We start from the raw sequence: 144179 nt of genomic DNA, 5'->3' as shown, positions 1-144179 counted from the left end.
CCTGGTTGGTTTTCGGACCTGTTGAACCCATCCACAAATTTCTAATGTTTCAACTAGCTTATTATATCGACCTGGTACCGGAGTCAAGCCCCATTTAATTTTTGGCAGGTTAAAATCGCCTCCGATGATTTTAAAAGTATGCGGTTGGTGCGAAGCAATGGAAAATATGTTTGTTAGTAATTTGTCAAACTTAGTATCCGCATGAGGAGGTCTATATATGCATCCCACAAGTAAATAATTTTGGGATCCACAGTTTACAGTAACCCAAGTGGAGTCGTCTATAGCATCAAGGGATTTATCCTCAAATTTGCACGCTTGAATGTCTGAACGGACATAGATAATTGTACCGCCTCCTATTCCATAACATCTATCGGTTCTAAAGAAAACGTAGTTATCTACATTCAAGGAATGATCGGATATAAATGAATTACACCACGTTTCCGTAATAAGTACAATGGTTGGATTAACAAGGAATAAAAGAGTTTTAAGATGAATAATTTTATTAGATAGAGAGCGGGCATTGAACGAAAGAATAAGAAACTCAGAATCATCATAGTGAAGCAGGTTAGAGTATCAATCGCAATTGGTAGTTCCATGAATACTCATAGGATTAGCTAAGGTAAGAGTCGTGTTGCGAGTGGAAATAGATTCAACCACTTTGTCATCATGTGAAATATGTTTACCGTTGCCGGCAGGAAAGCCGGCGGAATTACAAAAAATTCTTTTCATTGCTATTGGATATAACATCTGATAAGGGCATACTGTACATATTGGGAGCCGGACCAAGAAGGCTATCAGGTCTATGGTTGTGACCAAGTGGCCAATTACAATTCAGATAACTATTTATACCTGACGTATGGGTAACGTGTTTAAGACGTTTATTTCCAAGGTTTGTGGTTGATTTCGGCTTCTTCATAAGTTGGAGAGGATTGTGTACTGTTAAACATACTTGCGATGGTTTGCGAGGTTCGAATATATCAACGTTAAGTGCGTGGTCAGTTATATGAATGTTATGATTAGTTTTCCTGTTATCCGTTGCACAGTTACTGTAACTGGGTGTTGCACTAACAGGGGTTTGGATTGTGTTATCCCATTCTTCATCAGCACAACTACTTCGGGTTGAATCTAAGTCAACATTCTTAAGAGGATGGACACCACCTACATCGGGATTACTTTCTTCTGGGTTTTGAACTTTATGAGATTCAGAAGAGTTTTTTGGTGGCGGCAAAGTTGTTAAGCTAGACGTCCTCTTAGAATCGGACTTAACGTTACAACCATTAGGATTATGATGCATTTGAGAGTTTGAAGCTGATGGTCTGTAGTTATCTCTTCCTGCTTTTCGCTGGCATGGTGTTTTATCCGGAAGAGTCTTAATATCCTTGAAAATCTGTTTTTGTCTCAATGAATTGGAGGAATTTAAAAATTCACTGGCGTCTACAGATGAGTTGAATTTGAACAAGATCGGTGAGTGCATACCAGGATGACTTCTTTTTAATCTTGTGCATACACATGGTACGTGTGTCATATTGCTGGCTCTAAGCAGACTAGATTTGATATTTTTAAGGGCATGTGTATCCGGTATATTAAACACAATTGCATTGCTAGATCGTCTTATTCTTTCAAATACCTCTGATGCAACACGATCGAGGAAAATATTTATGTCATTTATTTGATCTGGAGTCTCTGTGAGGTTGGGGTTGGTGAGATATTTAAGCGGATTGAGAATGTTCATGTCTACTTGCAACTTCTTTATAGCATCCATATACTTGCAGTTGCGATCATCATCACTGTTTACCATCAGAGTTTTCAACATGTCTGGAATGGAGACAACTGGTAAAAGCCTGTCTGCTTCCGGATGAACGGAGTGGCACGTCTCGTTGAAACTGTTGGAAATCGTATCGGTAGAGGTGTTAAATTGTGTCGTTTTCCTACGTTTGGCTGAACGCCTAGGAGCAGGGGTCTTCATTTTCTTTTGTGACATGATAAAGTGACGTATAGCAAGTGGTTTGAACAGAATGTTGGAAATAGGGGTGAAAAAATCAATTCCGAGGGCTCAAGTTAGTCTAAAAATCAAAATCTATGTTTTAACCAAGAGTGAATGTATCGTGAGGATTAGTGGTGTTAAAAACAAAAGATGACAATGGCAGGAAGATAGTAGTGGAGATGAAGTATTTATGTCAGTATCTGTGTGGAGGCAAAATAGAATATAAAGGAGCAAGTTGTATAAATTTCAACATATATGACACGAAAGATAGCCTTATATAGTAAAGTAATTTAGAAATGTCGATAATTAGTATCAAACAATCAAAAAAAAGTACGGTATGTGATACATATATAAACTGAAAGTCCGTATTAATAAAAATTGGGAGGTGCAGAGATAAGTAGTTTAGAAGATTATTACCGTCTAAAGTTATTATGTTGCTTCTTGAACAAATATATGAAACAGCTTTTTGGAAAAAAACACTGTCAAAAAAACAAACTATGACAGACTCACCGAATTGGACAGGTAATTTCGGAAATGAAATAATTTATAGTATCCAAATACGATTTAAATGATAGTTAATAAAATAGTGAATACAGTCCTTTAACATACACGGTTATATATATTTCTTGATATTAGGTAGAGGTTTGAATAGATCCTGTAGATACATAAAGTACGTGGGTTAAAGCGTTCAAATGCGATATAATCATATATTCCTTAAGAAATAGAATACAGATATGAAATGCAAATCTTCGTCAAATATGATTATATACGGTTTCAAAGTATAGTTTGATCGTATAGTCAAAATGAATATATGTAATCATATGATTGTGAATTATTGTATGAATATGATCATAAATACTGTAAGTTGAACTCAGAACTTATCATATGGCATGAAATTCACAGTTTATATGCTAATAGTTAAGAATAGAGTTATTTTCCATAATTCCAAGAAAAAATAATTCATCCAGCTATGCGAGAATCCTAGAAAAGTGAAACTAAAAACCTCGGCCTGAAAGTAACGTCCAGTCCGTAGCGCGCGGTATCAGTGTTGGTAACGGGTTCTACACGTTAAGATGAACATTAATGATAACGTTTATGGGGCTCAAGAAGTAAGTTTCCGACTAGATCCCGAAAAACAATGAACGCTGAGGGTACATTGTCAAAGCAACTTCCTATATTAAACGGAATTGCTAAAACCTGGAACGAACTTAACGCATTACTGCTACTATTATATATTCTGGTATTCTTGAAATGAATAGAAAACTACAAGGTGCCAACTACCTAAACCATATCACAATTGGAAATCGAATATATCGGTCTATAAAATATGCTCTTTGAAGCCATGATTACTAAGCGAAATGTTCCTATCTTTTTTACAAGCAGCAAAAAGCTCACTGAAATTTTACTTTTTCACGCTCCAGGTTAGCTTCTTCTATGGTAGCATCTTCATCTTCTAATTCTTCAAACTCATTTTGCTCATTGTGTATTGATAAGTGAACATTCACGCCAGGTGCTGCTTTAAGATGTTGCGCGACTATCAGTTTAAGTTCTCCTGAAAAGTAATTAAGGGAAACCACCACATACTTATTGTCTGAAACTTGCAATATGTCCCTTCAAACAGGAAAGTGGCACTTGAATTTGGAGGATTTAAGTAAAATGAGTAGTGAGGTGGATATATTTCAATTTCCGCTGACTTTGGAGCTTGGATGGCACGCCGTTCGAAGACTGAAATGTCTGTGTGCGTACAACCATAAAAATCAACAAACAGCTTCCACACATTTCTAGGTATTAACGTGATGTCATTTTCTAAGAGCAAGTTCTCTTTTAATTTTCCATCACCTACGTTAATATAAGACATATATAGACAAAATCCTACATAAAATATCACTGTTATCAACTTTTCCTGGATACTCTTCCGAGGTTTCGTCAACCATCCCACTTTTGGAAACCGAGTCCACAAATTCCTCCCACTTCGTCCACCAGTTAAGAGACAGGATATACCTAGGATGGACAATAGCGACAAGCTAAACACGTTACCATAAGTCTCCTTTTGTTATATCTACATTCATTAACTCATCAACTTTGGCTTTTGAGTAGCGAAAGTGGCAGCACTTATGCAGGTTCTGAAAATAGAAGTAAATGGAACGTTTACAAGCTTTTGGAGAACAAATTTACAGGTAAACGGTAGATTTTATACACACATCGCCAACTTACTGCGAGACCATTCCTAACCGCAACTTTCTTAAAACAAGCGGTGAAAGTTGCAACGCTCATCATTGCTTAACAGAAACAAAGTCAGTCTTCAGTAATAAGGATAGGAGGTTGGTGAACCTGTATTAATCCTGACACATTGCTTTCCAGTGAAGGTCCAGCTTCTCCTTGAAAATATTCACTGATGGGGCTGATACCACTTGTTCGGGTAAGGCGTTCCAATCATCGACTACTCGATGAGAAAAACGGGACCCCACTTTAAGTTTATTAGATCGTGGTTTATGAACCTTCTTGCTATGACCTCGGAGATTATTAGTGCTGGAGGGAGCAAAAGATAAGACATATTAACACCCAAATCATAATTAAAGATAAGAAATGCCAGTATAAGGTCACCTCGTGTCCTACGATACGACAAAAGGAAAAGGTTTAGGCGTTTTAAACGTTCATCGTAAGAGAGTCTAGAAAGACCCTTCACTAATTTTGTTCCCACACGCTGGACACGCTCAAGGGAGTTAGTATCCTTTATCAGACACGAGCTAGCTGCTTGGATACAGTACTCTAAATGTGGTCTTACATATATAAGATATAAAATTCGAAACGTTTCCCCGTCAAAAGATTTGAACGCTCAGCGAAGTGACCACAACCTTTGACAGCAGCTGCTTTGCAATGCGTAGTTGTTTTTAAATCATGACTTATTACTACTCCTAAATCTTTATGTTCTTGAGTACATGGTAGAGGTTAACCCTCATTAGTATAACGGTAACTATCACCGTGACCGATGTGCATTAGCACACTCTTCTTAGTATTGATTTCTAAGCCCCACTCGAGCCCATCCAACTAAATCGTCTAAGTCAGCTTGAAGATCCAGATGATCAGCCGCACTTTTTATTGTTCTCCAGATTTTTATATCATCCGCAAGCAGTAATGTCGACGACCTAAGCAACAGCGCTAACTCATTAACGTAGAGAAGGAAGAACAGAAGGCCTAAGATGGTGCCCTGGGGTACACCACTTTTGACCGGCTTCCAATCGGATAGCGTCCCACCGACCCTCACTCTCTGTCTGCGGTCACATAAGAAGTTTCCTATCCACTCGTGTACAGTACCTATTATTCCGAAGCTCGTGAGCTTCTGCATAAGACCTATGTGTGAAGCCTTGTCAAATGCTTTGCCAAAATCTATGAATATCACGTCGACAGACAGGCCGTTATCTAGGGCTACTGTTCAATCCTCTCTCGCAATAAGCAAGTAAATCAAACATGAACGCCTGTTACGAAATCCGTGTTGTTCAGGAGCTAACAGATTGTGTAAATCTATGTGGCTTAGCAACCTAACCCGAATTATCTTTTCAAGTAACTTAACGACTATGCTAGTTAGACTGACAGGCCGGTAGTTAGATACCATCTGTCTCTGATCCTCCTTAATTATAGGACTGACTATAGCGACCTTCCAATCTCTAGGGAGTTGAGCGAATGAAAGGGACATGTTGAAGAGTGTCATGAGAGATTTTGAAATAATGTCCGCAAGAGATGACAGCAACCGTGGATGTAACCCGTCAGGGCCTGGTATCTTACAAGATTTGAGGTTAGTTATCAACGGAAGGACAGTTTCCTCAGTCACCTGTACAGATTCAGTGGTTGGTATCTTGGTGTGAGTGGGACAAGTATTTGTTACAATAAACGTAGAGAAGACTTCTCTAAAATAGTTTGAAAAAGTCTCAGCTTTTGCTCGATCTGATTCAGCTAGTAAATCTGAGTTTTCGTGTGACAGCAACGGGGAATACCATCACTACGTTTCATTCGCCGTTTAACATACGAAAACAGTCGTTTCAGACGAGTACGGCTATCATATACTAACTGTCGTTCGTAAGTGGTACTGGATTCGGCTATGATTTTCTCACAGATATTACGGAATTTTTGGTACTCACGCTTAAACGGTGCATGACCTGTCAACAAGTCTCCATGAACATACAGGGGTATCTGCTCATGGCTTCAAAATTGATATCATTTTTGATTTTTCAATAACATTTCTGGTGAAGCTATTATTGACGTATTAACAACACGTATGTTTGCTTCGTTATATTACGCAGTTTGAAATTTACGTCGTGAGCTCTGTTCAGTGTAGATATACTCAACGTTATGAAATCAACAATGTGTATCGTAGACCCGAACCCCGGTGGTGTTTACGTTCATCTAGGTTGGAGAAAACCTAATTATAGCCGTAGTTGATTTAAAATAGTCTGTTAGGAAATGATTTTAATAGAGAAATGTTTGAGGCTCAGTTTAGTTTCGGTAGTTGTGTTGTAAACCATGTACCGACTCATAAGTGACCGTAGTCTTCAATCCTGAAACGGTATCATCTGTATTTTTTAGGTAAGCGTTGGTTGATTATAGGTTTGTTATTCCGTTTATCGGCTTCATTATCCATAGTGAGCTACTTTGAGTGACATGTTAATTCGAATGAAACAAAAATTGCGATGCTTCCATAGTTTGACGTAGTTGATTGTTGTATTATACAGTCTATTGAAAACAATCACAGTAATTGAAAGGTAGGAGTGAACCTCATAATTTTGGTAATTAGAGTCATTTAATTTTTCATTTCGGTTAATGTCGTTAGGTGTTGAAATCTGAAAACGATTAGTAGAGTAATTAGCTCACAGGAGTTGTAGTTGAGAGCTTAGGACTTGTGCAATACAGGAGGAATCAAGAGGATGTGACCTTGAAGTATCATTTTTGTCATATTACCCCTCGGTCCAACGTATCGCTTTTTGATTTCAGCAATAAATCAGGCAGTGGTGATATAAACTCATTGTAGTAAGCGGAACTCTTCTGAAAATGACGGAAGACCTCTTGCAACTTCCATGTTAGTCCGCTTTAAAGGAGAACATTTGTAACATCTTGAGTTGGTTTGTTAAGAGTTTACCTCAAACAACCAAGCATATACCAAAACAGTATAGTTCAAGTATTGGTTCACTTCCTTATTTTGTATAGGCGTTATATTTCCTATAATCTTATGTTGAATGTTGAGAGGCTTTGTTTGTCTGAGTTGGTGTAGACGATGATGTGACTTCCACGTAAGATCTTATAGATTAGACAGTCATATCATGACAAGTCTACAATTTTAGGATTAGGTCTATTATTAGAACAGTACTGATATCACAGTACACCATAATTCTACACATTAATCTATATCAATCCGTCTAGAAAAAAAGTATCTTGGAAACAACTGTTATCCCTATTTTTCTTCATCACAGATAAAACGGATCTTGTACAATATATTATAAATGTCTCCGTGCGACTTGTATCCGTCATGATTATTCTGAATCTACATGCCATCCACCCCCATTTTCCTTCTTTTCTTCGTTTGTTCAAGGAGAATTAATTGATATACGTCCACTAGTATCCGTAACCACTAGCTGGAAGAACTTATTCCTAATGAAATCAGATAAACAGAACACTTTCACTTACTTTCCTTTGCTAACATTGCATTTCAAATCGATGCAAGTAACTTCAAAATCACTCCCAGTTGTTGTCATTGGCATAGCCTCTTGCAACCAATCACCACCTAATCTCCCGAACCACGCACCACTTTTCAGATACTTTTTATTGAAAGGCTAGTCGTGTACCATATTGGGTGGAGTTATTATGTACCAGTTGACATCATACTGCACGCAAAACGTGTCTTGACAGCAGGTAAACTTTGATCGATAAAGATGTGGTCGTGATGAATGTTATATACTTTTTTACTCTCTGTCTATGGCCCTTTGGTTTCCTTGTATGACCACAACAATGAACATACATAACATACTGATAGCGGATTTCCAGCTTTGTGTCGTTCAACTCGCCTCCATTCACCACCTAATGTGTCATCTAATAACATCATATGGTATATATTATGCAACATACCTACTTCCATAGATCGACAACAACCTCAAATTGTCACAGGTTATCAGGTGCATAGATCTCATGTACGTATATATATATATATATATATATATATATATATATATATATCACTGTTATCCACAAAAGCTAGACACTCACTCAACTGGAGATGGTTATTCATAATAATTTAGAGGATGGCAAACCGGAGTTTCCTTCATAGTTGTTCATGACATCAAAAGCAACACTTAAGAGTCAATAGGCGGCTAGTTGGAAAGTTCTAGGCGGAAGGAATGTTGATTAGAGTTAAGAAAAACCTATTTTATTGCATTTGCGGTGTGTAACAGACGTCTTTGTTCGCCAGTTGCGAATATCGGTAATGGATGTAAATGGTAGAATTTCCTGGAAGACCATTTGTGTTGATAGCATATTTGGGGCTTAAGAAACGGTTGGGTATTGTGGAGGCCCGTAGTTTGATTTTGCCCCCATTTAGATCGACGATATTCGTTGAAGGGCTCACCATTTTTGTGGCCCGAGGATCTGACTCCTATTTAGGTCGTAGGAATGTTTGTTATCGCCTATTCTCGTATATAATCGTCGACTTAAATCGCGTTAGTCAATAACGGAATTAAATAAGTCGAATAACGAGAATTGACTTGAGAATACATATATTTTGTATATGAAGCGAATGAAACAGAGCAGAGCAAAATGACACGCAGGGAAGATGGCTGGGAAGCCAACTCCATTTTAGTCAAGCGTTACTCAATATTTATAGGCAGACAAAATAAACTACAGACATGTGATGAGTCATAGGATATGAAGTGTACACACATATCTGCTCATATAAAAACAGTCAAGACTGATAACCGAATAGTTGACAAGGTCAAAATATGACTCAAGTAGGATGAATAGAATGGAATGTCCGAAAGCTAGAATAAGATATATGGGCTTAAAATAATGAATGACACTACAGTATTTCGCAACTTATGGATGACGTCCTATAGACGTTGTGGTACCAACATCAGCAAGGGTTATTTGTGTCTTGTGGTCTGGAAGTAGATATAAGCGACATCATACGAGTGAGAAAAGTCGGAATCTCACAAATGCAGACGATGTACACTCATCACACTCACGAGTAGACTAAAGGAAATTGTAGTGAATGTTGGAAGCATCTAAATTTTGCTTTGAGGTCCCCGTCCATTTTTTGCTGGTGAGGGTTGTACTGATTAGTGCAGTCTTAATCATAATATTTTGAAGTTCAGCTTGTTTTGATTTATCCTAAAAATAGGACATGATAATTGGCTCATCATCCACGTAATACTTGGCACCAATCTGTTCACTACCAGGACATACAGAGCATCAAATGTACGTATTTGCTTCACATATTTGAGCAGTATCTGAATTTGCAAGTTGAATCCATGTTCTAAAAGATCGGAAACTATCGTAGCACTCTATTTTGAATTAGTTTTAAAGCGGTTAAGGGACTTCTATCCTATATAATGTGGAAGTAGTAAGAGTACTCTGTGTTTGATCAAGCACAAAAATGAACAAAAGGATCACCCTACCGTACATACAGGGAATATTAGAAACCGCAACGAGACTGCTGAAAACCTTCGGGATAGGTGTGGCACAAACCAACAAAATCATTACAATCAATCCTATGCAAACCAAAAGATGAAATAACAAAGGAAAACAAATCAAACATCATCTACAAAATAAATTGTACCAGCTGCGACAAACACTACATCAGACAAAGCGGAAGCCCTCTCCACCTACGCCTACATGAACATCAATTATCAGTCAAACGCCATGATATCTCTTCACTTATATCAATACACGTGGATAACTGCGGACATTCATTCGATTGGGAAAATGTAGAAATCTTAGACAGAGGAAACTCCAAAAACATCAGACAATTTTTAGAAGCTTGTCACTCAGGTCAATCAGCAATCAACAAACATATTGAAATCAATCCAATTTATCAACCAATCAGGAAAATCATGCATAAATATAGGAACGAAAAATCAAACCAATGGGAGACACAACCAAAACAAAGAAGTAAACAGTGATAAATTTAAGGTCAACAAGAACCAATCAACATCGAGGTGCACAGGAAAAGCTGTGAAACACATATGGAGAAATTCGAACACTTCACTTCTATCTGAAGTTTGTGCTGATGATGTCCTTCAGAAGAACGATGAAAGCTCCACGACCAAACCATCCAGCTCAGAGAACAAAACACCACCGAAACTTCTAAGCTTTAAAGTTTAGACGTTGGTTCCACTTGGTTGCATTTTAGAGTCATTTGTCTTCCTGACAAGAGACCATGATATCATGTGCCACATTAATTAACATTTTAGCTGCAAGCCTTGATCAGTTGAAGAAACTACCTGTATTGTCCTACAAGTTTACTGAGATGTAGTAAGCTCATATTCAGCAATGAAATACACAACTTCCGATATATTGTACAGGGCTTAGTACTCTTATTACTTCCACATTATATAGGATAGAAGTCCCTTAACCGCTTTAAAACTAATTCAAAATAGAGTGCTACGATAGTTTCCGATCTTTTAGAACATGGATTCAACTTGCAAATTCAGATACTGCTCAAATATGTGAAGCAAATACGTACATTTGATGCTCTGTATGTCCTGGTAGTGAACAGATTGGTGCCAAGTATTACGTGGATGATGAGCCAATTATCATGTCCTATTTTTAGGATAAATCAAAACAAGCTGAACTTCAAAATATTATGATTAAGACTGCACTAATCAGTACAACCCTCACCAGCAAAAAATGGACGGGGACCTCAAAGCAAAATTTAGATGCTTCCAACATTCACTACAATTTCCTTTAGTCTACTCGTGAGTGTGATGAGTGTACATCGTCTGCATTTGTGAGATTCCGACTTTTCTCACTCGTATGATGTCGCTTATATCTACTTCCAGACCACAAGACACAAATAACCCTTGCTGATGTTGGTACCACAACGTCTATAGGACGTCATCCATAAGTTGCGAAATACTGTAGTGTCATTCATTATTTTAAGCCCATATATCTTATTCTAGCTTTCGGACATTCCATTCTATTCATCCTACTTGAGTCATATTTTGACCTTGTCAACTATTCGGTTATCAGTCTTGACTGTTTTTATATGAGCAGATATGTGTGTACACTTCATATCCTATGACTCATCACATGTCTGTAGTTTATTTTGTCTGCCTATAAATATTGAGTAACGCTTGACTAAAATGGAGTTGGCTTCCCAGCCATCTTCCCTGCGTGTCATTTTGCTCTGCTCTGTTTCATTCGCTTCATATACAAAATATATGTATTCTCAAGTCAATTCTCGTTATTCGACTTATTTAATTCCGTTATTGACTAACGCGATTTAAGTCGACGATTATATACGAGAATAGGCGATAACAAACATTCCTACGACCTAAATAGGAGTCAGATCCTCGGGCCACAAAAATGGTGAGCCCTTCAACGAATATCGTCGATCTAAATGGGGGCAAAATCAAACTACGGGCCTCCACAATACCCAACCGTTTCTTAAGCCCCAAATATGCTATCAACACAAATGGTCTTCCAGGAAATTCTACCATTTACATCCATTACCGATATTCGCAACTGGCGAACAAAGACGTCTGTTACACACCGCAAATGCAATAAAATAGGTTTTTCTTAACTCTAATCAACATTCCTTCCGCCTAGAACTTTCCAACTAGCCGCCTATTGACTCTTAAGTGTTGCTTTTGATGTCATGAACAACTATGAAGGAAACTCCGGTTTGCCATCCTCTAAATTATTATGAATAACCATCTCCAGTTGAGTGAGTGTCTAGCTTTTGTGGATAACAGTGATATATATATATATATATATATATATATATATATATATATACGTACATGAGATCTATGCACCTGACAACCTGTGACAATTTGAGGTTGTTGTCGATCTATGGAAGTAGGTATGTTGCATAATATATACCATATGATGTTATTAGATGACACATTAGGTGGTGAATGGAGGCGAGTTGAACGACACAAAGCTGGAAATCCGCTATCAGTATGTTATGTATGTTCATTGTTGTGGTCATACAAGGAAACCAAAGGGCCATAGACAGAGAGTAAAAAAGTATATAACATTCATCACGACCACATCTTTATCGATCAAAGTTTACCTGCTGTCAAGACACGTTTTGCGTGCAGTATGATGTCAACTGGTACATAATAACTCCACCCAATATGGTACACGACTAGCCTTTCAATAAAAAGTATCTGAAAAGTGGTGCGTGGTTCGGGAGATTAGGTGGTGATTGGTTGCAAGAGGCTATGCCAATGACAACAACTGGGAGTGATTTTGAAGTTACTTGCATCGATTTGAAATGCAATGTTAGCAAAGGAAAGTAAGTGAAAGTGTTCTGTTTATCTGATTTCATTAGGGATAAGTTCTTCCAGCTAGTGGTTACGGATACTAGTGGACGTATATCAATTAATTCTCCTTGAACAAACGAAGAAAAGAAGGAAAATGGGGGTGGATGGCATGTAGATTCAGAATAATCATGACGGATACAAGTCGCACGGAGACATTTATAATATATTGTACAAGATCCGTTTTATCTGTGATGAAGAAAAATAGGGATAACAGTTGTTTCCAAGATACTTTTTTTTCTAGACGGATTGATATAGATTAATGTGTAGAATTATGGTGTACTGTGATATCAGTACTGTTCTAATAATAGACCTAATCCTAAAATTGTAGACTTGTTATGGTATGACTGCCTAATCTATAAGATCTTACGTGGAAGTCACATCATCGTCTACACCGACTCAGACAAACAAAGCCTCTCAACATTCAATATAAGATTATAGGAAATATAACGCCTATACAAAATAAGGAAGTGAACCAATACTTGAACTATACTGTTTTGGTATATGCTTGGTTGTTTGAGGTAAACTCTTAACAAACCAACTCAAGATGTTACAAATGTTCTCCTTTAAAGCGGACTAACATGGAAGTTGCAAGAGGTCTTCCGTCATTTTCAGAAGAGTTCCGCTTACTACAATGAGTTTATATCACCACTGCCTGATTTATTGCTGAAATCAAAAAGCGATACGTTGGACCGAGGGGTAATATGACAAAAATGATACATCAAGGTCACATCCTCTTGATTCCTCCTGTATTGCACAAGTCCTAAGCTCTCAACTACAACTCCTGTGAGCTAATTACTCTACTAATCGTTTTCAGATTTCAACACCTAACGACATTAACCGAAATGAAAAATTAAATGACTCTAATTACCAAAATTATGAGGTTCACTCCTACCTTTCAATTACTGTGATTGTTTTCAATAGACTGTATAATACAACAATCAACTACGTCAAACTATGGAAGCATCGCAATTTTTGTTTCATTCGAATTAACATGTCACTCAAAGTAGCTCACTATGGATAATGAAGCCGATAAACGGAATAACAAACCTATAATCAACCAACGCTTACCTAAAAAATACAGATGATACCGTTTCAGGATTGAAGACTACGGTCACTTATGAGTCGGTACATGGTTTACAACACAACTACCGAAACTAAACTGAGCCTCAAACATTTCTCTATTAAAATCATTTCCTAACAGACTATTTTAAATCAACTACGGCTATAATTAGGTTTTCTCCAACCTAGATGAACGTAAACACCACCGGGGTTCGGGTCTACGATACACATTGTTGATTTCATAACGTTGAGTATATCTACACTGAACAGAGCTCACGACGTAAATTTCAAACTGCGTAATATAACGAAGCAAACATACGTGTTGTTAATACGTCAATAATAGCTTCACCAGAAATGTTATTGAAAAATCAAAAATGATATCAATTTTGAAGCCATGAGCAGATACCCCTGTATGTTCATGGAGACTTGTTGACAGGTCATGCACCGTTTAAGCGTGAGTACCAAAAATTCCGTAATATCTGTGAGAAAATCATAGCCGAATCCAGTACCACTTACGAACGACAGTTAGTATATGATAGCCGTACTCGTCTGAAACGACTGTTTTCGTATGTTAAACGGCGAATGAAACGTAGTGATGGTATTCCCCGTTGCTGTCACACGAAAACTCAGATTTACTAGCTGAATCAGATCGAGCAAAAGCTGAGACTTTTTCAAACTATTTTAGAGAAGTCTTCTCTACGTTTATTGTAACAAATACTTGTCCCACTCACACCAAGATACCAACCACTGAATCTGTACAGGTGACTGAGGAAACTGTCCTTCCGTTGATAACTAACCTCAAATCTTGTAAGATACCAGGCCCTGACGGGTTACATCCACGGTTGCTGTCATCTCTTGCGGACATTATTTCAAAATCTCTCATGACACTCTTCAACATGTCCCTTTCATTCGCTCAACTCCCTAGAGATTGGAAGGTCGCTATAGTCAGTCCTATAATTAAGGAGGATCAGAGACAGATGGTATCTAACTACCGGCCTGTCAGTCTAACTAGCATAGTCGTTAAGTTACTTGAAAAGATAATTCGGGTTAGGTTGCTAAGCCACATAGATTTACACAATCTGTTAGCTCCTGAACAACACGGATTTCGTAACAGGCGTTCATGTTTGATTTACTTGCTTATTGCGAGAGAGGATTGAACAGTAGCCCTAGATAACGGCCTGTCTGTCGACGTGATATTCATAGATTTTGGCAAAGCATTTGACAAGGCTTCACACATAGGTCTTATGCAGAAGCTCACGAGCTTCGGAATAATAGGTACTGTACACGAGTGGATAGGAAACTTCTTATGTAACCGCAGACAGAGAGTGAGGGTCAGTGGGACGCTATCCGATTGGAAGCCGGTCAAAAGTGGTGTACCCCACGGCACCATCTTAGGCCTTCTGTTCTTCCTTCTCTACGTTAATGAGTTAGCGCTGTTGCTTAGGTCGTCGACATTACTGCTTGCGGATGATATAAAAATCTGGAGAACAATAAAAAGTGCGGCTGATCATCTGGATCTTCAAGCTGACTTAGACGATTTAGTTGGATGGGCTCGAGAGTGGGGCTTAGAAATCAATACTAAGAAGAGTGTGCTAATGCACATCGGTCACGGTGATAGTTACCGTTATACTAATGAGGGTTAACCTCTACCATGTACTCAAGAACATAAAGATTTAGGAGTAGTAATAAGTCATGATTTAAAAACAACTACGCATTGCAAAGCAGCTGCTGTCAAAGGTTGTGGTCACTTCGCTGAGCGTTCAAATCTTTTGACGTGGAAACGTTTCGAATTTTATATCTTATATATGTAAGACCACATTTAGAGTACTGTATCCAAGCAGCTAGCTCGTGTCTGATAAAGGATACTAACTCCCTTGAGCGTGTCCAGCGTGTGGGAACAAAATTAGTGAAGGGTCTTTCTAGACTCTCTTACGATGAACGTTTAAAACGCCTAAACCTTTTCCTTTTGTCGTATCGTAGGACACGAGGTGACCTTATACTGGCATTTCTTATCTTTAATTATGATTTGGGTGTTAATATGTCTTATCTTTTGCTCCCTCCAGCACTAATAATCTCCGAGGTCATAGCAAGAAGGTTCATAAACCACGATCTAATAAACTTAAAGTGGGGTCCCGTTTTTCTCATCGAGTAGTCGATGATTGGAACGCCTTACCCGAACAAGTGGTATCAGCCCCATCAGTGAATATTTTCAAGGAGAAGCTGGACCTTCACTGGAAAGCAATGTGTCAGGATTAATACAGGTTCACCAACCTCCTATCCTTATTACTGAAGACTGACTTTGTTTCTGTTAAGCAATGATGAGCGTTGCAACTTTCACCGCTTGTTTTAAGAAAGTTGCGGTTAGGAATGGTCTCGCAGTAAGTTGGCGATGTGTGTATAAAATCTACCGTTTACCTGTAAATTTGTTCTCCAAAAGCTTGTAAACGTTCCATTTACTTCTATTTTCAGAACCTGCATAAGTGCTGCCACTTTCGCTACTCAAAAGCCAAAGTTGATGAGTTAATGAATGTAGATATAACAAAAGGAGACTTATGGTAACGTGTTTAGCTTGTCGCTATTGTCCATCCTAGGTATATCCTGTCTCTTAACTGGTGGACGAAGTGGGAGGAATTTGTGGACTCGGTTTCCAAAAGTGGGATGGTTGACGAAACCTCGGAAGAGTATCCAGGAAAAGTTGATAACAGTGATATTTTATGTAGGATTTTGTCTATATATGTCTTATATTAACGTAGGTGATGGAAAATTAAAAGAGAACTTGCTCTTAGAAAATGACATCACGTTAATACCTAGAAATGTGTGGAAGCTGTTTGTTGATTTTTATGGTTGTACGCACACAGACATTTCAGTCTTCGAACGGCGTGCCATCCAAGCTCCAAAGTCAGCGGAAATTGAAATATATCCACCTCACTACTCATTTTACTTAAATCCTCCAAATTCAAGTGCCACTTTCCTGTTTGAAGGGACATATTGCAAGTTTCAGACAATAAGTATGTGGTGGTTTCCCTTAATTACTTTTCAGGAGAACTTAAACTGATAGTCGCGCAACATCTTAAAGCAGCACCTGGCGTGAATGTTCACTTATCAATACACAATGAGCAAAATGAGTTTGAAGAATTAGAAGATGAAGATGCTACCATAGAAGAAGCTAACCTGGAGCGTGAAAAAGTAAAATTTCAGTGAGCTTTTTGCTGCTTGTAAAAAAGATAGGAACATTTCGCTTAGTAATCATGGCTTCAAAGAGCATATTTTATAGACCGATATATTCGATTTCCAATTGTGATATGGTTTAGGTAGTTGGCACCTTGTAGTTTTCTATTCATTTCAAGAATACCAGAATATATAATAGTAGCAGTAATGCGTTAAGTTCGTTCCAGGTTTTAGCAATTCCGTTTAATATAGGAAGTTGCTTTGACAATGTACCCTCAGCGTTCATTGTTTTTCGGGATCTAGTCGGAAACTTACTTCTTGAGCCCCATAAACGTTATCATTAATGTTCATCTTAACGTGTAGAACCCGTTACCATCTGTCGACTTTTAGATTGACGTGCCTTGTAATCTACAGTTAGTCTTGGTTTTTATATTCATTCTATTGTGTTTTTAATGGGATTAAGAAAGATGGCTCCAGTTAATGCAGATAACTTTATCGAGGCTATGTTTGTTTAGAGATCGTGATCGTTGGTTTTGTTTCAGAATATCCTAGTAATGACTAACTCTGATCAAATTAGTCAATAACTAACAAATATTCAAAGCAGTAATCTTAAGTCAAACAAGCTGTTTATTTTAAACCATTTACATGATGTAATTAACTCCTAAAAACAAGACGGAATACTTGTTGCCTTCTATTTACGGACCACCTAATGGTGTACACTATTTATTTCTGTTATATTAGTCAGGTACACTACTGGGGTGGGATTGTTGTTTTCTCCAACTTTGAAATATTGCTCAACTCTTAGGTAGACTGCCCTGTCGTCTCAATTCTTTATATTGCTACTTTCCATGTAGAGCTTCGGCTCATACTGGACTCAGCTTTCATCCCGCTTGTCACGGGTTCCAAACCTGCCCTACATATTTTTTTGATATCAAGTTGGTGTCTGTAGCTTCAACCCAATAAATATAGCTCAAATCGTGAACGTGTCTTGGCTTGCTACAGGTGTACAAAACTATATCTAGTAGACAAGGAGCTATAGTTGGTCCAAATATGAAATTCAGTTATTTCCATCTATTCTATGTCTAACCAAAAAGAATCATTGCATAGTACTTTGTCATGCGACTGTGCAACATGACCACTAGGAATAAATACACTGATCTGATTATTTGATTCACAGTACTACTAATTTAACAAAACCATAGACTAAGTGGTTTCAAATATTTGTATGGGATTTCGCACAGTATTAGTAAGTCAAGGATCTAGTTGCAAGTTACCAGCCATCAAACTGCTTCACAAAAAACCCTATTGATTGATTAGTTAAGATCTTGGATCCGACAACAGCTTTTATTTCTTATGGTCTACGAAAATGGATATATACTGTGTGTCACTAAAGCTCGTAGTAAACCACTTCCAACGGCTGTAAAATACTTGTGTATTAATCAAGTAACCTCTTATGCTTATAAATCTTGGGTTTTTTTCTCTCAGGTTATTTTTGTTCATCTGGAACCTAGAAATGGAATACGCAGTGAGTAAGTATTAAAACAGTTTTTGCTCAGCCTACATTGTATATGATTTTAACCTTTCTGATTTTCCTTTATTATTCATTTGTTACTTAGAATTGACCCACTGACATTAAATCAGTATTGTTTACAAGTTACTGACCACTGGTTTTGTAACTAAACTATTCGAATCATCGGTTAAGTAACTGTAAAATGTATGTAACAGGCCTATTGCACTTTAGTGAACATATTGATTTTTTAAATATACTGATAGGAATTTAGTTTTATCTCTTATTCAAATATAAAGTGATTAAGCAGTTAATAGTCTGAATGTTTTTCTTTTTTAAAGTTCAGGACAGATGATGCATTTAATTTAAGTTTGTTACGCTTAGTGCGGTAAAGATAGAATTTTTTAAATATATATTATTCTGAGTTCATATTAGTCTTAATAACTAGCCTTATTTATTACTTAATAAATGAATATCTCACGTTTGTTTTTTTATTGTATCAATACTATTCTTCTTTGAATGCGTAAATAGTTCACGTTTGAAGTCGAATGACTCTATAGGATCTCAACCTGAATCTCAGATGCTGTCGTTACATGGGTCCAGTCCGCCTTTAGTACCAGGAGTTTGTGGTCTCAATAACTTGGGAAATACCTGTTTTATGAATAGTGCTCTTCAGTGTATGTCCAATGTTCCTGCATTAACCAGTTACTTCCTAAGTGGTAAATGGAAGTCAGAACTAAATATACGTAATCCACTTGGATCTCAAGGAAGAATTGCTATTGCTTACGCAGATCTCATTAAGCAGCTGTGGTCGGGGACGCGAGCATATGCTGTGCCTCGTGAGTTTAAGGTATGTATTTCTTGATATCTGTTTGTTGTATGGCTTCTATATTATTATTGTATAGAATGTTCTAATGTGTTTATTTAAACTTAATTTTACTTACGTCGTTTTATTACCGACCAGTGGTTGTTTGGAATATGAGTCTATGATTGTGCTAATTTTCAACGTTGTATAAATTAGGTTGTTCGAATCCATCTGCTCCTTAGGCTTTTATCCAACTTCACTCTATACATCATAATTAAATAACATCTGTTTCCCTAGGCAAATCTCTAAAACATTTTCAGGTAGGTAAATTATTAGTTTCACTGATTTGCTATCCAAAGTGAAGTTTATTAATTAATGGTCATGTGGTTTTTCATTGAATAACTTTCTGTGCAAATGTGCAAACTAATAACAGTAAGAAATTCCAGTTGCCAAAGTAACGAAACCCCTCAAATATTTGTGCTATTTATGTACATTTTAGTATCAAGTTTCTGCAGTTATTTCTCAACATTTGATCTGAATTTTAATAATCATTTATTCTTGTCCTTACGATGCATCCCTTCTTGTTAGAACATTACTTGTTCCTTAAATGCTACATGTTTCATCCGAAATTATAGCTTGTGATATGTTTACTTAACCATCTAATGTAATTTGTGATTACTAAGTTACTATTATTTTAACTATCAGTCATTTTGGATCTACTGAATTTTCTATACGATCTTATTAATAAACAAACGGTTTTGCCATTGAAATTTGGCAATGATCTGTAGTTTCTGATTAATAGCTTTCAAGTTCCTTTCAGCTGATCTCCATTTACTCACAAACTTCGTGTCGCCATTTGAATCAAAAGATCAGTTTTGACTTACTACCATTCGTTGTCTATTGTGATATATATATATATATATATATATATATATATATATATATATATATTGATTTGTATTTAAATCTTAGATTGAAATTGCACGTATTGCTCGTCAATTTTCTGGATATGCTCAACATGACACTCATGAACTACTTGTATTCTTATTGGATGGACTTCATGAGGACTTGAATAGAATACACTCCAAGCCTTATATAGAAGTGAAAGATTCCGATGGCAGACCGGATATTGTAAGTTTATTCTATTACCATGTTTTGTTTATTGATTATAGTTTTCGCTTTGTCAATTCTTAAGTCAATTGGAGTTAAATTTATTCTGGTTTTATACCACTATATCTATATCAATCGCTAAAGCAGATCCGTCACATCCTTTGCCTCATGATTTCTAGTTTGTACGTTCTCTAAACAAGTTCTTTGACTAACATTTCGTTAATTGAGGTTTTTCTTCACAATTTGACTCACACATCCGACATAGAAAATATACATCTGATTTTTTAACAGTCGCAGTGATTTAAGCCTTCAATGATGCTTTGATATTTCAAGCGTTCAATAGAAATTCCACACTTTGTAATCTTAAAATCCCTATTTAAAATTGATCTAGACTAGAGGTTAGGCTAACGTTTTATTTTATTGGCTAACAACTCGTAACCTCAAAGCTAAGTCTATTAACCATAAACTATGGGAAACCCAGCAAAGTATTTATCGGTCTAAATTGTCACCCCCGCCCACATCAAGATTAAAAGCAAAAAAACTAAGATCCTTTCCATCAATGTTGGTGAAACTAGATCTAGGAACTTTAAGCTAGAGGACCTTCATGATATTGGATTGTCCGACTTGAATAGATTGTGGAATCTCATGCTGAAACAAAAAGCTTCCCAGTTTTCGATAGTTGTGCGTCATTAGTCATTCTGTGATATGAATTACATTCAATGTGAGTTAGTTTAATTGGAATTTGAAAGTAAGAAGTTGAATAATTCACAAAAGAATAGCATATCTATAAAAACGCAAAGTAGATTCTAAAACTTTTACTCGTTTAATTAATCATCTGCTGTTTTAATTCACTTTTTACCTCTATTCTTCAAATCTTATGCTTCCGTCTACACAAGGAAGTTGCAAATGAAGCCTGGGAGTATTACAAGTCAAGAAATGATTCCATCATTGTAGATCTTTTCCACGGCCAGCTGAAATCCACCGTAATTTGTCCTACTTGTCAAAGGAAATCAGTCACTTTTGATCCATTTGCTTCATTAATTTTGCCTATACAAGAAGTATACAAATATTCGGTACGCGTTTATGTTTGGCCGTGGGCATCCAATAAATCCCAACTTCTTCTATTAGAGTTAACACTTTCCACAATACCTTGTGGTCAAAATATTATTGAAGCATTAGAACAAGAGCGTCCACCTCTTCCAGGCTGTCAGGTAAATTGTTATTAAAATCCATTGTAATCAAGTTAATCGTAACAAAAAATCCGATAGTCATTAGGCAAACACCAATCGACAAACATATTAAAGCAAACTCAGTCTATTACATAATTGGAGAATTACCAACAAGACGAATGCACTTCAAGTTGAAAACACTTGATTCGTCGAATTTAAAACTGTTAGTCCTTTTGATAAATAAGTTTAGAAAAGACGAACCTTTCAGGTGTAGATTACTGTTGTCCCGTACTATGTTTCAGTTATTGTACAATACATATTATTGAAACCTACACTGGAGTAGTAGTGGCACTAGCCATATATCTATTTTATATACAGATCAATGTTATTATTTTACTTTTCAAACTGAATTAAGCGGAGCGAGTTTAAAACCAGCTTCTGAAGTGGTAAACACTCGGCAGCTTTCATGTTTATGTTGTTAAGAAAGAACGATATGACGTCCAGGCAGTGAATCTGTAATTAATCCTGGTTTGAGTGAAAACCTCGAGAAAATAAGCTTCAGTATAATATATATTATTAATGTAACAATCACTACTGTTGTATCAAATTCTCCTTTTTGAAACATTTTATTATTTTTGTTCGTATAGTATTATATACCAAACAAATCTGTAGATCGGTCAAGGTATGCCTCCCCGATCGTTTATGAACTGACTGAAGGTTTCCCGATTCCTGTACTCTGGACAAATGATAAGTAAGTGAATTCATGAAACGTCATCATTAAGTGTTACCTCAAAATATATTTGGTCAATAGATTTTATTATGGCATTATTAACTACCTTAAAACACTTGTTTTCTTTAAAGTTCGATTCCAACCTCATCAATTTGTACACTACGATCAAAGCAACCATTTCAAAAGAAAATGGGCTCCTATTGTGCCAGTGATCTATCATCATCTGGATATAACCTTGTAGTGTCTGGTACGGTAAAATAAAAATGACATAAGCCACGTGAATGAGTGTAATAATGGGGCAAAAATAATACGATGAAAGGGAATAAACTCACTTCGAGCAGGAAAATTTTATGCTGTTGTACTGGCTTCCTTGAATGCATCAGATTAAAGATTGAATCGTTTGAGTTACTCATCGATTAAGTCAGCCACTTGGTCCGTTTATCGGATGCATAGAGTTCGAGATGTTCATCGTCTGCATAGTTTTGCAAATTGTGTTTACTTCGAATTGGGGCTTACTACTTTTGTAGTGGTATGATGATATTATCCATGAGGTTATCGAAATGTACATCTCGGCTACCCTCGTATATATTTATTGACTTAAATCGCGTTAGTGAAATAAGTTCAATACGAGAATGGATTTTGAATGTGTATATTCCGTACACTCATTGATCCGGACAGACAATCAGAAATGAAGTGGAGAAAGCTAAGCGACGCGGAGAAGGTGAGTGAGCAAACTCGATTTGATCAAGTGTGACTCAATATTTATAGTTAGACAAAAATAAATTATAGACTGGTGATGATTAGGATAAGCAATACCCACAAATACGCTCATATAAAAGCAATCAGTTTTAATAAGTGAATGATTAACAAGGTCAAAATGTGGCTCAAAAAGAATTAACAAGTCGGTCTGTCCAGAAGTTAGAATATCCCACGTGGGCTTTGCGTAGTAAACACTACAACCTAGATAAACTATTAAATAGTTGTTCCATCACTTATGTGGTACCACCCAGTAATTATGTAACTTTGTATATCAATGACGGTCACAACCATATTAACCCTCTCGTTTCGTTGTTTTATGTAAATCGGATAAATACACCAGAGGAGCCCATAATTGCAACTTAGTACTCGAATACTTAAATAAATAAATCTCAACTCCGTAGTGATTGTATGGATAAAAATACAGAGTATTCGTTGTAGAATTTGTTTCGGATCATTTAATAAATTTTTATTATTAGGGTCATTTAATATGAATTTTACGGGTGATCTCCCTTTAATCCTGTTTCAGCATTGCCCAGGGTATCAACTTCCCTGTCTATATTAGTTTGCCAATAAATGATGGTGTTACAGGAATGACAATTACCGTCTCGGAAGATATACTTATCAAACACATTATTGACCGTTTACATGCTATTGGTATAAATAGTGAACCGATCAGTGACACATCAAAGTTAGAGGACGAAAATACAGATAACTCAGTTGTTTCTTGTTCGCTAAGCAACTTTCATAGTAATTCCCATCCAGATAAATCTCATACAACCTCAACTGATCTCTTTGATCAATCGAAACGAACTACTGAAGGTAAAATGGGCAATTTAGTCTCATTACTCAAAGGACGTTTATGTCTGAAGGATACTAGAGGGCATGATTGGTTAGCTGAATCAGAAAATGCTTTAATATCTCTCCCTTGTAAGTCGAATTTTCACTTGCGTTAATGGATAGAAGTTTCTTTACCATTAGTGCTGTGCTTAAACTCTTCAGATTTACTATACATGGATTATGAAAAGCAATACAAGAATTACGTAACACTTTATGTAGTATGTTTACATAATTGAAATGTATGTGGGTTTTTCAGATTTTCTGGGACATCACTTTTGATAAATGTTACTTCTACTCACAAATTGTAGTGTATCAGTTTGTAATAACCAGTGTTATTTATTTTTCTTCTCGCTATTTCGAATATCATAGTGAACATTTTTATTCACGTTTAAATAATTTTGACTTAATATTCAGACTGTGCTATGGATTGTTTTTGCACATTTTTAATGCATACGAAGTAAAGGAATGGGTACATTAGTGCTCTATGCCAGCTAATTTTAACATTTATTAACCTGTTTGTGAAAGTCAACGTTTAGCATTATGTTTAGTATGTTCTTTTCAAACTTCATATATTACAGCATCCTTCAGGAATCATTCCGATTCACTGTGATCTATGTCTTTTTATCATGCCAGTTGTTAATATCTCCAATGTTTTCCAGTTTTAGTTACTTTGCAGAATTGTTACTTTTTATGTGGTCTGTATTTTACTTAATCTGAAATATCTTAACTCTTTTGAAGTGTAGTTAGGTTGAAATACATCAGGAAGGTGCTAATATGGTTTCCCAAATGTATTTTATGCACTCTTGTTTACTGCTTATTGTTTGATATTTATGTTCTTTAGAATATATCTTGACCGTAGTTCATTTTTATGATCTGTGTCAGGTCTATTGACGTTCAGTATTAGTCAAGGAATACTACGCAAGTAAAAACGTAACAACCTTGTTAAGCAGTTCAGTACTAGGTTAAAAATTGAGTTAACCAAATAGTTCAATTTATAATTTCTCACTTCAAAACCAATCTGCATCTATATGAGCCCTACCTTGTTTTTCCGTTTCATGAGAATCATATGATAATTTAACATCTGGTTTTGTTTTCCAAATCACAATCATATATATATATATATATATATATATCAGAATGGGTTTTGTGGAGAGTTTTTAGAAATTTCACAGATTGAAATCATGAGTCAGTTGAAGCTAGACCACTATGGAAAACCTGGAAGCACTGGACGGCCGTTTCGTCCTGGTATGGGACTCCTCAGCAGTGCGCATCCACGATCCCGCACCACGCGGGGCTCGAACCCGGGAACTTCTGGCTTCGCGCGCGAGCACTTAACCACTAGACCACTAAGCCAGTAGGTCCTGGGTTCGAGCCCCGCGTGGTGCGGGATCGTGGATGCGCACTGCTGAGGAGTCCCATACCAGGACGAAACGGCCGTCCAGTGCTTCCAGGTTTTCGATGGTGGTCTAGCTTCAACTGACTCATGATTTCAACCTGTGAAATATATATATATATATCAGCAATGGTTGTGGTATTTTTCCTTCACTATTAATTTTATGAATTGTTTGTTTGTATTTAGTGATCTAGCCGGTAATTGGAACCGCTTGCTTTGGTTAATCATTACTTATAGATTTTCCTGCACAGCAGGATAACTTAAAATGTTTTATTATAGCTTTTCCGTTCCCTGTTATGTGCAGCACGTAGAAAGTTTGTATGATCATTATTTAAAGATTACTCACAATTGGTACAAGTATGTGAGTTGCTTTTACCACTATGAAATGTCAATAGCCATGTGTAACGATATAATGTAGCACAATTTCTGCCATCTAGTCAGATATTTCTCAATCAATTTGGTGTAGATCTATTTATTTTATTCCTTTTTGATAAAGTTTCTCTAAAACAACGCTGTAATATATATAATTTTTTCAAATTCTGTTTCCTCTCCAGGTTCTGACGTTTATAGTATCATTTTAGACTGTCAAAGTTTAGAAATACGACGTAGACTCAATGACATTCGAAGTCATGTACAACAACATCCTGTCACACGACTTAATGAAACTCTGAAACTTTCAGATTGTTTCGAACGTTTTACTGACATAGAACAATTAGGCTCAAGAGATCTATGGTACTGTAGTCGTTGCAAAGCGGAGAAACCAGCTACAAAGAAATTTGATTTATGGAAACTTCCTGATGTTCTTGTAGTACAATTAAAGCGTTTCCGATCTCATTTACGATTTCATGATAAAATCGATACTTTACTGGAATTCCCACTAACGTAAGTTAATTTTATTGTGAGTTTCTAGTGTTATTCAAGCTGTGATTACATATACTCGTGCACCTTACTGTGTGTTCTCTTCCTTTAGTAACTAAGGTTGTATTGTAGTGAAGGAGAACACAGGTGAGGACAGCCGATCTTTATGTTTAGCACAGAATTACAGAAATACTTGATATAATGGAAAAACCATACTTCAATGCTCCATTTGCTAAATGTTTATTAATTGTCTCAAGCTTAATTGTTCTTGTATTTCCATACCAATTGATTTCTGTTCCTATTCTTTCCTCCTCGATTTTCTCAACCTTCTGGTGCCAGACATTCTATTCTTAAGTAGGGTTATATACTACTTATGTCGACATAAGTAGCACACCACAGGATGTGTAATTCTCATGTAATAGGTATAGTGGCTACAAGATTATGTATACCTGAATTTTATTTATTTATTTATTTGAACACATAAATATTGGTACAAGAGAGCGCCAATATATATGCGCCACACAAAACAATGAGAATTCGAAGAGAAGTAGAAAGAGAAAAAAAAACTAAGGAACGCAAAAGAAAAAGAGAACAATGACGAAGAGATTGGAGTAAGGTAGTGTGGTAGTAACGACGGAACGAAAAGGTACAATCAGAAGAAATCTTTCAGGTAAAGGAGACACAAACCACTTTTTATGAAGAAAGTAAAAGAAGGTTACAGCAGGATCGCCACTGGCTTCTATTCCGAGCCATATCTGATAACGTCTCTAGCCACTGTGTAGCACCATCTCTCGGACCCCAACCAGGGAGTCGTGAAGGACCGACAGAAGCCAGTCCCGTGCAGCTTTCTTTCATACCACGACACCATGTCATACACTGACCACCTCTCCGCTTCTTCCAACCAGTCCCAGAGTCGGCAAATAATGCACGACGTGGAATTCTCTGGGATGACATTCGTAGAACATGTCCAAGCCACCGAAGTCGATGTTTCAAGATGGTGACACCAATTGAGTTATCATCCCTGTGCCCGAACACACGATGCCGAACCTCTGCATTACTGACATGGTGTTGCCACTGGATGTCAACAATCCTTCGGAGACAGCGGTGATCGAACACAGAGAGTCGTCTAACGTCCTCAACTCGGAGAGGCCAGGTTTCACAAGCATAGAGCAAAACTGCTCTCACCGACGCGTTGTAGATCCGACCTTCTACAGCCAGACTAACATCACGAAGGCGCCTAAGGTGGCCCAGATTGGCATAAGCCGCTCTGGCTTTCACTATTCGTGCATTGATCTCATCACTCACACCCCCACCAGCACTTATGCAGCTACCCAGATACACGAACTTCTCGACTACGTCTATCTGCTCACCGTCCAGGGTGAGTACAGGATTAGAATCCTGCCAGTCCTGTAGAAGTACTTTGCACTTCGAAGGTGCAAAGCACATACCATACCTACGGACACTGATTGCCAACTGATTAAGTGCGGATTGTATGCCTTGGGCATTATCGCACAGTAAAACAATATCGTCCGCATACTCAAGGTCGAGAAGTCTTTCTCCAGGCAACAGATCCACACCACCATTACTTACATTCATCAGAGCTGTTTCCAGAATGTCATCGATGGCAAAGTTGAAGACGAATGGTTAGATTGGGCAACCCTGCCTAACCCCACTGCTCGAATGGAACAATGGAGAGAGGTGGTTGTATGCCCTCACTCTGCCTGAGGTGTTTTTATATAGGGCTTTTAGGATGTTAATAAACTTCTCAGGCACACCCTTCTTCAATAGACAATCCCAGAGAACAGTCCTATCCAACGAATCGAAGGCAGCCCTGATGTTAAGAAACACTACGATTGTTGGCCTTTGATAAGTATGACGGTGTTCTAACATTTGGCGGAGGGTGAAGATATGATCAATACATCCTCGACCAGAACGAAACCCAGCCTGCTCCTCGCGAGTCAATCTTTCTCGGGTTTTGAACAACCTACGAAGAATGACGGAAGCCAATAGCTTGGACGCAATCGGAAGTAAACTTATCCCCCGATAGTTGTTACAAGAACGACGTGAACCCTTTTTAAAGATAGGGACAACTATCGACTCATTCCATGACGTTGGTACACTCTCTAGTTCCCAAACCTTTGTAAACAACGTCGTCAATTCCTTAGTCAACCTGAATTTTAGTTAACTTTATCTCACGCCTAGTTGAAGAAACCATATTTGGATGTTTCTCTAATTTATTTCTTGGGAGTCTAATCAAACTTAACGTTCTTGAAATATTATTTTCATGTTTTGTCTTACAAACCTGTTATTTCGTATATAGTATCAATGCCTAGGTTGAACTTGATAGTTTCAAATAAATTGAGCATTGTATAGAAAGTTAATAATGATTATATTTTTGTTATATCACAATGAGTAGAAAATTTGTATTTCTGACGCTTTATGACTAAATGTAAGCCACTTCTTCAGAGTAAATAAATAACCGAAATTGCAGGATATAACAAAACAACGTATTTATTTTCAACTGTTTTTTTGTAGTTTTATTCATTTTTCCCCAGCTCTATTTATCTACATGTTCATTCATGGTTGGAAGAAAGTTAGAGGCGACCAAACCAAAACGTGGCATCAGTGCTTGAAGTCACTAACTTCTGGTCTGAGCCATATTGGTAGATGCAGACTACTTGGTTGGGGTCCGCATGACTATCGTAACCAATGGTTGGAGACTCTGGGTGATATGGCTCAGAATCGATCACAATGGCGTCGGTGCATACACTCTCTATCTCACCTTAAACTAAGAGATTAAAATTGATACATATCTTTCTTTCTACGAACTAATTCTTTCTTCCTGTAATATATCTTTATATGCAATCTTTTTTTATATATTACCACCATTGACGTAACTACTCCTATGAATCCGGTGTTCATCTTGCTGTGCTAATGCGGTATGGCAACTTGGACCGATGCATGTATGTGCCTGGTCCTACTTTGTAGCTGGATGACTGAAATATTCATTCACATGTTATTTTTCTTAATAATAATAAATAACAAGGTGATTTTCTTAAGTTACATATGATAATACAGTTTAGCTGTAAAGTTAAGACATAATTTAAACTAATTCATTTGAATTACGGTATACTTATTTTCCAAATAATTATAGATTAGGATTATTCATATCTGTATATCATTTGACAAATATTAATTGTTTTATATTGTGTTTTCAGGCTAGAATTCAATTGGAATTCTTATAATACATTTTTGTATTTCTTTGCATTGTTCTTCAGGGGATCTCTCTAATTATTTACCACTTTCACTCTTCTCATTTACTAGAATGTTGAGTATGAATAAAATAGTTGATTTCGTATTGTTTATCTGGTGTTTTATTTTTTGAAGTTTATTACAGCGTATTATTATCATTAGTTGTTCACATGATTCTGAAAATTATCTTGGATAAATTTCTCTAACAGTCTTATTCTATTTTAAATGTATTTTTACTTTGCTAAAATCTGATTGAACAAATACACTAGTGGCTTAAATTTGACTTCACGCGTACTTGAAAAGAAACCAGCCGAGAAGTTTATCTATGACTTAGTAGCTGTAAGCAATCATATGGGATATTTGGGTGGAGGTCATTATACAGCATTTGCTTTAAACGCTCACACTAATCGATGGTACTTTTTCGATGATTCTTCAACACGAGAATGTGATCCTTCCAAAATTGTAGTAAGTTGTATGTGTTTTTTTAAAGTTTTCGTTTCAATTAACTTTTGTTGTTGTTACTACTAGGCTTTTTACCTATCTTATTTGCATTAAGGACATTTAATGTGTATAATGTTTGGATATCATATTCTAGGGTTGAACCTCTTCAATTTATTAAACAGCAAAACAATACAATTCTTCATTTGATGACCTAGTACCATGTAAACAATAAATTACGTTTGTTTTATAAAGACTTCAACTCTATCTATTTTAGCATCATTAGTCTACAATACGTACAGGGCCCCCAAATGCCCTGGTACGGCCGAGAGTGGGAAGAGTCCGCTCTCCCTCTCGAAATGCTCTCGCACGGCCACGCGTATATAGCCTCTGCCAGGGAAGTTCTACTCACTGCCTTCTCGTGGTGGGGGTGTTGTTTACGAAAATGAGAGGACGAAAAGCGAATGTCCGGCGCTTTAACCGGATTCCAAACCAAAGGTGCACATGGGCTCCAGTATCCTGCGGGAACAAATGGCGTATGAACCAATTGTTGGTCACCGGCTACCATGGGACTGCATCTCCTTACGATGCTCCACTGCCTTGTGGATCAGACCTTCAGGTCGAAGGCTCGGGGTGTGGCCCCCTAAGAGAACCACCTGCTTCGATTTGGGCACCCGGGCAGTATCACAGCCCTCACACATATCGAATGAGATTTGTGTGGCGCATATGTATTTGATGCCTCTTTGTACCATTATGTATGTGTTGAAATAAAATAAATACGTACAGTTTAACATCGTGTACGTGATTTGTTTGATCGTTTGTGTATCTTTTCTTGTAGACTAGTGCAGCATATGTGTTAGTTTACGTACGCCGAAAAGTTGGCTCTACGCAAATATACAGTACGATCAACAATAATGATGAAGAACAAGAAGATTCTTCGTCCGAAACAGATGAAAATGGTCTTTCAAATGGTGCTTTATCTTCACATTATATAACTAAAGGTTGTATGCAAAATAGTCGACCTGACAGCGCAAACTCATCTTCCAATCTTCAGGATCAAGATCTGATGGATATTGAATAAACGTCTTTGTCTTTTCTTTTTGTAGTTTCACTTCCTTTCAACTTAACCACATCGCTTCGACTTATGCAGTCACTCATGTTTTTATGAGTTTATGCATGATTACAATGTATGTTAACTTGCTCATTCTCGGTGAATCAAGTGAAGTAATGACATTTAGACGTTTTTTCTGGACAATATCCCAGCCCCTCATCTTATTCTTGTTCTTCAGTTAACATATAATTCTTTATCTCTCCAGTTACTCACTTCAGTTTTAATTTTGGTCACAAAAAGAGTTGTTTACTATGCAGTTTGCTTTTTGTCCCAATGAATGTATATTCACATCGCAGTAAAATAAATTCAAATCCTAATATTCATTTTTCACTGCAACTTTGGTTGGATATCTCATATTTTCAGTTGGTTGTTCACACCATCATGTGCTGTTTAGGGTGCATGCATTACTAATTCCTTACATCTCCGGAAAATTAAATAAGCCACACAGTCTTCCATAACCCTGAAGCACATAAACATCTTCAGAATAACAACTTGAGAGATTCCGTATCTTCCAGACTTTTCCATCAAATGTGGTCGGGTTGGTGTTCTTCGCGTTTTGTTTGAGGATCTTGCTTTTTCCGTTGTGTGTACTGAGGCTTACTATGCACAGGCTGCTACACTAGTTGTTTTCATCTGCATTTGTTCGTGTATTTGGGATAGGAGGGCCAGATCATCTGCGATGTCCAATCGACTCTGAGCTGTCCATTGTATTAAGTGCTTTCCCTCAGATGTGGTCTTCACAATCCATTCGACCACCAGAAGAAAGGAAGGGGGAGAGTGGGCAGCCTTGTCTGACTCCGGTTCTTATTGGGACTATATCCGCCAGCTGCACTCATGCACAACTTTGCTCTGTAGTTGGTCGTATAACTTCCGGATAATGTCGACAATCTTAGGAATTCCATATTATTCCCCTGTCCACACTCAACCGACTTCTCATTGTCAATGAAGTTGATGTATAGTGACAAGTTCCACTCAACTGATTGTTCGACGATGATCCGTTGTGTCGCAATTTCAACTGTGAACGACAAGGCACTAGTTTATTCTATATTAATACGTAGGGTCTGTACGAGTATATGATACTCTTCTTGAATCTATTGTTTATATTCTTATAGGGCCTTTAAGTTATGAACCGTTTTCTTCGAACCTGAATGTCACTTCTTACTGAATGCTGAAACAGGTCGCATTTGGGAGTACTGTTAACCTAATAAACGATATTCTGAACTGCAGAAGTTTCTCATCCCATGGCCAGCTATCTCGATCTGTATTTTGCTCTGCAAATGTGTATGCACGACTCCAAATATTACATTTACCATAAGCGCATAAATGGGGTCTTAAGATCTTATGGAAAACCCACAAATGTTTACTTTTTTCACTGGAAGATATCTGTCTGATGAAGTACTCCTAACTACATTAGGCATCCATAGTTGAATATGTGCAGTTTATTTTGCGACGAAACAAAATAACACGACTTAGTTGTCTGTTGAGTCACTCTTCTACTAACCGTCCACGTTAACAAATAAACTCCATGGGTCTCTTCACTCTCTCCACTACAGTCATAATAGCAATAGCCAGTCGATATCAAGGCTATGATAATGCACGAACTTACCTGTATTCCGAAATGGATATCAGCAAAGTTCCACTGTGGCATATAAATTTAGTACCTAACAGTGATATAATATGAACCTGATCTTAATTTAAAACTCGGTATGGCCTTGGCCCATTATCTACTGCACATTTTTACGTTACTGGGATACGTCTGTCCATCAAAGTAACTTCTTAGTTTCGTGGCAGTTTAATAACTTGGTGCGTCTTCAGACCTCGGTTGTATTACTTTCACAGTGTATCTGTAGAACTATGGTCTACTATGATATTAGTACTGCTCTAATAATAGACCTAATCCTAAAATTGTAGATTTGTCATGATATAACTGCCTAATCTATAAGATCTTACATGGAAGTCACATCATCGACTACACCAACTCACTGTATCGTATCAATTACCAATACATGATGTAGAACAAGCTTAGGCTAGAGAAAGAACAATATATTTAATATGAATAGAAGATATAAGGCAAAATTCAGATGGACCACGCCTGCATGGCCGAGCCATGCCATTCGATCAACTCTAATCCATTCAATTCATTGTTCGCGCCTTCTCCATCGTTAGGTATTTCTCCGCGTTAAATATTGAATATCTATTTCCTGAGTAGTCTCGTGTTCACAGCTTTGTGGATTGTGTGGCTATTGTCCAATGCCACTACACTACTCTCCCACCAGAATCAACGTGATGTTGGTTCGATACCAAATTGGATGGGATCGTCGCGCGCCGGAGGTTACCAAGGATAATAAGAATCCTCCGGGTATTGGTAAGCTGAAAGATAAATCAAAAAGAAGGCAGCAGCATCTGGTCGGGAAATACATGTAATAATCTTAAAATATCTGCCTTCATGATTAACACGCTTAAAATGAAAATTTGGTTGAAGATTATTTGAACTATAAAAAATGGGGTTACAATAATAATAATAAAACGATGCGTGTTAATAACTTAACGTATAGGCAGTAAGTATATTGTGTTTAGAAATATTAAAGTAATGAATATTGTAGAAATGTTAATATTGGTATTAGTTTTGGTTAAAATTATGAAATCAAATAACGATTATGCCGGTAAGTTGTCCATATGAGTTGAATTCCAATTGCATCTGTATTAGTAGGCTAACTGAAGGAACAGAAGTATACCGTGGAGAAGAATTCCAACTAGTGTTCCAGTTAGTTTGATACGGTTTATTTAGTTACGGGGAGATTTCCTCAACCTCATTTTTACTTGACCGTGATAGAATTCAGTAATACTACTAATACACATGAATGGTTATCAAAACAAAATTTAAATGCATGAGTGATAATTATATGAATTTTGGACAGATAGCTAGGAACAAATCGTTAAACATGAGTGTATTCGTAAGAGACATGCTCTAGACTCAATGTTCTGATCTGCGATAGACTATTTATACATATTTATACCTGACCGCTGATGATGCATACAAGTTAGTTGCAAGTATGCAGTTTATCATAAGGCGGAATACGATTTAATTGAGATATGGTGATTATAAGTTATTGAAATCAGTGAAGCTTATGTGTCACATTACTAGTTGATGTGGTGCTGCAAGATGTATTCGGCTAAATAAGTTTGTACAAGATAATTAACAGTGAGTGATGCTCATGTGATTATCAGGGAGTACATAAGTTGTAACCAAGGGGAGTACACTCAACTCATGTCTATGATAATGGCTTGAACCTTAGTCAGTGTTGGGGTAAATTCGACATTGATGTTTTCAGCTTACAGGAGATTTGCTCGACTGCTTATACTGATTATTTGCATGCATGATTGTGTCGCTAAACCATCAATTAGACTGAAAAGGTTTTGAGATACTTACTGAGTGAGCGTCTGGTAGAGAAAAATACTGTAATCATCTGTAGTGAATGAAGATAAAAGAAAAACAACACTAGTGATAGTTATAAGTCAATTCGCTGACCGATTTTGTTAATAGTTTCATTAATTTTATCAATCATATTACGTGATTGTCAAGTCATGACAATGCTTTATGACGATATCCTGAAACTATTATGTTTAACTAGTTATAGTGTTGAATGAGGATTGGTCAGTGGAAAAATAGGTATTGTTGCTTGAGGTGATTCGAAATTATCAGAAATTTATAACGTTAAAGAATCCGAGACGCCTAATTTAATTATAAATTTTAATTCAGAAATATTCGTTTAGTTTTAATTCTAGTAGGCTACGGAGTTTTGATTCTAAACGTTTGCTTAACCAACAGCTACCTGAGGATTTAGTTATTTTGCTAGTGCAGTTGATAGTACCTAAATTTTTAATCTTATTATCTAAACTGTTCGCATTTTAGGCTAATCCATAAACCCAAATACGATTAGCAACAACGACTATGATGGGTTTATCGATAAATGTTAAAGGTGATTCAAATGATTTCTAAATTTAGAAGACATGAAGATATAGTGCAACGCATGTATGGGCCAGGTTAACATGCAGGTTGTTGACGTATATGACAATTTGAAAATAATGAACATGATCAGAAAGATAATTTTAAAGTTAAGACTGCTTATGAAACTTCAGGCAAGAATATGACGCGTTATAAACATTCCGTAAGAAGTTAATGCATTTAGCCTAGGGACACTTACAAATATATGGCAAAAGCAACTAGAAAACATATACATGTTAAGTACAAAAAATCATTAAGTAAAATAGTTGAACTCGCCTGGATTATTTTTGAAAAGTAGATTACTCAGTGGACGACAATATATAACGCCATTCGTGAGGAGTAGTAATGATCCAAAAGTATCCAGAATAAAACATGCAGTATGGCAATTAATTCCAGGGTGTTTGATGCTGTTGACGTTTTTGCCACTCGCTCGAATCAGAACAATTGAATGAATCCAGATACTAGTGTGGTCGCCATTGAACGAGTTATCTAAAATGAACTTATGATTCCAGAAAACCTATAGTTGAAACTCACCGTATGTTTTTGGAGAATTGTCATCCTTGTTGTTTGGCAATGGAACTCGAAAATATGAAATTAGGCAGGCAGTGGTCAGAAGAAAAAATATTATGGGATAGTGCATAGTTTAAAACAGGATGAAGTGTTAACTGAAGGAACACTGAGAATAAGATCCAGATAGCTATTTAGCCCTTGGTTGCATTGTTAGTCGATGTATATTTACGCCATTTACAGGTCATATTTGTAGAGCTTGATGTTTAAACAAGACTATGTCGCTGAAGCATGTAAATGCTATTAAAGCTTGTTAACGAACCATCAAAGCTAATTACTTGATATAGACGACCAGTTCTTAATATCGATTGAGCTAGTATGTTATGAGAACTAATCAATATAACATTACGATAATACATGTGAGCATCAATCAGAGGACTATTAGAATATTGGGTTAACATAAATATAAAATCGATCGAAAAAGTTAAAGTGGAATTAAGGATTATTTGTAATAGGTTGCGTTTCTTTAGTCGGGCTTACCAATGTAGAACTATGGTCTACTATGATATTAGTACTGCTCTAATAATAGACCTAATCCTAAAATTGTAGATTTGTCATGATATAACTGCCTAATCTATAAGATCTTACATGGAAGTCACATCATCGACTACACCAACTCACTGTATCGTATCAATTACCAATACATGATGTAGAACAAGCTTAGGCTAGAGAAAGAACAATATATTTAATATGAATAGAAGATATAAGGCAAAATTCAGATGGACCACGCCTGCATGGCCGAGCCATGCCATTCGATCAACTCTAATCCATTCAATTCATTGTTCGCGCCTTCTCCATCGTTAGGTATTTCTCCGCGTTAAATATTGAATATCTATTTCCTGAGTAGTCTCGTGTTCACAGCTTTGTGGATTGTGTGGCTATTGTCCAATGCCACTACATATCTTTCTTCTGTGGACCTAAGTTGTTTATTAACATCAAGATACTTATAGATAACCTTTACGATTAGGATCCCACCCATTGTGTTTTAAATTTACCTGTTGGATAGAACTAGTACCGAACGTCTCATTGTAGGCTATATAGAATCCAGAAGGCATCACTTTAGATGTTACAGAGATAATTTCAATATACTTTTTAATCTAGCCACTGACTGTCTAAGGTTATAAGGAACAGAGTGACATGAAGATGAGCTGTAAGCCTATCGATTACAGAGGACGCCGCAAATTGATATGACCATAATACTGAATTCTCAATATAGGACTCTCAGACTACCCGGACAATTACTAAGGCCAATCTAATGAAAACAGGTGACACATAATCTTTGCTAATGGGCTGCCTTCTATGGTACGGTTAATTAATAAGAATTTAAGTAGTTTGCTGATGTGTTTTTCGAAAGTTCAGAGCAATGGAGAGCACTTATCCTTACTAGATTCTATAATAACGTGTCGTTTTGCAAGTTTATTCGTAAGTTTGCTCAACTTGACCAGCATTCCACGTCAATCTATATTGAGACTGCTGATTCTTACATTTTAGTATCTGATTCTTCTACCGGTTTTTGTAACAGTGCACAACTTACTTGTTTATGACGTTCTTGATCTTTCAAATATACGAAGTCATGCTATAAACTGCTAGTAATCTAGACTTAGTTCTTATTCGTTCAAACATCTCAGCGTTCTCGTCTAACTTCCTACATTAGAAGAACTACAGTTTAGCTGTGGTACATTGACTTCTGTATCATCAGGAGCGCAAACCGTACTAATTTGAAGCTTTCATTTATCAGTATTTATTGGTGGTCTGTATATTGCTAAAGAAAACCCACTTCATTTAGAACGCTAGTGAACAAGTTTGTGTAGGAATGCAGACGTTTCCCTATATCGTTTTTCATTAAGTCTGGTCGATCTAGAAGAGAGTACAGCTTTTATTTATCAGCTTCTCCAACTTACAACATTAGGAACTATATAAAATGCAAGAACGTTCTGTACTGCGTCATCTGCTTGTGGTTTCAGGCAAAATGTATGGAACATGAGTGGATAGAAAAAAATTCATGGATTCAACACACGTTTCATAACTTCACAGTATAACCACTTGTCAAGTTAAGAAGACTATCAGATTTGTCTATCACCGCCAAGAAAATTTAGGATTAATTTATTGAGGTATTCACTCTAGATAAGTTGGTGTGAACTAATTTTAGCAAGTAGGAGCTAATCAAATTGGATGTTGTTAACCGTACGTAGCAAAGACCTTACCCACAATCACTGAATGCTTTTGGATCACTTATACAAATAGCCGATCATAGGAGTAATTAAATAACTTCATACTCAACTGTTCATTGTCTTGGCTTCCCAGTTGATATAATTGTATTCTAATGCCTCAAGTTGAAAGATTCCTTCAGTGATGGAGAAACTTGCAAAATGATAACTATATGACATATTAAAGGGAAAAACTATATTTTATGGACGAACCAGTCAGATTCAAGATAACAGGTCTTGGATTTTGGCTAAAAATTCATTTACCCACTTGGCCAAACAGTGTTTGGTCATTTTAACTGAAATAATTTCATGATGCAAAACCGTAAATATAATCCCTGACCCTAACCATCAACTGCTGACCATGATCCTTATTCTTCAAACTGTTTTATAATACCCATTTAGCCCCAATAAAAAGGGAGGAACACTCAATGTCACTTTGATGTCGCTCAATGGTCGTCCATAAATTATAGTATCACCCTAATGCATAATCTTACTACCTTATCATCACAACTTTGGCCGTATCTAGACTAAGTATACTTGTCTTCTTAAAAATATTACACGGACCTTAACAAACAAAATATAGACTTTAAACTCTTCATATAAACTCCAAAATACATAAGATTTATATACGGATAGTGCAATTCATCTTTTCCAATCTACAATCAAGCTTCTTGTGTATTGTGTAGAGCGGTCGAACAAGTAGAATGTATGACACAAATTTCAACCTCCAACAGCAATGAAACCAAAAATCGTCCAGTTAATTAAAATTTCCGTCATAATATTAAATATCAAGCAAGAGTTTATGACACATTGCGTTAAAACGTTGTGTGAAAAATTATGTCTTATATCTGCAACCGAAAGAACTGGTGGTCGGTTACTTCATTCACTATTTCCAAAGCACGTAAGTTCGTTTTCAAACCTATCATAAAAGGTCGAGTTGACTGGAGAATTTTAGAGATCCTGAAGAACGAATCGCTCCATGGCAAGGATGTCCGCAATAAAATATCTAATAGTTAATCTACTGAGAAGGAAAATAACGACGAAACGCATAAGAGTTATCATGCAAAGTAGTCAAATTACGTAGAAACTTTTACTTACATGTTATTTCATCATTGAATGCAGTCAAAAGCTCAAGGTGATGCTCAGCTGTCTCACACTTAAGCAATCAATCAGGACATAATCGATTATTTGTAAATTCAGACTTTGCGTACAGCATCAGGGAAGATATACTGCGCAATCTAGGAAGGTAAATGTCTACATCGGAACAAAATAAATGCGCTGAAAACACTTCCAAGTTGTTTCAATCAACAGTATTATCGTTACGTGAATTTTTCTCCTTATTTCACATATGTTAACTTGAATTCAGGACATGTCTCCATATTCTTCAAACTTGTACCACTAGACTTATTCTTTGACTGGTTGACATTTGTCTCTAAAGTTTCATATTATTGTTGTATGATCTATGGCTGCTGACAATATGGGCTTATTTAACTGAGCTAAAGAATGCTTCACAAGGTGGAATATCGTCGCTTTTCTTTGACTACCTGCTTGTGGAGTTGATTTTTTTATTTAGTTACTGGACTTTATATATTCCATGATAATTTTGATTCTAACTATTACCCTGAAGTCCAAACGAGTTTGCTGGACGAAACGCCCGACCTCCTTAAATTGTGGTCGCCGACATTATTGAAAATATAATTAGCTTAATTAGTGTAGCCTTAAACCTGCCGTACAGTTCCATTCGACGTTTTACATAGTACTTAAAACAACCTACTATGAAATCATGCTAATTTACTGATTCAATCCTTTTGATAAGCTTGCTAAGACAATACATTAAAAATGGTGTGCATTTGTTCTGCCAGAAGAGATGTACTAAAATTTGTAAATATGGGATATGTTATTTGCGACCGTTAGTAGTACTCCCAATCAAAATTCATGAAAATAAGGGACAAGGACGCCAAAATGGTGGTGAAAGTGGTAGGAACGAATTTCAGTGGTAAGTAAATCCCCAAAATCAGTAGCTCTTTAAGTTTCCGATATTTGATTCTGGCCGCATTAGTTTTAATGGACTCACCTACCTGAAGGCGCTCGGTCATCCATCTGCACCAGATCACGAGTGAGTACGCCGTGCTCCACTTCTCTTACAACCGCTAGACAGCTTAGTTTGGTCACTTCTCGATATGTCAATATTTTATATAAAAATTCGAGCCTTTTCGCTTCTGACTTCTGATATAATTCGCGCGCTAATTAAAATGGACAGTGGTATTTTTCCTCGCTGAGTAAATTTTATTGTTTTGATCGTTTACTGCGTATCAAGACTACTGTTTCCACTTTAATTGGATTTATTTCAGTTAAAGCATTCGACTGGAGTATCGTTTACTGTTTTTCAATTAGTTTATCGTTGGTACTCTGAAGTACCTTATTTCTACTGTAACTGTTAGTACATTTGATCCTAACAATCTACAGTTCTCCACTTTTTTGGTAATAGATTATATTTTGTCTCTGAGCATTATTGCATCTCGCTCTTTTTTTGAAAGGACCTCTTTCTAATGACCGGACAGTGCAAAAAAGCAATTGCCAACGTTCGGATTGTCGTTATGCCGTTGAAAGCGGCATGCAGTGCGATGAATGCAAAGGCTGGTAGCGCGAATTTTGCACGAATTTAACACCTTTGGCTTTCAAAAGGTTTAGTAAAAAGGATTGCGTTTGGCTTTGTCAAAAGTGCTGTTCGGATGCAAACAGCTTGTTTACCGAGGCCATCACACTGCTAGATTCTGCGAAAAAGTGTTTTAGCAAGCGTAGTCAGGACACGTCAAACAGCACTCGCTCTGTCGACACGCAAATTGGTATGAAGAAAACTTAGGTGAGTTCGAAAATAGGTGACTCACACCGATCAAAGAAGGAAAAACAGTCTCCAAAGAGGTCTGTCTTAAACAAAAACTCAAGAAAAGAAGGTTCTTGTGTTCCCCGTCCTACAAATGACATCCAGCGGGAAACGCCTAGAAGTCGCAATCTCAAGGCCCGATCGGCTTCCAGCGGTAAACATAACCTGACCTCTCAGGTCGTCGACAACCCTACGAAATCCAATAGTAGGTTTGACACAACCGTTGTTGGTTCTCTTAGCACCGTTGACGAACGGGTACAGGTTGTAAGGAAGAAACAACGTAGCGATATAAGAGGGAATTCTGCCCCCGTAAAAGTAGTTGAAAAGTCGAAATCTGATCACCGCGACCGATCATGTATTTTTCATAGAATCAAGAAGAGTGAGAGCTCCGAACCAAAAGCTCGTTTTGAGCATGACATTGTGCTGACTAAGTAGCTGCTTAATCAACTCATGCCTCAAAATATCACCGGGGTCACCTTGCTAAAGGTGTACAGACTAGGGTGTCTAGCGGACTTGAAACCAAATCATTCCAGACTGCTTAAAGTAGTATTCAACTTTTCGAACGAACGTGACCTAATTTTACAGAATGGACACAAATTAAATGGTTCAGGAGTCTTTATCCGAAGGGACTTACCGTTGGCAGACCGTGTTAAAAGACGGGAAGCCGAGAAAGAACTACAACTTAGGTTAGATGCTGGCGAAAAAAATCTGAAAATTGTAAATTTTCGAGTTGTAAGGCTTCGACAGAGAATGATGCCGAAGCCACTCTGGGTGAAGCACGAAGCCACTTAAACAGGCTTTGGATCTGTTACACCAGAGATCCCATAGTGCTTGTACCATCGGAGACTCTTTGATAAACGCGGTGTCAAAGGTCAATTATCTTGGTGTCACCTTTTCCTCTGATCTCTCTTGGTCTTCCCACGTTTTATCGTTATCAAAGAAGGTTTTCCGTCTGACCTACTACATAAAGAGATTGCATGCTCTTGGAATTACTCGTCATTTTCTCTTACAACTTGTCAATTCTTGCATATTACCTATTATTCTTTACTGTTCTCCATTATTCTTTCCCGGGATTTTCAGAAAAGACTTTGCTGTATTGCGAAGAGTACTAAAGGCAGTTAGTAAGACGTGTGGTGAATCTTTCGAGGTCATTATTAATATGGTTGTGGATAGACATTTAAAATCATGCAAACTCCTGGCAGGTGTTATTTTATCAGATACTAGCCATCCCCTTCACTCTTATCTTTCTCCTTGTATATCTTCTGGTAGAACGAGACGTAATTACATTAAAATCCTTGCACGCAAGGAAAAGTATAAAAGTTCTATAATACCTTACCTAGCAAATATACTCTGTGACGAACAGGTTGTTAGAATTAACTTAGTCAATAACTTACATTCTTAACATGTCTTTAATTTTAAAAGTTTGTAGTTTCTTTTGGGTTTTTTTTAATTTTTATTTTATATATTTCTTTATGTATTCGCTACTGCCTTTTTGTTCGTTGTTCAGTAAGTAACTTGTTGAAATACCCTGTGCTGAGAATTCTATATTGTACCAAAATATAATATTGAATAAAGCCATTAATAATAATAATAGCTTACTTAATAATTGACCGGAACTAGGTGTACAGATTGACTCTACAAAGCCAGACACAATCGCAGTTACAGAAGCCTGGCTGACACAGGCTATAGATAGTATGGAACTTGATTTCGAAGGTTTTACGTTAGTAAGGACCGATAAAATACAAAAGCGTAAAGGAGGGGTAGTAGCTCTATTCATTAGGAATGCCATTCCGTTTTCCATTATCGACTGTGTGTCGCATGAGAGTGGGACGTGTGAATTAGTTAGTTGCCGCTTGAAATGCAAGGGACAAGAGCTGCTGATTGGTTTGGTCTAACGCATTCCAAGCTGTGAGGTAAATGAGATCCTGTTAAGCAGTCACAATACTTGGTCACAAAGTGGTCGATGTCCAACCCTAGGGGACTTTAATGCACATATGGTAGACTGAAAACTTTGCGAACTGAATTGTCATATAATTTATTCGAGCAGGAACTAGTTGATGGGGTTATCACATGTGCTCTAGTTCAACGTCTGCAAGAAGCGACAAGGTACGATCCGGACACTGAATCATCCTTACTAGATCTTATACTGACTAACTATGAGGATGACGTTGCGAATCTCCATTATATGCCACCCCCAGGTAAAAGTGATCACACAGTTTTAACTTTCGACTTCCATATAACTGTCAATCACGAGCACGCGTCAGTCCAGTCCAGACCTCACGCATGGAAAGCAAACATACCAGATATCATGCACTCAGCATCGTTAGTAGATCGGACAATAGACCTAGAGTCCTCAATTGAAACGGCCTGGGACGCATTTCGAAACTCATACTTAAAAGTCACCACACCCCACATCCCTTGGACTATACCAAGGGGGCCGAGAAACTACCCACCATGGTCCAGTAGGGAGGTCCGCATCCTTCCCCATAAGAGAAGAAAAATGTGGGATTGATTTAGGTTACTGGGGACTGGTGAGACAAAATCTCAGTATCGAAAAGTTCGGAATACCTGTGCCTCGACCCTCTGTAAGTCTAGAAAATTGTACGAAGAAAAAATTGTTGAGGAATCCATAGAATGTCCTAAACGTTTGTACTCCTATAAAAACCAAAAGACAAAAAGAAGGGGAAATATTCTTACACTGGGGGGACAGTACTGCTGCATCATTAGTGGAGGACGACTATGGTAATGCTCAAGTGTTCTCGAACTACCATAGAAGCATCCTTCCCGTCAGTGCATACAGATTCCCCCATACATACACTGGATAGCGTGACAACTAAAGAACTCGATGTATTTGGTCTACTAAATAAGCTTGACATAAGTAAATCCACGGGGCCCGATGAATTACGTCCTAGGCTACTGAAGGAATAATCTAACTTCGTTGCGAACCCTTTAAGTATATGCTTTAACCTAAATTCTCAGACCCGTTTTATCTTCACTATGCATATATGACTAATCATACATATTGATATTTTATTATCCTTTTCACTCAATTGAGACTTTCATCGCATCACTCTAAACTATAGCTGCACAAACATTTATTCTAGCGTCATATCTTACTGCAATTATAAGTTATTTTTTCTTAATTATTTTTTGTTGCTAATTTAACGATACACACATAGTCGTTTATTCTTACTCTGTGTTCATAAACACGCCTATTAGACTGTTTGCGTATTTCACGTCTCCTTTATTTCTATTCCCTTATTTTCTTCATTTCCTTCTTTAAACTCAATTCAATATTCTCAATTGCACAGACCCGATTTATTATTATTAATATTCTACTATTATTACTCTAAATTTTTCTTCTTAAATATGGAAGGTATAATGCTAACATTATTGAAAATTGTGTATTATTGCATTTTTTGAAGAAATCCGAAGTGGTTTCTTCACAACACTTATGTACCCATAAGATGTTTGTGAATAATAATGATAATGATATCCGTTACTCAGGGTCGTTTACCTAAAAACTGGAAAAACGCCATAGTAAGTCCTGTCTTCAAAACAGGTACGAAACACAAACCTGAGAATTATCGACCCGTTAGCCTGACTAGTGTGGTTGTTAAAATCTTGGAAAAGATTGTTCGGAAGGAGCTGTTTAAGTACCTCGATGAAAACCGGATTCTTTCGGAGAAGCAGCACGGCTCCAGAATAGGTTACTCTTGTCTCACCAAGTTATCAGTGGCTCTTGAAAGGAGGTGCGCTCTTAAGGACCAAAAGTCACCTGTTGACGTAGCCTTCATTAATTTCAGCAAAGCTTTTGACAATGTTCCGCACTAACGGCTGTTTGATAAGTTAAGAAATGTCGGAATTGGAGACTATCTATTGATGTGGATAAAAGACTTCTTAGTTAGGCGTCAACAAAGAGTAAGGGTGATCTCAAAGTTATCTAGCTGGGGAACTGTGCTTAGTGGAGTGCCCCAGGGTACAGTTTTGGGGCCAGTGCTATTCCTTTTGTATGTAAATGAACTTCCTCGTCTCCTATCATCATCGGTCTTGCTATATGCTGACGATGTCAAGATATGGAGAACGATACGATGTAAGGGTAATAGCTTGGAACTCCAAAATGACCTGAAGAAATTATCTGAATGGTCTCAAACCTGGCAGTTGCCGATAAATACTTCCAAGTGTGTTATGATGCATATCGGTCATCAAGGTACAGATACATACACGATGAATAACACTGAGCTACCTGTTGTCCATACATATAATGACTTAGGAGTTATCGTTAGCCAAGACCTAAAGAATACTGCACACTGCCGGGCAATAGCCGCCAAAAGTTTTAGAACGTTATGGTCAATACGCAAGGCTTTTAGTCATGTCGACGCTTAAACGTTTTTGACTTTGTATACAGTGTTCGTACGCCCTAAACTTAAGTACTGCACACAAGCGGCTAGCCCTTGCTTAAAAAAGACAGTGAGCTTCTGGAAAAGGTTCAGAGAAAAGCAACTAAACTGATTCCCGGAATAGCGAAGCTTACATACGATTCTCCACTGGCCAAGCTAAATCTTTTCCCGTTGTCATATCGTAGAAATAGAGGCGACTTGATTACAGCTTTCAAATTTGAACCTGATATGCCCTAATTTTTCTTGTCTCCCAAAACAGAGAATATACGAGGACACTCCAAGAAAGTTCACAAGCACAGAACAAATTACTTGTCAGCTGACTATCGACTTTCCCATCGAATCATCAACGAGTGGAATTCACTACCTCAGCACGTGGTTGAGGCTCCATCCGTCGACTCTTTCAAAAGAAAATTGGATCAACTGAGAGACCACCATTGCCAGGACTAACACAGGCCATCAAGCCTCCTGTCCTTCCCAAACTTAAGCTGAACTGGGTGGGCATATTTCAGTAAGAGAAGTTGTTACTGGTTAAAGTGACGTATTCACCGAATACTTGTGGCATCTTTAAGGTATTACAACCCTGACCAGTAGGAAATTTTTTTAGAATGCTAGCCCTTCAAAGCAATAATAACTGCGAGAATGAACGCACGTTATTCGACATACCATCTTCAGTACTTAAGTTTGGGTAAAAAAGTTGTGACTGATCAAAAGAGTGAGAATACCAATACAATGGCTAATTTGTTGGATCAAAGGGACATTAAGTTAATAATGTGGAAATATAAATGCACAGACATAAATTTGTACATCACTAGTTACTGTGTTCGATTCGGTCGAAAATAACTAACTAGTCTGTGGACGATAGCAACGATTTGAAAAATAAAACAGCATTATTAAAAATATGTGTGATGAGAACGTTTATTTACAAAATCAGTTAATGTTAAGCATTTCCACAATGTCATCTCGATTATTGAAAAGCTCAGAGCAGTCTTTCGAAAATTGGGCTACCGTTAGGTATATTGCTCAGGCTTTTCATGGGTTTTTAGTGTTCTACCGTCATTTATAGGTGCTACAGCACCTCATATTTTCGTCTGTGTCGAAATTTCAAAGCTGTTTTTATCTTGAGCGCTGTTTCTAAGAAATCTGGTATATCAGGGGCATTACATCTAGCAGATTTTTGAATTTCATATGGTTTGTATACAGACATGAGTTGCATTCCAGCCATGAGCTTGTGGTTTTGAGAGTTTTATAACTTAAATTGCTTGATGATCGATAAAATGTTAATATTTTCCCTATAACATACATCATTCTTCAGTCATTAACTGTAAATAACTAGCAATGACCTGCTGTTCACTTTTAGTAAATTTAGCGTTTGTACCTAGTATCCGATAATTATAATCTCGAATGTTAGTAGATTGATTGATGTTCTTGGTCTTAATGTTTTAAAGGACGGTGACAGCCTCAATTACATCTGAAATGACAAAACTATCTTTTACGAGGACACCACAAGATTTCACTAGCATAGAACAAATTAGTCAGATGACTGTCGACTTTCCCATTGAACCATCAGCCAGTAGAATTCACTACTTCAGTACGTTATTGGAGCTCCATCTGTCGACTCTTGCCACGGCTAACACAGGTCATTAAGCCTTCTATTCTTTCCAAACTGGAAATTAAACGAGCGATTTATTATATACCTCCCAAGTCTCATGTGTTTTAAACTCAGGCCTTATTTTCCTTTTTTATGTAAGTTTGTGTAATATCATTTAAAAGCACTTTTTCTCTATGGATTTATTGAACACTATCGTTCATATTCCAGTCCCCTTAGCATTCTGTCGTGATATCATTGTATCTGATCAAACAGAAGCGATTGTTTCGTTTTTCTCCTTGACTGACGATGTTGGAGGTTAGTTGTCTGCATAAAATTAAGCTTCAAGATCCTTAGTGTGCAGCACCTGGAGTTGAGGATGCTAACGTATGGGGTCTTATAAGTTTAAAGAAAGGTGATAAAAAAGCCCAAAGGAAAATTCTGAATGAGTTCCACAGACACAACAAGGTGTTGAATGAAACTGATGAGATTCAGGATGCAAGACAAGCCAGAAGGATAGCTTTCAGAGGAATTAAACGTCAGCTTAATCTCTGGAAAGGCCCAGTACATAAAAATCGTCTTGCAGAACAAATCGTTTTTCCAATAAATGACAGAGAAATCGTTATGTCAGCCTCCCAAGAGGCTGCAAAAATGAAAGAGCAAGTTTATGTCAAGGATACCATAAAAGATTCGACAAATTTACAGGGGAAATTATATAATGCACTGTATAGAGATATGGACACAAGGTTAGTCTTTTTTCATTTTGTTAGTTCTTAGTACACCTCAGGAAGAAATTCCAGAAAAAGCAGCGAAGATGGTTTCCAAGATGCTACTGGAAAAAATCGCTATGCGTGACAGAGAACGTTTCTTACTTGCTCGAGCTGCTGCTCGTAACAAGCGTCAAAATAAAATTAAAAGCAAACGATTTCATCGCCATTTGAAGGCACGTACTATGAAGGAATATGAAAAAGAAACGGAGTCATTGCGGGTCAATAATCCTCGGAAATTTGCTGAACGTCTTCTCAGTGCCGAATTAAGTAGAGTCAGAGAAAGAGCCAGTCTGAAACATAGAGGTGGTAGCAAGTTTGCAAAATTACAGAAGTTGAGAGCAAAGTATGACTCTGAGGTAGCTATATGTTAATCTTACTTATAACTTACCAGGCTAGAGCAGCTGTAGCAGACATGCACGAGTTATCTAGGGAGACCACAAGAAGGACTGATCCCGACCTTCTATCTGATACTGACGAATCTGATGTATCTTTATCATCTGAATCTGAGGGGGAATCAGAAGGGTCTGATTTTAATTTAGACGATGATGCCGACGAGGAAGTTAATGGAGTTACTCAAACCCTCGGCTGGTGGAAAAAGGTAAAATATGATCTTTTTCCAACATATACTAGCTGGTCAACGTATATTTCTACAAGACATGAATATTTTCGCTCGCTTCTCTCTAGGAGATCCACTAAATATAACGGAGTATATATTTTATGCATATATTGGCTACGCCATAGTTTAGTGGTTCGACTTTCGACCACCAGGCCATAGGTTCGAACCCTATTTTGGTTCGTGAAACCGGGTAGCACAATTAATCATCACAGTGAGTTTAACTTGTAACTAAATTCTTGATGCATAAACTAATGAGTACGTTCTACAATCAACTCTTCTACTTATCCGAAATCTCATGTTAGCAGAGATCACATATCAACTATATTTCTTGTGGTTATTTCTCCACTACCGTTGTTGTTGTTAACTTTTTGATTCACATCTTGTTAATTCTCCCGTTATGTTGAAGCCTGACAACTCAAACTAATATATATCTGTACCCATTTCCACACTTTATATGATTGTCTAATAGTGCTTACTTTTTTAGTCAGCCAGTTCATTAGTTTTCTGTGTTTGTATCCTACGATCTCTAGTCAACCTGAATGGCAAGTTAATGTAGGTCCTCCGTCCCTTTACGAAGTTGAAAAAGCCATAGGAAATCTGAAACGACGGAGAGCAGCAGGCCCTGACAGGTTTACTCCTGAGATTTTCAAGGATGGTGGTCCAGTATTAGCAATGAGATTAACCGAGGTCTTAGGTAGAATTTGGGAACTGGACGTAATCCCATCTGACTGGTCTCAATCACTGATTGTGCCAGTCTATAAGAAAGGACAAAAGTCCTCTTGTGACAATCACAGAGGAATCAGTTTGACTAATATAGTGTCTAAAACATTAGCTTCAATAATACTTCGACGCCTAATCAAAGCTCGTGAAGAGCAGATTAGAGAAAATCAGGCTGGTTTTCGACCTGGACGTGGTTGTATAGATCAGATATTCACACTACGTCAGGTTCTAGAACACAGACACACATTCAGACGCCCCGCAATGGTAGTATTTCTCGACCTTAAGGAGGCATTCGACTGTGTTGATCGTGAGGTTCTATGGCAGTGTTTGTCACTGAAAGGAGTACCAAAGAAGTACACTAACCTTATAAAGGCTCTCCACTCGAACACAACTGGTCGAGTGACAGCTTATGGAGAACTGTCATCAGAATTGATTACCTCAAGTGGTGTTCGTCAGGGCTGTCCACTCTCCCCATTCTTGTTCAACTTTGTGGTCGACGTACTTTAAGAGATAACACTCTCCTCATCTAAATTTACAGGGGTTGAACTTCTACCAGGAGGTCAACTTGTTGACTTAGAATATACCGATGACATAGTTCTATTTGGTGAAGACGCTGACAAAATGCAGTCTTCTGACCACTCTAAGCAACAATGCAAGCACGTTCGGGATGCGATTCTCTCTCTCGAAATGCAAAATGTTGCTTCAGGATTGGGTTACATCGACACCCGAACTAGTGATAGGGAGTGAAGTAATTGAGCATGTCGACCGCTTCACTTATCTTGGAAGTCTCATCAGCCCTTGTGGTTTGGTGTGTGACAAAATCTCAGCACGGATACAGAAGGCTCGACTAGCTTTCACCAACTTGCGTTATTTATGGCGTAGGCGAGATATCCGTCTATCAACCACAGGACGTGTTTACTGAGCAGCAGTTCGTCCCGTCCTACTTTATGGCAGTGAAACATGGCCGGTAAGAGTAGAGGATATTCGTAGGTTACTAGTATTCGATCATAGGTGTCTTCGAAACATTGCTCGTATATCATGGGACCATCGAGTAAGTAACACAGTTGTTAGGAAACGGGTACTAGGTAATGATGGCAAATCAGTTGATGAAGTAGTGAAACTTCATCGGTTGAGATGGCCGGGACATGTGTTACGTATTCCCAACGACCGACTACCTCGACGTGCTATGTTCAGTGGTATAGGAGTAGGTTGGAAGAAAGCTAGGGGCGGCCAAACCAAAACATGGCACCAGTCCGTGAAGTCACTGACAAGTAGACTGAGTCATGTTGGTAGGTGTAGACTACCTGGTTGGGGACCACGAGATGATAGCAACCGATGATTAGGGACCCTGAATGACATGGCTCAAAATCATTTGCAATGGCGCAGGTGCATCCACTCTCTGTGTTCTTTTAAATTCTAATTTCTTTATTCCTCCTTGTCTCTTTTTTTCTCTTTCCAAATTTATTTCACTGGATTATACTCTTTAAATAACATCTCCAAACCCTAATCTTCCCGATCACTGCTTATACTCTTATTACCTCTACCACTACGGGGTTTGAATCGACAACTGCATCTCTGTGCTAATGTGGTGTGGCAACTCGAACTGATGTGCGTACGTACGAAGTTCTACGTTGTTACTGACTGACTGACTGTGTTTGTGTACGGTCGCATCGTACAATAGTACAATTATAATAGATTTTCGAAATTTGCATGTAAAGATAATTTTGTCTTACTACATAGTTCACCTTCGTGCTCTACACTTGAAGTTTATCGAATGCAATTGAACCTGAAACTGCTTCCTATTATATGCGTAACCTACCACTGACATCGCGTAGTGTAGTTATGACGAAATATACCTTGTTTGTGTAGTTTGGTTCACATAAAATGGTCAAAAGTGAAAAGGTGCATACATATGTATATGTATCCTTATGATTTTCTCTTCTGATTACTGTAATTTAAATTTATTGGTAAGGATTACCTATACAGTGCATAACTTTTATAGACTTTATAGATTAAACAATTCTTGTATTTGACTTTTCTCTGTGTGACTCCTAACTTCTATCTACGACAAAATCCAACTTACTCGACTGAGTTTCATATCGGTATTCGTTTTGCAGTGTCATTATTTAAACTCAGAAATACCCAGTCATGTTTTCAATAAGTGATAATTATGTATTATAGTTCAGTTTCAGATAGTTGAGTGGTCATAAATGTTCTCATTTAGGGCTCAACCAAGAACAAATCGAAGACCGAACATCAAACAACTGTTGGAGCTGTGCTTTCCACTCAGGCAGCTGAAGAAGTACTAGAAAAATATGAAGTCAACCAGATGATTTTAAGTGAACCAGTAGTGTGCAATACTAGTGTGGCTGCAGAACCAGATGTAGTTGATCCCAATTCAGAGGGGTTTTTCCATGCGCTTCAAGAAAGCTTTGCGAATGATCCTGCATTACAACAGAAGTTTTCCGCAGAGAAATCTGAAACTGTAAAAGATGAGGCCCCTCAAGATATTGATACATTTCTGCCTGGATGGAATTCCTGGACAGGTCCAGGAACTGAAAAGGCTGATGAAAGAAAGCGGAGATCCAGAATTATACCTGCTCCTAGAGTAAAACGTGAAGATGACAAAAAACCTCACGTAATCATCAAACGGCGTGTAAACCAAGATTTCAAGCAACACTTGGTATGTCATATATATATATATATATATATATATATATATATATTCATGAATGTCTTTGATTTTTTGCAATCCTCTGTTAATTTTTTTCACTTCAATCTTTGCTAGGTAAAAACTATTCCGTTCCCATACAACACACCAGAACAATTTGAAGCTTTTATCTCTCAGCCTATTTGTAGAGAATGGACAACAGAACTTACACATCGTGAGCTAACAAGGCCCAAAGTTACAGTTCAGTCAGGTCGTATTATCAGACCAATATCTAAGTCTGCAGCCTTACTACGTGATAAAGATATAGAGCATTTTGTTAAACAAAACAAAAACTCTTAGTATCATGTACATTACTTATCTTTTTATGAGTTATCAATATCTACATTGTAATATGAAATATAACATTCGTAGATTGTTCAGTATTATTTAAGGTAATTTAATTACAGTAAATGTTCTATAAGAAGCTTTTGCCCTAGCGGCGTGTTGATTGACATATGTAGTATTAAACACGTAGTTTTTAATGTCCGGTGAGTGATATTCTGAAGTAACAATTACTTTGGTTATGGAATGTAATGGTTTTAAAATCGATATGGATCCTATATGAACGACTAATCATGACGCTGCCGCATTAATGTAGACAATTGGCAACATGCAGAATGCGTTTGTTTTACGTGTTACATCGAATCTCATCAAAAAGTGGACACTTCTTATAATTACGAAAATGTGAATAGTGGTATTATGTGTAATCAAAGGATTTTAGGTGGGAAGTTGCGTAGTAAGTAATCTTTCGAAAAGTACAATAATTATTGGGCAGGAAAATTAACAGCCATAGCAAATCAGCAGTCCAGTTTCAAACAAGGTATAATTATCTGAATATTAATAAAATATACTATTAAATAATAATGACCGACCAGTGTTGTCTGACTTTCGATAATACTGTTAACTGAGCTTAGTCATGTCAGGAGTAAGATAGTTATCGTCACCTACAATGGATGGTCATCGCGCTACTTCGCGAACTGATTAAAGTTACGATTACGGATTTTTTTAACCTCAAATTAAGTCGTCCAGTAATGTGCGAAACTTGTAGATCCTCGGTTCGATCTTTTAAAACAACAAATAGCAATTATTACAAAACACGATGGCACTTGACTCTTCTAAAATGCAAACAAATAAGGCCAAGAGGAACCAATATTAGCAACTACTTATAATTCGTAAAACTCCTCACAGATGATATACCACCAAACTTTTGGGTTCACATACAAAAAACTTATTATATTACCTTCCTCATTAGTTTGACCTAGAGAGATATTGTGCAAATGCAGCTTGGTATGAAGCTAGATTTACCTCCATATGACATTTTTTTGGTTGTTTCGTTTGGTAGAAATATATTAGAAGAAATCTGCATTTTATTTCACATGTACATTATACTTCTATAACTCTAGCAAGTAATTAGTCAGAATCAAGTTTGTATTGTTCGTTCCATAAACTTAAGTTTTCATCTGTTTAGACAGCCCACCAATTTTTTTCGGATCTGTTTTGACTATATTTTGAGATGTTTCAAATATGTAGGTCTTTATTGTAGTTACTGAAAACACCATGAACATAAAAGTAATAATTTGATGCTCACTAGCTTTATTTAACTTATAAATAATCATATTAACGAAAATAGGCTCATCGTTACCCGAAATATTACTTGGCTCTTCCCTGTATTTCAAATAGTTCTGATAATCACTTTACGAATGGTATCATTTTTTAGAAAAAGGAAGGATTATTTAGACTGTAACAGCTTTCGAATAAAGCTATTTTAATCGAAATCCAATGAAGTATAATTGGTAGTTAGTAAATCCAAGTGAATTGTTTTTATATATTGAAAACGATAGTTTAAAATCTTATCATATAGAAATTTCGATGTAAAGAGAAATTATTGTGTTACGAGTACATTATATTCAATGTTTTACTAGCAGTGGAGTGGATGACGCACGTCTCTTCCTATTTTGGACTCGTCAGCTGGGTGTACCTGCATCTGAGTTGATGTTCACTCTTGGACTCAAACCCAGTAGCGTTCGCTTAAAATGCCATCGCGTTATCCACTCAGCTACTGTGTCCTGTATTCAATGTTTAGAGTAATCGAAATCAACTTTAAAATATATTGATACATTCCAAGTAACGTAAGATTAAAATGAACAAAACAATAAGAATATTAAAATTATCTAGATGGTGCATAAAATAACTTTTGAAGAAACATGATAATTAAAAATAAAATTATTAATTCAGAAAGGTTGTTTGGAGAACAGCAGCATGCGATGGGATATATCTGTTCATTTGATTAAAGGTTTCAGTAACTGCTCAAATTATGCGTCTGTATTTTACTTGACAGCTTTTTTAACATTATTTTGAAATTGACTTGTCACATTTCCTGGAGGATGATACAAACAAACCAAAATCAGTTTCGAATCTTTATGCAAGTCCTTTCCTGATTTGTAGGATTGACTTGCAATACCAACTCCAATCCTTTCAGAACTTGACCATACAATTTGAGTAAAATTACCTAGAGCAATCAACATGATGATCGATAATAAATACAAATTACGTAACAACGTAATGTTTTAGGTCTCAGATATAAACAAATACAATTTCGATATAAATCAATGATACTAACCAATAACAGGAAGTGACGATGGAACTAGTCATTTGATGGCAGAGACTTTTCATTCAGTCACTAAGCAACTACATTTACACCGTGAACCTGAGAAATCCATTATTTTGCCCATTAAATAATTCCTAGTGTCAATACATAAATCCATCGAAAGAAAGCAACGCAGGCAGTTTTTATAATATATAACTCAAATAACGTTAAGTGAAAAATCCTACTGCCATCTAGTACTATTCTGACCTTGAAAAATCGAGATGCAGAAATACATATCTTCGGGACCATATGTGAGACGAAATTAATGGCCACTGGTGAAGAAAGGGAGTTCTCGACGTAGCTAATTCGGGGGACGGTAGTTCATCACGAGCTCTAATCCTACCAACGGTAGTGAAGTAAAAACCCTTTAGTGTGTTGATGCACTTGCTTAGTACACCCTTCAGTGACATACATGGTGAAAAGACTTCTTGACCAGCTTACAACGTATAGGTGACATGTTTTTTGTTCGTCGTATCTCACCACCCAAACCATAGGGAGAACTTAAGAGACCTATCCTAAGTTAACTATTAGTGTTAGCCCTCCGACAATAGACCCAGAACAAAGAAAATGAGACTTGCTGAATAATATTAACCAAGTTGACAAAGAAAAGGTTTAACAATTCTCCAGGCTAATTATTTTCTAAACTACAAAAATATCATTGAAGAGGATTTTATATTTACGCAAATATGGAAACAGGGCTTATGTGAGGATTTATTCAAGTGTAAAATAAGTGCACTTTCCATTTTGAACTAATGGTTCTCAATAAAAAAAATACTGGTTAGAATCGTACTTCCAATCAACTAAATTAGATTTGAAATGGTTTTGAATTATCCCGTTGTTTATATTTTCAACTGGAATTTTATCAGTCTTGGCATATGGGCATCTCGTGTGTATTGCCTTGATATAAACATTACGACAAGTTGGTATAGAATGCAGCTAGCATTGGAATCCGGGACAAGCATTTCGTCCTATTTTGATGTTCACTCTAAGGACTCGAACCCAACACCGTTTGTTCCAAATACAATCGCGTTGGTCAGCTGATGAATCGAAAGTGGGACGAAACTCTTCCTAATACTAGCCATCTTCCATCTATTCTACAACTAGATTAAAGTTCACTGCTCCAGGATAATTACACAAAAAAATTTACTGAATGATAAGGTTCTAATGTAAATAAGGAATTTGGTAATGATATTCCTTCAAACAACATTCTTGAAATGAAAAATCTTTTGACCATAAACAATTGGGTAAAAACATACGATTAAAATCATGATATATGAATCTGAGAAAACTATAGATTTCGCAAAAATTTATCAAGATACATAAATCACACAATTATAACAGAATATAAAGTCATCAAATTCATACAAATTACCTATACCCTGGATACTATCCGGCTCGGAGTTAAACTTATATTTTTCCGATTCTTGATACCAATGTTCAATTAGGTCTTTGCCTTGATAAAAAAGAAACATACTAAAATTATTTAACAACATAAACCTAAATATATCTTTCTCTTAAGAAGTAAATTTCTTAATACAATTAAAAAGCTTATGTGAAATACCATACAATATATCATGATTATCAGAACTATGTGAATTATTAAGGCAATTGATTTCAAACAATCTGATCACAAATGTATTTGTTAAAAACATTCATATATGAGAAACAAAAGAATGTTGAAATGATATGAAACTCATCACGCTGGATAAGTATAATATTACCAGGGTAAATTCAAAGTGAGAAAAAGCTGTCTTTGAACAAATAAAAGGAGTTTGAATTTTCGTTTGGCCAAGATTCCAAAAAAACTATAGAATATCCCCTAGACAATTTTTGTGCAAAACCACAAAGGTTGAGTTAAGATCAATCTTATAACCTGTTTCAACTAACTGTTTAGCAATAGACGACGGTGGAGGTTTATCATCTGGTTCGATTATGTCATTTGATTTTATTAGTTTCTGTAGCCATTTCCGTAAATGTTGAAAAACCCCGAAATTGCAAATCACGGTTTCTCTTCCTCATGTATATGTAGCCACAAACTTATATGTGATTAGATTATTTCATTTATTTACTTAAACATTTAAATATTGGAACAAAGGAGCACCATTACACGATAAAAATGGTATTGTGAAGAGACAGAGGAAGTTGAGTATAATAAAAATGAATAGAAATTAGTGTGTGAGAGTGAAGTAAGTATAATAATAATAGATATAGTTATTATTATTATTATTATTGTAAGAATGGTAGAAGCAGTTCAAAATTTGAAAAATTCCCATATTGTAACTTAAAACAACATATATAAGCGAACAATATTGTTTTCGATTAGATCGTCATTAGGCTTTACTCTAATCTACAGCAATATTTATATGCATATACGAAATTATTAAACCAATCAAGGTAGTTTATGAGTCAATGGTAACAATGGAATAGATTACATAAATAAACATAATATGTGAAAAGTACAAATTGATAGTGTGATGACAGGTGTACTAGTTTTGATAAGAATAATAAAGGCTTAAATCAACGTTACATAGAACGATAGAGCGATGGGTTCACCTCTGGTTCCTATCCTTACGGACTTTTTTCTCGCGAAACTAGAAAATGGACCTCTCAAAGATGCTATTGATAAGCTTGACTTCTACTGTCGTTACGTTGATGACACTTTCATTATTGTCGATCAGAACATTAGAAAAGAAGAACTATTTAACAACAAACATCCAGCAATTAAATTTACATGTGAAGCGGAACTCGATAATAAACTACACTTCCCTGACGTTTTGTTAAACAGAAAATAAAATGGTTCTATCAGTAGAAGTGTGTTCAGAAAAAGCTCTTCATCAAACCAATACACACATTTCGTAAGCTTTGTACCCCTTCATCATAAGAGGAACTTAGTCAAATGTCTGGCAAATAGAACTATTGAGATATGCTCAGTCGATACAATTGATAAATAATTAGAACTCATACAAAATATGTTGATTGAAATGGGTTATCTACAGGTTTTCCTGAAGAAACACTTGCGTGTAACGAGTAAGAAAATAGCGACACCAATGGCTACTAAGGAACCTCTCTTCTTGAGGCTGCAATTCAATGAAGATGTAGCTGGTGATGTACTACGTGACAGACTGATTAATGCAGTGAAGAAAACGTTTAATGCAGCCACCTCTGTCTATGGTATTCGACCAGATCTATGGTGATTCCCTAACTAAAGGATAAGTTACCTGGTTACGCCAATTCTATGTGTATCTACGAATTCAGCTGCTCCTGTGGAGAAAGCTATATTGGGCGCACTACCGGACAACTGGACCAAACAGGTAGTGAACACCTCCCTTCGTGGTTAGGAATAGGTACTGTCAAGACAATACGCAGCTTGGTTCTACCACACTTGGTCGATATCGGTCATGCAGTAGACAGAAACATGCCATTTAAAGTTCTTTATCGTATTCCTACTAGTTTTCCTTATGGTGTTCGATCTTATCTCTTACACATAGCAGAAGCTATAGGAATTCGAGCCAACAATCCAAGTCTTTTTGTTCATAAGAAATTTGTAACACCCTTAGCCTTAATAAATGGTTTTATTTATTTTCTATGCTCTTCGTTTATTTTTCTTCACAACCTCCCACCCTTTTCTGTTCTCAAATATACGCTTCACGGTCCAGTCATCTGAACACCTCCTATTATGTAATCTTGAATTCTTTCTATGAAAATTATTTCAGTGTCTACATTTCTCTAATCACTGACCTATTTCCGCTTATGTAACATTGGTTTAAGCCTTTATTATTGATATCAAAACTAGTACACCTGTCAATAGACAATCCAAAAGAACAGTCCTATTCAACAAATTGAAAGCGACCCTGATGTTAAAATGATTCGAAACACATAGCACTAATAGATCACATAGTTTTGATAATCTTCGTCTTGATATTACACTACTTAAATTTACCAAAGGCACTAATTATTTTAAATATCTTATGATCACTTCTATTACGAAAAATGTGTTAGCCTTTTTCCTAGTCAAAAGTGACCACAACTCTTCACTACTATGTGATATCTTAAAGTTTAAAGGTCTTGCAAGTGAGATGGATGGTTTACATTATGTTTTATAAATCTGTATTTTAAAAAAGAAAGAAAGATTAGTTCAGCGAAGAGTTCTCTTTTCGGCGAATTCATTTTCAAAGCTGTACAATCGCAAATATATATACTTATTTTGACAGGGTGATAATAATACTGATAATAAACTTCTGTTATACATGGTGACAGTGAGGTTAAATAAACAAAGGTATTAGAAAAAAAATTTAAAAAAACAAGGAAAGTTTGATAGTTAATGGCTTCTAGTATTCCTTGTTTGAAAGCTAATCATAAGTGAGAACAGTTATACTTACAGGAAGTGATCTAATTAAACCAGTGCCATTTATTTGTGTACATAACAGAAGACAATATGGGATGTGCATATAAAAACGATGAAAAGTTGAAAAACCAATTTTACTTACAATTATGTTCCATTGGTCCATTTGACCAGCGACTTCCCAAATTTTCACCGACTTTCATACCACGATATACATATCCACTATTGGACAAATGAGATTGTTGAAGCAAATGATCAGCCCATTGTTGTGCCATATTCGAAAGATCCTATCACAGAACAGGAAATGTGTGAAACTTCAGAATAAGAAATTTATAAGTGTAGATACTATTTCACTGTTTAACGAATCTCAAGATGCAACTAAGATATGATCAGGGAAGAAACGAAAATGGAATAAAATGACCTTTATTTTTTACGGTTTATGTTACTCAGTGACGGTTAATTCAATTCCAAAAATAACGCTCGGATTTTGAGATATACGGTGATTGGGGTGGGAAGGGAAAATAATATGACCTTCTTGATTGGATATTTATACCTATCAAACTTGTGTTCACAATACAGAATTTCGAAATCGAAACCAAGTATTTATTATTCATTGAATTTTTGTAATAGGTAGTAAACTATTTTGAGTAAACTACGGTGTCTTTCCAAATAAGTACATAAAACGATAGCTGACTCACCGAGATAAACTGATATTATTTTATCACGTACTTAACCAGCGCTATTTAGCATAAAATGAAAAACTTTACCACACATAACAAAGCGAAGACAAATACTACTATGTTCGAATCCAAGTTATATCTGATAAAATATCGAACGAATTAACTGTATGGTCTTAACGACTAGATTTGGGGAGTTAGGATGGACCAACAAATTTGAACCCGATACAATCAACTGGTTATTCCCTTACTTCTGTTATTCAATTTTCGAGGCAAAACCAGTCTTAAATGTGAAAAATCCAGGGTGGTACATGCAAACTGAGACTAAGATATAAAGAAAGGTGTTTATAATGGCTCTATTTATTAGGAAACAAAATGTATCATAAGAATTACGTACCTTCAAGTGAAGCCCGGTTTTACAAAGACAGGAACAAAACTATACATATTGAAGCATCTAACGTCTGATAATTTTCATTCAAGTTAACTTGTGGAGGCGTCAATGACGATTCGGACTGGCACATTATGCCTTGAGTTTTGTTGATAGAAGAGTGATTTCGTCTGTCACACTTCCATTAAAGTTCGCATGACTTCCAAGGCATGCAAAACTTTTAGATACTTTCGTCAGCTTACCACTAAGTTTGAAAGCAGACACCTTAAAACCCAGTGAAGTGAAGGAAGCCGAATATCCTAATTAGAGATTATAATTACCATATGTTTTAATGAGATTTAGTTAGCCTTTATGTTATTATAAAGCGAGACTTTATAAACTATGTAACGCAGCTCATAATGCCCTCCGAACAGAGATTTACATCACCACTACACGCTTCAAGAGCTATTCTTGTGTCGCATATATTATAGATCACTTACTTATGCCTGTTAACCGTCGTTGAGGTGCATAAACCACCCACCAGCATTCTCCATCTAAAACCGTCTTGAGCAATGCTTTCTAGTTGCTATTTATCCTTTTCATGTCTGCTTTCAATTCTCGACGCAGTATGTTCTTTGGTTTTCCGTTTCCCTCCAGGATTACAAGTTAGCGCTTGCTTCGTGATCCAGTTTGGTGATTTCCGTAACGTATGCCCTATCAACTTACAAAGACTTTTCCCGATTTCCTCTTGAGCTGGTAGCTAGTTTGTTCTGTTCCATAGTAGGTTGTTGCTAGTGGTACCCGGTCAATGGACATTGAGTATCTTACATAGACAACTGTTTATACATACTTGTACATGTTTGATGATGGTTGTGTTAGTTCTACTAGTTTCACCACGTTGCAGTAAAACTGTCTTGACTTTCGTATTGAAGATCCTGACCTTGATATTGGTTGACAGTTGGTTTGAGTCCCATATGTTCTTCAACTGTAGGAATGCTGTCCTTGCTTGGCCAATCTTTGCTTTTACGTCTGCATCAGATCCTCCTTGTTCATCGATGATGCTACTCAGATACGTGAAAGTTTCCACCTCTTCCAAGGTTTCTCCATCAAATGTGATTGGGTTGGTGTTCTCCGTGTTTCAATTGAGGAACTTGCTTTTTCCTTTATGTATATGGAGGCCTACTGATGCAGAGGATTCTGCCACTGTTTGTCTTGACCTGAATTTGTTGGTGTGTATGGGATAGAAGGTTTAGGTCATATGAGAAGTCCGAATCGTCTAATTGCATCCAACCTGTCCATTATATTCTGTGTCCCTCCTCAGGTGTGGAGGTCTTCATAATCCAGCCAGCCACCAGAAGAAATAGAAAAGGGAGGAGTAAGCAGCCTTGTTTGACTCCGGTCCTCACTTGGAATATATATATACGAAATTGAGAGGACGAAAAGCGAATGTCCGGCGCTTTAACCGGATCGGTGGACATGAAGAGTCCACATAGGGGAGTTGCAAAACCCTGATTTCAAATCAATGGTGCACATGGGCTCCAGTATCCTGAAGGAACAAATGGCGCATGAACCAATCGTTGGTCACTGGCTACCATGAGACTGCATCTCCTTACGATGCTCCACTGCCTTGTGGATCAGACCTTCAGGTCGAAGGCTCCGGGTGTGGCCCCCTAAGAAAACCACCTGCCTCGGTTTGGGTACCCAGGAAGTATCACAGCCCCCACACATATCAAATGAGATTTTTGTGGCCTCCTTTTGGTGCCTCCTTGTACCAATATCTATGTGTTCAAATAAATAAATAAATAGATGTGTAGTTTGCTACTTTCACGTCAACTTATACACGACCATTCTACGAAACAAACTTGGGACATTCACATCTCGCAGAAAGTAAGAATGACATAGTTATCTACCAACAGTAATGAGTGATTATTGTGTTATATTATGAATTGACTGAATTTTGAAATATGAACCAGTTGATTCCAGTTCAATGGTATAAAGTCCACATATCAATAGCAAGACCTAACAAAATTTTGAGTATTCTTTTTGTTTACAATTACTTCTTTTAGAGATTACAAGTGAATAGTAAATATCATATATTAATTATTCAATAAAAAAAGTAGAAAATGAAAACTATATTAACCTACTTGATCAAGTACTAGAGGATTGGAACCATGTTGACTACGATACTGATTATGAAGTTGAACAACTGAGTGAATGGATTCTTGGAGTTTCTTACTATTATCCTGTATAGTATGGAAAGTTATTTATAACAGAATAATGTTATAAAGTCGTTCTAATACTAGTTTCATATAACTGTTATGTGTGCAAGGCGTAGATTAACCCGATTAAGAAAAAATAACTGATAGAGTCTTAGAATGATGAGATCTTATGAAAACTTAACAAAAAAACAATAACGGAGACCAAGAAATTAATGTATTTACACAAATGAGCAGCTTACAGTACACTGGGAAATTACTATTATTACTCCTAATATTATATAATTCTCATTATACAGGAAAGTACTTAACACAATAGTACAACTGGATATGCTTCACGTGAAATGAGATAACATTGTTGAGAAATAAAAGTGAGAAAGGTCAGACAATAAATAAATAAATAAATAGGTATATTACTGATAAAAAATATACAGTTGGAATCAGACCATAAGATAGACTTCACTTAATTAGAAGAGGCAATTCACTAATTATGACGAACACGATAGAGAGTCATGGAAAGATCGCCAGTGTACTCAATTATGAGTCATTTCTGATACTGTCTCAATCCACTAGATTGCATAAAGAATAAGGACCAGACAGATGACTAAAAATCAAACAGAGAGACGTGTACTTGTTAACTGGGTGGATATTATCAATAGTTTTCCACGATAAACTGTTTCCTGTAATTAACCAGGTATTCTTACTGATGAGAGAGCTTCACATTTGACACACCTCTCAAGTGGACCATTTATCCTATAAAAATACTGTAAAAGTCGTTATTTATAAGGGCGTTTAATAATATCATCAACATCAAGATAATAATGGTTTTGCAAAAATTAGATTAGCCATCCCGCAACTTTAGTGAAGTACTTATCAAATACTATAAGTTCAAGTTGCTTTTTAATCATCTTTTTTGTCATAAAGTATGATAAAGATGGATGTTTTAAAGCCGTCACATACTGCAATGACACTTCTAGTAAACTGACCATATTATCACTTTTGAGTCGGCACTAAACCACAATCTAACTGATTTACAATACCGAAATACTTTCCACCATGGATTAGCCCTAGCTGAGTGGGTTTTACAAAGCAATAAAGGACTTAATAGATGTTTCATCCCATTTTTTTAGACTACTCAGTAGAACAGATCCATGATTTTACAAGGTATCAAACTCAAGATCTTTAAGCCTCAAGGCACGCGTACTATATCCAAACTACTGGTTGCGAATCTAGCAGTAAACACCATCAACTTCATAATCTGTGAAAATAGCCAGTAAAACAGGCAAAATTATCGAAACACGAACAATAGGGAAGAAATGTTGTTTTTTTAATAATTTAATTACTACTAACTTAACTGTAGTAAAAATAGAATATTGTAAAAAAAATTTAAAACTCACAACTAAATGGCCGTCTGGTGAAATACTTGATTCCGCTTTTTTCTGGTCTTTACAGGCATCTGTATACACTTCGTTGACACATCGCCTTGTCTACATTAAAAAAATGGACTCTTTAATACTTGTTTAAACTCAAGAGTTACAAAAGTTGTTATTAATGACCACATGCGACTAGGAAAAAATAAAGTGAAGGATGCAACAAATAAAGTTGGAGAAGTGAAATGTAAGGGAATTAACGTTGTAAAATTATTTAACAAGTTTATTAATGGTGGAATAGAAATATAACAATATTGAAAAACATTACTATTTCAAAAGTCAATCCGCTGACTAATTTAAGAAACTAGTTCATTATTTGCTCATTAATGTGCATCGATCAGTTTACCTGCTCATATGGAGCGGACTATATTAACCGCACAAAGAGAGCTGTTTCAAAGCACAGCTCTGAATATTATATTGCCTGGCTATCTAAAGGACTACAAAAGTCAATCTAAAACTTAATCCTGAAAGATCTAGTTAATTCTGGTCACTCTGCTTCACCAAAATCCCCCCTCAAAATTATTCAAACAGCCAAAAGAATCGGCTCAGAAAGAATATAAATAATATAAAAAAACAATGTACAGCAGAGGCTATAGCTATCCAGATTCAAACGTCACATTTGTTTATAAAAACAGTATGTTCAATCACTCATCCTACCATAGTCTTAACCTTTCTTTTTGTCTTCCACCATTGCTTTTTTCTACTTTCTAATTATTTTTTACAACCTAATTAACCATTACTACAACTTATGACTATTTTGCTCTTAATAACTATCAAATGGAAAAATTTCCTTAGCTGATGGAGGATGTTACTACATAACTTTTTTTTCAATATATGACCTTTGTAAAAAATTTGTGACATAATGCCACTTTAAGTTTCTTATTGTACAATACTATCCTATTTTGTTATAGACTGCTATTTTTGGCAAAAAAATAACTATAAATACGATTGTGAATGAAATCGTTAAGAAGATTTTCCTTTGCTGAATTATCTCTATTGCTTTTCAACAACACAACGAATCTCTCTCTCAACGTAAATTGTGTTAATGACATTTTCAATTGATCAGGCAAAAATTTACATTGGTCTACATTGACACACTTCAAACAAGGGGTTAACAGTATGATAAGCATAGAATTCGGAATAATAACAGATTATGCTATGCGAAACCACTACTAAAAAGTTGACTAAATGGCTGGGAGATTTTGCTCTCTTGATTTAAAAATAGCTAGGTATTGTACGCAAGGAGATACTACCTAAGATTTCATAAGTAGATGCTTTGAGGTTCTAACTGACTGACACTACACACATAAAGGCAATAAATGTTCATAACACTACCCATTAACTGACCCATTGTTTTGAACTGAACGCTTACATAAGAACATAAAAGAACTAATCCTAGGGTCAAAACAACAGAAGAAATATTCCATTTTTTACCTAATCTGACTAAATACAATTTTTCATTCTAAAAAAAAACAAAAATATTCAAATTATTGATTATACTAGCGACTCGTAATTTACAAAGGCTGTCTGTCAATTGGCTGTAACATTCCATTACTTGAACTAGTAAATATTATAAACATAACCGCAAGTAAATAATATCGTCTAAACAAAAACACAAGGTTAAAAATGTTGCTAGAAAAGAGTAAAAGATTATTGCATATCTCTTGTACAACAATCTAGATGATTAAATCATGTTTGGAATGTTAGTATTACAACGACAAAGAAAAAACTACACTTGAATCTAGTATCTGATCCATAGTTTTGATGTACCTGTGTGTAGTAATACTTAACAATCCCCTAGACCATACCAACGGTGGACTTATTTAGACCATATTACCATCAGTCATCGTTAGAGAAGCTCGATAGACGACTGCCACTCGTTCTGAAATGTATGGTTAAACTCTAATCATGCTCCAATACAAGCGTGCATTTGCTTGCATCTCACTGCGCCCAGGAAAGCCATATTAAGAAGACCCATTATAGTTAAACTCAGTGGTGAAAAAGCCGAAGGTAAATTCTAGAGAAAACTGAAGTCATACTTTGGTCATTTTGAGAACGAGGCTGACCCAGATGTTGTCTGGAAAGATATACAAACAGCGATGCAAACAGCAGCGACACATGTTAGTGATTTGAAACAAAGGGTCACGAAAAACCAGTGGATTTCTCCTAAGACTATTGTACTGACAGACTATCGTAAACTTACCCCATCAGGTTCCGAACACAATGAAGGGCAAAAACAAATCAGACCTAGGCTAACCAAAAGTCTACAGAACGACCGTGAGCAGTGGTGGGCAACGAAAGCAAAAGGCGGCGACTATAGGGAACACAAGACAGCTCTACAGACTAATAAAAGAAACTGGAACTAATAAGCCAAGTGTAAGTGAAACTATATCGGGAAAAGACGACACTTATCTGCTCTCAGCCCAGACGTTTAGAACGATGAGAGGAACACTTTAGAGAGCAGGGTAGCTGGCCTTCAGCAACTTTACAGCCACCCAGCATTCCCAAACAGCCTGAATAGAATATTGAAGTAGCCCTCCCCCGACTCTAACTGAAGTTCAAAAGCCATAGCTAATCTGAAACGAGGAAGAGCAACTGGTTCAGATCGATTAACTCCAGAGGTCTTTAAGGATGGAGGTCCAATTTTAGCGATTAGGTTGACTAATATTTTAGCTAAAATCTGGGAGTTAGACGTTATTCCATCTGACTGGTCACAATCACTTATCGTCCCAATATATTAGAAAGGGTCAAAATCATCCTGTGACAACCACAGAGGGATTAGTTTGACTAACATAGCATCTAAAATACTAGCCTCGATAATTATCAGACGCCTAACTAACACTCGTTAACTGCAAACACGAGAGAACCAAGCTGGCTTCAGACCTGGTCGTGGCTGCATCGACCACATATTCACCATTCGTCAGATTCTAGAACACAGGCATACTTATCGACGTCCGACAATGGTGGTCTTTCTCGACTTAAAAGCAGCATTTGACTCGGTAGACCGCGAGATTCTGTGGCAGTGTCTGTCATTGAAAGGCGTACCCCAGAAGTACATAAACCTTGTGAAGGCTCTTTACTCGAACACTACTAGTCGAGTCAGAGCTTATGGCGAACTGTCATCTACTTTTGCAACCTCAAGCGGTGTCTGTCAAGGCTGTCCACTTTCTCCATTTCTGTTTAACTTCATCATAGACCTACTGATGGAAATAACATTCTCGTCGACTGAATTCTCGGGTATTGATCTCCTACCAGGAGGTCCACTTATCGACTTAGAATACGCAGATGATATAGTCCTGTTTGGTGAAGACGCTGACAAAATGCAGAGTCTTTTGGTAGCACTAGGCAACAATGCCAGAATGTTTGGAATGCGCTTCTCTCCCTCTAAATGCAAGCTGCTGTAGTAGTCGAACGCGTCGACAACTTCACTTATCTTGGAAGTCTGATCAGTCCTAATGGGCTGGTATCGGACGAAATCTCAGCACGGATTCGAAAAGCTCGTTTGGCTTTTGCCAACTTACGTCACCTTTGGCGAAGGCAAGATATCCGTCTATCAATAAAAGGACGAGTATACTGCGCGGCAGTCCGTTCAGTCTTACTTTACGGCAGCGAAACATGGCCTTTAAGAGTAGAAGACACCCGTAAGCTACGAGTATTTGACCACAGATGCCTTAGAAATATTGCTGGCATCTGCTGAGATCACCGGACAAGTAATAGTGAGGTTAGGCGCAGAGTATTAGGGAATAATGGTAAATCAGTTGATGAGGTTGTGAATCTTCACCAACTGAGATGGTTGGGTTACGTGTCACGTATGCCTGAACACCGATTACCACGACGCGCAATCCTAACCGATGTTCAAAGTGATAGTAAAATATATTGCTTGCTATTTTCTTCAGACTCCTCATCTTAGTTATATCTTCGATGAAATAAAGGTTAGGACACGACAAGATTAATGGAAGAAAATCAGAAATAAACTGAGGAAACGTTAAGCAACATAAATGAAGATAATGGTACCTTTCCTTTATCATCAGTCAATTCAGAGATCTCTCTTCGAACATTGTACTGTTTCCCATCACTTTCTGTCAGTGTTTCAGTAATAACTGTCTTCGGAGTATCTGAGGAGGAAAAATATGGTGGTTCGATAAAAACAAAAGTATTCAACTAGTAAGTAATATCCCTAAAGCTACTTTTTAAACTTATTAAAATATAAACAACTCAGTAAATCACATTGTCAGTCATCGTTAATAGAGAACCTGGGAAAAGTCTGTTTCCACACTTTATATCAACCCAGTAAGACAGAGAATTAACAAGATGAAAATAAAGACAGTGAGTTTAACTACTCCCTGTGACCCAATTTTACATATTGTTCAACTTTTCCAACAATCGACTACAAGTATTGCGTGGCCCCTAGCCAAGAAATATACACCGAGAAACATAACTTAAACTGTGAATCTATGACTTCATGGATTGACATAATATCTTGATTTACCCACCCTTGGCTCTCATCTTACCTTCTCTTATACCAACTTGAAATGCACATCCGAGTAGGCATTGGTTGTACACGAGTAAGATACATTTTAACCCCCTCAGTCGATGAGGGTTTATATCTTAATTAAAAAACTTTCTCTTTTTATTTAGTACTCTAAGTTTAATTGTACTATTTTTCGCTTGATGGTTCCGCTGCATGTGACCGGTACTACGAAGATACCTGTGGTAAAACATTTGCAGACAACACATAGACTCATCGAATAAGCAAGCTATAAGTCTCAATTCAGCATGACAAGTAACATGAGTAACAGTTCTTGCTTATTAGAAATAATGGAAGCCCTGAGGCCGTTTGAATGTCAATACTTAGAGTTGAGCAAACGGATCAGTCAGTCAGTCAGCTACAACGTAGGACCAGGCTCATATATTCATCGGTCCAGGTTGCCATACTTTATTAACACAGCAAGATGAACACCGGATTCATAGGAGTGGTTAGGTCAAACGTGGTAATATATAGGAGAAAGATTGCATATAAGGATACAGTACAGGAAGAATTAGTTAGTAGAAAGAAAGATATGAAGTGATTTTAATTTCTTAGTTTAAGGGAAGACAGGGAGTGTATGCACCGACGCCATTGAGATCGATTCTGAGCCATGTCACCAAGAGTTTCCAACAATCGGTTACGAAATTCACGCGGACCCCAACCAAGTAGTCTGCATCTACAAACATGGCTCAGACTAGAGGTTAGTGTCTTCAAGCACTGATGCCACGTTTTGGTTTGGCCGCCCCTAATTCTCTTCCAACCATCTCTAACACCCGTTAGCATTGCACGACGTGGTAATCGGTGTTCAGGCATACGTGACACGCAACCCAACCATCTCAGTTGGTGAAGATTCACAACCTCATCAACTGATTTACCATTATTCCCTAATACTCTGCGCCTAACCTCACTATTACTTGTCCGGTGATCTCAGCAGATGCCAGCAATATTTCTAAGGCATCTGTGGTCAAATACTCGTAGCTTACGGGTGTCTTCTACTCTTAAAGGCCATGTTTCGCTGCCGTAAAGTAAGACTGAACGGACTGCCGCGCAGTATACTCGTCCTTTTATTGATAGACGGATATCTTGCCTTCGCCAAAGGTGACGTAAGTTGGCAAAAGCCAAACGAGCTTTTCGAATCCGTGCTGAGATTTCGTCCGATACCAGCCCATTAGGACTGATCAGACTTCCAAGATAAGTGAAGTTGTCGACGCGTTCGACTACTACAGCAGCTTGCATTTAGAGGGAGAGAAGCGCATTCCAAACATTCTGGCATTGTTGCCTAGTGCTACCAAAAGACTCTGCATTTTGTCAGCGTCTTCACCAAACAGGACTATATCATCTGCGTATTCTAAGTCGATAAGTGGACCTCCTGGTAGGAGATCAATACCCGAGAATTCAGTCGACGAGAATGTTATTTCCATCAGTAGGTCTATGATGAAGTTAAACAGAAATGGAGAAAGTGGACAGCCTTGACGGACACCACTTGAGGTTGCAAAAGTAGATGACAGTTCGCCATAAGCTCTGACTCGACTAGTAGTGTTCGAGTAAAGAGCCTTCACAAGGTTTATGTACTTCTGGGGTACGCCTTTCAATGACAGACACTGCCACAGAATCTCGCGGTCTACCGAGTCAAATGCTGCTTTTAAGTCGAGAAAGACCACCATTGTCGGACGTCGATAAGTATGCCTGTGTTCTAGAATCTGACGAATGGTGAATATGTGGTCGATGCAGCCACGACCAGGTCTGAAGCCAGCTTGGTTCTCTCGTGTTTGCAGTTAACGAGTGTTAGTTAGGCGTCTGATAATTATCGAGGCTAGTATTTTAGATGCTATGTTAGTCAAACTAATCCCTCTGTGGTTGTCACAGGATGATTTTGACCCTTTCTAATATATTGGGACGATAAGTGATTGTGACCAGTCAGATGGAATAACGTCTAACTCCCAGATTTTAGCTAAAATATTAGTCAACCTAATCGCTAAAATTGGACCTCCATCCTTAAAGACCTCTGGAGTTAATCGATCTGAACTAGTTGCTCTTCCTCGTTTCAGATTAGCTATGGCTTTTTGAACTTCAGTTAGAGTCGGGGAGGGCTACTTCAATATTCTATTCAGGCTGTTTGGGAATGCTGGGTGGCTGTAAAGTTGCTGAAGGCCAGCTACCCTGCGCTCTAAAGTGTTCCTCTCATCGTTCCAAACGTCTGGGCTGAGAGCAGATAAGTGTCGTCTTTTCCTGATATAGTTTCACTTACACTTGGCTTATTAGTTCCAGTTTCTTTTATTAGTCTGTAGAGCTGTCTTGTGTTCCCTATAGTCGCCGCCTTTTGCTTTCGTTGCCCACCACTGCTCACGGTCGTTCTGTAGACTTTTGGTTAGCCTAGGTCTGATTTGTTTTTGCCCTTCATTGTGTTCGGAACCTGATGGGACGAGTTTGCGAGAATCCATCAGTGTGATAGACTTTGAAGAAATCCACTGGTTCTTTGTAACCCTGTAATTTAAGTCACTAATAGATTTCATTGCTGTTTCCACAGCTGTTTGTATATATCTCCAAGCAACATCTGGGTCAGCCTCGTTTTCAGAACTACCTAAGTGTGACCTCAGTTGTTCCTGGAACCTACCTTTGGTTTTCTCGTTACTCAACTCAGTTCTAATTGGTCTTTTTAATGTGGCTTTTTTGCGTCCAGTGAGGCACAAGCAGATGCGTGCTCGTATTAGGGCATGGTCGGAGTCCAAGTAGGTACTCCAGAATGAGCGATAATCTTCTACCGACCCTCTCCAACGATGACTGATGGCAATATGGTCTATTTGAGTCCATCGTTGGCTTGGTGCAGTCGGTCGCCACGTTAGACGATGTCTCTCCTTATGCTTAAACTTTGTGTTTGCTAAAAACAAACGATTATCTGAGCACAGTTGCAGCAGACTATCACCATTATCTGTTCGCTGTCCCGGTATACTAAAATATCCCCCTAAATGCCTTTCTGTTTGGTTTAAACTACCTATCTGGGCATTAAAGTCACCTGCTACAAGTACTATGTCTGAACGTTTAGCTTTCTGAAGAAGTTTGGATAGCTTTCTGTAAAATTCATCTTTCACTTCATCTGAGCTGCAGTCGGTGGGAGCGTAGGCAGAAACGACGAAAAGGCAACGACGTGTGTCCCTATACTTCCGAGTTCTTACGGAGCCGTTTAGCCGAACACCACATAGACGACTGTTGACGGGGATCCACTCTAACAGTGCTTGTTCCGCCCTCATGCTTAGTGCTATGCATACACCTGCCAGTCCACGAGAACTGGCCATCGGGTCACCAGATACACGGAGGGTGTATCTCGTTGGCCCTCCGTTTTGCCGAGGTGAGGTCAAGTGAATGACCACACTGGAATCCTGTATGCGTGTTTCGGAGACACAGCATACATCAATGGTACGAGATTCTAGGGTTTTAGCCAAGGAAACCCGCTGACCGATTTGACATAGGGTGCGTACATTGAAGGCTCCAATGTGTAGTTTGGAGCGAGGTTTCAGTAGACCTGTGACAGTGTTTTGAGCACTAGAATCGTTGGCTATGGTGACACTTGAGGGGGAAGCCGAAAAAAGAAGTTTAGCGTTTGAAGTTGATGTAGGAGGAATAATAGGAATCGAAGAGGGAGGTTGATTATGAATACAGTGGTCTTGAGTGCTGTTAGAGGTATGAGGGCGGTTATCACTTCCCGGTTGCCCACACCGTGGAAGGGTTCTTCTGGAGGTGCCCGAAAAGGAAATCGGATTAGAAGTGGTCTTAGTGACCTGGGAGCGTGACCGCAGTGCCCAAGAGACAACTGCTTGAGGTCGGTCACACACGACCTTTTTATGGGCAATTTTTGTGTTAGCTCCGTACTTGTTGAGACCTTACCGCCAGAGACGGATATCCGTGGGATAAGGCGAGGTGTGCATTTTTAGGGTCGACCTTTTCTAACCCCACCCCTCCTTGTGGGAAGGCAGCATCGCTGTCATGCTGGTTGTCTGAAGGAAACACCTTACTGCTGTCACACCTCTGTACAGTCAGCAGTACGACTTCGCCTTCGGACCTTGGGTTTGTTGCTTTTATTCTTACCGCTCTTCAACCGACCTGTCTGGCATGGTAGGACCTTGGTGAACGGTTGTTCCAGCCAGTATAGCTCGATCGCTTCATCACGATAGGCAAGCCCGACCACCACGTCAAGGTAGCAACAACGGTCACTAGCTTGTTGACAAAGTCTTTGACCGTAGCCTCGCAGAATCTGAGTGTTCATTAGTGATAAAGAATATTTTCCTTTTATGATAATGATATCTGCCTGAATATGTCGGAAGGAGCAAAACTCCACTACAACGTTTTATGTTGAAATGAAAAAATTCAGAGAAAATACTTACCATTATTTAAAGCAAACGTGTTACGTATTGGTTGTTTAACGCCCTCCACTGATTCTTTTGGACGAAAAACATTCTCTAGGTAACGACCTAGTACATTTCCTGGAGGACGATAGTGAGCTACAACGACACATTTTCCAGGACCACAGGCTTTACCGAAGCCAACTTCACGAGTTGAACTCCATACCAGTTGTGTAAAGTTACCTATATTGTAGGAAATACTTGGCTGTTTATGTAAGCGAAGAAAAGTATGACGTGAAGATTATTGGAATAAGACTAGGCTCAAAGTTAACTTAAGTATTCACAAAAATTACGGTATGTAACTAACCTGCAGGTCCTTTACCGTTTTCATAATTATAATTTTCGGCATCTGAATGCCACGTATTTACGACTTCATGACCTAGACAGTTTATAGTTGAAACATAAATGATAACCTTGCATATCCACATGAGTTCCTGTGCTTGTGCGTACACTGATACTTTCACCAACTTCACCTCGACTGGAAAGTGGACTATTTTTTATCCCATCTTCCAACAATAGTGCTTCGGCCCAATCCTGGGCTGTTTTATCTAAAGCGAGACTATGTCGTAAGGCACATACACCATGAAGAAGTCTTTTTTCATTATGTGCTCTGAAACAATCTTCTCTAAAGTCATCTAAGAGACTCATCTATAGAGAAACATCAAGATAAATTCACATCTATAGAGAGCGTATGGAAGATTACCCACTTTACATAGCTTTACTAATATCTTTCGTTTACTTATATTACCAAGACAGTTTAGAATAACAGAGTAATGTCTTGGCAATAAGAATTACGATAGTGCAATGCTTAATCAAACCCAATGACCATAAATTATAAATGGCTAGGCTACAAGATCATGTCACTTTTCAGTGATAAAATTATTTCTAGTGACCAACACTACCAAAGCGGTTTGATCAGGAAACTAGCTTATCATGATGAAGATATTATGGAAAATGAAGTGGAACACTTATTATTTGCTATCCTATTTGAGTTCGGTCAGTTTGGGAGTGCTGATGGAATGCAGTAAATTCCAAGTCTACGGTCGAGGTTTTGCTGCTAATCGCACTATATTGTGAAAAATTAGGTGTTTTTCACAAACAAACATCACCATCAGTAATGTCATTTTCCGAACGTTGTGAAATACACTTCATTTAAAACAACCCAACTGTACCTATTGTGATATTTATCATGGTAACTCAAAAACAATGTACATATATGTGAACTCAATATACAAAAAGGCCATGACGGATCAGACTCAAACAGTTGTCTATCAGGCTTTGCACAAATGAATACAGGTCTACGAAACAAAAAATACTGACCCAACTAAATGTTTAACTTCCACAAATAAAAAGCTATTAGTCGCCTAGTGAGCCACCAGGAATTGATAACAGTGTGCATACCTTTAATCATTTTGAATGCTAATTGTAGCGTTAAACGTGGTGTCGTCTAGTTCCTATTTCCGTTACTAACCTTACTCATTAGCTTCATCTTCGTATGTACAACCGACGTTTACAACCGCACCTTATGGGTTGTTATTCGCAGCCCCGTGAAAACCTGCTTTTGGTGTTTGAGCCTTATGTTAAACGATTTCAGTTACTAGAACTTACAAATTATAAACCGCTATGTCTCCAAAAAAGGCACGGATTAAGTACACATGTTCAGTAAATCAACATCTAGCCAATGATGAATGCTAGAACAATTTATACACCAAACTCCACAAAAGCTTCTCATAGTCATGCAGATATACATAAAGCAATAAGAGCAATTTTCAACTGAATTTCAGCCGAAAGTAACGCGTGCTGAGTATTAGGAATGGTATATCGAAAATTCGAAAGGTGATGATATCCACTACTGTTTAAAGTTGTAACTAAAACAAACAATACAGCAGATGAGCAGATTATATCACTTCAAAATATCGATACAGGAAAGCGAAACATACACTAGCCTTCCAAGAGAGAATACATAGACTTCAGTCACCATTTTGCTTATTATTAACTTCGTGCACACATAAACCACAATGAAGAAGAAAATACAGTATAAGTACTACTCAGAAAATGCAGGACAGGTAGTTCGGACAATACTTAATGGACAAACTAAAATACTTCGCAGGCAAAATGGAACAGAACACTGGAAACCTAATTAGTTATACGCAATGGAAGGTCTCTGAACTGACTATCAGCTAATAAGTCACTAATCTTCGTTAGCATTTGTGTCGTACTCACAACGTAAGTATGAAAATGAGAAATACAATTCGTGGTTGCCAAGCAAGTAAGGATACACGTCCGAATGATACAAGTGCTAAACTAATTTTTCTAAGAAAGCTTATATTTTAGAAAAGTTTTTCATGAGATAACTTTACTCGATTTAACTACTTATGTAGTTCGCTGTGCTTTCCCACATGTCCGCTGGTCTTAGTGGGTTTTCGATGTAATTCTATGTATTTTAACTATTCTTTAAAACGAGGAGTTTTAGTTAAATGGTCGTTCCGAGTCTGTTCATGAGTGGAGATAATAAAGAACCACAACACAATACCCCCGGAAATTCCAGATGTTTATAATTTTCTTTTTTTATGACCTTGAGACCTGACGCGTTCAAACGGTTCAAATGGCTGTGGATTTTAAAAAGAAACTCCAAGTATTTCACTTACTACGAAGCATTGTCATAAATATTAACTTTATCACCGGGTTTCGGTGTGTTTGTTTTACTTAAGCATTACTTGGTTGAAAGTTGTGGGTTTCCCGAATATTTGTGTTTTACATAAGTTGGAATAGGAAGTAATAATATTAAGGACATGAACTTATTTTCTTTCCTGTTTTTTTATAGATGACTGAAACATCTATTCTGTAATCTCAGTTGGAGCGGATTAGAGCCTTTCAAAAGTCGTGACTTTATAGTCAGTAGAAAGGTGTAGAAAGCATTCAGCATTTGACACAGGGAGAAGGCCGACAATGATGGACGCGGGAATATTGATTCAATTCAGTTGGATGGCATGGTTCAGCCTCGCATACGCGTTCATTCTGTATAATTTGATTTTACTCACGTCAAATATATTATTCTGTCTTTAGCTCAAATATATTCTTCAGAAGCACTAGACGTTACATAGCTTATTCTTATGGTGGGATAAGTCAGAATAGACAATTACAGGACTTCCAAGTAGAATCTTATAGATTAGATAGTCATATCATGACAAATCTACAATTTTAGGATTAGTTTTATTATAATAATAGTACTAATAACGAAGTAAACTATAATCCTACAGACGCACTTTCCTTTCTTTACGCTTGTCAAGTTTTATAAATTGGAACAGTTTGATGTAGTTCATGTAATCTTTCACAAATCATTTGTTTAACAATGTCGTGTAGTCACAGAACTTAGGGTAGTATCTAACCATAATATACCCATGATTTTGAGTCTCTTGCTAAACTTACATAGGTTTAAAAGATGTCACGGCCATTCAGTTCTTGATAGCGCAATTGTCTATAACACTTTCTAGTCGTATATCTCAAAATTAGTCAGGAATGAAAGAAGTTAGAGATTACAGTTGGAAGTTATGCAGTCCGTCGAGAGGTGCGTGATCTTAGCTAGCTAATCGTCATGATAGTGAGTTTAATGGGACTAATGAAGTCAGATTCAGTGTTGAATATCCATAAACTACTCAGTTAGGTGATCTATTTACTGTTAGGGCTCGTTCTCTCCTAATGAGGTAGTTATAACTCTAAGACAATACCAACAAAAAGTTTAAACTAAACGACCTTACTTTTTCGTAAATTCCCTTTTGATAGCTTACTATATCTGTAGTGAACAAGAACATGTGTGAAGACAATCGAGTGCATTTGACACGAAATAACAGAGCATGTCACTAAAATCTGAGAACCATATAGTAAAAACATCAATCCATCATATCAAACTTGACTGTTCCTATCGCAAACGTCCATCGATTGTCTCAGATTTCATTGTTCATGCGTTTTCATTCCAATTGCGTTCCGTTCCCGTTCTTTCCTCATCGACCTTCTACGGAAGTACATTCTATGCCTGACCACTGTTAAATACTACATGTGTGGATATAAGTAACCCACACCACACATTCACTAGCGTCTCATTACTTTTTCATGCTCTAAGAAGTCATAAGATGTATAATAATGAAATGTACAATTAAAAGTTCGATTCACCGCATTGCTCCTAAATTTTTCATATTTTTCAGTAGTTCTGAAGAGTAAAGAAATGGAAATGTAAGTGCAAGTCAAAACAAACTTGTATTTGCTTAAGCAAGAAAACTCTACGAAAAAGTCTTTACCTTTGCGTATATATCATAGCGCACAGGCTTTTACATTTTCGCAAGAGAATGATCATGCACAAGCATTTGAAATATATTTTGGATTTTGTTGGGGGGTCGCTTAATAAGAAGGCGGGGTTTACTTGAACGATGCTGATGTTATCAGTAGTCTCGTTCCTATAAATATAACGTGAGTTGATGATGACGAACGCATAGATTCTTTCGTATGCAGCCTTGATGAGTAGACATAATGAGTCGCAGTATACATAGGTGTGTAATGTGGCTTGGACGAAAACATTAGTTGATTGTAGTCGGGGGGGAGTTTTGATCCACATTCACTGAAATAAACGAATGATCTACGAATTCTCCTGGAAATCAAAGTCCTGTGTATTTCTAATCTCAAGTAATATGAGTGGTTGAGATTCACTTCAATGTTATGCGTTCGAAGCTAAATTTGAGGCTTTCAACTGTCGGTGACATCACTCTGCTAAACCGTCAACTTGAGAATATCAGGAAGTTGCTCGAAATTGTATGAGAGTGTATTGGTCCAGATTCGAACGAGCGTTCGCGATCCACTGAAAGACAGCCACAGTTTGCCACTAGAATCCCAACGAAGGCGAGGAACACTTTTGTACCAGTACTGTTCTTGATAGATACTGCTTCTGATCGTCACACAAAGTGGTCAAAACACTTTAAGAGATGAGTGTATCCATTTGGTTCTGATAAGTGTGTGACATCAGAAAAGTGAATCGCTCCAGTGTGTCTGTACTGGTGACTGAATAGCATTTAAGGAGTGTAAGATCCATTTTGAATGCTTTGTGTGTTTGTGAAAATCCCTTCATGTATATACTTGTACTTTTGTAATACTATGGTCTACTATGATATTAGTACTGCTCTAATAATAGACCTAATCCTAAATTTGTAGATTTGTCATGATATAACTGCCTAATCTATAAGATCTTACGTGGAAGTCACACTATCGACTACGCCAACTCACTGTATCGTATCAATTACCAATACATGATGAAGAACAAGGTTAGGCTAGAGAAAGAACAATATATTTAATATGAATAGAAGATATAAAGTAACACTGAGATGGACCACGCCTGCATGAACGAGCCATGCCACCCGATCAACTCCAGTCCATTCGATTCATTCTCCGCGCCTCCTCCATTGTTAGGTATTTCTCCGTGTTAAATATTGTGTTCAGCTTTGAAGATTGTGTGGTTATGGTCCAATGCCACTACACTACTCTCCCACCAGAATCAACGTGATGTTGGTTCGATACCAAATTGGATGGGATCGTCGTGCGTTGAAGGTTACCAAGACTAGGAAGAATCCTCCGGGTATTGGTAAGCTGAATGATAAATCAAAAAGAAAGCGGCAGCATCTGGTCGGGAAATACATGTAATAATCTTAAAATATCTGCCTTCATGCTTGAAACGCTTGAAATGAAAATTTGGTTGAAGATTATTTGAGCTATAAAAAATGGGGTTACAATAATAATAATAAAACGATGCGTGTTAATAGCCGTTGGTTAATAACTTAACGTATAGGTAGTAAGTATTTTGTGTTTAGAAATATTAAAGTGATGAATATTGTAGAAATGTTAATATTGGTATTAGTTTTGGTTTAAATTATGAAATCAAATAACGATTATGCCGGTAAGTTGTCCATAAGAGTTGAATTCCAATTGCATCTGTATTAGTAGGCTAACTGAAGGAACAAAAGTATACCGTGGAGAAGAATCCCAACTAGTGTTCCAGTTAGTTTGATACGGTTTATTTAGTTACGGTGAGATTTTCTCAACCTCATTTTTACTTGACCGTGATAGAATTTAGTAATACTACTAATACACATGAATGGTTATCAAAATAAAATTTAAATACATGAGTGATAATTATATGGATTTTTGACAGATAGCTAGGAAAAATCGTTAAACATGAGTGTATTCGTAAGAGACATGCTCTGGACTCAATGTTCTGATCTGCGGCAGACTATTTATTTATATTTATACTTGCTGGCTGATTGGGCATACAAGTTATTTGCAAGTATGCAGTTTATCATAAGACGGAATACGATTTAATTGAGATATAGTGGTTATAAGTTATTAAAATCAGTGAAGCTTATGTGTCACATTACTAGTTGATGTGGTGCTGCAAGATGTATTCGGCTAAATAAGTTTGTACAAGATAATTAACAGTGAGTGATGCTCATGTGATTATCAGGGAGTACATAAGTTGTAACCAAGGGGAGTACACTCAACTCATGTCTATGATAATGGCTTGAACCTTAGTCAGTGTTGGGGTAAATTCGACATTGATGTTTTCAGTTTGCAGGAGATTTGCTCGACAGCTTATACTGATTATTTGCATGCATGATTGTGTCGCTAAACCATCAATTAGACTGACAAGGTTTTGAGATATTTACTGAATAAGCAACCGATAGAGAAACATAATGTAATCATCTGTAGTGAATGAAGATAAAAGAAAAACAACACTAGTGATAATTGTAAGTCGATTTGCTGACCGATTTTGTTAATAGTTTCATTAATTTTATCAGTCATATTACGTGATTGTCAAGTCATGACAATGCTTTATGACGATATCCTGAAACTATTACGTTTAGCTAGTTATAGTGTTGATTGAGGATTAGTCAGTAGAAAAATAGGTATTGTTGCTTTAGGTGATTCGAAATTATCAGAAATTTATAACGTTAAAGAATCCGAGACGCCTAATTTAATTATAAATTTTAATTCAGAAAGATTCGTTTAGTGTTAATTCTAGTAGGCTACGGAGTCTTGATTTTAAACGTTTGTTTAGCTAACAGCTACCTGAGGATTTAGTTATTTTACTAGTGCAGTTGATAGTACCTAAATTTTTAATCTTATTATCTAAACTATGTTCGCATTTTAGGCTGCTAATATGATAAACCAATCCATAAACCCAAATACGATTAGCAACAACGACTATGATGGGTTTATTGATAAATGTTAAAGGCGATCCAGATGATTTCTAAATTTAGAAGACATGGAGATATAGTGTAACGTATGTATGGGCCAGGTTAACATGCAGGTTGTTGACGTATATGACGATTTAAAAATAATGAACATGACCAGAAAATAATTTTAAAGTTTAGACTGCTTGTGAAACTTCAGGCAGGAATATGATGCGTTATCAACATTCCATAAGAAGTCACTGCATTTAGCCTAGGGACACTTACAAATATATAGCAAAAGGAACCGGAAAACATATACATGTTAAGTAAAATAGTTGAACTCGCCTGGGTTATTTTTGAAAATTAGATTATTCAGTGGACGACATATATAAAGCCATTCGTGAGGAGTAGTAATGATCCAAAAGTATCCAGAATAAAACATGCAGTATGGCAATTAATTCTATGGTGCTTGATGCTGTTGACGTTTTTGCCACTCGCTCAGATCAAAACAACCGAATGAATCCAGATAACTGTGTGTGCCATTGAATGAGCCATCTAAAATGAACTTATGATTGCAGAAAACTTATAGCTGGAACTCACCGTATGTTTTTGGAGAAGTGTCATCCTTGTTGTTTGGCAATGGAACTCGAGAATATGAAATTAGGCAGGCAGTGGTCGGAAGAAAAGATATTACAGGATAGTGCATAGTTTAAAACAGGATGAGGTGATAAGATAAGGAACACTGAATATTAGATCCAGGTAACTATTTAGTTCTTGCTGCATTGTTAGTCAATGTATATTTGCGTTATTTACAGGTCATATTTGCTAGAGCTTGATGCTTAAACAAGTCTATGTCGCTGAAGCATGTAAATGCTATTAAAGCTTGTTAACGAACCATCAAAGCTAATTAGTTAATATAGACGACCAGTTTTTATTATCGATTGAGCTAGTATGTCATGAGAACTAATCAATATAACATTACGATAATACATGTGAGTATTAATCAGGACTGTTAGAATATTGGGTTAACATAAATACAAAATAGATCAAGAAATTTAGAATGGAAATAAGATTAACAATATTAGGTTGCGTTTCTCTAGTCGGGCTTACCAATGTAGAACTATGGTCTAATAATAGACCTAATCCTAAATTTGTAGATTCGTCATGATATAACTGCCTAATCTATAAGATCTTACGTGGAAGTCACACCATCGACTACGCCAACTCACTGTATCGTATCAATTACCAATACATGATGTAGAACAAGGTTAGGCTAGAGAAAGAACAATATATTTAATATGAATAGAAGATATAAAGTAACACTGAGATGGACCACGCCTGCATGAACGAGCCATGCCACCCGATCAACTCCAGTCCATTCAATTCATTCTCCGCGCCTTCTCCATTGTTAGGTATTTCTCCGTGTTAAATATTGCGTTCAGCTTTGAAGATTGTGTGGTTATGGTCCAATGCCACTACACTTTGTTCCTATTGATCCTCTTAGTTGTACATTGTTAACCTTTTGGCTACATTTGAATTGTTAATATTTGTATTTTATTATAGTTTTCGTTTTTACTACACCTTCACTAATTCCACATGTTTCTTCCTGAACTGCACTTATGTTGTTTTACTTTATACTAAGTCTGGTCGGCAGCCATTTTGGTTTGTTCCTGCTTTTGATTGCTTGACCTGTGTTGTCTGGAATTGTGCATTTTGGTTGTGAATTGAAGCACTCTTCCAGAATTGAAAACCCTGTGTTATAGAGCGACCAATTATTACCTTTTGAACGAATCTGTACGTGATCTATCCAGACAGGATAGAATAACATTTGTTTGTGGTGATTATTTAGATTTGATCAATTGAACAATCACTGGTTGGATAGCTGAGTGGTAATATTTGTTTAGATCCGTCATCTTACCCAATTACTTTGTTTTTGTTTCAAACGGACGAGGGCGTGTATCTAACTCATCCAGGCAGCTGTCCAGCAGTCCAAACGTAGTTTGGATCTTACAAGGAGGACTTCTGAAGAATAAATTTGGACTGAGAATAGAATGTTAAGATTGATATATAAAGCGAGAGGTCACAGACAGTTACCACACATGCATGGCTGAACCATGCTATATCAATTAATTTTCCTGAGTTCATCATTTCTCCCTTCTAAATGTTGAATGTCGGTCTCTTCAGTTATTCTGTGTTTAGCCTTAAGAATCATGTAGTCAGAAACCAATACCACTACGCATGCACGAAATGATACTGAAAGATACTTTTTCTAATAAGGTGTAGACGTTTGATAAACTTAGATTGTCAAGGTAGGTAAACCATTTTTATCAGTAATAGAATAATATCCTACTCAGAGAAGGTGGGTAAGTCAGTTCAATTCAATTCAAAGATGAAGAAACAACAGTAAATAATAGCAAAAGTTCCTGAAGTAGACAGAGAATGTGCTTCGAAGTCTGCAACGCAAAACAGTGCAACCACTTCGTAAAGTACCTGAAGTGACGTGCGAGATGTGGTCTGGTTATCGAGACTCTTAAGGAGAGCACATGTTTGGGGACGGGTCAAGGTGAAGAGTAAGAGTTCAGCAGTTGGTGAAAGAGTGAATTGTCGGCCCTCTATAATGTCGAAAGTGATTCATAGCCCGGCATACAACTAGAAGTTCCTCGCCATGAGAACTGCGCCTCGGTCCAGTGCCCATGGACTGTCTGGAGAAAGATTTCAAAGGTCACCAAGTTTCATTCACTCACTGCTGTCAGACTCCTCCGAATACAGAGCCTTATGCATCCACTGCGAAACTGATGGGTGATTTTGATGTCCGGATGTGTGAGCATAGTTACTTTTGTTGTATTCTCCTTGACTATGGAAAACGCTTTTCTCACGTTCTCGTTCAAATAGTTGAACTTGGCTAGTTAAATATCTTATGAGAAACGAGCAATTCGGTATAATCTGTCGATGAAAATTTACCAAACCGTAAGCGTACATAAGTGCTTGTCTGTGGTCGGTTCTGGATAGTGCCGAATAGCCATCACTTTGTTCTTCAGAGTGTAGACGCCTTATACATCAATGGCGTGTCCAAGAAAATTGGAGAAATTGGTTTCAATTGACATTTCTCACAGTGATTCTCTCATTTTGAAGTCATTGAAAAACAAGTTCTGAAGCTGGACGTGTTGTTCTCCGTTCAAACGTGAGATTAAGTAGTTATTATATTCATTCTCCAAATCGGAACCTGTGAAACCACCGCCAGTAGTTCACTGAAAGTTGACTTATCTTTCTTTAAACCGAAGGACACAAGTGAAATGTCGCAGAGTCCAAAGGGTATGACAATGCCCGTCTTAGGAATATCATTCCCATGTATTTGGACGTTTCTTATACGTTTTAGTCAAACCAATTTTTAAAAAAAACTGACGTATCTTCTAAGTTGACTGTCAGGTAGTGAATATGCATTATTTCGGAATCAGATGAAAACCACATACTACTACTGAGGTAACTTAGGTAAGAATAAATATATAAAATAGCCCTCATCCTAGATCAGTGACCTTTTGTACACGTAGCTAGATTTCTGTTGTCCAATCGTGTTGTAATTCGATATTGTTGAGCTGTTGGTCCATTCTTCTTCTATAGGTTAGGTCACCGAGTTGAGGAATAACCTTTTTGAATGTGCAGTAAAGTTTCAGAGGCATTACTGATAAATAAACTAGGTACAGCCTGCCTGATCAACTCACAAGTCAGTTCTTCTAGTTCAGCGAGGAATTGCACACACAGGCCTGTCACAGCGTGCTCATAGAAGTCAGCTTCTGTGTATCTGAATCAGGCTTCTGTATTTGCAGGCCACAATGAGACGACTTGCACGATGAGAGGCGTAGAAGTGTTAAACTTGAATGGTTTAGGCATGTCCTGACGTAGTAAAAATGAAAATTATAAATATGAGGAAAACCTAAGAGCACAAAAAGAACACCGGGTATATTTTGTCTTACAACCAGGAATAGCCTCATAGTTTATAACTCGGTTTAATGAATCTCAACAAGGATCACCACTAATGATATCACTGATATTCAGTGCTTGATAGCACGATTGCCTTCAACACATTCTATTTGAAGACCAGACCGGTCAAAACGGAAGTCATCAGTGAAGGCGTTCGAAGATATATTTTAGAAATTGTGATGTATATTATCTAAACTGATTAGCTGTTGTGAGGGATGCGTAGGATGTTGTACTCACTGGTGTTCTTGTGTGGATGCTTGACCTAAGACCTTCAGACGTAGTGCATCCAGTAATACTAGCGGAATCAGTGGCAATATAGAGGACCTTGAGAACGATTTGTTTTGGGGATTTATCTGCCTCTACGGCCATCAGTGAGCCACCACTACTAGACACAGTAAGGAGTAAAAAAGCTTCCGCCTTTCTTTTTGTAACCATTGGAACGACTTTTGCTCTCAATTAGAATGTTGGAACTTACTATTCAATTTACCATCTATATCACACAAAATTTAAATATCTTTTCTACTGAGATACCCTAGGAGCGTTGCCCTGAGGCCAAAAGTGGAATTACTGATATTCGGATTTCCATACTTCAGTTAATTTTAGTCGAATGAAGATACGCGATTAGAAAGCAATTTTTATTAACCGATCTCTGTTTTAACCTGTCAGTCAAGTACAATAGTTTCTCCCGCATTATGTAAACGTCTGCAGTTTTTGATTATGGGCGCACAACATACTAAGGAGCGTCCGCGTCGTACATATCACCCGAAACTTGATCATGAATTGCAAATAAACACACGTACGTTATTCTGCTTTTAAAAATGTACCTATCGAATGCTTTTCTATTTAATACATGTAAAATCAAGTTTCAGAAGTGATTTTTATTGATATATTACAGTTAACGTGATTATTTAATTCGTCATTTTACGATGATAAACTTTCTCACGTTTGTATTAGTAAACTGTTCTTTGGTAGTTAAGGGATGGGATGCTGTTTCAATAATCTTCTCTACCCACAAAATATTAAAGCACTGTTCTGTGAGGGGAACAAACTTAAGTTTATCGGCAGTGTAGGATTGTACAATGCGATTAAAGCTACCGAGTTTGACCAATTCCAGGGATCTAGTAACTGGACCCTAGCTTTAAATGACTAATTTATAAAGCCTAGTAAGTTAGTACCTCTAGTTCTTATCGATGAGTTCGATGCTCGAATGACTTGTCTCTAAGCTCTTCACATGACGTCATTGCATTTGTATCTCGTCCTGCGAATATAACGTGGGTAGAAGTTTACGTAAAAGCGATACTACGGGACCCTCGCTAGTTGTACAAAACATTTTATTTCTAAATGACTAGAAATTCGCTGTTAAACTAATAATTCAGAATTCGAAATCTGTAAGAAATGGTATGGCATCCTTAAATGTGATCGATCTTATCCAACTGCTTTGCAGCAGTTTATCTGTTAGTTTTAGAGGCCTTTACATTTCATTCTTCCAAAATTTATCAGTTTGCATTTTTTATTTGGTTTCCGAGGTCGGTAGAGTCTATTTATTTCTATCTATTTGAACACAAATATTGGTACAAAAGGGGCACTGAATGTATATGCCTCTTTTGTTCCATCATGACAATCGAACCCATGTGCATTATTGGTTTGGGATCAAGGTTTTCCAACTCCCCTCGGTAGATCTTCCATATCCACCAACCCGGTCAAAGCACCGGACATTCGCTTTTCGTCCTCTCAATTTCGTAAACAACACCCCTGCCTCAAAGAGGCAATATAACTTCCCTGTCAGTAGCTATACACGCGTGGCTATGCTAGAGAATTTTGAGAGGGACAGCTGACTATCTCTACTTTCGGCCTTATCGGGGCCGACTAAAAAGTGAAATTTTGGTCAGTAGATGCTATTTTTCAATCATAAAAGTTTCGAAATTCAAGAATTCTTAAAACATTTTGGAGTGGTTAAATAGAACAAACAGTGCAATCTCGAATCGTCATTGGTTGCATAAGTGGGGTAGGCTAAAAGTAGTATAATGCGATCGGTAGCACACAGGCTACCAAGTACGTTTTATGTGACTGGAGCGGTTCAAGTCATGTTGCAAGTGCGTGTGACAGCATCTGACTGCAAGCACTATGCATCATATGCTAGTTGCTGTGCAATTTTAAAAACCACATCCAGTTGTTAGACACTTTGGGTAACGTGGTTTAGAATAGGTTACAGTGGCACAAATACCTTTATATCTTTAGATTTCAAGTTCCAGATTTCCTTCGTATATACCTTTTCTTTCTGTCTATTTGAACTTTATTCTCATTGCCTATTCCTATTACTCTTGTTGCTAAATTATTTCAGTTGCTCCTCTATTCATCATATCGATCTTGCCAATGTATTGCATCGACTTGGATCAGTGAATATTTGCTCCAGACTCTGCGTTGACGACAACTAACTGGTAGTTTCGTCCGCACCCCTTAAACTGTAACTGTCTCTGAGACTAATGTAATATTTGTTCTATTCATGAATAACCTTGACTTCCTCCTTGCTACGACGTATGAAATGAGTGTCACACGTCTGTCACACAAGTACAATCAGGAGTAACTCAATTATGGGTCGAAAATAACCGCAGTTTATTGCACTGATTTATATGGGGTAATACAACCCTTTGTCGAGCGTTTTTCTGGCTTTAGCTCTAATAGCTATTTTTGACTTTAAGACTTAGCCATTTTCAGAGTAGTAATTAATTGTTCATAATCCATTTCCTAATTCACATTCTTAAAATTGACTTGATCATGTATTTGCTCGGCTTTATTATCGTTTAACTTCCACCAAACACTAGGTTTCTGGAGGATATGTTGAACTATGCTAACTCATAATAAGTTAAATTCTTAATATTAGATCTAAAGTTTTCTAATTTTGTGTATGGTTTTTCTAGCTACATCTTGGATCCAAAATCACAACTCTACAACGAACTTCAAAGTTTCTGTAGCGCACACATCTCAGATAAATCAACCCAGTGATCAACTATTAATAGCTTTGTTTGATTTCATTCCACCAAATACACCAGAAAACCAGTCACAAATTAGAGTAGAGAAAGGTAAAGTTTGTATTGACTTTATGTGTCTACGTTGTTTACCATAATTAAGCCTGGTAAAAATTTGACTTTTTCTAGTACCGAGTAATCACTATTATTATTTTATTATCAGAAAACCTTTAAAAGTAGGACACCATTAATTGTATTACACAAGATGTAGCAGTAGGTTTGCGAACAAATGACAACATATATAAATGATGTTGGTTTCAATTGTAAGTCTTACTGTTTATGTAGGCCTTAGCAGAAAATTGAGACAGGATCACCACTGAGATGTGCAATGTTTGGAGTTTCAAGACAATGGGGTTGACGTTTTGGGATGATAATAAGCCACCACCATACTCAAAAGTGCACTTTGCATAACTTAGCGTTTTGACTAAATGTGAGCAGTCCTTCGAAGACAGTGATCAGATACAATGGTTCCTACCAACACTCTCAGTTATTCGTATGTATGAACTCGACCGTTTCCTACGACTAATAATCAAGGATGAGTGTAGAAAGTTCCTTCCAGTTTTGTTGAAATACTAGACACTTCGGTGTTGCACGTGCATACCATACTTAAGAGTTTTAATCGACAATGTATTCAAGTTGAATGGGTTAAATGATGTCATCGCATAGTAAAGCGATATCAAAGGTGTAAAATCTTAATAATAAATTCACAACATCTAGAACTCTTATTACAGCTGTTACTAAAGTGTAATCAAGCTTTGAGTGAGGCGGCGGATTAGTTTCACCAGTATTAAGGTTTACATCAGTACGCCTTGGGTTCAGATCTCTCTCCATCTACCTCGATTGCGTCGCTTGATCACATAATGTCTTCTTCAGGTGATTACACGAACTTGCACTTGACTTTAACTCATCTACCAAGTACATATTTATTTACTCGGTTTATAGCCATACCTTGTACAAAAGTTTGACTTACTACTTGATTATCCAAATGAAAGTATGTGGAAATGGATTCAAACCATTGGCTTGCATTTAGTACGTAAGTAATGTTGAGTTCAAAGAACTATGATATGGTTGTACTTTCCTTTCTTACTCCACTTTTAGTGTAAACTAGTAAAAAAAGGTATATTTCCTGTCTATTTGATGTGTTTTCGAGTTTTCCCCGCGATACTGTTCTCACTGTAAATGCAAGATCGCACTCCTACCCGACATATTAATGACTGCTTTAATGTCAAGTACTACTGTTGACCCACAGTTCGTGTGACAGTGTGAAAATATGTACGTTTTCAATGGATTTACGACTGAGATAAAACGTGGCAGTGTGAGGTCAGTATTTTAAAATAAGCTGACAGCAGAATATTACCTTACTTTACCATTATGTTGCCCTTTAGGAGTCCGAGATCTGACTCCATTTAGATCGTATGAATGATTGTTGATGAAATATACATGTCTCCAATCCTCACATATAATCACCGACTTAAATGGTGTTGGTGAATAATGGAGTTAAATAAGTCAAATACGAGGATGGATTTCGAAGACGTATATTTCATACAATCGTTAATCCAGACAAACGATCGAAGGAACAAAGCGAAGAGAAGAGGAAGAAGCGAAATGGCGTCCAGTGGAGAAGTCATGTCAGCCTACTCGATTTTTAATCAAGCTTTAACCGCTATTTGTAGTCAGGCATGTGATGAGTAAGATAGGGAATACACATGCATGTGCTTACATAAAAAAGTCAAGGCTGATAAGCGAATAATTAACAAGGTCAAAATGTGACTCACGAATGATGAATAATTTGGTTTGTCCCGGAAGCTAGAATAAGCTATATGGGCTTAATATATCAACCAACACTACAACCCCCTTTTAATGAATACCAACATAAGTTGTTTCTTGTATCTATCTCAACGTTTTTGCTGAATATTGTTTTTAAGTGGTTCCGTATCAACGGACCATAAAACAAGAAAATTTAGTCGATGTTTTCAAGGCATTGGGATAACCAAACCTTCTTAAGACTTTCAACCAGGCTTCCAGGTACTATTGAAGATTGTTTAAAGGTCCCCGTAATTTGCCCAAATTATCCCATAAGTATAAGTTCTGTTACTACTGATGGCTTAGATAAGTTTCCAGTGCTTGTTAAGTCCAACTACTAGAATAGAGCGTTCCACATTAAGAAATCATTTCTAGAAGCTTACTGAAATCAGATACATATCAACAAATTATATTATAACGCTTTTTTGTCTCAGTTGCTCGATAAACCTTATTTGACTCAAAATATGGGGTCGGGTGCTTATGAACAGAGTTTGTGGCTATGATAAGTCTAAAATAATTCACTTTACTCCATCAACCAGGATTAGTTTCACTTTTTTAATTACAGCTGATAATAAAACTCATCTGCAAGCCTGTGTCAATGTAGTTAATTTCTCATGCTTGGAAATTCTAGCATTGCCATTTTAGTCCCTGAGATACTATAATGTTTAAACTTAATTTAGGCTCCACTTACCGTTTAGATGTTTTGGAACCTCCCATTTCTTCATATTTAGTACCTACTTTGTTTCCGCTATGCTTTAAATTAGGCGATCGTCTACAGCTGTTTGGTTACAGTGCAGATGGTGATTGGTCAGACGTTGAATGTATACGAACTAATGAACGTGGTTGGATACCAACAAACTATACAGGTCGCATTCCTGTTCCTCCTAATGATCACGGTACAGCTTTGAATACTGGATCAGCTTCCGGCAGTTCACTTACTTTCCAACATACTAGTAGTCACGATGTTAGTTGTAGTGGTAGTCAAGGAAGTTTGGCTGGAGTAGGGCTGGAGTCAGAAAAGTGGTATCATGGTGCTATTCAGCGAAGTTATGCAGAATATTTACTCAATAGTGGAATCACAGGAAGTTTTCTCATCAGGGAATCAGAAAGTCATCCAGGTCAGCTCACAATAAGTCTTCGTTATGAAGGACAGATATGGCATTATCGTATCCATCGTGATGATTCTAACATGGTAAGTTTTTTTACATATATATATCCTTAAAACGTAGATACTGATAAAAAGAGAAAAAAGTAATCATTATAGTTAAAAAAAACTTATTGCTTGAAATTCTCGGATGTTTGAAGTGGAGAATTCCAGTTAAATACATCATTTACAATGTCATCAAATTTGTGATACAAGAATATCCAGTTGACATTTCTCAAACTGGACTAAATATGTGTTTGGTACTTTACTGTTAGCTGCCACCAAGTTACTCCAGTTAGTTCGGCTAACCGAATTAACGTTCTCGTCCAATTTTCGGATTTTTTTGTTTTATGCAAATAAAGTTAAAACATTTTTATCAACGCTTTTCTTACACAGATGATCCATGTTTGTTAGTCGTATAGGCCTTTGTTCTAGTGATTTCATGGATAATATGCTAAACCAGCAATCAAAGCCGATTATCAACAGATTTCCAGTACTTTCCTTGTTACTCTTCTAGAAATAAATTATTCTGATTTTCGTGTCGCATTCATAGTAAAGTAAGTACAAGTTTCGTGTGCTCTTTGTTAAGCCACATGATATGAGGGGTAGTAATTGTACTGGTCTGCTTGAGCCTAAGTAAATAGAGCGGGCTTCGAAATCGTAACCTGGTAGTTGAAAGCCGAATGGCTTGAATACCAAGCTCTACTGTATGAATTAAGTTGCCACTCTTTGCACATTTCTCATTGATTTTCAGCTCATTAGGTAGCCTGTGAATTAGTCATTTCAAATAAACTTTTTAGATAAGTACGGTTTCTGATTTTTTATATCATTCCTTCATTTTTTCTTAGTATTACGTTATTGAATCCAACAAGTTTACATCAGTCTCTGACCTTGTACATCATCATGAGAAGCATTCAGATGGTCTGGCCTGTACATTATTATACCCAGCACCTAAACGAGACAGAACAAGTTCAGAGCTACGCATGGATCCCAGTTTCGATATACGTGAGATAGATCGGACCGAAATAGTTATGAAACATAAATTAGGTAAGTCCACGTTTCGTTATAAATAATCTTTGATAGCTCGTCATGAAACAGAATGATCATTTAACCTATGTTTATTTACTTATTTCCTGATACATTAACGTTTCTTTTTATCTTTCATGCAGTTTTATGAAGTGAAAATGTCTTCAGTCGTTAGTGTATAACAGATTTAAACTTATGTTTGATATCTGATCTCTGTGTGTATAATCACGCTCTCAGCTATTTTCCTTTTGTACATTCTTATTGATGATGAGTTTATTCCTGCAAATACTGGATTACTTCACTATTGTACATCGTATTTCTTTACCAAATTATTATTCTTTCCTTATTTGAAATAGGAAACTTTTAGTGGATCTGGAAAGTAATCCATTGATGTGGATGTAAGGCACATAACAATGAAAAAAGCTAACATTTTAGAAGCATACAGACTAAAAACTTGTGTTTAAAGCGACTTATGTGGTAGAGAGCACAATAAATTCATCGTATTCCATAATAATTTTCGCTTTACTTTGTTCAGTGTTAAATATTGAATATAAAATACAGCGCATTAGTTTGTTGCGTGATGTGATATGATACTCAAAGATTAAGCCTAACAGTCACTTCTTAATTGATTGAAGAATGAGTGATCTGCAAGCTAATTTCTTCCAATCGCTTATGACATTTTGTGTTTATTTTGTGTTCTTTTTCTATATATATATATATACTTACTTACTCCTGTTACTCCTCGTAAAGGAGCATAGGCCGCTCACCAGCATTCTCCATCCAACCCTGTCCTGGGCAATCCTTTCTAGCTCCGTCCAGTTGTAATTCATCCTTTTCATATCTGCTTCTATTATCCGACGCAATATGTTCTTTGGCCTTCCTCTTTTTCGCTTCCCTTCAGGATTCCAAGTTAGGGCTTGTCTCGTGATGCAGTTTGACGATTTGCGTAATGTATGTCCTATCCATTTCCATCGTCTTTTCCTAATTTCTTCTTCAGCTGGAAGCTAGTTTGTTCTCTCCCACAGAAGGCTATTACTGATGGTATCCGACCAATGGATGTTGAGTATCTTGCGAAGACAGCTATTTATAAATACTTGTACTTTCTTGATTGTGGTTGTTGTAGTTCTCCAAGTTCCAGCTCCATACAGTAGAACTGCCTTGAAGTTCGTATTGAAGATTCTCACTTTGATATTGGCTTGTAGGCAGTTGTTTTGAGTTCCATATGTTCTTCAATTGAAGGAATGCGACCCTTGCTTTGCCGATCCTCGCCTTTACGTCTGCATCGGATCCTCCTTGTTCATCGATGATGCTTCCCAGGTATGTGAAGGACTCCACATCTTCCAGAGTTTCGCCATCAAGTGTGATTGGATTGCTGTTCTCCGCTTTGAATTTGAGGACCTTAGTTTTCCCTTTGTGTATGCTGAGGCCTACTGATGCAGAGACTGCTGCTACACTGGCTGTCTTCACCTGCATCTGTTCGTGTGTATGCGATAGGATGTCTATGTCATCTGCGAAGTCCAAATCGTCTAATTGATTCTGAGCTGTCCATTGTATGCCGTGTTTTCCTTCAGATGTTGAGGTCTTCATAATCCAGTCGACCACCAGAAGAAAGAGGAAAGGAGAGAGTAAACAGCCTTGTCTGACTCCGGTCCTTACTTGGAATGCATCTGTCAGCTGTCCTCCATGCACTACTTTGCACTGTAGTCCGTCGTATGAGTTCCGGATAATATTGACAATCTTCTCAGGAACTCCGTAGTGTCGAAGAAGTTTCCATAATGTCCTCCTATCTACACTGTCGAATGCCTTTTCATAATCAATGAAGTTGATGTATAGTGATGAGTTCCACTCAACTGATTGTTCGACGATGATCCGTAGTGTTGCAATTTGGTCTGTGCACGACCGATCCTTACGGAATCCAGCTTGTTGATCTCGAAGTTGGACGTCTACTGCATCCTTCATCCGGTTCAGCAACAATCTGTTGAAGACTTTCCCTGGTATTGACAGTAGTGTAATGCCTCTGTAGTTTTCACATTTGCTCAGATCTCCTTTCTTTGGAATCTTGACGAGGTGTCCTTCTTTCCAGTCCATCGGCACTCTGTATATATATATATATATATATATATATATATATATATATATATATATATATATATATATGGATCTTAATACATGAAAAGTTATTCATCTGGCTAGTGGTCTTGTCTTTGTTTTCTAATCATTCGGAGGCTCAAGTCAATTATACGGTTTCATGAATAGTTGTCGCTCAGTCACATTATTATCCGTCCATTAGCATTCTATTCATTGATTTTAACTATCGAGATCTCTTCTAAACAAATTCGCAAAAAACCTTTATACCATCACATTACCCATAAATTTATCAGAAAAACGATTCTGGTCAGGGATTTCTTTACTCTATAGAAATCTGTTTCACTGCATAATTTTAATATCTCTACACTCCTATCATCATTATTCTCACTTTTGAACTAAATTAAGTGTTTGCTTTCAAATTTAATGTAGATTTCTCCATTGTTCCATTCAAGCAGTGGGGTAAGACTGGATTGTCCAATCACAGCATTCCTCTTCAACTTTGCCATCGATGACATTCTGGAAACAGCTGATGGATGTAAGTAATGGCGGTGTGGATCTGTTGCCTGGAGAAAGACTTCTCGACCTTGAGTATGCGGATGATATTTTCTTACTGTGGGATAATGCCCAAGCCATGCAATCCGCACTTAATCACTTGCTAATTAGTGTCCGTAGGTATGGTATGTGCTTTGCATCTCCGAAGTGCAAAGTACTTCTACAAGACTGGCAGGATTCTAATCCTGTATTCACCCTGGATGGTGAGCAGATAAAAGTAGTCGAGAAGTTCGTGTATCTGGGTAGCTGCATAAGTGCTGGTTGTGGCGTGAGCGATGAGATCAATGCACGTATAGTGAAAGCCAGAGCGGCTTATGCCAATGTGGGCCATGTTTGGCGCCTTCGTGATGTCAGTCTGTCTGTAAAAGGTTGGATCTACAACGCGTCGGTGAGAGCAGTTCTGCTGTATGCTTGTGAAACCTGGCCTTTCCGAGTTGAGGATGTTAGATGACTCTGTGTTCGATCATCGTTGTCTCCGAAGGATTGCTAACATTCAGTGGCAACACCATGTTAGTGATGCAGGGGTTCGGCATCGTGTGTTCGGGCACAGAGATGATAATCCGATTGGTGTCACCATCTTGAAACATCGACTTCGGTGGCTTGGATATGTTCTATGAATGTCGTCCCAGACAATTCCACGTCGTACATTATTTGGCGACTCTGGGACTAGTTGGAAAAAGCGGAGAGGTAGTCAGCGTATGAAATGGTGTCGTGGTATGAAAGAAAGCTGCACGGGACTGACTTCTGTTGATCCTTCACGACTCCGTGGCTGGGGTCCGAGAGATGGTGCTACACAGTGGGTAGAGACGTTATCAGGAATGGATCAGAATAGAAGCCAGTGGCGATCCTGCTGTAACCTTCGTTTACTTTTTTCATAAAAAGTGGTTGTATCTTCCTCAAGTGAAAGAATTTTTCTGTTTGTACCTTTCTGTTTCCCCCATTATTATTATTATTATTATTATTATTATTATTATTATTGCACTACCTTACACTACTCTTTTCTTTTTTTTTTCTTATACTCATCTTACCTGCTTTTTGCTCTTCCGATTGTCATTGTTTTGTGTGGCGCATGTATATTTGGTGCTCTCTTGTATCAATATTTATGTGTTCAAATAAAATAATAAACAGAATTCGATGAGCGACCACTTATCTAGTGAATTTTGAATCGCCCTTTATTTGATCATTGAAGTTTGACGTTTATCAATACTGTTTTCGACAAAAGTTAAGGTTATTCACTCACTCACTACTGTAGAGTTCTGAAGCGAATTTAACTAAACTTTCTATTTTGAACACATTAAATGGTAACCGAAAAGTGATTGTATTGGTTAAGGTGCATCTATTTATTGTTTTTTCTTTCATACACCTTTTCATTTCTTATCATATTTTTACACTATCCTTTACCTACATGCCAATAAAGCTCTGTTTTTTCTTCGTGTAAGTTAACAAGGGAAAGTTGTTGCATGTTCATGAAATAAATCTGAAAATTCATCAATCAATGTTAACTAATAAAGTCATTATTAATTAATTTAATAGTTGGTTGTTTTGTAATTATAAGTATGGTCCAGTTAATGTTCATGTAAGTAAAATCTTATCGATGACAAAGGTACTTCTAATCAAAATAATTTACACGATTTCAGCCACTTCGACTTTACTGATAATATTTGATTCATATTATATGCTGTTTATATAGACTCTATACTTCGGTCAAACCCAAAAATCTTATCCTGTAGTGTTGTGCTAAGAGTTATTTCTTCGTGACTGATGAATTTCTATCATTTGGAGCGTAACATTTGTTCGCAACACCTTAATATGGATTGGCGTATAATCAGTAACTATTAAGAATATTCAACATAACGTTTATTTGAACTATATTCAGAAAAATGGACTTATTCAGTATGGGCACTTAAAAAGTTTATTTTAATATTGAGATTAAAATACAAATATAAATTAACCTTTTCTTGCAATTGATGGACAGCAACATTATATTTAAAGTGTGCAATTTCGGTAGGACTAGCATTTAACATTCATGCTTAATTATTCTATATGACTAGTAATTTGATTAATTCATTTCCAACTATTTGTTTTTCTGATTTACTGATTACAGATGGTTCTCTTGAAATTATATCATTTTGATATTTTAGCTATTAAATAAAGTAGTCTGTAAGAGAGTTTGGTTATTGAGTCACTACTCACATGCTAAAATAATGCATAAATATCCGTGTAAATAATGAGCACTAAGACTGTTATAGTCTGAACTTGAAGCGAAACAATACGATTGAGCTTTTCTAAATGTTTTCACTTAACCAGTGTGCATCTCTTCCTGTTTATCAAATCATCTAAACTTAACTATATTTATGTTCATGTATCCTAAGGACTTCTCAATTTATATCTACATTTTATCATCTTTAGGTTACTGAACTTTATTAATTTGTCCATATTATTGGTAGATGTACCAGAGTATTTTTCATTCAGATATGATTTTCCTGCACTTAGATGTTTTTATCAGAATTCAAGAGTAACTAATGTTCTTGGATTTTAGACTATTTATAATCTTAATAACTACACCATCAATCCATCGAAATTGATCAAACTTCAGAGTTGCTATTATTCAACAGAATAACTAATCAATAGTCGAGGCATCTTGTGTATTTATTAAAGTGATTACACATTTTATTAGATAAGTATTTTACGATTCCCTTTCTTAACATTGACCTTTTCTTGTTTTTTTCTCGATAGATTTTCTTATTAATTAATTTATTCGATTCATGCGTTTTATGGCAGCTTCCGCCATTGATTTTTTAAGGTCACTCTTCCATTTTTTTTTACTATGGTGTCCTGTTTCTGATCTTTCATCTGCAATAATTATTTTATCACAGAATCACTGTGTACGTGTGTGATTTGGTTACGTTGATGTATAATTTCTTGTAAAATGTAATGATAATAATAAAAGTGATCCTATATAAAGTGTTGGTCATATGTTAATGGTACTGTGTGGTGAAATTTCAACGTTAATTATTCTGTTGTCACCTACGCTTATTCGGCTTCAGTTTATGTATACTAATAGTGTTACTTTATTTAGTCATCTGACTGTTCGACACTTCACGCCTGTCTATTTCATTTATTTTGATGCATGTTGATTTATAGTATCACTAGTGTCCGCATAATTGAATACATAAATCTATGTCGTATCGTACATTATTAATTACGAACTTAAGGCATCTACTTTCGTTTATACATTTAAAATTTTTTTATTATAAAGCTATATGGAGATTGTTCAGTTGTAGGCCTCACATTACAGACTGACTTTAGTTAGACAACCAGTGGAAATCAGACAGCGTTGGGCAGTTATTTTCTCCGAGTATGAACCTTAGCAAAGAGCATCAACGACTGTACTAAATATCGAAATATATTGTTAAGTCGTGATCTTTTTCGGATTGTGTTCTATTCATTTTTTGTAGTGTTTTGATTCATTCATATACTCTGTTGAATTGTTAAATAAATATTCAGAGAATAATGGAAACGTATCCATGTATGTCGATTTCTCTCTTTAACAGTGCAACCAGTTCCTCGATTGATTTAACCGGAGTTACAAACAACACGTTATGAAATATGTAATCAAAAATAAAGTAAATATATGAAATGAAAGAAATTAACTTGATAGAAGACATTAAATCACCTGAGTTTTCATCCGAGAACAGAAATGAATACATTAAGTTGTAGTAATGAGATGACGTGCTTTTTTTTTCTGAGTGCTATTGTGGCGTATGCTGATTTCGTTGACAGATATAAGTAGTATTTAGCAGCTGTCGGAAGTGGAATGCTTGCCAGCAGAAGAATGAGGTGATTGAATTGAAGAGAACAGAAACAGAAATAGAAAACAATTGTAACAGCAACAGGATTGAGAGAATCATGACGCATGTAAAAGACAAATAATATATTTAATGTATGGTTTTCAGATTTTACGAAAACACTGTAATTTTGCTTTGATCAATAAATTGGTTCTCCTCACCTTAGTCTCATTCACTGCACTATGCTCACAACGAAGATTATGGTCCAAATTAACAGTGTTCTTAGGTGTTATTTACTCTAAGGGTTTTTTTTAATGACCATGATAAACATCACTTTCATTATAAGCGAATTTTAGCCGTGCTATCTGTAAGTCAGATCAGTGAATAGTTATGTTACTCAATGATCATTTACTGGTTTATGTATTTGTCTGTTAATCATACTTGTGTGAGGGTTGTTAACGATTCCACTCAGCTACCATAATTATAGCTGGTTGAATTTTGAACATCCAAACCAGTAAGTCGCAACTTTATACTGAACTTCGGTAATATTTGAATGATTTGCTTGTTGATCTCAATTGTTCTTATATGGGTTTGAAATTGTTGATTTCAGAAGTTATGTTTTTTAGGAATCTAGTTTCCTTTACAGTAACATCGTATAAGTGAAATATTATATTCTCTAAGTGCCATGTACCAGTATAAACTCGCTTCCTATTTTCCCAATGATTTTGATTTGTTTATACTTGTCATCTCTACCACCATTTTATGACAAAAGCTTAAAACCAACCGATCGAGAATATCCTGCTTAATTAGAACTCCTTATGATGTTGTACACATATGTTTTCATTTTAGATTACTTATCTTTATTATTTTACGGACTTTTTAATTTCAGGATCAGGACAGTATGGTGTAGTATATGAGGCTGTATGGAAACCTTATAATGTATTAGTTGCTGTTAAAACACTTAAGGTACGAGTTTACCCACTGCAATAACATTTTAACTAGATATTCTCTAATTTAGTTTTTATTTTGATAATCCTTTAACTGTTACATATTCTACTCGACAAGTTGAGTGAATAATGTCGTTTAGATATGAGTTTATCTCTATTAAGTTTTCTAATAGTGTTTTAAACTAATTCATAGCATTAGGTTTATAGAAGCTGGTGAATATTTTAAGAATTCTGCTCTGAGCTACTGGTTAGTAGGGACTTTAGTATCATCTAGTACGTTGTCATTATGGTAATTCCAAACAGTCAATAAGGCGAAATGATTGTGCATGATTATTTATATCTTTCATTTGCTCCTGAGTTCAACCTGACCGATCCACTTTAAATGGTATGTACACAAAATAAGTTTGATTCGTGATAATTTATGTTACTGTTCATGGGATCGAAGTACAAAGACATGGTTGACTTATGTTCTTATGAACCAACTACGCTGATTTCTTATTAATGTTTTACTGAATTATTAATGATCCATTCTATTGATGCTTGTAAGTGGAATCCTCAATAACCCTCTGCGTGCGTACAATCAGTAAACACACGTTGCACACAACTACCTATTTTAGATTTGTCTACTGTGACCGACTGTTCTATATAAATAACCTGATATCACATGCTGTGTTACTTAGTAGGGTTAGTGTATTGGTTTATAAATATATCCTACCCGTTTCAGTCGATGAAACCTTTAATAAGCATTTCAACATTTCTTTTATCCTGTAATTAGTTGGTGATACTTAAGAAAAGTTCAAATAATCTTTTGTATTCCAGAGATTTCACTAATCACAGCCTCACTATGATAGATGGAATCTCTTATCTAAATGTAGTAGTTTTATGATACACACAACTATTTATTCTTCTATTATCTTACTATTCTTTTACTAAGGATACTTAAGTAATTCTGCTTTTAGCTTTACTGTTCGAGTTTTTGCTTTTGCTGGCCAAAATCCTTTAAGTCTCCATTAGTTTCTTTATCTTTTATATATTGTCCCTTTTCAATACTATTTACAAGCTATATTACTTACAAGTAGTTGTACAGCAAGATTTTTTTGGGAAGACAATAAAAGCGTGCGTCAAGAATGGTTGAAATGTTATTGAGAAATGATTGAGATATTGTAGTATATTATTAGTTTGGACTCAATTGTCTAAAGTTGGAATCATTCCAATTTTTTAGGTAATATGACGAATATTTTTTGTGTGCTAATAGTTTTTCATTTCACCCATTTTATTTATGAGTTGACGATTGTTGAAATGTAGTTTGTTTTGATGATTCGATCCTGAATAAGTATATGATATGTGTTTCTTAAAAATTAATTTTTCCAGGAAAATGTCACAGTTCGTGATGAATTTTTAGAAGAGGCTCGTTTGATGAAAAGCTTAAGACATCCAAATCTTGTGACTTTGTTAGGTAAGTACACAGAATTTTTTGCGAGTTTTACTAACACATTTTTCCTCGATTCATTCCAAATAATCGAAAACATATAACTTGCACTTCATAGTTTGCATCATAGACTGACTTTAGTTAATGGCATACATTGAAAACTAGGAAGAACTATTTCGCTGTCAAAACTTTTGATCTGGATGAAGTCACTTTTTTCAAATATATACTGCTAGCTCTAAGTATGCTTTATTTAATATTATTTATTTAAACACATAAACATTGGTACAAGGAGGCACCAAATATATATGAGCCACATAAATCGAATGATTTGGATTTGTGTGAGGCCTGGAATACTGCCCGGGTGCCCAAACTCAGTTTATGTTGACTTGGCACCATTTGCAAATTGTTTTTGCAGTAAATGTAAGCTTCACATATTCTCTATGAATGTGTTGTCATTAATTACTGTCAGATGATACATCATTTATTAGATGTTCATAATCCATTCTTTTAATTTATCATGACAACTACGAGCCACTTGCATATTTTCTTTTAAATTTTTTCTCTAAAGGTGCATGTACTCGGGAACCACCTTATTATATTGTCACAGAATTTATGTGTAATGGGAACTTGTTAGATTATTTGCGTACACATCCTAGAACAGAATTAACACCTTCAGTTTTATTACATATGGCAACTCAAGTTGCTAGAGGTATGGCTTATTTGGAACAACACAACTTTATACATCGGTGAGTTGTTTTGGTTGTTTATGTTCAATCCATGATTTCTCATGCCACTGTTTTTTTTAAATTTCTAAATTAAAACTGATTTTACTCACTTTAATGTAGATATTATCTTGTATAAAATTAAACAAAAGTGAACTAATTTATTATTGAATAATAACTATCACTCATAATTATGGTTTAGTTTTCTGTTCATTTATCTGTGTTATCTTTTATGATTATTAAATTTTAAACGTTGTATTCACGAATCGATCTAATCTAGATCATCATTGAAAACCTGGAGGTACTGGACTGTTTAAAATACTACAATCTCCACAGATCCCCATACTGATGATAATCATGTACTCACTAGTGACTAGCTTCAATATGGATTTCCTGGAGTTCTAGTGAGAAACTGTGACCAGTGAAGTCCAGTCCGTTTCCGATGTGAGATAGCTATCCATCTCAGTCAATGGATGAAGAGTTGCACAAGATCATGAATCGATCAAAGTTAGACATTAAGACTGTTGGATGCTGACTTAGTGCTCTAGAGGTTGAGCGTTCACGTGCGAGACGGAATGTCCTGGGGTGGAGTCCCGAGTACGGGATCGTGGGTGCTCACTCCTGAGGAGTCCCACACTAGGATGAGACGACCTTCCGTTGCTTCCAGGTTTTTAATGGCGGTCTGGCTGAGATTGACTCGTGAATTCAACTGTTAAAACACTACAATCTCCACAAATCCCCACAATGATAAAATTTTTTAGTGATTTGCATACACTTTATTTTGATTCCTTATCACAAATAAATTATACGACTTCTATATAGATCTGAGAAGTAACACTGAAACTGACAACAGACAATAGTAATTACTATTGCTTATCGCCTATTGGATTCATGCAATAATTTCGATTCAGTAATAGCTATCCACTTATTGTGTTAATATTCATTATTAACCATATAGTTTATAGTTTTCATTGATGAACTTTTCATATTTGATCTATACTAACTGGCATTTTTAAAGTACACTTAGTTTTTATTTATTTATCCGAACTATCGTTTGACTACATCCACCGACTTTCAAAATAGTTATTACAAGTTACTGAGATAAATTATTACTTTAGGTGTATAATATAATTTATGGTTATTAATACAGACAGACATGCTACATATTTGTATTATAACTTTGTTACTGAAGCTTTACAGGAAGCACATTCTACATCCATATATATTTGACGTAACATTGTACTTACTCCAAGGTTTTATCATGTATAACGTTCTCGAAAAAATTATAGGCTTCATATTGTATACGTGACATAAGCACTTTTTTAGCTTGAATATATCATAATCATACTGTGAAAGTGAGTATTTTTTCTTAACTTTGATTTTTTCCTCCATTCATCTGAATCCTAGAGTCCAGTTAACATGTTTTAATCATTCTAGTAAATAAAATTCCCTATTTTGTCGCTTGAGCCTAGTTATTATACATTCATTATTTAGTGGTGGATAATAGCAAATGAAACAATAATACCCCTACATATTGTCGAAATACAATCAATTAAATGATACAGTATTTAATTTTTCTTTCTGATCGGTTTAAAATTAATTATGATACAAGTATCAATCAAATGTTATCCTGCACATCATAATGGTACAGTAAAAATTGTAATTGAATGGAACAAGTAATCGATAAGATTATAAAAATAGCTCAATAAAGTTGGAAAACCCTGATTCCAAATCAATGGTGCACATGGGCTCCAGAATCCTGAGGGAATAAATGGCGTACGAACCAATTATTGGCCACCGGCTACCATGGGACTGTATCTCTTGACATTGCTCCACTGCCTTTCTTGGATCAGACCTTTAGGTTGAAGGCTCCGGGTGTGAACCTCTAAGAAAATCACCTACTTCCGCCTGGGCACCTGGGCAATATCACAGCCCTGACGAACTGAATGGGTTGTGTGGCACATATATATTTGGTTCCCCCTTGTACCAATGTCTATGTGTTTGAATAAATAAATAAATGCAATGAACGTATATAAATAAGACTAATGAATGTCTCCGACTGAGATCGACAAGTAATCACACCATTAAAATTTTTTGATGAACTACCTAAAAACAATTTGTCCAGTTTACATTTTATAATTACAACTTTTCTACTCCTATTATTACGATAATTTTGAGGTAAAGGGCTAATTTTAATGCTGTTTTAAATACACGTTGATTAAATGTAGGATGTAAGTACAAAAACTAATCTCAAAACTAACAGCGTAACATTTCAATTTAGAGAGAAATTGAAAAAGATTCTTTGGATGAACGTTTGTACAATCCCACGAAAACATTGTTATGAAGAAACTCGCGAAAAATTGTCTAAAACCGTGAAGATTTATAATATGAATATTAAAGCAGTTGAAAATCAAGTTTAGAAATTCATTCTATATTTGTTATTTAAACACATAAATATTAGTACAAGGAAGCACTAAATATATGTGCCACACTTTACCATTCCATTTGTGTGAGGACTGGGATAATGCTCGGATGTCCAAACCGATGCAGGTGGTTTACTTAGAGGGTCATTCCCCGAACCTTTGACCTAGAGATCCTCAAGAAATACCCTTCCACGGTGTGGGCAGCCGGGAAGTGACACCAGCCCTCCTACCCATAACAGCACACGAGACTAAATTGGTCACATTCAAATCCTCCCTACACCTCCTCACACCTCTCCCGACCGTTGTTGCTACCTTGACGTGGTGGTCGGGCTTGCCTATCGTAATGAAGCAACCGAGCTATACTGGCCGGAACAACCGTTCCTCGAGGTCCTACTATGTCAGACAGGTCGGTTGAAGAGCGGTAAGACTAAAAGCAACAAACCCAGGGTCCGAAGACGAAGTCGTACTGCCGACTGTTTAGAGGTGTGACAGCAGTAAGGTGTTTCCTTCAGACAACCAGCATGACAGCGATGCTGCCTTCCCACAAGGAGGGGTGGGGTTAGAAAAGGTCGACCCTAAAAATGCGCACCTCACCTTACCTCACGGATTTCCGTCTCCGGCGGTAAGGCCCTTTGAAGAACGGAGCTAACACGTCAAAAACCTCCCACGAAAAGGCCGTGCGCGACCGGCCTCAAGCAGTTGTCCCTTGGGCACTGCGGTCACGCTCCCAGGTCACTAAGACCACTTCTAATGCGATTTCCTTTTCGGGCACCTCCAGAAGAACCCTTCCACGGTGTGGGCAACCGGGAAGTGATAACCGCCCTCATACCTCTAACAGCACTCAAGACCACCGTATTCATAATCAACCTTCCTCTTCAATTCCTATTATTCCTCCTACATCAACTTCAAACTCTAAACGTCTTTTTTCGGCTTCCTCCTCAAGTGTCACCATAGCCAACGATTCTAGTGCTCAAAACTCTGTCCCAGGTCTACTGAAACCTCGCTCCACACTACACATTGGAGCCTTCAATGTACGCACCCTATGTCAAATCGGTCAGCGGGTTTCCTTGGCTAAAACCCTAGAGTCTCTTTCCATTGATGTATGCTGTGTCTCCGAAACACGCATACAGGATTCCAGTGTGGTCATTCACTTGACCTCACCTCAGCAAAACGGAGAGCCAACGAGATACACCCTCCGTGTATCTGGTGACCCGATGGCCAGTTCTCGTGGACTGGCAGGTGTATGCATAGCACTAAGCATGAGGGCGGAACAAGCACTGTTAGAGTGGATCCCCGTCAACAGTCGTCTATGTGGTGTTCGGCTAAACGGCTCCGTAAGAACTCGGAAGTATAGGGACACACGTCGTTGCCTTTTCGTCGTTTCTGCCTACGCTCCCACTGACTGCAGCTCAGACGATGTGAAAGATGAATTTTACAGAAAGCTTTCTGAACTTCTTCAGAAAGCTAAACGCTCAGACATAGTACTCGTTGCAGGTGACTTTAATGCTTAAACCAAACAGAAAGGCATTTAGGTGGATATTTTAGTATTCCGGCACAGCGAACAGATAATGGTGATCGTCTGCTGCAACTGTGCTCAGACAATCGCTTATTTTTAGCAAACACAAATTTTAAGCATAAGGAGAGACATCGTCTAACGTGGCGACCGACTGCACCAAGCCAACGATGGACTCAAATAGACCATATTGCCATCAGTCATCGTTGGAGAGGGTCGGTAGAAGATTATCGCTCATTCTGGAGTACCTACTTGGACTCCGACCATGCCCTAATACGAGCACGCATCTGCTTGTGCCTCACTGGACGCAAAAAAGCCACATTAAAAAGACCAATTAGAACTGAGTTGAGTAACGAGAAAACCAAAGGTAGGTTCCAGGAACAACTGAGGTCACGATTAGGTAGTTCTGAAGACGAGGCTGACCCAGATGTTGCTTGGAAAGATATACAAACAGCTGTGGAAGCAGCTGTGACATCTATTAGTGACTTAAACCACAGAGTTTCAAAGAACCAATGGATTTCTTCAAAGTCTATCACACTGATGGATTCTCGCAAACTCGTCCCATCAGGTTCCGAACACAATGAAGGGCAAAAACAAATCAGATCTAGGTAAAGAAAAAAACTAAGAAACGACCGTGAGCAGTGGTGGGCAACGAAAGCAAAAGAGATGGAAAAGGCGGCGACTATAGGGAACACAAGACAGCCTTACAGACTAATAAAAGAAACTGGAATTAATAAGTCAAGTGTAAGTGAGATTATATCGGAAAAAGACGATACACTCATCTGCTCCCAGTCCAGGCGTTTAGAACGATGGTCGGAACATTTCAGAGAACAGTTCAGCTGGCCTTCAGTTACTCTACAACTACCCTCCATTCCCAGACAGTGTGAATGGAACATTGAAGTAGGTCCCCCAACTCTTGCTGAAGTTCAAAAGGCTATAGTTAATCTGAAACGAGGGAGGGCAGCTGGTCCAGATGGATTGGCTCCAGAGGTCTTTAAGGATGGAGGTCCAATTTTAGCGATTAGGTTGACTAATATTTTAGCTAAAATCTGGGAGTTAGACGTTATTCCATCTGACTGGTCACAATCACTTATCGTCCCAATATATTAGAAAGGGTCAAAATCATCCTGTGACAACCACAGAGGGATTAGTTTGACTAACATAGCATCTAAAATACTAGCCTCGATAATTATCAGACGCCTAACTAAGACTCGTGAACTGCAAACACGAGAGAACCAAGCTGGCTTCAGACCTGGTCGTGGCTGCATCGACCACATATTCACCATTCGTCAGGTTCTAGAACACAGGCATACTTATCGACGTCCGACAATGGTGGTCTTTCTCGACTTAAAAGCAGCATTTGACTCGGTAGACCGCGAGATTCTGTGGCAGTGTCTGTCATTGAAAGGCGTACCCCAGAAGTACATAAACCTTGTGAAGGCTCTTTACTCGAACACTACTAGTCGAGTCAGAGCTTATGGCGAACTGTCATCTACTTTTGCAACCTCGAGTGGTGTCCGTCAAGGCTGTCCACTTTCTCCATTTCTGTTTAACTTCATCATAGACCTACTGATGGAAATAACATTCTCGTCGACTGAATTCTCGGGTATTGATCTCCTACCAGGAGGTCCACTTATCGACTTAGAATACGCAGATGATATAGTCCTGTTTGGTGAAGACGCTGACAAAATGCAGAGTCTTTTGGTAGCACTAGGCAACAATGCCAGAATGTTTGGAATGCGCTTCTCTCCCTGTAAATGCAAGTTATTGCTTCAGGACTGGTCTGCGTTAACACCTGAACTAAGGATAGAGAGTAAAGTAGTCGAACGCGTTGGCAACTTCACTTATCTTGGAAGTCTGATCAGCCCTAATGGGTTGGTGTCTGACGAAATCTCAGCACGGATTCGAAAAGCTCGTTTGGCTTTTGCCAACTTACGTCACCTTTGGCGAAGGCCAGATATCCGTCTATCAATAAAAGGACGAGTATACTGCGCGGCAGTCCGTTCAGTCTTAATTTACGGCAGCGAAACTTGGCCATTAAGAGTAGAAGACACTCGTAAGCTATTAGTATTTGACCACAGATGCCTTAGAAATATTGCTGGCATCTGCTGGGATCACCGGGTAAGTAATAGTGAGGTTTGACGCAGGGTATTAGGGAATGATGTTAAATCTGTTGATGAGGTTATGAATCTTCATCGACTGAGATGGTTGGGCCACGTGTTACGTTTGCCTGAACACCGATTACCACGACGTGCAATGCTATCCGGTATTGGAGATGGTTGGAAGAAAGTTAGGGGCGGCCAAACCAAAACGTGGCATCAGTGCTTGAAGTCACTAACTTCTAGTCTGAGCCATGTTTGTAGATGCAGACTACTTGGTTGGGGTTCGCGTGACTTTCGTAACCAATGGTTGTAGACTCTTGGTGACATGGCTCAGAATCGATCACAATGGCGTCGGTGTATGCATTCCCTGTCTTCCTTTAAACTAAGAGATTAAAATCGCTTCATATCTTTCTTTCTACGAACCAATTTTTTCTTCTTGTACTATATCTCTGTATGCGATCTTTCTCTTATATATTACCACCTTTGACCTAGCCACTGCTATGAATCCGGTGTTCATCTTGTTGTGCTGATGTGGTATGGCAACCTGAACCGATGCACATATGTGCCTGGTCCTACGTTGTAGCTGACTGACTGACCTCACACCTCTCTTATCTCCACGACTAACCCTTCTCACGTCCCTTTATCACCTCGCACCGCTAGGGCAAGCGATTCGAGTACGCGGAACGCTATTCCTGGTCTCCTGGAAGCACGCTCTGAACTTCATGTTGGAGCTTATAACGTACGAACATTGTGCTAAATAGGACAACAAGCGTCCTTAGCTAGGACTTTAGAATCTCGCGCCATCGATGTGTGCTGCGTCTCCGAAACGCGCATACAGGATCTGAGTAGCGTCATTCACTTGAGATCACCATGTCAAAACAAAGAACCAACTCGACTCACACTTCGTGTATCTGGAAGCCAAGATGCTGCTTTTCGTGGTCTCGCCGGCGTAGGTATAGCATTGAGTCCTAGGGCAGAACTAGCTCTCTTAGAGTGGATCCCAGTAGACAGTCGTTTGTGCGCTGTCCGACTAAACTGAACAATAAGGACTCGGAAAGATAGGGACACTCGTCGTTGCCTCGTCGTCGTCTCTGCCAATTCCCCCACTGACTGCAGCTCAGGTGATGTAAAAGATGAGTTCTACAGAAAGCTTTCCGACCTTCTCCGAAAAGCTAGGCGCTTTGATGTAGTAATAGTAGCTGGTGACTTGAATGCTCAAGTAGGTAAACTAAGTGAAAGGGAAAGACACCTGAGTGGATCTTATAGTGTCGTGGCTCAAAGAACAGATAATGGCGACCGTCTGTTGCAGCTATGATCAGATAATCGCCTGTTTCTTGCAAATACTAACTTTAAGCATAAGGAGAAACATATTTTGACATGGCGACCCCCGAATTCGTCCCAACGTTGGACCTAAATAGATCACACTGCTATCAGGAACCGATGGTGGGGCTCGATAGAAGACTGTCGCTCATTCTAGAGCACATGCTAAGATTCAGATCATGCTCTAGTGCGAGCGCTTATTTACTTGCGTCTCACTGGACGTAAGAAAGACGCTGCACGGAAACCTCTTACGGTCCTATTTAATGTTAGTCAAGCTAAAAGTATATTTCAGGAACAACTAGGAAAACAGTTAGGCAGCCATGTATGTGATGCCCACCCCGATGCAGCATGGAATGATATCCGAAAAGCTGTGGAAACAGCAGTGATATCTGCTAGTAAGGTAAACCAGAAGGTTAGGGAGCAAAACTGGATCTCAGAATCATCTATCGCACTGATAGATGCTCGGAAACTCATTCCACCTGGCTCTGAACATAATGAAGAGCGGATTCAGCTTAAGCGCAAGCTGACAAGAAGCCTACGCAATGATCGCGAACAGTGGTGGGTAGCGAAAGCAAGAGAGATGGAAAAGGCAGGGGCAATAGGAAATAGCAGGCAATTGTTCAGAATTGTTAAGGAAATCGGTATTAGGAACAATCTCAGAGAAAGATGGACATATTATACATTCTCAATCCAGGAGATTGGATCGATGGGCGGAACACTTTAGGGATCAGTTCAACTGGCCTTCAGCCACACTTCGGTTTCCCACGATCTCCAGTCGACCTGAATGGCAAGTTAATGTAGGTCCTCCAACTCTTTACGAAGTTGAAAAAGCTATAGGAAATCTGAAGCGTGGGAGAGCAGCAGGCGCTGACAGTTTTACCCCCTGAAAATTTTAAAGATGGTGGTCCAGTATTAGCAGTGAGATTGACTGAGGTCTTAGGTAGAATCTGGGATCTGGACTTAATCCAATCCGACTGGTCTCAATCACTGATTGTGCCAGTCTATAAGAAAGGACAAGAGCCCTCTTGTGACAATCACAGAAGAATCAGTTTGACTAATATAGTGTCGAAAGTATTAGCTTCAATAATACTTTGACGCCTAACTAAATCTCGTGAAGAGCAGACTAGAGAAAATCAGGCTGTATAGACCAAATATTCACACTACGTCAGGTTCTAGAACACACACACGTTCAGACGCCCCACAATCGTGGTATTTCTCGACCTTAAGGCAGCATTCAACTCAGTTGATCGTAAGGTTCTATGGCAGTGTTTGTCACTGAAAGGAGTACCGAAGAAGTACATTAACCTTGTAAAGGCTCTCTACTCGAACACAACTGGCTGAGTGGGGGCTTTTGGCAAACTGTCATCGGAATTGATTACCTCAAGTGATGTTCGTCAGGGCTGCCCACTCTCTCCATTCTTGTTTGACTTTGTCATTGACGCACTTTTAGAAATAACACTTTCCTCATCTAAATTTCCAGGGGTTGAACTTCTACCAGGAGATTCACTTGTTGACTTAGAATACGCCAATGACATAGTTCTATTTGGTGAAGACGATGACCATTATAAGCAACAATGCAAGCATGTTCGGGATGCGATTCTCCCCCTCGAAATGCAAAATGTTGCTTCAGGATTGGGTTGTATTGACACCCGAACTAATGATAGGGAGTGAAGTAGTTGAACGTGTCGATCGCCTCACTTATCTTGGGAGTCTCATCAGCCTTTGTGGTTTGGTATGTGACGAAACCTCAGCACGGATACAGAAGGCTCGACTAGCTTTTGCCAACTTGCGTCATTTATGGCGTAGGCGAGATATCCGTCTATCAACCACAGGACGTGTTTACTGCGCAGCAGATCGTTCCGTCCTACTTTATGGCAGTGAAACATGACCGGTAAGAGTAGAGGATATCCGTAGGTTACTAGTACTCGATCATAGGTGTCTTCGAAACATTGCTCGTATATCATGGGACCATCGAGTAAGTAACGCAGTTGCTAGGAAACGGGTACTAGGTAAGGATGGCAAATCCATTGATGAAGTAGTGAAACATCGTCAGTTGAGATGGCTAGGACACGTGTTACGTATGCCCAACCACCGACTGCCTCGACGTGCGATGTTTTGTTGTATAGGAGTAGATTGGAAGAAAGCTAGGGGCGGCCAGACCGAAACATGGCACAAGTCCATGAAGTCACTGACAAGTGGACTGAGCCATGCTGGTAGGTATAGACTACCTGATTGGGGACCGCGAGATGATAGCAACCGATGGTTAGAGACCCTGAATGACATGGCTCAAAACAGTTTGCAATGGCTCAGGTGCGTTAACTTTTTGTGTTCTTCCAAATTCTAATCTCCTGATCCCTCTTTGTCTCTTTTTTTTTCTTCCCAAATTTATTTCACTGGATTATACTCTTTAAATAACATCTCCAAACACTAATCTTTCCGATTACTGCTTATACTTTTACTGTCTCTACCACTACGGGATTTGAATCGACAACTACATCTCTGTGCTAATGTGGTGTGGCAACTCGAACTGATGTACGTACGTACGAAGTTCTACGTTGTTACTGACTGACTGACTGAATCCACAAGGCAGTGGGGCAGTGTCTGAAGATGCAGCCTCATGGTATTCGGTGGCTAACAACAGGTTCATACGTCATTTGTTCCCTCAGGATCCTGTGGCCCATATTCACCATTTGTTTGAAACCAGGGTTTTCCAACTTCCCTGAATGGATGCTCTGTATCGACCAACCTGGTTAAAGCTCTGGACATTCGATTTTCGTCCTCTCACTTTTGTAAAACAAACACTCGCTCTACGAGATGTCAGTGATTATGACTTCCCTGATAGTGGCTGTATACGTGTAGCCATATGAGAGTATTTTCTGGCTAGCACTAACTTTCGGCATAGTCATCGCCGACGTGCCACCTAGCGTCCTCCCTCCTCATCTCAAACTTGGACTCAGATTGATCACATCGCGATCAGCTACCGCTGGCGTGCTTGTGTACAAGACTGCCGCTCCTTTTGGAGTACCTATCTGGACTCTGACCATGCCTTGGTCTAATCCAATCTTACCTTACTTTTCAGTGGACAACGAAGTGACCGCCACCAACGGATTGATGTTAGCAAGCTGGTTGCAACTTCTGTTGCAAGTAAGAATCGAACCGAGCTAGTTTCTAGTCTAGCTACCATTCCACCGAAAAGTATAGATGAGCATTGGTTGCAACTTTATGACGCCATGGAAATGGCAAGTAAATTCAGTTGTGGGTTCGCGAAACGTCCCGCTCATAAGCACTGGGTTTCTTCAGGTTCCTTACAACTCATTGAACCCCGTCGGTCTACTCCGGGTAACCGTGAGTTTGACCACAAACGAATACTGTTACGTAATGAAATCGGGCAAAGCTTGCGTAAGGACCGAGAATCCTGCTGGTCGGAGCGTGCTAGTGAGCTGGAAGCAGCAGCTGCATCTCGTAATTACCGGAAGCTCCTCCAACTCATCCGAGCCACTGGCAGCAAGAAGTCTGGTGTGAGCGAAACAATCTGTGAGGAAGACGGGATGCCAGTCACTAACATCCATTGACGTCTTGGACGATGGGCAGAATTCTTCGAAGGGCAGTTCCACTGGCCTGCTGGTCCGGCAACATCGGTCAGATTGTCCTGCCCTCCATGGCTGGTGACAACTGGTCCACCAAATGAGGCGGAAGTTCGCAAGTAACTCCAACTCTTGAAACGCTACAAATCACTGGGCCCTGATGACTTATATTCGGCTCTTTTTAAAGATAGTGGTGACTTCCTGGCTAAGGAAATTACTGTGTTGTTTACAAAGGTCTAGGAGCTAGAGAGTGTTCCAACGTCATGTAATGAGTCCATAGTTGTCCCTATATTTAGAAAGGGTTCACTTCGTTCCTGTAACAACTATCGGGGGATAAGTCTGCTTCTGATTGCGTCCAAGCTATTGAATTCCGTTGTACTTCGTAGCTTGTTCAAAAACCGTCGATTAGCATTCTATTCATTGATTTTAATTGTCGAGATTTCTTCTAAACAAATTCGCAGAAAACCTTTATACCATCACATTACCCATAAATTTATCAGAAAAACGATTCTGGTCAGGGATTTCTTTACTCTATAGAAATCTGTTTCACTGCATAATTTTAATATCACTACACTCCTATCATCATTATTCTCACTTTTGAACTAAATTAAGTGTTTGCTTTCAAATTTAATGTAGATTTCTCCATTGTTCCATTCAAGCAGTGGGGTAAGACTGGATTGTCCAATCACAGCATTCCTCTTCAACTTTGCCATCGATGACATTCTGGAAACAGCTGATGGATGTAAGTAATGGCGGTGTGGATCTGTTGCCTGGAGAAAGACTTCTCGACCTTGAGTATGCGGATGATATTTTCTTACTGTGGGATAATGCCCAAGCCATGCAATCCGCACTTAATCACTTGCTAATTAGTGTCCGTAGGTATGGTATGTGCTTTGCATCTCCGAAGTGCAAAGTACTTCTACAAGACTGGCAGGATTCTAATCCTGTATTCACCCTGGATGGTGAGCAGATAAAAGTAGTCGAGAAGTTCGTGTATCTGGGTAGCTGCATAAGTGCTGGTTGTGGCGTGAGCGATGAGATCAATGCACGTATAGTGAAAGCCAGAGCGGCTTATGCCAATGTGGGCCATGTTTGGCGCCTTCGTGATGTCAGTCTGTCTGTAAAAGGTTGGATCTACAACGCGTCGGTGAGAGCAGTTCTGCTGTATGCTTGTGAAACCTGGCCTTTCCGAGTTGAGGATGTTAGATGACTCTGTGTTCGATCATCGTTGTCTCCGAAGGATTGCTAACATTCAGTGGCAACACCATGTTAGTGATGCAGGGGTTCGGCATCGTGTGTTCGGGCACAGAGATGATAATCCGATTGGTGTCACCATCTTGAAACGTCGACTTCGGTGGCTTGGATATGTTCTATGAATGTCGTCCCAGACAATTCCACGTCGTGCATTATTTGTTGACTCTGGGACTAGTTGGAAAAAGCGGAGAGGTAGTCAGCGTATGAAATGGTGTCGTGGTATGAAAGAAAGCTGCACGGGACTGACTTCTGTTGATCCTTCACGACTCCGTGGCTGGGGTCCGAGAGATGGTGCTACACAGTGGGTAGAGACGTTATCAGGAATGGATCAGAATAGAAGCCAGTGGCGATCCTGCTGTAACCTTCGTTTACTTTTTTCATAAAAAGTGGTTGTATCTTCCTTAAGTGAAAGAATTTTTCTGTTTGTACCTTTCTGTTCCCCCCATTATTATTATTATTATTACACTACGTTACACTAATCTTTTCTTTTTTTTCTTATACTCACCTTACTTTCTTTTTTTTCTCTTCCGATTGTCATTGTTTTGTGTGGTGCATGTATATTTGGTGTTCTCTTGTATCAATATTTATGTGTTCAAATAAATACACTGTGCGAAGAGATACTCTTAAAGGAAAAAATAATGTTTTACATACAAAAAAACACAATTATCATTTAATAGCTGTTTTGGAAATGTTCGCAAAATATTTATAATTAGCGTCCAGTAATTAACCGTTCAATTCACGTATAATTAATATGATAAATTGTTTGTTGTCTTGAAGAAAATGACCAGTGTTTCAATGCAAACAATCCTTCGTGTTGAGAAACCTTACTGTTCGTCATATAAACAGTTTATCATGACTCGAATCAATAATGTTATATAGAATGAATTTAACTGTTAGATAAATAAATTTAAGATCAAATTTTTATTATTGATCATTCTCTGTTTATGTGTTTTCCTGGAAGTTTGTTATTTTAAAACACACTTGACAAACGTGTAGTTGGACTTAAATCTAATTCAATGATGAAATGATTATCTAGTTTAATTTTTGTTGAGTACATGAATTCGTTATTCAGAATGTTATCCGTTGTACCCTAACAAATCGTTTTCTTTTTATTACAATGTTTTTCTTCACTGTATAGTGATTTAGCAGCCCGCAATTGTCTAGTTGGCACACAACATACCATTAAAGTGGCAGATTTTGGTTTAGCTCGTTGTATAGAACGTGATCTTACTTATCGAGCTCATGAAGGCGCTAAATTTCCTATAAAATGGACAGCACCAGAAGGTTTAGTCTATAATCTGTTTTCAACTAAATCAGATGTATGGGCATTTGGTATATTGTTATGGGAAATTGCCACCTATGGAAAAACACCATATCCAGGTGTTGAATTACAAGATGTTTATGTTTTATTAGAAAGAGGTACACGAATGTTTTGTCCTGAAGGTTGCCCTGAACCAGTTTATGAACTTATGTTACAATGTACGTTTTATTGATTGTTCCAGCAATTAATTAAGTTATTTTCGATTATGTAACTTGGATAATTATGTTTTCTTCGCTTGCATTATATATCTTTTGATGTATGGTACACACAAAGCTTTTTATTCATTTCTATCTCATTAACATCACTGTTATGTGATTTAAATAGTGTAGGATAGTATTCCAGTTCTCACACAAATCGTTCGATTTGTGTGTCGCGTATGTATTTGGTGCCTCCTTGTACCAATGTTTATTTGTTTTGACAAATAAATAGTGTAGACTGTTTTCAGTCTGCTAGATTAACGATATTTCTTGCTTTGATTATTTCTTAGTTATACGGTCCTTACACTAAGTTACTTTTCATGTAACTGTGTGATTACTATGGGGATCACTTTTAGCAAATATTTTTCGAGCTTAGTGGGACAATAGACCTCTCTAAAATGTAGAAGATCAGCTAGCAGTTTACAGTCGTTGCATAGACGATATTTTCATAATATTTATGAGTGACATGGTAATATAAATTAATATAATGATAAACTCAATAATACCCGTTCATTCATTCGACTATCTGTAGAATTTACTGAATCAGAACTGCACATTCATCGTGCACCTATTTTGATGTAGAGATCGGAGTCCCAGTTCCTATGCGTTGCTCAGTACGCTCACTGCATAGAATTTCAATTGTTCCTAATAGAGAGACGTTATTGAATAGATATGACAGATCTAATGCCATCATGACTTTATTTTTGACTGCCATCTCTCTAATCAACATACTCTAAAAGTAATCTTTTGGATCATGCTTAATGATTTTTTTTGTCAAATGCGTGTAGAATTTGTGCTAGCTGCTTCTTTATTGCATGATACGAAAAATTGATTTTGTCTTAGCCAGGTTAGTAAGACAAGTCGTGTCTGCGTATTTTCGACAAACATTTTTTTCAATCTACTGGTCTTAACATTTAAAAACAAAGACATATCTCTTCTATATGTATTTATGTGTTTATTTTCAGTTGTACAACCAATTACATCGAATACAATTAGTCGATTTCGTCTTTGGCTTTCTGAACATGATCCTTCATTATTTAGAAAACGGCAACTAAAGACGACTAACAGTTCTATATTAACATATTTAAAAAACCCAGGGCATCAAGTTGACTTGAATGAAGTTTTTTTGAGCATTTTGTCATGGTACATTTCTACTAGTTATTTTTTGTGTTTAATGGTTAATAAGTTAATGTAGGAATCGTATTTGGTTGGGATTAATTTGTCAACTTATTGAAGGTACAACAAATCTTGTTTTCATCCTACCTGGTGTTTACGCAAAACTATAAGTGTTTATTTTTTCTACACTCTCCACTATTGATTAACAACTAATACATACAGATTTGTTTTGTCTTGAGAAGCAAAATAACGTTTGTCAACAACCACCCTTTCTCTTCATACTACAAATGAACTTTGTGTTCGAACCCACCTTAAATAGGCGGATTTTACCATTAGCCATCACACAAAATGCACCATTCAAAACCAAGTACATACGCCTGTGCCTGGAGAATTATTATTATTATTTATCTATAATGTCTAATAACCAATGGTTATCTTCGGCAGTAGGCAGATTTCGGCTTCTATGAATAAAATAAATTATTTTCGAGTTAGATAGATTCATGTATATTTACTAGAACAATACTAATAGGTGAAATCTGATGATAAATAAAAGTGTTTGCTACTTATTGTCGGCTGAAAATAACTATTCATTGATCACTAAGCTGGTTATAATTTCTCTGTTTCACTGAATGATTCATATGTCTGAGGAATTTCACATTTGCCTTATTATTACCATTATAATTATTATTAGACACATTTATTCAACTATTAGCCTTGTTTTAGGTACACATTTTTATTCGCTGTCATTTGCTTTTCAACAAATACTTTCATCTTTATTTCCCTGTTTTTATGTTTTCTCTGTCCAAGTGGAGATAAGGAGAAATATTGTATCTTCTAACCGTTACTACTAGTATCATTTCTTTGTTATTTTAAGGAAAAACAAACAAACAAATGTCATATGTGTGTGAATGAATAGTGGTTCTCTTTGTATATTCATCCTTCTACTAAATAATTAGCTTTTCTAATATTTTCCATTATCTCTCTCTCCCTCTCTAAATGTATTTTGTTCAGTTTTCATAGTTTATTTTTAATGCTTTGATGCGATCATTGAATTGTCTACGTTTTATTCTTAGCTTCACTCGATCAATTCTGTTTGATAAAACTTAGGTTACTTGGGTAACGCATCAAACCCTTACTATTATTTTGTTTTCGCTTATTATTAGTTTGTTGGCTTCTTACCCTCAAGACATAGATATTATTTACTTGTAATAATTTGACTGTTACCACTTAAGGGTAATTATGGAAATAAATAAGTATATATATGGTGCTGATAATTCATTGGTTGATGCTTTCGACCTCAGTAAGTTACAATCTCAAACCTACTTTATTTACTTCGATCCAGATACCTTAGAATGTTGTCGTTGAATTTCACATAAGCAAATTGTCAGTGTACATAAACTTGAACATCAAACCACTTCAGAATAAAATATAGTTTTAAAGAGTGATTGCATAAATTTCTTTCTTTTTTCGTATTGTATTCATTTTGTTTTAAAAATATTTTGTTTGTTTTGAGAATTAACAGTAAATGAATGTAGAATAAAAATATAAATCTGCGAATCATCATAAGGGCATTGATATAGTTAGTCAATACGTTTAATCGGTGATAATTTAGGGGTTTTTAAAGGATTTATCAACTTTTAAACTCATTGTAATACTGTAACATAATTTGTGTTTAATTAACAGACAAATGAGTTTAAATATCTGATAGATCATAAAATAACTTATCAGGAATCCTGCTATTCGCTTATCTATTCATTCAATTATCACTACTTAATCTTTTGAAGGTATTAAAGTTAAATACTTGTTATTGTACCATACGTAATTTATTAATTGTTCATAACCTTCCTAATAAGAAACCATGTGGGGCCTACATTAGAATCGATCGATCACTGAGTAATGATTAGTGTCATTTTTGTTTTGCCGGAATAGCTTTGTGGTAACGTCTCAGACTGAACCTCGGCAATGTGTGTTCAAATTGCACAAGTAGCAAGATTATAAATGCCAACCAACACGAAACACAATTCCAGGGCTTCTCTCTGACTACCTCGAACCATTTGACAGCATTTTAGTCTGGTTTCGCAATCACCACAGGTTTTAATCCTAAGATGATTTGGATAATGAAAATAGTCGTTTATTCAGTTTGATTTGCCATAAATGTATCTTTGTTGAAATTTCTAAGTACGTATTAATTCACACTTTTCACTCTCGAATTTCACTCATTCTTTTTTCGATTTATAATTCTTATATTCTCTTTTGTACCAGATTTAGATAGTATTACCATTATTTCAACTTCTATTTATATTCACCATCATTTATCTTGGTGATGATTATGATATCACATTTCCCAAGTTAGGTCGATACTCATTTCGTTTTGACTGACTGATATTGAATAATGTATCAGATAGTTCATTGTTTATCGGTATTATAGTTTATTCTTACATAATATATTGTGAGAATTAGTTTCATCATGATAATACTGCACACGATTTATTAATTGTACCTTTTTGCACAACAATCTAAGTTTATGTTGCATAATATTTTTTTGTTTACTCTTTACGTTCATAGAACTAAGTATAGAGTTCATTAAATGTATGGTTCCTGTTAAGACTCTTTTTGTGCCAAACTAATGAATCACTTAATTTCTGTTCTCTGAAATAAGTTTATTTTAACATGTAAACATTTCACATTATCTAACATTCCCATTGATGTTTGGTACTGTAACAGATCGTTCTCTCTTTTTGACATATGTACATCCTGTGCAGATAGTCTCGATGTATTGTTTTCTTCCTACTAATATTTACCTCTTTTTTCAGGTTGGCAATGGCTTCCAGAACAACGCCCACCATTTTCTGATATATTAAGTCAATTAGAATCTATGCCAACCAATTCTACAATGGAAGAGGAAGAACAAATCGATTTTGATATAACTTCTACTACATCGTCATCGTCGTTATTATTAAATAACAATGAAATAAAGGTGACCAACTCTAGCGAGCCAAACAGATCCACTAAACATCCACCTAATATTGCGTATCCCCGACCGCCACTGCCTCCTAGACCACCCCCACCAAGAAGAAGTACCAGTTGCGATTATTTAATTGATGAGAATGATGATAATCAATTTGATATGATTAAAGGTTAGTTAAAGTTTTGTTATTCTTTGAATGTTACATGCAATTTGGAACGGTTTCTTAATTTGATTTTGTTTAAAGTATTCTGGTTTCAGTCTTTTTTTCACACGTTCCAAGTCCTACTCCAACTACTTCAATTCAGTGTCACTAACCCTCACGTCTAAAGATTGACCGAAACTTAATTACATAATTCTGTACTGTTGGGCGAATAGGTTACTTCTGTTTGCATTGCTGTTATTGTTTTGTGACAGATTCTCAGTTTAGGTGATCTTAATTGAGCTCTGATACGTGAGTTAGATTTTGTTATTCGGATCGTATAACATTATGAGAAATAACAAATGGTGCTATGTGATTGTTAGTGTTCAAGCTACTGAAGGTTTATTCTGATTGATTTTAATGAATTATTCTGCCATTATTTCTGAGTATTATCGATTCACTAAAAGTTGTTAACTTCGTTGTGAATTACACAATTTTATGTAAGAATTACTTAATAAAATTGCCCATCACAATTTTTTTGACAAGTTTAGGCTATATTATCTCTTAATTACACTATATCTTACTCCTTCAGACTTCTTTGAGATTCAAATTTCTTTTGGATAAGTTCTTTTCCGCTCACCCTGTTAACACATTACAAAGAAGTATAGTTTGTTAAGTTCTTTTTCTGTAAGAAGAAACTTTCGTTATTTATTCTTTTAAACTTTATGTCATTGATAATATACTGTCATAAAATGGTTTATTTATTAACTACTATTCTACGAAGTTATTTTTATCTCATAATTTCTGAATAAAGTAAAGTGGTTTTGTTACTTCTTTAAGTTTATTTATATACTTCAGCAAACAGTTGAATAAATACATAATCTGATAAATTCTATTTTTATGTTGTAATTTACTATAAACTTTAATGAATCATTCAAATAATAACTATCTTTTAAAGAAAATAGTATTCATTCAAATATAATTAGTTATATATATATATAAGTACAAATAGGCACCGAATATATATGTGCCACACTTTGCCATTCTCTGGACATTCGATTTTCGTCCTCTCACTTTTGTAAAACAAACATTCGCTGCACGAGATGTGGGTGATTATGACTTCCCTAGTAGTGGCTGTATACGCGTGGCCATGTGAGAGTATTTTGATTAGAGCCGACTCTCTCCATTCTCGACCGTACCAGGATATTTGGGGGTAGTTGAGGTAATATTTTATATTTAATCTTCCTACAACTAGGATTAGCATAAAACATTAAAGGATAATTTTATGATATCTTAATAAGTAGAAATATTCTATTATCCCACATAAGTCACCTTGCACAGCATAACATTGCAATGTTCGAAACCATTTTGATTTTCATTGTATTAAAAATATTCTGCTGAGTTTCCTTCGCACTATTTAAATTGGTATTAATTTTGCTTCAGTTATTTATATATCTACGCTGAAGAAGTGTCTGAAACTAAACCAGTAAACGTTAGAAATTCATAATTCAACTTTTATTGATATATCACAATTATCTCTTTAATTCATTAACAACTTTCCATTCAGTTGTTAATTTATATGGAACTGCGACAATTTAGTCTAGTTGTTATTATCGGTTATTTGTACAGTAGTCAGCATTCTTTAGAAGTTCTACTGACCAATTCTACTATAATGATTTCTGATTGATTTACGAATGAATAATTGTGTTCGTTTCTCATATACTTGAATTCGTTTCTCTTTGGAGATAGTTTTCCATGCTGAACGCAAATATATTCAGATGGTCAGTTGAAAATAATAAACATTTACCTACTATCACAATTCCTAGCAATTGACTTTCCAAAAGTACTCTCATTTGTTCCTTTCGACTTTTTTCCTCGTTTCTCATTACTATTATTTATATTGTTGTCTTTGTGTCACATCTTTTATCTCTTCTTTTGTTTTGTCGATATAAAATGTGACAACAGACATGGATTTTGACACGCATTTTTAGAGACCTTAACTGATGATACGCAGAAGTTCACTTAGTAGTTGTATTCGTGTGTATATAGGTCAGTAAATATTTCTGAATTGTCTGTTTTTACTGGAATTTAATCATTCATCCTAACGTTTTTGAAATTATGATGTACTATCAAGTTCGGCGAAGTTTTTTTTCGCTCTTTCAAATAAATAGATTGCATAAAAATACGTAACGTATTGTTTATCATAGATTTGAACAATTATTTGATTGTATTCAGCTTTGAACAACAGAATCAGCGGGATAGTTATTATTTGTCATGGCTTGCAAATTCTGAGTTTAATTGTTCAAAGCAAGTGTGACTAATATCACTTAGTACAGAAATTAAAAAAACTACTGTCAAAATTTCCCTGTTTTGTCAAACAAACCTATCATAACAGTTCTTAATTCTGATGGTGTAATGACTACGCTATCATGCATTTTCATAAAGTCCTCACTAAAAATCTCCTAGTTTTTCAACTGACATTAGTTTATTAAACCGAACTTCAAATTTATAAACTATCAGTTAATAGAACAATGCCTTAGTCCTTCAAAAGTTCAAATTCTTATTCTACTAATTTATTAATACTTTGAACCCTATTCCATTAACTTTGTTTTGGACAGCCATATAAAATGTCTTCCATTAGACCTTAAAATAGTCAAATTCACAGGACTATGTTTGATTAAAAGTTGCACCATAAATTCATAATATTTTTCACACATTTTTATTCTTGTGTCATCATTTCGTTTAATCTTATATCTTTTTTCAGAGGATTGTAAATCCGATTTGGGTAGTGATATACCAGTAAATGCTATAAATAATAACAATAATGTTAACCACAAATCTCATAAAGGTATATTTACAAGGAGTTTTAAGAATCCCCTTTCGAAACAATTACATATTGGTGATTTAAGTACTGATGAGTTTGGTACTGCTGAAAAAGATCTACCATTTACAAACTCAGGATCTCTTGGGCGTAAAAGAACTGCACCGCGACCACCAAGACGTACTACACCAGTTAAACCGTTGAATTTCTTAACTGATTTCAATTCATTAGAAGATAATAGTTGTGTTTGCCCGAATTCCCATCTGGATGACTTTGATCATCCACCACTGCCACCCCCACCAGTTCATCTTGATTCTAGTCATCATCAAATACATCAACCCCGATCACAACAACATCCTCGTCTAGCACCACAGTCTAATAATGGTTCATTACCAAATAACTCGAACTCAACACCATTTTCAGTGCCATCAGTTATGAGTAGTTCTGGTATGTAAATTATTTTATCAATTTACTAGTCATATTTATGCTATAATTTGTGACGTTTGTTATTCTGTGATGATGACTGCTTTTTTTTAAAACTTCGTAAAATAAATTTTTAGGTTTACGTAATCAATATGTAGAAATATTCCCAAGTTTACGTGTTGGGATTTTAGTATGTTTGGAAATATGAATGATGACTTGATTGGTTGAAACAATCATGCTCAGTTCGAGAGCCGAAGGATTTTGATCAGATTTCATGTAGTATTGGGAGTGTTCATATTGTTTAGGAGTTCCAAAATAGAATAAAACAGCTATCAGACACTATTTTACCTCGGGTTAATCAGTTGCTCAGGATGAATAATGAATGTGTACATAGGTTTACAGGTTCGTCAGTCCGACGTACAGGTTACCACTCATTATTATGTCCCTAGCTTTGGCACACCAACTTATTAGCTCTGTTTTACGCAGGAAATACGCCAATAACTTTCTAGAATACTTTAAACTTCCTAATTCGTCAACTGGCAGCAGGAATATTTCAATTCCCTCTACGTAGTGCAAAATAAGTTACTATGCAACGTAATTGTCTTTTGATACATGTCTGTATATTTCTTCTCCAACAAAGTTACTTTTATTTTTGTACTAACGAAGATGACCTGAATCCTTGCAAAACAGTTTGCTCTCATTTTGTAACAAATGACCGACTTCACGATTTTGTTTCTCAAAAATATACTAAAATTTTTTACTCGTCAAACAAAAAGAGTTGTTAGCAAGCCATATTCTGGATAGGTGCATGTTCCATGCAGTTTAATGTTGGGGGACTCTAACTAGCCCATTTTTAGCCAGTCAGCGCTTGAAGATAGATGAAGACTCTAGGATATTTTTGTACATAATTCATAAATTTACTAACATTTTTTTCACTAAAACTGTTACTCCCATTCAACTTGGTTTTTTTGGAGTATGATCGCATTCCTGTTCAACCGTCCTCTGATTTTGAGGAATAGTCAGATGAAGTGAAGTATCCGAAGAATACTAAGCAATAAGAGTAGCTGACTCATATAAAGAGAGATTCTAATAACACTCGATGAAAATATGAGATTATTTGTCTTCCTGTATACCCTAAACTGCCTCGTATTCTGTAGCAGAAAAATACTAACTATTCAACTAAATACACTTCTAGAGAGGATTACTTATCAATTACAGCATCTTGCAAGACTATCTTCTAAGTAGATTGTAATTTTACTATGATTGTTTACATCATTTTTCCTATCTTACAGCAATTTTCCCATCTTCTCGTCAATTTTCATATGTGGATCCCATTCCGTTAGATAACAGCCTGACAAGATCAATTTGTCCTGATCGTCTAATATCACCACTTGCTCCTCCCACACCAGGTAAACATATTCAGCTTTCTTCAAAGTCACCAGCTTTATCGAAAACCACTGTAAATTCGGATTTATCTAACAAAACTAATCCCGTTGTAGATCATTCCCACAATAAGCGCAGTATAGATTCTAATTTTCCTAATGAATCTTATTCAGGGAATAATGTTTCTTCTAAGCAAAATGTTCATCCTACCAATGTTTCATCATCTGTCTTTCAAGAGGAATTACGAGATAGATTAAAAAAGCATTCTCAACAGCTTAAAAGTTCATCTCAGCTGAAACCGATTACATCTAAATCTATACTAAATAATTCACCTAGTAATGTTACGAATTCAGTGCTACGTAATCAGGAAAAAAGTGATTCAAAATCATCGGTTTCTAATTCTTCCCCTTACTTCACTATCCCCCGATTAAGACCACCACCACACTCTGCGAATCCACCTCGGATATCCTCGAATAATACTTCTGGATCCAGTAACAATCAAACATCAACACGTGGAAAAGTGGAGCCTCCATGTTGTCCTTCAGAATTGATCCGATCACTTGCATCGACTCAGATCAAAAATGATAATAGTTCTAATTCAACTGTTACTACGACCAGCAAGTTGCCCACAAATATCAATAGTAATGATAACAATTCCCCAAAACCTCATTTCAAAAGGTCTGAAAATGAAATCTCTGATAAATTATCTGATATAATACAAAAGCGTTTAAGTTGGACTGGTCCAACTGATGATAATTCAGCTGGTAATCAGAAGCGGTCCCAACGATTATATCTACCTACTATATTTTCTACATCATCTACAGCATTGGACGAGACTAATGGTAATAATCACTGTGTTCCACCAACAAAACACCACTTGAAAAAGCATTTATCAAATATTTTAGGAGACTTAGAACGTTTGATTCGTATGAATGATAAAAAAATTCCTGGAAATATTATTTCCTCTCCCTCGTCCGCTGCCATTTCATCATCATCGTCATCAAATTTAGAACAGTTAATTGAGTTAGCAGATCAAATGGAAGCATGTCGACATAGTTGTTCTGCATATATTGATCAGGCTACATGTTCAGCTCGAGCAAAATTTAATTTTCGTGATCGATTCGCATGTTTACAAACATTTAGCAGTTTATTACGTTCTAAAAAACTCGATTCTACTTGTAATAATAATACTAATAATCTAAGTAAGTACAATAAAAATAATGCAAATTTATTAAAAGACGCAGAGAATGCCATCAAAGAAATTATTAATGATTTAGACAAACTAACCGATAATGTAAATACAACATTATCATTAGATACTACATTGAATAATTCAAGTTTCCCAGAACATAAATCTAATTCAAATTTAGTAACATCTAATCAATCCAATTTAACTTGTACAGAAAATCTTAGTATTACTGACAATAGAAGCGCTACAGTTTTCACTTGATTTCTTTACATCTATGTGCATATTATTATCATTATTTCTGGTTAGTATTAAGAGATTTTACATCGAAATTTATTGTTCACCTGTTTCCAACATCTGCATTTTACTTCCAACTATCATTCTTTGTTTGCTTTTCTCTGTCGATTTAGACAAATTCCTCTCTTTTTTTATGTAAATGTTTACAAGTTGAAAAATCTACTTTCATTTTTGTTTTATGGACATAGTTTGGGTGTTTTTCTTCTCAATCCTCGGACTATTCAATGGCCCTTGCATTAAAAAGTGTACTAATTTGTTTGTTTGTGTTATTTTAGTTTATCTCCCGTTTTTGTGTTTTTACGTTCTCATTTAGAGTAGAGTAGACAAATCAGTCAATCTTTAACACATCTCTTTAATCCACTCTGCTATTTATCTGGAATATATATACTACACTCTTCCCTTCGATTCCTTTACAATCTAAATGAATGTATATATGTATGCCTATTTCAGCGCACATCTTAATTTATACTGTTGTAAATAAAATGTTTTCAATTGTTTTGTTTTTTTCGTTATTTCAATGTTCAGTCATTAATTTTATTACTATCATTACTTAATTTTCCCTTCTTTGTACTATTCTTCACCAATGTTCCAATAATATTGTGTAGTATGTCTCTTGCGATTTGTTATCGAAAATGATTGTTTTTTCAATAGAAAACAATGTGTTTTTTTCACTTCCAGTCAGAAATGAGAAGTTTTGTGTTTGTTCCCACATTCAACTACATGCGCACAAATTTACTCAATCATTTGAATTCCAGGTGAAATTGTAAGGTTGATCAATTAATATGAATATTTGTTCGTTCATTTGTATAATTTTATTCTTAGATCTGTTTATTTTCCCTTAATTTATCCTGATATTATTTCATTTGTTTCTACCATAATCCTGTATCACTGTTGGTGCGTATTTTGATTACTTACTTTAGATTCTCTCTCTCTCCTGTCACATGGTATCTTCGTGCTTATTCTTTATCATTTCCTCCCCCCACCTATAACGTCTGCCTAACTGTGATCTCTGAAAAAATAATTACCATATATATATAGTATCCTATTACCCTATTTTGTTCTTAACAGCTTACTACTTATCTTCATTTTTCCTGTTTTTCTAATCCTTCTTTCCATGTACTTGTTTTCTGTGAAGTGTTATGGATCTGGTCATACTCATGATGAAATTAATGATTGTCATTATTATTATTACTATTAGTAAGATTCTAATCTAATGATCAATATATAATAATTTTGTTAATAGTATTTGATTTTTGTGTAAATATAGGATGACCTATGCACTCAGGTTGCACATGTGTTCATTCAATATTTTTAGATTGATTTTAATTGGGTCAACAACAGTATGTAACAGAAGAAATATGAGTTCATGTTTAGAAAATGTACTTTTTTAAAGAAAAATAAAGTAGGAAATTAGATGTTTCTCACTGTTTCCGACAATAGAAAACATAAAATCTTATGTGATAATGTTTTATATGCCAAATCTAAAACTTTCTCTAAATTAAACATTATCACTTTTTTATTAGCTCTATTTATTTCGGTGTTATAAACCATGCAGTTTTTACTGAAAGGTCATTTCTGTACCTTTAAGCCTACTTGTTATGTAAAGGCTATTAACAAAACCATACTGTTTAAACTGAGATGAATTCGCGTCGTAATGATTCAAGGGTGAATATTTAAATCCCAAAATCGTAGTTCTGATTTTCGCTTTACAGATAGAGAATAACTGAGTTTGAAGTCAATGCAATACATACTTTCATTGTCCCAACTCGCTTGTTCTTTGATTTAGAATTTGAGTATTGTAAAGTTATGAAGCGACCTAAGTTGCTTTACTTTACGTCGAGAAAGTGGAACAATTCTTTGAGAGTTTTGTACAAGTAACATGATGCTAGGTAGTTGCAAGTAACCGCATCGAGGCCCTGTACTTTGGTCTAGTACTAGTTGAAACTCGTTACCACGTTTCTGCAAACCTGAAGAAACTAGTGCTGTATATTCGTTTTATATCCGCGTCAGCCATTGTCACAGAACTTTTACCTCCGATCCATTCAGGTCAAAACATAATGCACATTATGTTGAGTCTGTAAACTGCAACTTGTTTGGTTAAATTCGAATACTACTAAGGGCTAGGTGACCATTATATTGATTACTATTCAACGACCAATCAGTATAAGTCGTTAAGCTAGTAATGCTGCCAAGTGCCAAGGATTTTGGTATTGAAACATGAAACAAATAACAATGTGAAGTATGAGCGGACTAATAATCAAATTGGATCACTCATTCAAAGGGAGGTATATTTCTAAGTAAGGATTTTCGTCTCATGATGAACCCCAATACTGATTTTGCAATTCTATATATCACAAACTGACACATCATCCTGTCTTTTTCTGACACACTTTGGGATTGTGAATTATAATTATTTAATACATTATGTAGTAAAAAAATATAAACTCGACCTTTTGAAGATGAGCAAAATTCTGACGTACTCATTAAACTAAAACAGAAGCCACATTCCTAAGAAATAATAATTCAGTTCTTTCTAGTATTTTATTGGTCGGATGTGTCTGATATAAAATATAACCTGGATCGGCTACGTCAGTTAATGTTGTTTAGAACTGTTTACTACTATCATTTTTACACACATCGCAGATATGTTCGTTAGTGCTTGTTTCCCCGTATAATTTTCCGAAGATTAGCCACATACTTGAGGACTCAATTATCTATAGGTCATATGGATGGGATAAATTTTTATAGTGATAACATCGATGAAACACTCTTCTGAAAATCCTCAATAACAATATGTTAACTCCCAACATTCTTCATTTAAAAAAATCGTAATCTTATAGTGGTAGAGAATTTTTCATCGTAATTGACTGATACCGTGGTTGAATATAATCAATATAATTGAATTTTGAACCTTAGTGAACCCTTATTTGATTTATGACATTCACAGTTGACATTGATGGTTATTCATAAGATGTATGTAGTTTGTGGATACTGTTAAATTTTTATAATCTTCATGATGGAGTGATTTCAGGCAGTTCTTAATGATCATAAAGTACTGGAAACCTGTTTCGTTCTAGCATGGGATTCACCCGCGACCCTACCATGGATCTAATGACCTTTAGGTCCCACTGTGAATGCTTAATGTTTAGATCACTGGGCTGCAACTCAATGGGTTTTATGTCTAGCTTGATTTAACGTAGAATTCATGGATGCGCACTCGTAAGGAATCACGAAGATCAGTCCGTCATGAAAATTGTCAATATTACTTAAAATACAAATGATTACTCTCATAACGATACTTGAAATTCATACAATAGGTAAATTTATCAAAAGTTAAAAAATGGCTTTTTTTAGGGTTAACGTATTTGGATTAAAGTGATATATTATTAGAAAATTTGTTGAGTCTTGAATAAGGTATCGGTGTGACTATAATTTATGGACGAACCAATCAGATATAAGATAACAGGTATTGGATTTTAGCGCGAAATTCATTCATCGATTTGGCTAAATAACATTTTGGCATTTTAGTTTATGTTAGTTCGTGATGAAAATCTTAAATCTACTTCCTAACCTTAACCGTCAACTATAAATCATATTTCTAATTCTCCACTCTGGTTTATAATCCTCATTCGCTCCTAGTTATCAAATGGACTCTATCAAGGTAACTTTAATGTCGCTGAAAGGTCGTCCATAAATTATCGTACTGATCATGAAGTGGTTTAGAATCATTGATAATCATATAATTTATGTGTATATTTGTGTTCAATAGAGTTACAGATACATTTCTGTAAAAATCAATTTAGCCTTTTATTATCGACTTTTTATGATATAAATACAAATACTAACACATGCATGCGAATATATATATATATATATATATATATATATATATATATATATTGTTAACTGATATAAAATAAACATAATCATAGCCATAATTTCAACAGTATTGATTTCCAATAAAGCATGAGAAGTATTTAGTTACTGTGTAATGGTGAATGAATGAAAATTTATTTAGTTGTTAACGTAATCAGTTTTTATGACTTGAAAAATAAAAATATCAAAACGAAAACTGAATTCAAATAAGTAGAACGGTCATTCGTTTCAAATGTTATGGGGTTTATTATTGATGACTGTACAATGGATGACCTATATTAAATGAAAATGTGGGGGATAGATATTAAATTACTCAAAGAAAATTTCAAATATTCTACCAAAATTAAGATGAATTGAGTAGATGAATTTTATTAACAAATAATGTCATGCTGTATTTAATTTACTACCGATATAAAAATATTAACACCATTGGATGCCGGCCAGCTCAGTGATCTAGAGGTCAAGCGTTCACGCGAGAGACTGATAGGTCCTAGGTTTGAATCTCGTGGATGCACACAGTTGAAAAGTCCCACAAAAGGATGAGATGGCCATCTAGTACTTCCAGGTTTTCCATGGTGGTCTAGCTTCAATTGACTCATGGTTTCAACTACTGAGATATAAAAATGTCAAAATTAATTTTATGAAAGAAACATATATTGTTCGGTAAAAATTTCTTATAAACAACTGAGTTTTCTATACTTTTGTATTTATCCTAACAAACCTGGAAGTACTGGACGGCCTTATTGTCGTATTTCGGGACAAGATTCGAACCCATGACCTATCAGTCTTGCGCGCGAGCGTTTAACCATTAGACCACTGAGCCGTCAGGCATCCAATGGTGTTATTGTCAAACTTCAACTAATCCACGAAATTGAGCGACACGCCTATCGTTGTCTTTAGTGAGTTACTATCACACAACTGACCCAATTGAACTCCATTGGTGACTGCTTCACGCTAGAACTCCAGGAAGGTAGTCACTAGTGGGCATATACTGATTAGTATCAGAATAATAATTAATAGTTAATATCAGCAATAATGGTTTATCATTTAGTAAAAGAAATTTAAGTTTATACAGGATTTACAATCATTTTTACGCCCAATATAAGTTTATCTATTTATTTAAATCGGGCTAAATAATAAAAATAATTAAAAATCTTGATATATTTATTACTATTAATGTGATGTGTGTTACTGATGTCGACAGATATAATTAGTATGTATCACCAATTGAAAGTGAAATTCTTAGCAGTAGAAAGTAAGAAGATCGATGTGAAGAGAACGAGAACAAAGAATGATTGGTATGGAAACGAAGAAACAATGAAGTCTGAGACAATTTATTGACATTTTACAAATGAAATATTTACTCTATGGTTTTCAGATGTTACTAAGACATTCTGTAATTTTGTATTTACATACATTTGGTTGTTCTCGGTCATATTCTCGTACACAATATATTAGTACAAAATGGATGCTATTTGCTCTGATCATATTAAATGGGAAAACTACTTTTGTCTTTTTGTATAGCAACTAATTTACCGAATAAAATTTGGCCATGTAATGATATAATTCAATGAGACGAATGAATTTAAGGTTATGCTTTGAAGTGATGAAAAAATTTTGTTTTCTGTCTTCATATAATGAATAACTTGCTCGATTTATCGATTAAGAAGTAGAATATTTGTGAATTATTTCCATAACAAAGCACATTAAATAATCTTATAAAGAGGATAATAGTTACCATATCGTTTGGAATTTAAAAAAGTTACTATACATAAAAACAGTACTGTCCTAATTTGGAGGTGAATGTTTATCAGTCTTGAGGGACAGGTTTTCATTCTTTGTCATTTCATGTGATTAATGTTTAATAAGTTGCTTTATATATTTACTTGATAGCTTTTTCAACTTTCATGAAAATTGATGGTAGTTACTGATATTAACTAGAGAATTAGTGAAAATCAAGAAACATTGGATAATTATTTCATCGGCTTTTAGAATTTTTTTTTCAGTGGCTTATACAAATAACCTTTACGAGTGGAAAAATATAGGTATAAATTCTCAGTTATTTTGGTGCTTAGTATTGAAACTTCACTACCCTATTAAAATGTGTTATAATGAAGTGAGGTAGTTTTAGTCACATTAATTTTTCATTCAGTAAGTTCATACTATACAAATGGAACAGTTATCTAGTTGTATTTATTTGTCATATGACATTCAGAAGCTGATGAATTTAATATAACTTTTCAGTATTTAGCCAAGTATATAAATCTAATAAACTCGATCTGGGAAATTTTATTGCATGTTTATTTATCTGTAGATAAGTTGGAAGTATTTTGAGTAAAGTTACTGATTCGTTAAGTGAACATTTGTGTACTTGGTTTAAAGTCAAATGTTATCCGTTTAACGACTAGTGATGCAACTTGGTTATATGTGTTAAAATAGATGGAGGGGTTGGCGGTCGCAAACCTTCAATCTATCCAATGAGTATCATGTACTTTACTATGAGTACATCAGCAAACTGACGAATTTATCCCATTTACGATTATAAAGATCTTTTTCAGGCAATCCACTATATTCTCAACTTAACAATATCAAGTTAGTCAAAGTATTTTCAAATTATTGTAATAGTGGTTTAGTGAATTTTTGTTTACAACAATACTTTTGCAGATTTTTCAACCATAAATAATTGAAATCTATTTTATCCAACTATTTATAATGTATAAATAATATAGTTGAAAGTTTATAGCCAAATTTGAATAACTTCCACTAGTTCATATTTGAATCTGTATAAACAATTAAATATAGTTTTATCGATTTTTATTTGTCAGTTTCATTTGACCTTGAACTATATATATATAAAGTTAATTCAAATGAATACATACCTTGTCAATGATTTATTTTAAATATCAGTTGAACATTGTACAATTCAATTATTTTCTTGTTGAAATAATCAACTGAATCAAGATTTATTTCATTATTTTATGCAATAGTGAATGATCAAGAAAGAAAATCGTCGATAAATTTGGATGATTTCATGAATGAATTTAATTATTGTGTTATAGACAAGTATATTGACAATAATGAAAGTTAGTTTTATGAATCATTTCCATAGAATATCATGTTCATCGACAGTGAATTATGAATTAGATAACAACTAGATATGATGCTTAAGTTCTATATTACTAAATTCGAAGATCTTAATTGTTAGCAGAATAAGTTAAGATTGAAAACAATGATCAAAATATATGAGAAACAGTAATATATTTTTAAAAAATGAAAATTCTTACTTGCTTTCATGAAGCATTCCATGAATATAATGATCCTATGTCTTCATGATAATTTTTCTCTAATATATTGATATTTTAACAATTGAATTCATAAGTCAATTAAAGTTAGACCATTATGGAAAACCTGAAAGCACTGGATGGCCGTTTCGTTCTAGTATGTGACTCTTGAGCAGTGAACATGAAGATTAGTTAAGTGTTGGTAAGAATGAAGCAATAGTTTTAATTTACATAATTATTCTTAATTATTTTATTTATTCTTAAGAATTTCTTACTAAACGATTACTTTGTGTTATAATCTCTTTCTTACAGTTATGACCCAGCTATTCCTATTGCTTAGTATTCTCGGACACCGATTCACTTGACAAGTCCCCAAATCAGAATACAGTTGAATAGGAAAGAGATTATATTCCAAATAACTAGGTTAGATGGAAGTAAGAAGCACAATAGAGAAAACTTTAGTATATTTATAGTTTTTACGTGAGAAGATTCTAGAGTATTCTCCAAGTATCGACTAGTACTGACTGGATAAGAATTAGCCAATCAGTGTGCTCCAAAGCAATCGTGCATTGAGCATGCTTTAATCCAGTCTATGTCCCACTAACACTTTGTGAGAGATTTTCTTTTCTTACATAATTTACATTTTAGCCTTTCATTTGATTATATTAATCATTATAGTTTCATAGTATTTGGGCGCCGAGTTGATATGAGACATTAAGGAGGAAGAATTTATATGTAACATCTCAGAGAATGAACATGAAGTAAATTCAATTTTTCACCTGGCAATCTAGTCCAAGCTTTTTCAAGAAAATATTTTCTTGAATCATTATGTAGTATCTTTACCGTTCAATATTAATAAGTAGAAATATGTCATTTAGTTCTGTATTTGAAACATTTTAAAATAGGAATTTACTTATGATTGAAAAGTTATTATTAGTTTATGATAGTTAACTTCAAGTCACGAATAAAGATACACCAAGATTTGAAATTGATTAGAAATTGTACGACACCGTGAATATTCAGTGAACTATTGACCAATTGGAACTTTCACTATGTTACTTTCATTCTTTTTTTTTCCAGTGTACTACATTTACATATTTTGGGTTATTGATTGTTAGTTAGATCAAGTAGATTAAATGTAATGCAATACAATGTAATTGTAGTCAAGTTAGTAACTACACTTCACAAATCAACTAGTAAATTTGGATGTTTTTATAAAAGAAAAGAACATTCTTTTGCCAGAGATTTGATTGAGATGTTAATAATAATGATAGAATGAACATCATGCCATAAGCACTGAAAATAATAAGCTTAAATAAATCTTCTATTATATAATCTATATTTTCTAAACCTGTTCTCGAAATACAATAGCACAAATAATCTAACTGATAGTTCATATTGTTTATTTTAATCACAGCACAGAATAACGTGAGAAACCATACATTAATTATATTCACAATGAGCATACACAAATTAGAATCTTGATTATCATGTTATACCAATTTATTAATCTTTATCTTAAATGTTAGTCATTTTAAATTGATTTATAGGAGAAACAATTACTTGACAGTATTCCGTCAGTATTGCCAATTAATAGGAATAAGTTAAATTGCTGCCTAACTAACATGAATATAAGGGCTGTATTCCTACAATTGAAGAACATATGAAATTCAAAACAACTATCTGTCAACCAACATCAAAGTCATAATCTTCAATATGAATGTCAACACAGTTCTACTGCATGGGGTTGAAACCTGAAGAACTACTACAACCATCATCAAGAAGATAAAAGTATTTATAAACAGTTGTCTACGTAAGATACTCAACGTCCATCGACTGTATACCTTTAGCAACAGCCTACTGTGGGAGAGAATAAACCAGCTTCCAGTTGAAGAGGAAATTAGAAAAAAAATGTTAGGAATGAATAAGACATACATTTCGGAAATCATCAAACTGCATCACGGAGCATGCACTTACTTGGAATTCTGAAGCGAACCAAAAAAGCAGAAGTCCGAAGAACACTACTTCGGGAAATAGAAACAGATATGAAAAGTCTGAATAACAACTATAAAGAATTGGGAAGGATTGCTCAGGACAGGGTTGAATGGTGAGTGGTGGTGGATGGCCCATGCTCCTCCATGAGAAGTAACAGGCGTAAGAAAGTAAGTAAGATGAATATAGAATTTACGGTTGAATTATATCACTACCATTTATGAAATGAGAATATATGATAATATTTTCCAGTCTGGTAATCAATGTTTTGCTCATATTTGAACCAAATAAGGATTCATAGACAGATGTAGTATACAACGTTAGAATTTTGAAATTTATTTGCTGAAGAGCTGTGGTTAAAGAAATAGAAGGAACTTTTTTAAAGTTGGCAATAACCAAATTAGTGTCAATGCAGAATACTAAACATTATGAGATAAGATTCCATACACATTTCACCTATGAAGATTTAATTAAAAATCCATTATTTGTTTTGTAAAATTTCATGCGGTTAGTTCCCTTTATGAATTTAAATAAAATCAGAACGAACATGGATACAGAATTATATGAATTCATGAATCCATGAATTCATATGGATTCGTGGTTTCTCATCAGCTACTTACGACCAAATAAAGATTGAAATTTTACATTGAGATAAGATATAATGTGAAACAATTGACATAAGTGAACGTAAAGAATTGGTATGACAAAGGTTATAAATAATAACTATATATTCATGTGTGTGCAAGTACGATAGAGTGGAAAAGAAAACCTGCTTCTTATACTTACACTTCAAAGGAGATGAAATCACTGTAATAATTAATCACAGGATGAATTCCGCGTTGAAAGTGACCTATCTATCAGCAAAACTAATGACGCTATAGGAAACGAACTCTTCGCTCAAACAAACTAAAATTTACAGGTCCTTTTTTCTCAGTAGCTCCAATTGCGTTTACCAACTTACATGTACTTGCCAAAGCACATATATTGGAAAAACTGAGAGAAGAGTGCATGTTCGCACTTCCGAGTATGTTCCAAAGAAATTGAGACTGCAAGGGGCAAAGGCTCTCAACAGTGCAACAGCTCGGCATTTACTTGACATCGGGCATATCACTGACATTCCTCAAGCTTTTACAATTATTAGCGGACAAATTACAGCTTCTCCTCAGTTTGCTGAAGCGATTGCGATAAAAAAAATCAAACCTGATCTGTGTATTCAAAAAGAGACAGTAATAAACCTATTGCTACCCTGATACTTCAATTTTCGGTCAGTAGTTTTATTTTGTTAATGTTTAGTTCTCTTTTATTACCGAATTTTTATTTTATTTACATTTAAACCACCTCCTTTCACTCACACATTTCCGCTCACTTAATTCTCTTAAATTATGTGAACTAATCAAATCTTGTTTAATTATTACGCAACCCGTCTTACCAGATTTTTAATTCCAGGGATCTTGTGCAAACCCTGCATTACCTCTACAATTATCACACAATTTATCTCATCTGTCTCTGAGTTTCACTCAATTATTACATCACCCACTCTTCATGTTTCCTGATTCTAACATCAAATGACCTCCGACCTGTTCTTGCACCTATATATAGTTATTATTGATAACCTTTGTCATACCAATTCTTCGCGTTCACTTATGTCAATTGTTTCACATTATATCTTATCTCAATGTAAAATTTTAATACATATTTGGTTGTGAGTAGCTGATGAGGAACCACGAAATATAATGAATTCATATTATTCTGCATCAATGTTCGTTCTGGCTTTATTTGTTTTATATTTTCTAATTGATTTAACCAGTATGTGCTCATTTTCATTGGTATAACTGAGTACTGTTATTGGCTTTCTTCTTTCCAAAATTTTCGGCTCTAATCGTTATCGCCATGTCACTTATTACTTATACTTGAAAAATAAACGAGGAACCACTGCAATTTCCATGATGAGAAGTAAGAATACCAAATTTGGTAAAAATGAAGATTTACTAACGCCGAAACATGATGACTACCCTAGTTGGAAATACACTCATTTATATATTGATTGTAAACCTATTTGGTTAATAATTAGGATGAAATTAAATATATAAATAAGTACTTAGAGTTAGGACAAATTACATGCTGCATGTCATGCAATGCATAGTTCACCTTAATTTAATACAAGAACATCATATCTTGTATAAACATCTCAATTAAGTAAATCAACATTATACTGAATAAAATGGCATACCGAAAATATAACGAATATTATACTGAAAAAATTACTATATTGAACTAAAATAACGGAAGTAATATGATTTTACCTTTTTATCCCATTATATCATGTACCATAATTTGTTTCTTATCACTGATTATTTATTTGTTAAATCACTACACAACGGGTTCGAATTCAGTGTGGACAAATTTTTTGAGTGCTTAGGTTGTTTCCAAATATCTATAATGTTTATTTGTACTCTTATGGTTAAGCCTCTGAAGTCGTAGTAAAATATGTAGCCCGCAATTAAACCCTAATAAATTTATACTACGATTTAGGGTTATTTTAGTCACATATACACATAAAATGAATGGCTAATTCCCGTAATATTTTTTAGTATGGCTTCAAATTAAAATGTCAATCTACTTTAGGGACTATTCAGAATAAAAAAGAATGATAATGACTACTTTATTTTAATCAAACTACATAAATTATTATATGATTATATAAATGACCCCGTAACAATCCCGTCCATTTTCGTTGTTCATATCATAAACTGATGTTATTTAGATAGCTATTAAGAAACCAAGATACAGTGGTTAGTTGTTTCGTCTTAGTATGGGACAGCTCAACAGTGCTTATCCACGACTAAACCCACTACTGTTAGGCCGCACAGCTACCACTGAGGCTTTAAACTTATAGCAGCTCTCTTACAATCAATTTCGATCAGGAACTTTTATTAACTTATTTAACAGATAACGTTATTCAAACAGTGACCATTCGCACATTTCTTTGTACTATCATGATCACTACCATATTTGTATAAACGAGTGTGCTCGATCACATGTGACAGCCCACTCACAGATCGCTCGCTAGCTTAAATGTTAATCGCTTAAATATCGCTCGATGAATCATTCTCTTCTTCATGTATATGTGTACTCCAATCCTATTATCAGCCTTTGCCTTGCCTCATTGAGCTTTTATTCGATTTGTCTATAAATTCGCCTCTGTATTCGCTCGCTCAAACACATTCGCCTCGTTGGTCCAAATCCGTTCGATGTGCTTGTAGCGTTGTGATTTGTGCTATCCTCTAATAAACTGTAGTCAGCACTTCTTATTGTCTTTTGAATTCAAACACTAATGGGATTTATATAATAACGGTTATCAAGGTGATTGATTTACGAAGCTAAGCCACCACAGAGTACTGAACTGGTAACTACTAGTGTGCATTTCTAACTTCTAACAATTGACGAAATCGCGCGTATTCATATAGAAATGATAGTAAACGTTTTATTAGTTTAGCTTTTAAGACCTCAGACACAGAATAGTCAATCTTTGTCGCATTTTACATGTCCACGAATAAATAATTCATATATATATTATAATCTTGGTTATATTTTTGTTCATAAATGATGGTTCTATTTTATTAATGTAACGTTAATCAGTTGATCATCGGTTTCAATTTTTTGTTCATGTGTAATTTCATAATAAAACAGAACGTATAAATAAGAATGTATGAAATAGTTTTCTAACTTCCTATTCATCATGATAAATAGGGGTTTTATGAAGCTTTTCCATTTACTGATTCTATCCCCTTTCCTTAGCTTCAAATTTGCAGGTTTATTTGACTAAAATAAAAGATTGTAGTTTAGTGTTTACACCAATCGACTTGCAACTATTAACTTTCAGGTTCGATACTCAACATATCCAACTCAAGATTGAAAAACGTTTTGACGTGAAGATGAATATATTCTCGGCGCTTAGATGTACTAATGTTTGGTACTCCTGAATATTCATGTTTGAAAAGTTTACTATCACAACTTTTGTTTAGTTTGTTGTTGTGGCCAGGAACATGTGTGTTATAGCAGATTTCTCCACAAGTATATTACTAGGAAGGTAGATCGTAAACTAACAAAAAGTAAGTATATATCAGTAGAAAATGTGTAACGAGATTAGTTGTCAAACTTTTTGTCAGTCAGTAATTTAACTACTACCTAGTCAAAAAAATATAACTCATTACTGCACGAACAGTCCATTAAGAGCTCTTGTAGTCACTAATCATTTTAGAAGTGGTTCCAGATAAAAAGAAGATCTATTGTTCTATAGCTTCCAAATATTCAAACCACTTTAACATGGTCACTGAGTGTTTTTAACATATATGAACGATCACTAATCATTCTAGGCATTTGGTAACATATACCTCATAGCCTTTATTCATATCGTTTGTTGTTAAACATCTATACATCTATACACAATGAATCATCCTGTGTCGATTTATTTATTATTTATTACTAACTGGACATCGTTCAACTTGTGTGGCATTGACAACACTCTACCATGTTACAATGTTCAATATTTATATAACATTTCAATGTAAAAATAGTGTATTTGATAGGGTAAATTCTGTGTTTATGCAAGTTAATTACATTCATAAATTAGAATATTATCATTAGAATTTGTCGAGTAATTTACTCCTAAATGGGATATACTTGTTTTCTCTTTTTTTACTTTTCCTAAATGTAAATTTGGTCTTTCGGTTTAGTTAATTGCAATAGACTTCTCTTTTGTTTTTGTCTAAATATTTTTTGATATACTGAATTTAACATTGAATTCACTGAAGAATCATTTGAACTAACTGTTTTAGATTTTCCGGGATTAACTATTTCTGTGATGCAAATTGCTTTGATTACTTTTTTTCCTTATTAGATAGGTACAATTAGTCGGTAGGCAGTTGTTCTGCTGTTTATAAACATCTTCAAAGACTTGACAAGATATCTGCACAAAATTAATTTCGGCAAGCGTATATTTAGTATATCTGACTAGGGGTTTTTATAAAGACGCTTACCGAGGAACAGTATTAAAAAATATAAATTATTCATTTGAGCTTATGATATATGAATTTATTTGTATGTTAATTGGCGAGACTATAATTTATGGACGAACCAATCAGATTTAGGATAACAGGTCTTGGATTTTTCAGTGAAATCCATTCACTTATATATCTAAATAGCGTTTTGACATGTTAGCTTATGTCAGTTAGGGTTAAAAACCATGCATCTAAATCCTGAACCTTACCATCAACTGTAAACCATAATCCTTATTTTTCACACTGATTCATAACCCTCATTTAGCCCTAGTAAGTAAGTGGATATTCTCAAAGCCACTTTGGCGTCTCTCAAAGGTCGTCCATAAATCATAATCTCACCGGTTAACTAATGTACTCACCACTATACCTTGTATTAGATCGTGTTTAGAAAACGTAGTATCCGAATTTAAAAGGCTTTAGTAGAGTACTACTTCTAGATTTCGGATTCCCTTTAAGTATTAAGTTCCACCATTGAAACTATTGAGTGGGTAAATTCGAAGTTAGGTTTAGAACACTAAGTAAAAAAATGACAGCTGATGCACTTATAATTCTATCTACTGAGGTATTTAAGATTCATGTTGTACATAACCACATACTTCCAATCTTTGCATTCCACGACAGTTAACATAGAGGTAGCTTTTATAAAACTCAAAATGGTCAAACCAGTTTATCATTAAGTTATTGACTATTGGACTAAACGATCTTGGATGTTATAAATATCTTTGTTGAGATAAATAAAATGATCGTAGTCTAAGATAAGTGACCTTATATAGTATGATTCGGTAGGCAAATGCGTGCAGTGTCAGTAAGCGGAGAAGTGTAACGCGAAAGTCCCACCGGTTCCATGGCCACCACTTGAGAATCTCTGGTCCAGGATACATGTCGATGTTGCCGGTCCAATGAATGAAACAGTCTGTTCAGTCGTGGTTGTTCGTGCTTCTGGCTGCTTGTAGAATATATTTCTTTCTTCCAAACTTGAACTTCTCTCTTTAGTTGACCGGACTGGGATGAGTCGGAATAGCTAGCTCATCTGTCATTGTGTCCCAAAATCTTCGTTCCATTCTCAGATTAGGTGAACTCGTAATCTCTTCAAATATAGCACTTTTCACTTAAGTTAATTAAAATTTTTGAAATAAATGTAGTAATTGAATGAGAAGTAAAAATTGCATTGTTTCAAATGATTTAAAGATGTTGCAAATTAAAGCACTGGAACATTGAAAATAAAATTAACACAATGTTATATATATTAAAGACAAAGCTAATTATATTTAAAACCCGGTAGTTTAATTATGTAAATTAATTTAAACAATGTTTTGTATGATTGAGAAGTTCTAGTAGTTAACTGTTTATCATTAAACTTATCATTGGCGCCTAAATATTCATGATAATGGTTTTCTGATATTAATGACGACTATACAAAGTTATTAATATAGAGACTGTTTACAATTTTAATTAAAGACCGCATAAGGATTGAATAAAGATTTTTAAGACATTGCATAAGTTAATAAGTCAAATGTTTAGATGACAAGTAACAATCAACAAGTTTCGTCAGTCGATAATAAATCAATGTCTGTTTTATTAGAACCAACTATGTAAAACAATCCATTTGAGTCTAAGTAAGTAATACTGAAACTTTATAAAGTTTGAATTTCCGTATTCAAATCTTTATAAATTATTATGAATGGATATTATAGGAAAGTATTGATAAATCAATAAAACAGCATGTTTCTAAGATTTTCAATATGATTGTTTAACTCTTGAAATAATCTGTTATGAGTTCTTCCGATAGATCTAAAGGAATAATGTTAAACAGTTTTAATATTCCTCCTGGGGATCTATCGTCCCCAACATAAATATAACTGTGTGTTGATTAGTTAGAGGCAATCTTCATGAAACACCGAGTCTAGGTTTTTTTTGCCCTAGTTCAGAAATATCAGAAACATAAATTTGCAATCCTAGTGATTATTGATACTTCCTGTGACAAAATTTACAAGTGAGCTCTTTGAATCATAAGTGATCTCATAAGACATTAACAATGACTAATTACTAAGCAATTTCCAATAACATTTATAACTTGTCTTCAGTACTGAGCAATATTCTGTGACTGAACATCCTTATACCACAATCTTTCTATTAGGTCATCTTGGTTATTCATATTCATATTTCCTCATGGAATTAGTACTTTAACAAAACACTTTCATATATATATATACGATTGTACAGCTTGATAATGAATTCATGGAAAAGAGATCCTTTCACTGAACTTTGTGTTTTTAATGTTTAAATAGGAATCATCTATTATATCTTAATCAATATCATGCGATCAATATGAAATACAAAGGGATCATGGCATCAACTGTTACTCATTTATAAGCCAATGTATAGTTTTACATTTTCACAAATTCTATTTATTTGGTATTTAATTTTCTATATTTGTTATCTATTTAAATCGTGATAAAAACTCATATTAAACTAATAGAAATTCATTAGAAACTTTCTATCCATTAGTTTGAAAATTAATGTATTTGTTTGTTCTTTTTTCCGTCTCTTGTCCTCGTTCTCGCCCTCCTCGTTCCCCTCGCTCTCACTAAAGGTTAGAATTAAAAGAAAAACGAACTAAATGTGATAACATTATAAAGATTGTTTCAGTAATGATAAATCGGTTTGTACTTTGTATTCACCTATTTTCAAGCATAAAGATAAAGAAGGAAAAAAAATGGAAAAAAACAGTTTAAATATTCAATGTCTAGTAAATGACTGTTTTTAAAATTATGGAAAAATGGAACAATATTTTCCATTCATATTTAGTGAGTTAGTTACTCATTAAATCGATATTATATCTTTATTTTCTTTTTTACTTACGATGATTATTTTAGTATTCATTGTATAGATTTGTACTTTTCTCTCGATTAATATGAAGAATTGTACTTAGTCCATTTCATTTTGATGTGATATGTATATGGTTGAATAGGTTTTAGTCCATGGCTAAAACGAAAATTAAATCCATATAATTTATAAGAAGTATTATACCTAATTACTTACTTACGCCTGTTACTACTCGTGGAGGAGCATAGGCCGTCTACAAGCACTCTCCATTCAACCATGTTCTGAGCAATCCTTTACAATTCTTTCCAGTTGATATTCATACTTTTCATATCTGCTTCTGTTTCCCGAAGTAAAGTGTTCTTCGGACTTCTGCTTTTTCGTTTCGCTTCAGAATTCCAAGTAAGTGCATGCTTCGTGATGCAGTTTGATGATTTCCGAAATGTATGTCTTATTCACTTCTCACATTTTTTTCTAATTTCCTCTTCAACTAGAAGCTGGTTTATTCTCTCCCACAGTAGGCTGTCGCTAAAGATATACAGTCGATGGACGTTGAGTATCTTACGTAGACAACTGTTTATAAATACTTTTATCTTCTTGATGATGGTTGTAGTAGTTCTCCAGGTTTCAGCCCCATACAGTGGAAATGTGTTGACATTCATATTGAAGATTATGACTTTGATGTTGGTTGACAGATAGTTGTTTTGAATTTCATATATTTTTCAATTGTAGGATTGCTGTCCTCGCTTGGCCAATCCTTGTTTTTACGTCTGCGACTCAGCATGTAGCTCTTCTATAGTTACTGCTGGTCCGAAGCCCGCGTAAAGAAGGAGGTTAACGACCCGATCACGTAGAAAACTTAATCACTAAAAAACGCTAACCAGAAAAATTAAGGAATATTATACACGTTATATATATCAATAATATCAACATCAAATTATGTTAAAGCAGATCCTTAAGTGTCTATCACATTATCTGATAGTCTTGTTAAAATTAAGTCAACTATTGAAGTATAACATTAACTGAAGGAATATGTGATGCTGGCTGAAAATAATTTATACATTCAATAAAAAAAATGGAATAAGAATGTAGCTTAACAGAAAACAACAATCAGTCTTTGTATTTAATTATCCAGTTAGATTAATAATAAACAATAAAGAGTAGTTAATTCTGTTGGATTCGTTTTAACGAAGCTGTTTTAATGCTTGTAACTAACTTTAAGTTTTACTGGAAATATACAGTGAAGTAGCCGTGTATTATAGTTGAAGAGTTTTAAATATAGGATGAACTAACATTTTATTTGTCGTGTATTAATGGTAAAGTTTTGGGCAATTTTTTTCTTCACATTCATTCCCAATCCCTGTTTTGCATTATCCAATTTTCCTTAATTACTGAAAGTGGTGCTGACTTAATCAGGTATTTACATGAACTAGGGTATTAATTTAAAGGTTTGTATCATTTTAAGCATTATAAATTGACTTTTCAAATGTAGAAGGAATGACTTTAAGCAATTACCTTTCTAGGTTTCTTATTTATCTATTAGTTGTTTAAATTATGAAGCACATATAGCTAGACAACTATCATAAACTTGGAAGCGAAAAATTCAAAGAATATATCGATGTAGTCATGAAGAAACGCTTTGAAGATATGACCCTGAGACATAGGGAAAGTTGAAAATAAACTGAGCTTAAGACGTCCTTTCAACAATCTCTTGAAAAATCTGCTTACAATCATTCTAGTGCACAGTTATCCACGTTCCAAATGCATAAAATGTCTCTCAGTTCAAAATTTTATGACATTTCTACAAAAATTGATGAATTCCAACAGTTTGAAAATCTCATTAAACAGACATCTGGCTTAGCTCTAGTTTGTAACAATCGATTTGAGCAACTCGAATCAAAGCTCACTGGTCGTTGCCATGAATACATCAATTTAAAAACTTCCATAAAGAATCTTCTGTTAAAGCAACATAAATCTCAATTAAAAAGTCTTTCAGAGAATAAGGATAAACCGCCGCCTCAGTGTATATCTACCAGTTTATCTGCTTTAGTATAAAAGGTCACATTGGTCTTACAAAGCGCGCAGTTAGTAAACAAATATCTAAGCACTGCCGTGGATAGTTATTTAAAAAGGTATGTAAATCAATCAGCAGCTCCGTTCTCGAACACAGGGTCAGTTCCAATCACACCCCACCACGTGAATCTGCGTTTAGAATCCTCTACAAAGTAAGAAGAACTGACTGGAAAAAAGATTTGGATGAGATATTTATGCACAACGAAGGCTACAGCAATTCATTATTTCGAACTCGAACTCTGTGTACAGAAGTGTCATGTTTGGTTTCTTATTCTCGCATGGTATTAGCACACCTTCGAATTTCACAAATTATAATTGCTAATCACTATCTTCTTCTCTTCCTCCTTTATTAAGTAAACAGATATCATTATCTCTTATTTCATACATTATTACTTTTTATTACTTCCGAAACTATTATAAAATGTTAGCTCTTGGTGATTGTTGATTACTTAATTAAATGATTCAACCTTTTGTATTTGATACTCGAAATAATACCGCTCTATTTATAAATTAACACTTTAAATTCTTGAAGATTTTTGATTATCTCGATTATATTATGCAACACCACTTCATTTTGGTTGACCTCCATCTGAATGTTCGACATCCTTTGATAATTTTGTAAAATCCCTCTATTTTATTATAGTATACTACATGTAAAAAGTACCTATAAATACGATTGTACAGCTTTAGAATCTGACATCGTCAAAAAGAAAACTTGCTTCACTGAAACGTCTTCATTCCTTTTAATGAGTCAGTGGGATCCTTACATTTTCTCAGACGTGGAATCATTGAAATAGTATTTTATTTCAGTATGAAAATCCTTAGAAGTGTGCACACATGACCTAATAAAGGATCACTATCAAGGCCTCTTGCTTGAGTTGGCGTTTAATGGTTTAGACTTAAAATTTACAACTATCATAAACATCATTTACTGACACAGGTGTTTCCCATCTCTCTCCCAACATAATTAAACTCCACCGTCCGTAACCGTTTATGAGAATAACCTGTCATAATAATTGTCGTCTTTCCTTTATACACATTAACCGATAATTTACTAGTCTGAGCAATTGAATTTCTAAATGTTCTATATTCTAAAATAAAAGCTTTGATGATTGTAATATGTTTCAACATCATTTCCATACTGAAATTCAGTAAAATCTTGATTTGTCTAAGCTAATAAATCGATCAGGATCGGAGAAAAAAAAGTATTTTAGAACTGTTTTCCATCAGGAAATTTAGATTTCTTGAAATAAAATCAATGACAACATTATTCGATGTATATTCAATTGTTCCATTAGAGATTTTCAGAAACAGACATATAAGATAGACATATGTGTAGATTCATTCTTTAAATTACTCAGGGAATTCAAACTATTCCATTTTGTAAGTAAGTGAATTTCTAACATTGATACTTCACTAAGAGTACAAATATACTTTTCCTAAAGTACTTTGAAATTCTTACATTCAATAATATCCAAGGTATCTTACCAGTAAATCAATTAATTTTGAATTTTCACTGGTTGAAATCATGATTC

The 144179-nt window shown here is 36.1% G+C and overlaps 5 protein-coding genes across 8 annotated transcripts in view; 3 read left to right on the top strand and 2 right to left on the bottom strand.

The window, feature by feature from the left end:
- The window catches only part of USP15_3 (Ubiquitin carboxyl-terminal hydrolase 15), a 15430-nt gene extending 11162 nt beyond the window's left edge, over positions 1 to 4268 (bottom strand). Inside the window, exons 1-5 of the mRNA XM_051214970.1 lie at positions 4199 to 4268; positions 4022 to 4107; positions 3861 to 3985; positions 3569 to 3823; positions 3391 to 3536 (exon numbers count right to left, since the gene is read on the bottom strand). Coding sequence (XP_051068155.1) covers positions 3391 to 3536; positions 3569 to 3823; positions 3861 to 3985; positions 4022 to 4107; positions 4199 to 4261 — 675 coding nt within the window. The 5' untranslated portion in view covers positions 4262 to 4268. The remainder of the gene's footprint in view (positions 1 to 3390; positions 3537 to 3568; positions 3824 to 3860; positions 3986 to 4021; positions 4108 to 4198) is intronic.
- An 11612-nt stretch (positions 4269 to 15880) lies between these two features.
- Positions 15881 to 31301, top strand: USP15_1 (Ubiquitin carboxyl-terminal hydrolase 15). Of its 2 annotated transcripts, XM_051214967.1 has the most exons (14): positions 15881 to 15950; positions 16042 to 16127; positions 16164 to 16288; positions 16326 to 16580; positions 16613 to 16758; positions 18226 to 18269; positions 18779 to 19097; positions 20025 to 20183; positions 21059 to 21373; positions 21979 to 22082; positions 23347 to 23747; positions 25605 to 25932; positions 29430 to 29625; positions 30437 to 31301. In XM_051214967.1, exons 1-14 carry the CDS (start codon positions 15888 to 15890, stop codon positions 30677 to 30679), a joined length of 2784 nt encoding a protein of 927 aa, XP_051068153.1. In that variant the 5' UTR covers positions 15881 to 15887; the 3' UTR covers positions 30680 to 31301. The 2 variants fall into 2 exon arrangements, with proteins under 2 accessions (XP_051068153.1, XP_051068154.1); XM_051214968.1 differs by lacking the exon at positions 15881 to 15950 and having other exon boundaries at positions 16042 to 16288; positions 30437 to 31024.
- Positions 31302 to 46558: 15257 nt separating this feature from the next.
- On the top strand, positions 46559 to 51691 carry UTP14A (U3 small nucleolar RNA-associated protein 14 A). The gene is made up of 6 exons (XM_051214966.1): positions 46559 to 46676; positions 46716 to 47104; positions 47136 to 47484; positions 47520 to 47726; positions 50689 to 51147; positions 51253 to 51691. The coding sequence occupies exons 1-6, from the start codon at positions 46668 to 46670 to the stop codon at positions 51472 to 51474; spliced, it is 1635 nt and encodes a 544-aa protein (XP_051068152.1). The 5' UTR covers positions 46559 to 46667; the 3' UTR covers positions 51475 to 51691.
- A 513-nt stretch (positions 51692 to 52204) lies between these two features.
- Positions 52205 to 74341, bottom strand: GLIPR2_5 (Golgi-associated plant pathoproteinsis- protein 1). Of its 3 annotated transcripts, XM_051214963.1 has the most exons (9): positions 72192 to 74341; positions 72086 to 72157; positions 71761 to 71961; positions 66868 to 66968; positions 62821 to 62910; positions 61352 to 61450; positions 58309 to 58450; positions 55194 to 55274; positions 52205 to 53683 (listed from the first exon to the last, which is right to left on the bottom strand). In XM_051214963.1, exons 1-9 carry the CDS (start codon positions 72424 to 72426, stop codon positions 53502 to 53504), a joined length of 1203 nt encoding a protein of 400 aa, XP_051068149.1. In that variant the 5' UTR covers positions 72427 to 74341; the 3' UTR covers positions 52205 to 53501. The 3 variants fall into 3 exon arrangements, with proteins under 3 accessions (XP_051068149.1, XP_051068150.1, XP_051068151.1); XM_051214964.1 differs by having other exon boundaries at positions 71761 to 72049; positions 72086 to 72427; XM_051214965.1 differs by lacking the exon at positions 62821 to 62910 and having other exon boundaries at positions 72086 to 72427.
- Positions 74342 to 83475: 9134 nt separating this feature from the next.
- On the top strand, positions 83476 to 125841 carry ABL2_1 (Tyrosine-protein kinase abl2). The gene is made up of 11 exons (XM_051214962.1): positions 83476 to 83763; positions 85886 to 86047; positions 88561 to 88988; positions 89789 to 89987; positions 97284 to 97360; positions 98713 to 98797; positions 99339 to 99516; positions 112827 to 113167; positions 117136 to 117459; positions 120194 to 120697; positions 121966 to 125841. Exons 1-11 carry the CDS (start codon positions 83685 to 83687, stop codon positions 123504 to 123506), a joined length of 3918 nt encoding a protein of 1305 aa, XP_051068148.1. The 5' UTR covers positions 83476 to 83684; the 3' UTR covers positions 123507 to 125841.
- Positions 125842 to 144179: the final 18338 nt, after the last annotated feature.

Source organism: Schistosoma haematobium, chromosome 2 (genome assembly GCF_000699445.3).
Source record: "Schistosoma haematobium chromosome 2, whole genome shotgun sequence".
NCBI lineage: Eukaryota > Metazoa > Platyhelminthes > Trematoda > Strigeidida > Schistosomatidae > Schistosoma > Schistosoma haematobium.
Note: the sequence above shows the minus strand (reverse complement) of the source record. Positions and strands in the feature narration are given on the sequence as shown.

Bases quoted from the DNA above. Each gene is read 5' to 3' on its own strand.
- USP15_1 (XM_051214967.1), top strand. From the start codon at position 15,888: ATGATGAGCGTTGCAACTTTCACCGCTTGTTTTAAGAAAGTTGCGGTT. The intron at 16,581-16,612 runs GTATGTGGTGGT...ATTACTTTTCAG, and splicing joins TTGCAAGTTTCAGACAATAA to GAGAACTTAAACTGATAGTC. The intron at 20,184-21,058 runs GTAAGTTTATTC...CGTCTACACAAG, and splicing joins CCGATGGCAGACCGGATATT to GAAGTTGCAAATGAAGCCTG.
- UTP14A (XM_051214966.1), top strand. The intron at 47,105-47,135 runs GTTAGTCTTTTT...GTTAGTTCTTAG, and splicing joins TATAGAGATATGGACACAAG to TACACCTCAGGAAGAAATTC. The intron at 47,485-47,519 runs GTAGCTATATGT...ATAACTTACCAG, and splicing joins GAGCAAAGTATGACTCTGAG to GCTAGAGCAGCTGTAGCAGA.
- GLIPR2_5 (XM_051214963.1), bottom strand. From the start codon at position 72,426: ATGAGTCTCTTAGATGACTTTAGAGAAGATTGTTTCAGAGCACATAAT. The intron at 62,911-66,867 runs GTACCATTATCT...TTTTTAATGTAG, and splicing joins TGACTGATGATAAAGGAAAG to ACAAGGCGATGTGTCAACGA. The intron at 53,684-55,193 runs GTAATTTGTATG...TGATTGCTCTAG, and splicing joins GGATAGTATCCAGGGTATAG to GTAATTTTACTCAAATTGTA.
- ABL2_1 (XM_051214962.1), top strand. From the start codon at position 83,685: ATGGGCGCACAACATACTAAGGAGCGTCCGCGTCGTACATATCACCCG. The intron at 83,764-85,885 runs GTACGTTATTCT...TGGTTTTTCTAG, and splicing joins TGAATTGCAAATAAACACAC to CTACATCTTGGATCCAAAAT. The intron at 86,048-88,560 runs GTAAAGTTTGTA...GCTTTAAATTAG, and splicing joins ACAAATTAGAGTAGAGAAAG to GCGATCGTCTACAGCTGTTT.